This window comes from Perissodus microlepis, chromosome 20 (assembly GCF_051167445.1).
Source record: "Perissodus microlepis isolate ML-2025 ecotype Zambia chromosome 20, ASM5116744v1, whole genome shotgun sequence".
NCBI classification, from domain to species: Eukaryota; Metazoa; Chordata; class Actinopteri; order Cichliformes; family Cichlidae; genus Perissodus; species Perissodus microlepis.
The window spans coordinates 27,495,730-27,639,110 of record NC_140480.1 but is presented as its reverse complement, the minus strand read 5'-3'; the positions used below and the strand labels follow the sequence as shown (position 1 = coordinate 27,639,110).

At 39.6% G+C, this 143,381-nt stretch overlaps 8 protein-coding genes across 8 annotated transcripts; 4 read left to right on the top strand and 4 right to left on the bottom strand.

Moving 5' to 3' along the window:
- Positions 1-8,570: 8,570 nt before the first annotated feature.
- Positions 8,571-15,880, bottom strand: slc52a3-1 (solute carrier family 52 member 3-1). The gene is made up of 4 exons (XM_084918187.1): positions 15,808-15,880; positions 12,934-13,949; positions 11,132-11,255; positions 8,571-10,905 (listed from the first exon to the last, which is right to left on the bottom strand). The coding sequence occupies exons 2-4, from the start codon at positions 13,920-13,922 to the stop codon at positions 10,693-10,695; spliced, it is 1,326 nt and encodes a 441-aa protein (XP_084774313.1). The 5' UTR covers positions 13,923-13,949; positions 15,808-15,880; the 3' UTR covers positions 8,571-10,692.
- Positions 15,881-22,548: 6,668 nt separating this feature from the next.
- LOC146364744 (ubiquitin-conjugating enzyme E2 variant 1-like) lies at positions 22,549-26,573 on the bottom strand. The gene is made up of 4 exons (XM_084917759.1): positions 26,492-26,573; positions 25,355-25,503; positions 24,295-24,420; positions 22,549-23,125 (listed from the first exon to the last, which is right to left on the bottom strand). Exons 1-4 carry the CDS (start codon positions 26,511-26,513, stop codon positions 22,979-22,981), a joined length of 444 nt encoding a protein of 147 aa, XP_084773885.1. The 5' UTR covers positions 26,514-26,573; the 3' UTR covers positions 22,549-22,978.
- A 4,460-nt stretch (positions 26,574-31,033) lies between these two features.
- On the bottom strand, positions 31,034-39,912 carry peds1b (plasmanylethanolamine desaturase 1b). Its single transcript, XM_084917012.1, has 6 exons — positions 39,691-39,912; positions 36,839-36,958; positions 36,655-36,746; positions 36,432-36,576; positions 36,081-36,293; positions 31,034-34,896 (listed from the first exon to the last, which is right to left on the bottom strand). Exons 1-6 carry the CDS (start codon positions 39,824-39,826, stop codon positions 34,775-34,777), a joined length of 828 nt encoding a protein of 275 aa, XP_084773138.1. The 5' UTR covers positions 39,827-39,912; the 3' UTR covers positions 31,034-34,774.
- Positions 39,913-45,235: 5,323 nt separating this feature from the next.
- On the top strand, positions 45,236-46,803 carry cebpb (CCAAT enhancer binding protein beta). The gene has a single exon (XM_084917010.1). The coding sequence runs from the start codon at positions 45,420-45,422 to the stop codon at positions 46,296-46,298; it is 879 nt and encodes a 292-aa protein (XP_084773136.1). The 5' UTR covers positions 45,236-45,419; the 3' UTR covers positions 46,299-46,803.
- A 14,832-nt stretch (positions 46,804-61,635) lies between these two features.
- ptpn1 (protein tyrosine phosphatase non-receptor type 1) lies at positions 61,636-79,529 on the bottom strand. Its single transcript, XM_084917213.1, has 9 exons — positions 79,070-79,529; positions 76,818-76,908; positions 73,998-74,098; positions 72,010-72,108; positions 71,758-71,895; positions 70,692-70,901; positions 69,253-69,414; positions 65,413-65,567; positions 61,636-64,130 (listed from the first exon to the last, which is right to left on the bottom strand). The coding sequence occupies exons 1-9, from the start codon at positions 79,124-79,126 to the stop codon at positions 63,869-63,871; spliced, it is 1,275 nt and encodes a 424-aa protein (XP_084773339.1). The 5' UTR covers positions 79,127-79,529; the 3' UTR covers positions 61,636-63,868.
- Positions 79,530-79,612: 83 nt separating this feature from the next.
- Positions 79,613-93,867, top strand: klhl12 (kelch-like family member 12). The gene is made up of 12 exons (XM_084917211.1): positions 79,613-80,122; positions 82,036-82,262; positions 82,436-82,589; positions 83,741-83,958; positions 85,158-85,307; positions 85,423-85,537; positions 85,623-85,729; positions 86,557-86,752; positions 86,874-87,032; positions 89,265-89,363; positions 90,208-90,394; positions 92,892-93,867. Exons 1-12 carry the CDS (start codon positions 80,065-80,067, stop codon positions 93,016-93,018), a joined length of 1,797 nt encoding a protein of 598 aa, XP_084773337.1. The 5' UTR covers positions 79,613-80,064; the 3' UTR covers positions 93,019-93,867.
- Positions 93,868-93,972: 105 nt separating this feature from the next.
- tuba5 (tubulin alpha 5) lies at positions 93,973-113,837 on the top strand. The gene is made up of 5 exons (XM_084917212.1): positions 93,973-102,187; positions 103,871-104,096; positions 106,008-106,156; positions 108,227-108,907; positions 110,784-113,837. The coding sequence occupies exons 1-5, from the start codon at positions 102,185-102,187 to the stop codon at positions 111,072-111,074; spliced, it is 1,350 nt and encodes a 449-aa protein (XP_084773338.1). The 5' UTR covers positions 93,973-102,184; the 3' UTR covers positions 111,075-113,837.
- A 4,581-nt stretch (positions 113,838-118,418) lies between these two features.
- On the top strand, positions 118,419-142,253 carry kdm5bb (lysine demethylase 5Bb). The gene is made up of 28 exons (XM_084917210.1): positions 118,419-118,802; positions 120,041-120,118; positions 120,464-120,586; positions 120,905-121,075; positions 122,982-123,038; positions 124,275-124,424; positions 124,542-124,635; positions 124,958-125,079; positions 125,535-125,693; positions 127,891-128,010; positions 128,099-128,257; positions 128,366-128,547; positions 128,672-128,834; positions 128,990-129,109; positions 130,356-130,550; positions 130,825-131,006; positions 131,113-131,237; positions 134,190-134,340; positions 134,455-134,569; positions 135,071-135,426; positions 136,267-136,405; positions 137,321-137,500; positions 137,978-138,139; positions 138,530-139,015; positions 139,534-139,618; positions 139,713-139,921; positions 140,003-140,257; positions 141,333-142,253. The coding sequence occupies exons 1-28, from the start codon at positions 118,650-118,652 to the stop codon at positions 141,468-141,470; spliced, it is 4,629 nt and encodes a 1,542-aa protein (XP_084773336.1). The 5' UTR covers positions 118,419-118,649; the 3' UTR covers positions 141,471-142,253.
- The last annotated feature ends 1,128 nt before the right edge of the window (positions 142,254-143,381 follow it).

Here is a 143,381-nt window from a genome sequence, read left to right as displayed (position 1 = left end):
CTGTCCAATGAAAAGACGAGCTCTCAGGGCCAGTTCAAAATGATCTGTGACTATTTTACTCAATATATTTATGAAATGGACATCGCCGGCTATCCACACAATTAAAAGTGCTCTCAGTGACTCATTGACTTGTGGCAGAGCGGATGGATCTTGTGTTTGCTGAACTGATATGGCATTAGCTGCTTTCAAGGACACTGAATGGTGACGTGTGGGAGTCTGAACCAGCCCCTCGCAGATTTATTGAGTGCACTCACACCATGGGATACATCCAGCATCGGCTCCAGTTTTTTTAAAGGTTGGGGACTTTGCCAGTTGTCGTCATCCAAGAGAGTGTGTCTATGTTGGTGTCCTTTCATAACTGGCGGTGAGCCACTGAGGCACGCAGAGGTTAACTTAGCATATGACATTCTCCCCAGCACTGAATCCCTATAATGAACAAAATCACATTAAAGTGGGAGCGTACAGAGAGGGGGCACCAGTATACATACGACAAATTACTGTTTTTCCATCTCTAACTATTCCCCTTACATAGCAGCAGTGTAGGCAAAAGAAGGATCAATAATCTGCATGATATAATGAAGTAAATCATTAAACCCTCATTATTTGCAACAAAATGAGTAACATGTCCTTTGATACCAGTTAACACAACACAAATCTTACATTTTGCTTTGTCACAGCAGAGAGATAAAAGTGGGAAACCATACAGATCAAGGCAACAGCACAACACATGCTTCCTTTCTGGTATCAATCAATTATTCATAATTTTCTTATATATTATGTACATTAAATATGAACAGACCCAACCCAGAGCAACCCTGGATCAGATTATGTATCTGAAAGGTTCGATATTTGCAAGGTCAGTGGTATCAAAAATCATGTTCCTGTGAGCTCGTTGGAGGCCGATGCTATTCAGTGTAATTCCTCTCAGAGTCACCCAGTAAAGAGAAGCTTCCCCCCTCCAGATAAAGGCTTTAAAGTGATTAATTAGAATAAAAAAGTACACAGTGTGGTTTCACACACACATTTGTTTTATTCTGACTGGAGATTTCAGGTCAGCGGTTTGCACATGGTGTGATTTCATATAGTCAGATGTGCAGTTGCACATGCACTTAATCAGAAGAGTTTAACATGTGCAGAAGAGATGAATATGTCCTGCATTCATCTTCCTCAAAGGCTACCTCGTCTCCTTCACGTGTCTGATCAGCTTCCAAAGATGGATATCTATGTATCTATAGATCTATATCTATGTTATTTTGTGCGCTTTATACCAAGAGTTTGCATTAAAAAAAATAAAATAAAAACTGTTCTGCAGATGCCCAGCTCAGCTTCAATGCTGCAATGCTTTTGGAAAAACCAGACACATACGTCCACATACATTAACATCAAGTAAGGTGGAGCAGTGTGAATGTAAAGAACGAAATCAGGCTGAATTGTTTATACAATGTAACTTTCTTTTGAAGGTTTAATCCCCCCAATGAAAACCTGTTAAAATTTCTTCTTCTTATTCTGCGTTTATTTTTAATATCAGCCAATACCAAATATCAGAATCCATGCAGACTTTTAGCTTGTGTATTAATATCTCCTGGTATTCAAAGACCTCACCCAAAAATTTTTTTTAATTAAACATTACTCCAAATGGCACTATAACACTTTTCTAGCTTAGGGTATTTTTAAATACTTTTTAAAATACAGTTTTAACAATGAAAACACTGGTGTGGGTGTTGCAAGGGAACTGGGATTCTTCAAATGTTGATGACTGAAGATGTGTTTACTCCAAACATGAATTTGTCTGAGGTTACTTTTGTAAATACAGCTTCTATGGAAAGGCTGCTTGCTTCCAATGCACATCCAAAATCTGGAAACACATAGTGCCACAGGTGAAATTTTTATGTTTGTCACTGTTGGTAAAGTGTCTGTTTTGAGAATAGCGGCTTATCTTGGTAAGTCTAATTATTGTGGCTGTATTTAAACCATTGTTGAGGTGTGGATGTTATATTCTTTGTCACCAAACATTATGATTGTTTAGCTGACTCAAACCAAGGACCTTTTGCACTCCTGTATCACAGTATAACATCAAGTGTGGATGAATGAAATACAGATCATAAATTTTTTCCATGTCAACCTCCTGGACTGCAAAAAAGATGTTACAAGTGCCATGGGATGCAAGAGCCCTGGCCTCAGAGAGATGCTCAGTGGGATTTCCAGAGTGGATATGAGTTGAAAACTCCTGCAGAGTTGTAAAATATAGGTTATGGGTGCTTGTTTTACCTTTCTAATATAGAAAACCATTCAAAATGTCACATATTTAAGGATAGCACAACTTTCTGTCATGATCATTTGTTCTGCTCCACTGCTTTCCTCACTGAATTTCAACTAAGTAAGGCACTCTGTGTAAAACACATACAGGTGTATTTAATGGTAAAGACATTCAGTGCCACCATCAAAAAGCTTTTCTAATGTTTTCAGAGAAGATATGGCTTTCACAAACAGTCATTTCATGCAAACTCAGCAGGAAATAAAAATCTGTTGTTAAAGCATGTTGGAAAGACTGAATCTTTTTGTCCTTTTTACCTCCGTTTTTTCTTCTATACTTCATGTATATCTTTACATCTGGTTATCGGGAAGATAAAAGCCTCAATATGCTAATTTTATTAGAATGTACAGATCTAAGTGCTTCCCCCTGGCTCTGTTTACACTAATTACACAGCGAGCATCTTGCCATGTATAGGCTTGTCACCCATTTCCACTTTAAATATCAGTTTCACGACCACAGAGAGAGTAAAAGAAATATACCTCTGAGAGCAAAGGTTCCAACAGAACCAAAACCACAAATCACATATTTTCTAAAACCTCCTCCTCCAGAAACATGCATGCACACAGATAGATGCCGACCTGCACGCAGGCACTTGCAGCCACACATCCTCACAGCAACAGATGGACGGCCTTGAGGCAGAGCCTGGGAGACTTGTGTGAGGGGTAGAGCTGCCAATTGATTGCTAAGATCAGGTGCACGTCTACACAAAGGCACCTCCTGCTCTTTTCAAGTATCAGGGTTTGCTAGCCTCAGGACAAATGGAGACACAAAACAACAGTGGCATCTGTGGCAGGTAATGATCCCCCTCACCAAAAATCTGGATAATGACATACCTCGACCATTTGTTGCAGTTAAAATCACTGTTGCTCATTCTGAACTCCACGTGTGTCCTCCAGCAACATGTGCCGGAGCTGTGAGAGCGGCTTGGTCGAGTTGCAGCCATACATCAGCAGTCAGCCAGTGCTGGAGCGGCGCCAGAGAGAGCAGAGCCAGATGAAACGATTTCAGCTTTTATCTGCTGCTGATCCAACCTGCATGCATAAATTGGGCTGCACACACTACATAAGGTCAAAGGTGGATTAGAGCACACTGCATCAGCTAATGACCATATTACTGTTCTCGCAGTTGGTTGTGCACATTTTCTGTTGTGCTTCCCATAACCCCACAACATAGTTATATTGTTTTGTTCTGCAAAAGGTCACCACTTACTTTAAATTCAAAAAGTAAATGCATTTTCATCCCCTCTAAATATGGATTTTTGCACAGATACCCCCAGTTTGAACTGACCTAGAGGAAATAAACTCAAACAGGCTTTTGAGTTACAACAGTTTTTTGACTCAGATTAACTTAGATGACAAAGCAGAGTCAAGTTATAGGAAAGTTTGGCATCTACATGTCATTAGGGGAAAGTTAGGAAAATTAGCTATTAAAACAAACTGTCTGTTTATTCTGTACAGCTGGGCAGTTTAACATAGAAGTCTATGGGGCTTGACCCACTTTATTAGGAGTAGATTATCAGTTAATTCGCTGTCAATGAACAACCTGTTTTAGCTCCCATCCTTGCCGTTCAAACAAGCTTTCATGTGATTGGCTGCCCGTTGTAAACAGTAGGTGTAAACAGCAGGTGGGAGGGATTTATGTGCTCAGAGTCAGAGCTGTGTACCTCAAATGACCATATTATGGATGCTGGTGCTCTGAGCCGAAGGTAATATATATATATATATATATAAAACTTTTTACAGTTTTTACAGCAAATGAGGACGAGCATAATATGTCCAGTTTAATTTCTCATTGGAAAAGTTGCACATTCTTTACATCAGACTAAATAAATTCACAAATACTAGTTCCAACAGTTAAGGACTCTTCAGATATTAAAATCAAGTCTCTCCAGCACTTAAATGACTCTGCTTGAGCGCACCAACAAATTAGATATGAGCTGTTAAACTATAAATATCAGATGTTTTTGCACAAAATATTTTTGGCTCGTTTGAAGATACCGTATCTGTACTTGAATGTACCTGAACAATGTGTAAAAGGAACAAGAATTGCAAGATTGGCTCAAATAAAGTGAGCTGAGCCTTTGAGAATTGTGATTTTCATTTGATGTTTGTGCCAAAGTAAATAAGAACAACTGTGCAGGAGTTATTTTAGCTGCAGAATCTGGCTGAAACAGGCAAATGGCTCGATAACAATCACACTGTTCCCAGAGAACAATGCACACGCCAAACAACAACGCACATGCTGAATGACCAATCTCCACCTGACTGTGAGTGATCCCATGTCATGTTTCCCCACAGTGCCACTGTGGCACGGCTGGGATGAGCTCGCTGCTACCCCTGGATTCAAACATCAACCAACAGGGTCTCCCCTTGATCCCTTCTCCTCTGCTTTTGCTTAGTAAACACGATAATAGCAGTGCTGTGTTCATGTGGGCTCCGTGTTAACACTGTGGCTGTCAAAGGCCATCATGCCCCTTCAAAGGATGATGGCTCTCTAAAGTGGGCTCTCTCGGTAGCAGCCATTTTCCACTTGACTGGCCCCACACACGAAGGGGGACTGGTAGCCCCTAGCAGCTGGGCTCGACTGGTCACTGGGGGTGGGGAGAAGGAGATGAATGGGTTGGATGTAAGGGGAGGGAGCTAATGGTAAGAAGAGGATGGTGTCTATATGCATCAAGAGGTGTTTTTAGTATTTTTGTCCCAAAATATACCCCTTACTTTACCCTCCAAAACACTCCTGAAAATGTGCTTACAACCCAGGTGTGTTTATGCACGTAGGATGACCTGCTCATTGTCAATTTCCATCAAATATCTGACTTACATTTGCAGTCACTGGCACTGGGATAAAGTGCTATTTTGCATGTCAGCTGAAATATTTTGTTGCTCGGCAAAAACCTGGCATATCGCTTGCACTCCTTAATGAGAAACAGACTGCCAGTATCTCATCAGGAACCGGGAACCAGAGCCCATTGAGATGTTATGATATGAATGATAATTCAGCGAGTGTGTTTGCTCGGCTATATGGGCTTTGTGTCAACACTCTGGGTCCAGCCAGGTCTCGCTCGGGACACAGAGAGCAGGATGCATTTTCATAAATCATTTCTTGACACCAAATCAAGGTTATGTGGTTGGCAGACTGTAGCCTGTAAATTGCCTTTGCATTGTCAATGCAAAGGCCCTCCGCTGGGATTTAAGTAGTTCACTAGCTATTTATGGCTGGAAAATTAAGATGACCTTTTCCCAAAATGTGATGATGGTGCTTTCAATACAAACTAATGCACAGAAGAGAAATGCCTTATCATATATGGGAAGTGTAAACCATTCATTTAAAAGCCGCATACACAGAGAATAGCCTGCTTTTGTTACTCATGCATGATGCACTGGCTCTATACTACCCACAGTGTAGAGGTAATAATTAGCTCACTACAGCAGGGTAACAAGTTTGCACCCCCGTCCTGCTGTGCAGCACTGTAATTGGTCCCCTCATGTGGCACCGTCGGGCCCCAGAACAAAGGGTTCCCAGAGGGGGAATCTATGCTGACCTATGCTGAACCTTCCACAACAATGACAGGCAGGAAGCATTTACATATGCTGACAGACTTGTCTCTTCCTAGGGTGGAGTGCTAGGCACTTCATTAAAGCAACATCAATACCTGCTGATAGAAAACGAGGAGTGGGCCCGTGCGCATCACTGTCTGCTCTGAGACACTATAGTGAAATGACATAGGGCTGTCACATCCAATTTCAAATAAATGGACAGCATTTATTAAACAGAGTGTGTGTGGAAATTGATGGGGGAGAAGCTGTGAGTTGCTGTCAGAGCCGTGCTTGTCTGCATGCATCAGCAATTGGTTTGCCCACAAGCTGTTCACCTGAACGTCAGCTGCCAAAATCTGTCAGCCCCCGGGTGCACCCGAGCAAATTTCCACACTTTCTGAGCATTATTTTTGTTATTTTTGACCTAAAAAAGCAGTTTACGCTCTTTTTCTGCGGCCGTGCTTCTGCGTCGTGTTTCGTCACAGAAGCCTAACGCGCTTTTCAGTGAATGCTGAAGAGAAGCGTGTGCAAAATCAGATACAGGTGACATATCTGTCGATTCAGCAGCCACGCTGCAAGAGTGCAGGTGGTTCCATCCATTCATTGCATCATGCTGCTGTGAATTCATTCTCTTATCCCGTTAAAGGAAGGGTAAATCCTCCTTCCATTTGACACGCTGCTCATTTAGTTGAGAGGCACAGTGGCTGGCTGGAGGGAGGAGAGCCAAGGGGGTGCTGTGGTCGTGGTAGTGGTGGTGTCGAGGAGGAGGGGGACTCTTTGGGAGGTGTCGACCTGAGCAGATGGACTTCTCAGTTGCGTAGTAAGTGGAGTCTTCACACGGCAGAGACTGCAGGATCTCACAGGACCGGGACACAGCATCCAGGTGGCCACAGCCCCTCCTGACCAGCTGGAGGAGCGATGGGACCATCTGACACTCGGAGGAAAATGATACACTTCTCTTTGCTGCTTTGTTTTGTCTTGACACAAAAGCCCAGAGCCAATCAGGGAATTTAGCTAATGAAGCGTAGAGAAAATCCTCTTGATTACATACAAGCATTCAAGGTCACATTAGCAACGAGAGAACAGCGTTTGCACAGTCTTCAGGTGTACACTTCTACTTTGTAGTCATGCTCAGATTTTTTATTTCAAGACAAAAACAATCAATCTCATGTATTGTTTGACGTGATTAAGATTTCATACAAACCCGTCCTCTAAATCTGCATCAGCAACTGACTGCAGTGATTTCTGCACAGCTTACACGTACTGCAATGTAGATTCAGCAAATCCAAGTGAGAAAGTCCCATCTGTGCTTCTCCTCCACTGATCCTGGGCCCTGGAGGCTATGTAGGGCTAATTGTGGCCCCATTTTCCCTTCCTTATCTTTTTGTTTTTACTCAGTGTCGGGGTCAGGGAAGCTCCCAAGTGACCAGCGGCAGGAGCAACAGCCATCGGCCCCTGCTGAGCATCAGTAATTAGAGCCCTCCTCCACCGCCCTGGCTTTCCCCCCAGACCCAGGCCAGGGAACCTCTCGCTTTCCTTCTGAAGGGCATGGGGGGCAGAGAGGAGGAACAGCTGCTGATGGGAAACCACTCTGCGGTTCCCATCGATGACCAGCATCCGTCCATACTCCTCAGAGGATTTGCACCAGCATCTTTAGGATAGGAATGATGGGATCATTCTATGTCTGCTTTCTCATGGCTGCTAATCTTGCCTCTAAACACTAGTTGATGTTTATCAATGAAAGGGCATCGCTGGACATGAAAGGCAGCTTTGCAAGACTCACACATTCATCATATGTATAATAGCAAGGAGACAATAAAATTTGCTAGACCTCTAATGAAAATATCCTTTGTGATGGTAATATTTTTCCTTTAATTAAAAATGACAGTGTTGGACTAACCACCTCCCTCAAATTCTCCCCATAGCATGCGTAAATTGAGTCCTTGGATCCAGAAGGATATCTGGGCCTGGATTAGTGGATTAGTGATATTTTTTGAAGACATTGCCGAATTCCTCTCATTTTAGTTTGGTGTATTTGTGAGGAAATGGTGCAAAATGACAAATTTTGCCCTATATCACAATGATTTTTTAAAATCCCTGAAAAAATTGCTGGACTAAGATATGGATCCAGGGTGACAAGTTAGTCAAGCCATGCACAACAATCCTGACTAACACCCTGAATCAATTAACTGATACTTGTCTATTTTTAGGGGTGCAAATTATTTCAGTAGTGGAGATAGCACCAACATATCATTGCAAAAACACCCACTACCAGTGGATCACTTCCATTGAAAATCCTACTTAATACCTAAATTAAAAATAGCCTCAGTGACTCATATATTATTATGTATCATAATACTGATGCAACAGTGTGTAAGCAGTGTTTTTCTGTTTTAGAAAGTGGATCCAAGTGATCTTATCTTATTAAATGTTTAGATACATTAGATCCTACCCTGCTGTAGAGGTCAGGCCCTGCTGCTGGGGAAGAACATAAATGTGAGGGAAAGTAAGATAATTAACTAGAGAGGAAGGAAGGAAGTGATTCTGCAACACAAATATGTATTCAGCTTTAAACATTTTGTTCTGTTATCTAAATAAAACCATCTGAAAAGCTATGAGGGGAAGCCATTTGACTTTGAGCTGGCCTTACTCATGATAAAGTGTTTTTCAACAGGTGGGTGTAAGTCATGGTTCAGTCATTCGTCATATTTTGAGTGCTAGTCACGTGTTTATACTTTCACATGTCTATGGTAACTTGTAAGTAAATGTAATAGAATAAAAAGTACAATATTTTTCTCTCATGATGTTTAGTACAAGTCTAAAGTAGGATAAAATGGAAATATGTAAATATTAGTGCCCAAAATTGCAGTTATTCAAACTTCTTGAGTAAATCTACTCTACTTATCTAGATCCAGAAAACAGTATGATTAAAATCAGCTAAAAACAACATAACCACAACTGTTTCATATTTTTTGCAAGACTTCCATTGTTTACAATGACCAGAACTGCAATGGTCCTGGCCAGAACATCCTGCTGATTATTTCAAGCTGTCACTAGCAGTGTGGTTCTATAAATAGACGTCCATGTCCTGTCAGTCTGTCCATCATCTCCACAGATAATAAAATGCATCAACCACCTGTTTTTATGAGATTTTCATTTTATACATGGGTGATTTAAAAAGCAAAACATCCCGCATAATAGCTGCATAAATATGAGCTTTCAATCTGTTTAACCCGTTTTATTGTTTCGAGCACCCAGTAAACTGTATTTCACGTCGAAGGATTTGTGGTCACTCTGTGTCTGCAGATTGTGAACCGACATGTCTTAAAAGAATGCTTGTGCCATCTAGTGGCCAAATATTGTAACAAGTGTAAGTCCAAACGTGTTTTAATAAACACAACATTGCAAAGTAAATATAATTTGAGCAACAACAAAAAATGCTAAATTTAAACCAGTCGTATGTCTGGAAAAAGGTAGAAGCTGAATTCACTCTGAAGCTCATTGACAAGCACGTCGGTTTTACCACCTCAAAGAAAAAATGTAAAAATGACATGTGATGTTTTGAGGGACTAGAGTCATGTGAGGGGAAAAATAAGTTTTCACAGGACTCTCTGATGGGCTAAGCACACCTTTACTGCTACCCCAGGGATTAAGATGATGTGAAGCAGCCAGGTGCTGCTAATCAAATGCAGCAAGTGTGACCACCTCTATAAAAGCTAACGTTTGGGCAGTTTGCTGGTCTGGAGCATTCAGGTGTGTGTTAGCACAATGCCACTATCTTCCCAGCAATGGATGTCCTAGTAAATTTACCCCAAGGTCAGACGGCAATGCTCAACGACTGCAAAAACCTCAAGAGCTACATCTCAGACCTTACAGGCCTCGGTTAGTATGTTAAATGTTAACGTTCATGACGATAAAAAAATTTGAAAACGACTGAACAAGTATGGCCAGTTTGGAAGGCTGCCAGAAGAAAGTCTCTTCTCTCTAAAATGAACATGGCAGCACAGCTTAAGGTTGCCAAGTTGCAATAAATCACAATACTTCTGAAACAATGTCTTTTGGTCAGACAAGATCACAGTGAAGATGGTTAGCCACAGTGCACAGCGCCACATTTGACGAAAATCACATTTACCACATAAGCACAAACACCTCATTCCAGCTGTCAGCACGGTGGTGGAGGGGTGATTATATGGGTTTGTTTTGAGGCCACAGGACTTAGGAACCTTGCACTCACTGAGTCAACCAGGAATTCCTCTGTACACCAAAATACTCTAGAGCCAAATGCAAAGCCATCTGTCTGACAGTTAAAGTTTGTCCAAAAATGGGTCGTGCAACAGGACAATGATCCCAAGCACAGCAGCAAATCTACAAGAGTAGAAGAAAGAATGAAAGAATCATGGTGTTGTAATGACCCAGTCAAAGTCCAGACTTCAACCTGATTGAAATACTGTGGATTTATGAGCTGTGCATAAATGAATGCCTGCAAACCTCAATGAACTAAAGCAAGGCAGTAAAGAAGAGTGGGCCACAGCGGTGTGAGAGAGCAATAAAGTCATATAGAAAACAATAACTTCAAGTTATTGCCGCTAAAGGTGGTCATACAAACAACTGAATCATAGAGTGTATTTTGTTTTTCACAGGACTGCATAACCACTTGTGTGTTAATTTGTGCCTTGATTAAAAACAAGATGCAGCATGTTTGTTAGTGAGGGAGTGACATGCGAGAAACAGTTCTGGCTTCACTGTTTGTTTACAGTCATGAGAGCGCCTTTCATCTACATCTCTTGCAAAAAAAGATTGAATTAATCTAACAAAGTCTGCAGCTCGTCATCAGTACTGTGGTCATAGAGGGCACTCGGTGTTGCAGAAGTCTCCTGACTTGAAGAACTGGTAAATGTTAACCAGCGGGAACATAATGACGGAGCCCACTAGTGAACCCATCTGTGTCGCAGCTCCACACCAGACCAAAGCGTTGTGGCTCCGGTCTCTCAGGATGACACCCACCATGACTTTGACATAAGACAATGTCCCAGTAAAGAAGAGCCATGAGAGCACCTGGTGAGAGTAAAACAAGAACACAGACTCAGCAGCTCATTTGGATGTTAATCATTATTTTAACAGTGTTTGTGACTAAAAAATAGACTCTGATTTCACACTGAGTAATGATGTTGCCTCATCATAAGTTATGAGTGAGCAGAGTTCAACGCTCAGGACGTTTATGAAGGAGGTTTTGTACTTTTGTACACACCTCTCTTAAAGAACATGCTTGCGTTTCACTCACAATTATCGCCTCTCCCACTGCAGACCCATGAAGCAAAGGACAGGGACTCATAGCTGCCATGGCCATGTTATAGCTGCCAAATCCCGTCCCCACCACCACCAGAAGGCCGAGAAAGACCAGCGACCTGGGCGCAAAAGACGTCTGTTATCAGCAGCAGTTAGTTAATTTCTCGGAATCCAAAGGCAACTTGTCTTTCAAGTGAATAATTCAATGGACCTTGTGCCCAAGCAAATATTTGAGTGATAGTGGGGGAAAAAAACTTGTTAATAACAACCAGGTACCTGTAAGCACACTAAAGTAGAGTTTGCTTGCTGTATGGTAAACACTTCTTTTCTAAAGAGCTTGCAAAAATCATGATGGGGATAAAATCCACACTCCTCTTTAGAAAATGTAAGACTTGGGGAATCCAAATGAGATGAAAAAAGTGTCTTTGTCTTCAATGCTAAGGTGCTGTAGTATCATACCCAGTAAACATGCTTAATCAGCCTTTTTTAACTCTAATCGTCACAACAACCTTTGTGCTCTTAGATGTGACTAAAGATTGAGACTATAATAAGGAAAGTGTTTACTGACGTCATAGATTAGAGGAGCAGTATGTTCATTTTACAATCTGACCTACTTTTTGCAGGTGCTGTGGTAAGCACTGCTGCCTCACAGTGAGACGCTCCTGGGTTTGAGTCTGCCAGCCAGTCAGCTTTCTTTCTTTGTGGAGTTTGCATGTTCCCCCCAGCTCTGCGTGGGTACTTCTTCCCACAATCCAAAAACATGCATGTTAGGCTAACTTTTGATTGTAAATTGGGTGTGAATGAGCATGAATGGTCATCTGTCTCTCTGTGACAACCCTGCAAATGACTGGCAACCTGTCCAGGGCGTACCCTGCTTCTACCCCTGTGACAACTGGGATAGGTTCTGCTCTTCCCATGACCCTAAATTAGATGGCCATTCTTCAGTGTCCATTATATAGTATGTGTCCAGTGTCTATTACAGATCAAGCTGTGGACCCATAACCTGCAGGCCAGGGGATCAGCGTTTATGAGTTATGAGTTATGTTCAGTAAATGCATCTGTAAACTATTTACCAACATAGCAAATTGATCCACGTGTTTTTGATTTGGTACAGATTTTACCCTGCATGCTTTTCCTGATTCAAGCATTTATCCAGGTATGGGACCGACACAAGAAGTACATTAGCTTGTGACCCCCTGAGGCTGGCTTTGTGTCTCCTCCTAGTCTGAAAAATGAAGCCATTGCAGAAGTACCTTAAACTTGCATTTCCTTTATTTATGACTTCAGTAAACAATTTTCTAATCACTTTATGATCTCTGTCACCAGTATATGGATTGAATATGATGTTCACGTTACGTCATGCTTCAATTCAGAGTAACATTAGAATAGGAAGGAGAGTATATTTTAGAGTGGGCCTACTGTATGACTGACAATGTGTTACCATGTAAGTCTGCAGAGTCCCTCAGTTTCACTACTTGCTTGTCACATCCAGTTTAAAATAAAAAGATGGTTCGGCTTTACAGCTGGACTAACTAATGAGCAGTTGAGGGATTATTTTTCCATAATTCATCATCTACTAAGAAAGACTCTGCTCCAAGTGTTGTTGTTTTTGCTCCTTGGCTCTCTCTTAGCTTTGAAATACATTTTTTCCAGAGACTGAAAACTGTGGATGTTGGCCCTCATTTTTCACACTGGACAAACATTAGGAAGAACAGAGGAAGTCAAATCTGCTTCGGTGTTCATCAGGACACTTGAGTTTTGGTTTCATACAGACTTACAATGATAAAATATTATTACCTGTTTTGGATGAACATTGCAAGAGTACAGGCCACTGGGTTGGCCACTGATGCCAGAGCTGCAGAGAGGTGATAGGCCAGGTTCCCGTATGGCATACAGGAGTATGTTTGCACAGAGGGAAGCAGGCCGTTGGTTGCACTATTAACCCACACCACCAGAAAGTAAATGAAGGTCAGCTGGTACACGGAAGGTTTTGCCACCAGATGTCTGCCCTGGGCAACCGCCTCACCATTGTTTTTTACGCTTCCTCCATCAAGATCAGCCCCTGAGTTATCCAGATAGGAGCTGACAGACACTACTGTATCCTGCACAAGGTTCTCAGTGGACAGCTCGTATGTCCGAGGGAGTCTGTTCAGTGCAACAAAAGCAGCCAGGCTTATGCACATCATGGCTGCTAGGATGAAGAAAAACACCTCGGTGGAGAAGTTTGGGGGAAGATACTCCGTATGTAATGATCCTGTGTGGTTTCCTGCAGTCTCAGAAGAGTTGACGCATTTGGCCATACCCACACCCTGAGCTAGAGCAACTACACCAGGAATGAAACCACTTAGCCCCTCTCCAATATAATAAGTGGTAATATATTTTGCTGGAAGCTGCATCATAAAAGGTAAGAGGGTAACTGAAGAAGTGCAGTCCACCAGAGAAAGGAAGAAAGTTATGATAAAGAAGGCTGTGCTACGTGATGCCCCTATAAAAATCGTGGTCCTGTCCCAGAAGAAGGCAAGCAGGATGCAGGACAGGACACCGATGGAGAGGATGGAGTAAATGACAATATACTCTTTAAGACACCCTGGGTACAGTTTGTGCATCAGGGTGACCAGCAGAGGTCCCACGTTAGCCAACTGGATAATTACTGTTAGGTAGGAGGGTAGATCCCAGCCTTCAGGGAGTGCGTTGACAATGAGCGGCAGCTCCACCCACAGTCCGTTCACAGCTACCCAGGAGCCAACGCCAAAGGCGCAGGCCAGAAAGTGGACGAGCAGAGCCATACTGCAGGTGGATCAGTGTGAAAAAGTCTGCGGAAATAAATTAATAATGATGCATCAGTATGTAAGAAAAGTGCCGTGTAATGCTGTTGTGTCTGGGTGTTCCCAAACTCAGGGTAAATACCAGGGGTCTCAAACTCGCGGCCTGTATATTGATGTGAAAAAATATAATGCAGTTTGGCCCTTGAAGTTACTTTTTTTTTGTTAGGAAGGATTTGTTTGTTGTTGAGTGCAATGTTAATAATAAAATTATTTAATATGAAGGCAATATGAGCAGAGAGTACAAACATGTTGAGGGATTGACTGTGCTAGTTCAGTGAGAGTTATTTGTAAACAATTTTCACTAGCAGTCAAAAACTAATGTGTCCACTTATGTCTGCATTTTTATATTGTTAAACACGAACAAAATTATAGCAGAAGTGCTGCCACGTGTCTGACCAGAAAGAGAGTACCAATGTGTTTATTTGGTAGTTCAATGAAGGGCTTCAGTTAGTTAAGTATGAGGAAAAAAATCCATTCACATTTGTTGTTCTGTCTTGTTATACAATATTTGACATTTTAAAAAACAAAGAGAAAAAACACTAAATTTTCTGAAATATTTGTGGGTGTTTTCTTGTTTGTTTGTTGTTTGTACTACTTGAACACTCAAGTGGCCCTCCACTGAGATGACAGCAGTGGCCCACAGCTCATTTGAGTTTGAGACCCCTGGTCTATACCAATGACTATACCAGTAATAATAATAATAATAATAATAATAATAATAATAATAATAATAATAATAATAACAGTTGGCATTCTTTTGAAACAAAAGAAATTCTTTTGAAACAAATTAGAACTATTCCCTTCTGGTTTTATGCCTCTACAAGCAAGGGAAGTTGAGGTCTAAACTTGACCTTTGACCTTTTACATATAAAATGCCATCACAGTCTAAGAGCTATGGCCACTTGTTTTGTGAGGTCACAGCGACCTTGATCATTGACCCCTAATATCTGATAAGCTCATTCTCAAGTTAAGATAAATGTCACATGAAGAAATTCATTCAAGTTCTTCGAGATATTGAGTTCATGATAACGGTACCAACAGACAGAGATCTCAAACAGAAACCACCTGCTCCTTTGTACAGCAACTGCTGGCAATATAAGTAAACTAGAAGCTAAGTAATGTGACAAGCAGTACCTGTGGTCCCGCTGTCTACCACACTGTCAGTCATGCTTTCCTCACCTGTATAGACTTTCATGCCTGAGATGTGTTTTATTGTTGTAGCCAGTAAAGCTGAAGCAACTCATCGTTACTTTGTAGTTAATTTGCTGAAATGGATCGTATTTTATATTACTGATGCTATATTTTGTTTCTTTATTTCTTCTCATAACAAATATCCAGCAGTTAAAATAAATGTAGACCCATGTTACAAATGTAAATCAGCATAAAACAGAAATACTTTTATCCCACTGATACCTGCGATACAGTGTAGTGGTAGTTAGTCATTACCCAAAATAAATAACAACCTTTTCAGCATTAAGAAGGGTTCACACCTGCAGTGGCTGGTACAATTTTCACATTACTTTCAGACATTGTCGAGGAATTCAACAAACCATATGTGCCTGCCCATCTCTTCCTCTTCACATTTTCACTCTGTCTTTGTGCATGCGTGTGGCTTTCAAACTGATCTCATGATGAAATAAGTCAGAAGGCAGTCTTGTGATAAACAGAATTTGAAGAAGCTGACACTGAGGTTGCTGACAAACACAGTGTTATACTGTACTTTAAATGATGTGGTCAGTTGAGATAATGAGGTTAAAAGAAAAACAGAAATTACAGTGTTTGCACGCACTCAGTACTGAGCTCTCGAGTAAATGCACTTCCTTTTAGATACAAAAAATGTACTTACAAGTTGTTTTAATCCTCGGAGGCGCTGAATAGGACTTGCTGTCATCTTACAAAAAGATTACTGACTGGTCTTGCGTAAGCACATGCTGGTGGGACTCGTGTGGCTGCTGTGTAGGTCAGAGTCCACTCCTGCACCAATGATCAGCTCCACCAGATAACAGGGGGTAGTGTCTTCCTTTATTAAGGTCAAGTTAGTCTTTAGCACTTTGAGGAGCTCGCACAGACAGCTAAAAGAATAAGACAATAAAAAAATAAAAGTGATAATTGTTTTTGACTTTTCAAACGCAGCTACAGGGGGGAGTTTAACATCTGAAAGTTAAAGGGAAGATACCAAAGTGCCGAAAAAGAATCACAATTCAGCCTTCAGCATAATTAAACAGAGACACATAGTTGTATTTTTTAGATTGAGTGAATTTAAACTTCCAGGATTACCTTTATATCTAGAGTGAATGCAAACAAGCCTCCAAAAACCTGCTTAGCAATTACAAGACATTTTTGTTCGATATATTCATGAGGAAGTCTCAAAAAAGATCTCCTAATATCTAATTCGTCTTGTTTTACATGCCAATTTGCCAAAATATAGACAAGCTCAAAAGCAAGGCTCATATTAATTGACAATACCAACCTGTAGCCCAAAGTGAAACACTATATGAGGTTTATGGGGTCTTATATTTCCAATACCAACTCTACAGAAACATATTTCCCCCTTCAGGGTCACATAACTGTTAAATATCACACTGAACTGATGAAATCGAATTAAGTCAGGTTAGATTAATACTACATTGCCCTCTACTGGTCACAAGTGTCAAATAAATCGGTTTGCCACCGAGCTTTGACAAATCAGTCCTTTGAAAAACATTGGTACCAAATTATTCTGGAAAAGTAGCCACTTCATTGTGTCTATTTGGTATTAAAACATCATGGTCCTCCTGTAAAACAGAGCCAAAATACCTTGTTGTGGTAAACTGAGCTTAACTCACTAATGCTACAGTCACATTAGGGGAAACTGGACTGGAGTCCTGACTGGAGTCTGCAGCATAACCAAACTTTTTATGACTATATAAAATGAGCGTACACACTCAACCTCCAGGTCACCGGTTTTGTTGTTGAAACTGACTGCAATCAGTTGCTGACAGCAGAAAAAAATCAATGCAATCACTAATTTTTCCTATTTACAAAAAGGTTGCTTTCCATTTTCACACTACGTGACTGAGCCGTAACACATCATAGTGTCACTAAATCAAATCTGTATTTATTTAGTGACACTATGCAAATAAGTTAAACTGTTTCAGATACTGTCACATGGATCCAGTTTTCATTATAATCAGTAGGTTTGTAATGTTTACAGTGGAAGGGTGACAGATTAAAATTTATTGTAACCAACTGAGAAACTGGACACATTTATTCATCTATTTTTAAGACATCAAAACTATTAAATAACACATTCCTTGCTGTCCAAAGAAAGAAAGAAATATAAATTAAACTGGTGATATTTTTTTAAACATCCAAAATTTCGGATGTTTGCACAATGACTTCAGTCAAATGAAAAGCAATAACAGAAAGTAGTATTGCTAAGGGAAAAACTTGAATCATGTTTGCATTATCTCTGCATTAATTTATTTAAATGTATTAATTTATGGGATTTTTTTGCCCTCAATACTTAAGAGCAAATTTGTGTTTACTCTGTTTTTTTTAACTTGCAGCTGTTTTATTTTAAACATGATGATTTTTTTGCATGTTTAGTGGTCATCAAATGAGGTTAGAGAGTGAGTATGCAAACATTAGCTGTATAATATACAACTGATCGTGTTGTGCCCGTCAGAGGGTCCAGTTGGATATCTTTACAAAGTGCCAAACTGCAGTGTAGCTGCTTATTCCTTTTTTAAAAATAAAATGCACTTCTGTTCCTGGTCATGGAGAGATTTAGATCTGATTCATAAACACAGTAAATGCTGTTTGTGTTGCTTAGCTGCAAGCAGTGCTTGTAGACTCGCTGAAACACATGGTTAAAATCTTTCTTCAGACATCTCAGGCTGCTCTTCTTGTAAATGTAACACCCACATTTGAACTAAGCGGGCGTTTAGAGGGGTGGGCAATTTCATATAAAGGCTATCATGCTGGCTTTACTAGTTCAGGTCACTGATGTCACAGAGGTCTGCATGTGGTCCAGGAAATAAAGTGTAGAGCTGAAGATGGCACTACAGATCAGTAGCATCATTAATTTCAAAATTACATTAATGTCAAGACTAAATTTTATAATAATAAATGCCATAATTGTCATGGTTTTTTAATTATTTATTAAAAGATAATGTTTTTGAAATATCATTACAGTCTCTCTAATAGTAGAGCTTCCTGATGGAGTAATGGGGAAAAGATGTTGGGATTAACAACGCCAGTAGGAGTCTTCCCTTGCTGAACAAGGATGAATATTTATAAAATTAAATTTATTCAGTTGAATCAACCAAAATATATCAATATACTGTGCTGATGATGGACTGTCTTATTTGGTAAACAGTATCTTTTTTGGGAAGTGCCGACATTTCAGCTGGATTGATACAATGATGATAATATTAGCAGTAAGAATAATACTATTCATAATAGAGCACTGTGTTAATTTGCTATGTATAAAGCAAAGTAAAAGATGTAACTAGCTTTACATTTTGTAAGAAAATACAGGATAAAAAGGGTTTAAAAATGATAAAATAACATACAAATCAATCAAGAAAATAAGGCTATAAATTAAGGCAACAGAGTCTGTAATAGAAAAGATTAAAAAAAAGGCTTCCTGAGGCTGGTTTTTACAGAAACCTGAAATCAACCACAAACATGGGCAGGACCCTTAAAAGCAGTTAATAAGCATTTGAATTACACACAGGAGGAACTGTGGCCAGGGGCTAAGAGATGACTGATGTGATGACGTCTGCTGGCTCTGTCAAAACTTGTACTGACATACTTATGTTTCACTTCCTGTTAGTGCAAAACAGTCAAGTAGGTTGTTTTATAACCGGCTCAGACCTGTTTGGATGCCTGAGAGCACCACCAACACTGACTCATTTGACTTCTCATTACAGAAGAGGATTTCATTAATAATAGCCTAATGATGATGATGTTTCCCTGTGTTTTCCCAGTGTCTCCATGAAACAGCACAAACAGTGTTCCACAACGAGTTCTCATCAAACAAAATTAGGCTTTTAGTTTGCATAATCTGCCCAGACAAACAGGTGCTTGTTTTTTCTCCTTCTCCTTTCTCACAGCTCATGTGTGTCAGTTCTGCTTTCTGTTTTAATTTTACTCGACACTTAAATCTTTTTAGATCTACTTTTGCTATTTTCATCCCATCTTTAAAACCACAACAGGTTCTCATGCGTGTGGAGTTTTACAGTTTTTGGTAAGCCTAAAAACAGACTGAAGTATCTGTGACTACAGAAAAGCACTCCTCTTGTATCAGCAGCATTTATTTCTATCAGACTTTTCAAAATAAATGCTTTTCAAAGGGCAGTTTTTTTAACATCACAGGAATCACAAAGCTGTATGATACATGTCCTAGCAGATATTAATAAATATAGAACTTAGTATTTTGGCATTGCCTGATAGTTTTTAAAACCAATATTACTGACTATATATTCACCAGCCACTTGATTAGGTACACCTTTCTCATTATGGGTTGGACCCCCTTTTGCCTGCATAACTGCCTTAATCCTTCGTGGCACAGATTCATCAAGGTCCTGGAAACAATCATCAGACATTTTGGTCCATATTGACTTGAGAGCGTCACACAGCTGCTGCACATTTGTCAGCTGAGCATCTATGACGCAAATCTCCTGTTCCACTACCTCCCAAAGGTGCTCTATTGGACTGACATCTGGTGACTGTGGAGGCTATTTGAGAACAGTAAACTGAATGTTAGGTTAAAGAAACCAGTTTGGCATCATCTGAGATTTTTGAAATGATGTGTTATCCTGCTAGAAGCAGAAGATGGTCACACTGCAGTTATAAAGGGACGAACGTGCTCAGCCGCAGCCTGTGGGGTTTAAATGATGCTCACTTGGTACTAAGGGGCCAAAAGTGGTAGAAGAAAATATTCCCGACACTATTACACCAGCAGCCTGAACTGTTGATACAAGATCTATGTCCAGTTTAGGGCAGTCTGTGCAAATTGTAGCTTCATTTTATGTTCTTAACTGACAGGAGTGACACTCGTCTTCAACATACGAGTTCAGGGATTTTCTTCTGCACAGCCCAGTTGTAACAAGTGGTTATTTGAGTTACTGTTTCCTCCTTATCAGCTCAAAGCAGTTTGGCCACTTAAACAAGGTATTTTCTTAAGAGAACTGTGGAAACTGTAGCTCACTGGATATTTTCTTATTTTCAGAACATCCCATTTAATCTGTGGAGATGGTTGTGTGTGAAAATCCCAGTAGTTTCTGAACAGTTTTTTTTAATACTCTGATCAGCCCTTCTGACACCAACAAACATTCTGATGTTTTGTGTGAACTTCACCAGGTCACACACATGACCCACATGCTTAAAAGAATTGAGTACTATGTGGTAGATGTATAAAAGGCCAAACATGTATATAATATCATGCAAAGCTTCTTTTTTTTTTGTCCCTTTTTGCCTTTTTCAAGTGTGTTTATCACTTGTACCTAATGCAGAAAGCACACTCTGTACTAGAAGTAGAGTCAGGCTTTACTTAACTCTAAGACATGCTAAAATATTCTAAGCTGAGAGCAAAAAACACTTGTAAGTTTAACAAAGTGAGAGAACAATGGTGTTTTCGAGGAAGTTATCATTTCCAGTCACACATCTTTAAAGGTGTTTGTGGCTTGATTTTTTTTAGCCTGTAACCAGGCTACAGTCTGTTGTTGTAGAGTCAGCTCAGCCTTTATGCAAACTGACAGCCAGACCACATTTTGGAGATGTTAGAGAAACAAATTTAATGTAATTTGAATCATTTCTCTGGGAATAAATTCTCAGTGGACAGAATCTGTAGCAAATGACGTCAATCCAACCTGGAGCTCAGCAGCTGTGGGGAGCTGTGGTGGCTTTCTGCTTTTTGTTTGTTTGTTTTATTCATTTTGATTATCTTTGGCTTATAGCTCCAGTTAACCAAACACAACCAACATCAGCAGATGGCATGGTACTCCAAATCATCACAGGCTGCAGAAACTTCACACTGGACTTCAAGCACCTCGGATCCTGTAACTCTGCACTCTCCCTCCAGACTTTAGGACCTGATTTTATAAATCAGAAGCATGTGTCCAGTTCATTTTTCTCCTTAGTCCAGGCGAGCTGCTTCTGCCATTGTCCCTGGTTCTGGAGTAGTTTTAGATTAGAAATGCGACAGATGTAGTTTCTTTCCTGAAGACATCTGTGCATGGTGGTTCTTGGGGGACATACAGAGCCTCAGTTTATTTCTTGTGAAGCTCCTTCTTGAACTCTTCTCGAGCCTGCAGTCATCAGTTTTGTGTGTCTTTACCTATCAGTCTTTTCCCCAGTCAACTTTCCCTTAATATGCTTTAATACACTATTTTACAAACAGCCGGCCTTTTCAGCGGTGACCTTCGGTAGCTTAAGGGTGTCAATGGTCATCATCCAGACATCTGTCAAATCAGCATAGTCATTCATCATAGTGGTTTCATGTACTAGTCTGCAGTATTTATACTGTATAAATAATAATTTATTCAAACTACTCATTTACTGGATTTCTAATTTTCATGAGCGACAAGCTATGATCAAAATTAAGATAAAAAAGGCTTGACCTATTGCACATGAAATTGCAAAAAAATAACTTTTTATAATATTTAGTCATTTTTGAGAGGCACTAGTACACTGTATTTGAACAGGGACTGAAGCTTTCTACACTGCCTTGCTTAGTAAGGCCCTTTAGGATTAGTCAAAATTAGAACAAATGGTCCGTTTGGACAACCCCATTTATTTAATCTTGATTAATTAAATTGAACATTTTTGGTTGACAGCGCATTTTATTATTCAGGTTTCTAATTATTTCAATTACCATAAAGGTGCCAAAACAACATGAGTAACATGAGATGTTACTTCATGCTTATTAAGGTATATTAAATATAATTGCAATGCAAGACTTGTGTATCTGTGTAATATGGCCTGAAGGGGAAAATTTCCTGTTAAATGAATTACATGTCTATATATCTTCTACCGCAACTGCTAAGGTGATTAAAGAACATTTAAACAGCATTGTCACTCTTCCTGTAAACTTGCATGACTTGTTACTCACGTGCCCCGTCCTGTATAGTTAGATCGAGCACCACAACCATGTGATAAGCATGAATTTGGATTTATGAAAGAGAAAGAGCAAGACACATTCACATTAGATAGTTGCTCTTTTTTATACAGGCTCAAAAGAGGTAGCTTGTTTCCTTTATATTTTTAGAGCATGGTTTAACTGCAGACCTACAGTACATATGCTTAAGATCAGGTATAGTAGCATGAATATGCATTGCTCACTTTGGACCTTTTCTTAGACAGAATTTCTTTTAACAGTCATGTGCACCCACTTGTTGAGATCCAGTCAATTCTTTATAAGCTCGTGTGAACACGGGCTTAATAAAATATCTCATCATGAAAAAATAAATAAATAAAAATAAAAATTTAATGTGTTTTGGATAAGAGGTTTCAGACGTACACCCTGATGGAGAACTATCCTCGAAGAACCCATGCATCGATGTGAAGATATGTATACAAAAAAAGGCAACACACAACGAGATACACTCAATATTATTTATGTTATTGTACAATCTGCATTTTTAAACAAATAATAATAATAAAAAAAAGATTAGTAAGATGTACAGTATTCGAATGATCGTATCTGGTGTGGACTGAAGACTCGAGTCCACCCAGAGCTCCAGTGATAGGAGAGGACAGAGGGCTGGAATGACTTATGACAGCTTAATAAGTGTGTGTGTGTGTGTGTGTGTGTGTGTGTGTGTGTGTGTGTTTACAGCAGTGTCTGTGTGTACGTCTGCATGTATCTGCTTGTATTCATAAGTTTTCTGTTGTGTGTGCATTCAGCCAAGGTGTTGATAGGAGGTGGAATGTCACATGGCGGGGGATGGGATAAAGGGATGAAAGAAAAACAGAGAGAGAGGAACAAGTGGGAAACAAAAAGAAAACATGGAGTCAAAAGTAGCAGGGGCTCAGTTGGTGTAGATCTGCCCTTCAGGTGGCTGAGGAAGCTTCATGTTTTCCTTGCAGGTCATGAGCCGTCGAAGCTCCAGCAGCACCATCCGGATACTGTAGGAGTTCTGCCACTTGGCCAGCGCAGACACTGCATGCATGTCAACCTGCAGGGTGGAGATGGATGCAGTTAGACATTGTAATTATCCCCCATCTGGGATTTACCTTTTTAAAGCACCAAAATGTTTTTAAAAGTTATTTATTTTTTAATAAATGTATTTCATTGTTCAGATCCATTATATTCATATTTATTTTATTTTTATAGAAACTGATTTACTGCTGCTTTAACCTGCAATGTGTTTAAGTCAAGCTTCACACATTAACCTTGGGCATACAATTAGAGAAAAAAAAAGCAGAGCAACAGATGAATGAGCACTGACACGCTTGACCAAGTGAAATGAGTGCAACCACCCACAAAGAAGCGAGGAAGTCATGTTATTTACATGCAAAAAAGGGAACCTTTGTATCTATTCCATTTCCAAATAGACTAGTGTCGCTTTGCATGATCCATAGCTCACAGCAATCCTTAATGAATTACCTTGGTACAGCTTCTCAGTTTATCCACAGACTGAAACAAGCAATTTTATCCTTTGCCCCCAGCGTTTTGCCACGTAAAATAAAAGGTTTGAGTAGCAGGTGGGTGTTTACAGGTAGAGCAGTGTGCCTGAGATGACCATATTAGACAATTAATCTCTTATAATATTAATTTCTTATAATATTATATGGCATTAAAAGTAAAAAAAAAAGGTGGGTTTTTAAATAAGAATGAAGGCTGAACTGGCCCTCGTCTTTCTTCCTAACTTGCATGGTGCTCATGTAAGTTAGGAAAAAAGATCCCACATATTACCAATTTTTTGAGATCTTATAAAAAAAAAAATAAAAAAATCTTGGAAAATCCTAAAACATCTGAATAAAGATCGAGATGTACATAATGTAAATCATCTATTATTCTCTTGTTCCATGGATGCAATGGCCGTCTTCTAAACAAGATGATATGAACTCATAACCAGACAACTGCAGAGCTGGACCTTTTGGGACTTTTAAGGAGTAAATAAAATCTTATGTTGATATTTCAGCCAATATTCTAACAGTAAGTGAGAGTATTAAACGATAAGATGATACGAAACATATATCCTGACATATCAGTGATAGGCCAGTTGAAGCTAGTTGATCAGTTGTTTATCTGACTCCACAGAGCAGATATGATGCTCCTTCCACAGAGTGCGTCCAAAATGAGCCAATCAAGCTGAAGAATAATGAGAAATAATTCACATACCACACCGTTGGAGGTGTGCACGCCATTCAAGTTTATCTTTGTCACAAATCTGACAAAAGGTGGTGATTCTGGGTATCCTGGCCCGCATTCAACCTTCAGATTGTACATCCTGTTTTCATAGCTTGTCTGTTGATCAAAGAAAGTTAGGGAGAGGTGAGAAGACAGCACACCAAACTTGAAGAACAAAAAAAAAAAAAAAAAAAGTACACAATGTTCACTATGTGCAACAACATCATGTGAAAACTAAGGCAGGAAATACCCCTGTAGGGTTTTTTTCTCCTGACTCACAAAGGCCCTGTGCAGAGTTTAAAGAGTCTGCGGTACCTTGTTTTTACACAAATCTGTGCCTTTTGCTTTAATCTAATCAACAAAAATGTCTGCTATAATTAACATAACTGCTAATTTTATTACAATTTTTGGGTCTGGCCAAAACATTTGGTGGTATGCCAGAATTTTTTTATGCTCCCTGCATACAGGCTGTAACTGTGACAGCACTGCTGCAGTTTTACCCAGTCGCACAGTAAATGAAGACAAACTGGCTGACCCAGCTGCAATCTGACATAAGGTAATGTCCATGGTCCTGTGAAAGAGGTCCTCAAAGGACTGCAGTCATTAATTTAAAAACAGCATTTTCAATAACAGTCTCATATAGGTCATTTCAACTTTACAGCTTAGCACTGAGCAGTGCTAAGTATTTATAAATACCTATAATTAAAAATTAACTAAAAAGATACTGGGACATCTGTCAGCAGTCAAAAACAACATTATGCTGCAAACTTGTGCGATATTTGGTCTTTAGTCAGGAGTTTAATTGTGCTTCTGCTTCACATTTATTCTGTTTTAATTCAAAAACATTCATTCGAAGCACTGCAAAGTAGTGTTAGTGCCTCGATGTTTTCCTCTTCTTCACATGGACGACCTGATTTGCTCCCCAACATCATGCCATGCACAAATCAAACCTGACACCTTTGGTTTAAGTAACTGTTAATCTTTTGGCTTGGTCAACACTCCCCTGCTCCTGCAAAGTCCTCATCCAGGTGTTAAAAATGGCACCACTAACCCTTGGGGGGCCAAGGATCACCCCTCTCCATCGTGTTAAGGTCATGTCCTCATCATCCTCCAAGCCCCAGCTCACCGTTCCATCTCCCACACCTTTCTGACCTTCCTCCAGCTCTTCCAGGAGCCGGAAATTGCGAGGAACTTTAACGCCTGTTTGTGGGCAAACACACAGCCATTCAGTCATGCAAACTTCCAGAGCCACAGGTAGATTTACGAAGCTAAATAAAACTGCCAGCAGTGTGCCAGACAAAATGACTTGCAGTTATGAAGTTATGACTCAATAAGACAGAAAAAATAAGGGACGCCTCAGCTGCGCAGCCTACGTGAGCCTTTTGATAAGAGCAGGTGTTATTTTCACGTCCTGTGAGACTTGAGCATCTGGCTCCGGCGGTGCCGCATCACTTGGCCTCCGCAGTGAGATACGACGAGGCTGCACCCTTAACAGAGCCATCCAAACAAACCCAGTCACACTGCCAGCTGCTGCAGCAATTCAGCTCAGCTCACCGGCGTCTCCAGAGAAGCTCAGTGAAGCTCAGCGCAGGTCATGTTTCCCTCATGAGCTCTCGGAAAACGTACAGTCACTGTTTACATTTAACAGCCGGGCAGGAAGACCGTCTTACTGCGGGATTCACCCGCATTTCTTGATGACATTTAAGTAACGCTACACACCCGGTTTGCAACACATCGCGCCTGTAAATAATCTGATGTCGCAAACAGGCTGTCATTTTCCGGTGGGGTGGCGGTGCTGTGGGTTGACAACAGGATGCTGTAATTTAAGCAGCATCCTAAATTAAACTATTAAATTAAAATGTATAAATGAATACACAAATGCATAAGCAAGTTGCAATGTCTCATATTTGCTGATGGCTGGCGAGTAACGGCTCCACGCCCATAAAACAGCACTGAAGTGAGACCTGCTGTCCTTTTATCTAACTTAAGATAGCTTAGCTGCTAGCATCGCTTCCTATTCATTCTCCTCAGCTTTGTTTTAGCTTCTATGTAATAACACAACATAGCACGGCGCCTCAATGCAGAATCCATCTAATCATAAAACCTAACAGGTACGCGGTAAAAATTCATTGACAACACTGTTCAAAAATAGCTTTTCGCAGTGATTAATACGTCTCAACCGTTTTACCTGATCCGGCGGCGACCGCCATCTTGTCGCTACACAGCGGGAGCGAGCACGCAATTTTACCATTGTAGCCAGCGGTGCGTGCGCGAGAAAGAAGACAGCAGCGGCGCTTCCTTTGTTGCTTTAAGCAAACTGATTAGCAATGTGGCTGTATAAAACGGAACTGTTATAATAATAATCATCATCATTATTATTATTATTATTATCGTTGTTGTTGTTGTCGTCGTCAGAGTAGCACATTAACTTACAGATAATCTAACCTGGCATACTTTCCAAGGCAGGTCACTATATTAAACGATTTAATTCTGTCAGACCATCAAAAAAAATTGTGCTTATTTTAATAGTCATTTCATTAAATAGATATATTATTAACTGCCCTTTTGCTCCAGGGGTTTTTAAATCCACCAGTTCCAAAGGCAAGAGTGTTTGTCCAGAATTTTGCCTTTATGGTATATCTTTCAATCATCTTTCTTCAAATGTAGCATGTAATTCTCTACTAGTTCTATTCACATTGCATGATAAATCAGTATACATGTAATTTAGGTCAGAGTTTTGTGCTTCTGCAGAAATTGTGGAAATCCAGCATGACTGAGGAGGGGGATGGGCCTCTGCAAGTACCCCTTATTTCTCTTTGAAACTAAAAAGAGGTCATTCATCAGCATGTGCATCTACTTTTAGGTAGGTAGGTATAGGTATTGTGCATGTGCATCTACATCTACTGATTTGAAACCATTTTACAGCACCCTCAGCTCCATGGGGAATGAAAAATTAAGGTATTTCTGAAGGCAAAGGCCACAATTAAAATAACAAAGATGGGGGAGTGTCAATACATTAGAAGAAAAAGATTGCTGTGAGAGATTAAAACATGAAACCCTTAATTAGCAAGGATAGATTAAAGCATGCCAAGTTTGATTAGGTCATTCACTGACTGACTGCAGGCTTATTACATAGCAAGTAAGCTGTGGAGTCTGGTGTCAAAAGGTTGACCTAAGCTTGCAAATTAAAAGGAAGAGGTGTTCTTGACTCAGAAACAATATTTCTCTGTGTGAAAACGCCCTGTGATCTCAAGAGGTTAGAGCAGAGTGGCCAGTTTGCTTTGAGCTGATAGGAAACTAAGTCAAACAACCGCTTTATACAACCAACGCACAACACGTCAACAGGTGCCACTCCTGTCAGCTAAGAACAGGAAACTGTGGCTACAATTCACACGGGCTCGCCAAAACTGGAAAACAGAAGAATGGAAAAAGAATTTGCCTGATCTAGTGTCTTGATTTTCTGCTGTCACATTCAAATGGCCGGGTCAGAATTTGGTAGAAACAGCTTTCAAGCATGAAAGCATTGATCCATTCTGCCTTGTCTCAACACTTCAGGCTTGTGATGGTGATGTAATGGTGTGACGAATATTTTCTTGGTAGCCTTTGGACCCTTTAGAGCCAAATGAGCATCTTTAAAATGCCACAGTCTGCCTCATTATTGTTGCTGACCATGTCCTTCCCTTCATGACCACATTTTACCCATTATCTGATGTCGGTTTTCCAGCAGGATAAAGCACAATATCTCAAACTGGTTTCTTGAACATGACAGTGAGCTCACTGTTCTCAAATGGCTTCCACAGACACCAGATCTCACAGAGAGTACCTTTGGGATGTGGTGGAACATCATGGATATGCGGCCAACAAACCAACAGCAACTGTGTGACGCTGTAATGTCAGTATCAGCTGTTACGGAAACCTGAAACAAAACAAGTTGTCTCTGTGAGATTTTAATTTTCCTTGGCAAAGGTCTCAGAAAACAGTACAGAGTACAGCAGCTGTCCAGTGCCATCACGTTCCCCCTTTTGATCATTTATTGATCACAAGTATTCACAGGGCAGCGCGGTGGTTAGCACTGTTGCCTCACAGCAAGAAGGTCCTGAGTTTGACTCCACAGGAGCCTGTCTGTGTGGAGTTTGAATGCAGTTGGGTTAACTGATGATTCTAAATTGTCCATAGGTGTGAGTGTGAATGGTGTTTGTCTCTCTGCGATACACTGGCGACCTGTCCAGGGTGTACCCTGTCATCAATTAACCCAGCCCTACTAACTGACATGACAGCATCACACAGTTGCTGTAGGTTTGTTGGGTGCATATTGTGAGATTACTATACTATCTTATTCCACCTTTTACTGCTAATCAAAGAATTGTTGAATCATTATACGGGTATAGGCCACATTATTCCTTGGATTAAAGATTGTGAAATCATTACACTGTTTTATGATGTATTATACTGCTGAGTTATAAGAAATGCTGTTTGTGTCGAATCATGGCCTTCCTTTTCTGATTACAAAGAGAACAGAACATATTGTAGAGGTTTTCTGCCCCATCTGATTAGGAGGAGATAAAACAGGAAGCCATGGCCGTCACTTAGGCGCTGTAAGAAAGAAAGATGGTAAATGGTAAATGGCCTGTATTTGTACAGAGGCGTGAATGTGAATGCTTAGTGCGGAGGGGGGCCGAAGCTCTGGCGGATACCCTCCTGACCGGATGTTTGTAATGCTCAAAGTGTGTATGGAATAAAGAGAATTGTTTTGATGAGATTGTTGATTGAGCATTTATACACCGAGTGTTGTTCTTCCTTCAGCCCAAAGATCAAAGAATTGGGATATCCAATACTATCCATGATATCCCACCACAACCCAAAGGTTCTCTCTGTGAGATCTGGTGTCTGTTGAAGCCATTTGAGAACAGTGAACTCATTGTCATGTTCTAGAAACCAGTTTGAGATATTGTGAGCTTTGTGCTTTATCCTGCTGGAAAACCGACATCAGATGATGGATACAATGTGGTCATGAAGGGAAGGACATGGTCAGCAACAATAATGAGGCAGACTGTGGCATTTTAAAGATGCTCATTTGGCTCTAAAGGGTCCAAAGGGTACCAAGAAAATATTCGTCACGCCATTATATAAACATCACAAACCTGAAGTGTTGAGACAAGGCAGAATGGATTCATGCTTTCATGCTTGAAAGCTGTTTCTACCAAATTCTGACCCGGCCATTTGAATGTGACAGCAGAAAATCAAGACGCTAGATCAGGCAAATTCTTTTTCCATTCTTCTGTTTTCCAATTTTGGTGAGCCCGTGTGAATTGTAGTCACAGTTTCCTGATCTTAGCTGACAGTAGTGGCACCTGGGTTATTTTCTGCTTCAAAGTTTGACGTGTTGTGCGTTGATTGTATAAAACGGTTGTTTGACTTAGTTTCCTACCAGCTCAAAGCAGTCTGGCCACTCTCCTCTAACCTCTGAGATAACAGGGCATTTTCACACAGATTTTCACACAGATCGTTCTCCGTGACCTCTTGAGATGGCTGTGCAGGAAAATCCCAGTAGATCAGCAGTTTCTGAAATACTCAGCCTGTCAGGCATCAACATTTAAATCACCTTTCTTTTCCATTCTGGTGCTTGGTTTGAACTTCAGCAGGCCGTTTTGACCATGTCTACACACTTAATAGATTTGTCTTTGTACCACGTGATTGGTTAACATTTGCATTAACAAGCAGCAGAACAGGTGTGCCTAATGAAATGACTGCTGAATGCTTTTGTTATTGTAGAATCTCCTCAATATGGTGTAGTCGAACTGAGTGCAGAATAATTTGTCTGTTCTGCTTGAACAGGATTAATTGAATAAGTGAATTTAAAGTGTTTGTTTTACTTGGAATAAACAGAAGTCTGGAATGTAACATGACAGCTGCGTCTGTGAGAAGTGCATCGATTAGCAGTAAATGTGTCGAGGGCCAGGCTCCAGGTACAGACAGGGTCATTAATTATTAATACGCTTTTCATAGTGGATGTTTTAACCACTGACACAAGTAATATTGTACCTTTTTTGCAAAAAGTTATGGTGAGAAAGTCTTTACTTAGGCAAATATAAACACAATCAAGCAGTTGATTTAACCCTTTAATGCTAAGTGTATCATGTTTGATATGTGAGTTTTTGCAAGTTTTAGAGACTTTATCGGTGTGATTTTTTCCCCATGTAAAAAATAAATAAATTGCACTATACATTTTGAAAGAATACATTGCAAAAAGATTTGCTAATATAACTCAAATTAAAACTTGTATATACAAATTAGCTTTTTAAAATTTCATCACAAGGTTAAAAAATAGAATTATTATGTATGAGAAGGTGGTGTTCTGTGTACTTGTGTACGTGGGCGATCGTGGCTCAAGAGTTGGCAGTTTGTCTTGTAATCGGAAGGTTGCTGGTTCGAGCCCCGGCTCCGACAGTCTCGGTCGTTGTGTCCTTGGGCAAGACACTTCACCCGTTACCTACTGGTGGTGGTCAGAGGGCCCGGTGGCACCAGTGTCCGGCAGCCTCGCCTCTGCTTGCCATCACCAGTGTGTGAATGTGTGTGTGAATGGGTGGATGACTGAATGTGTAAAGCGCTTTGGGGTCCATTTACCCTGTGAAATCGTCACAAGTTCCTAAAACAGATTAAATAATACACTTTTTTCCCAGCCTTAAACTAAATAAAAATAATAATGATAACAGAAAGAAAAACACAGAAATATGTTTATTAGTTTATTTATAAATACAGTATATTATTTACACTGTAAGTCCTCCAACTGGAAGACAACAAAAAGGCATCAAGGCATTAATCTGATATCTAAAACTCCATCCCCACCACCGGTGTACATAACCAACAACAACAACATCCACATGGACCTTACCTCAGAAGAAGCAAGAGTCAAATGATGAGCAATTTAAAGTCAGTCAATGAACTCTTTTCCCACATTGTTGGCAAGAGGATAAGGCGATTCAATAAAGTCCGAGGACCATTACAGGAGAGATTCCGACTGCCCATCTCACTTACTAACATCTTCATTTGCTCTCACTAAATTTTTCAGGTGCAAAAAAAAAAAAAAAAAATACTTAATTGACCACATACTGTCGCAAAACACCGTTCAAATCCACTGCTGAAAGTTCACTGTCTCTAAGCGGAAAATCCAAATACAGCTCGATCACAAATTCTACCTCAATAACAAGTGGCCAAGTTAACTGTACTGATTTATGGTAACAATAGATCCCAGAAAGCATCTACGATAATGTGACTACTCTGGATTTTTAAAAAAATCAGATGTATATGACTTTTACTTCTGAAATAATGGCCTTAACTTCACAAAAAAAGGAATTTGTTTTTCACAATTACTTTAATTCATCTAACCACAATCCTGAGATCATCTGGAGAGTAAGAAGAAAGCTTATGCATGTTAGAGCCACACTCACAACCAGGTTATTCACCATGAAAACCGTACACACCAACAGATGTCCAGTCTTTCTCCAAGCAAAGATTATTATGGTTTGGGTTCCTTCTGAGCTCATCATACATATTTAAAATAAAGTTGTCAGTTTCCAAATGAATGACGGCATGTCATATCTATCATTTCCACCCTCTATCCTTATTTTTTTCTATTCTGCTGATTTATAAAAGCACAAAGCATCCTTTAAACTGCCATTACCTTTATAAGATCACAAAAAGCAACTTGCTGAAGCACTGAAACATCCAGCAAAGCCAATGCCAAGATTCCCACTTAGAAAGTTGTCTGCAAAGGCTCTAACGCGTTCACTCACCGCAGTGTAACAGTGCACAAACATTTTGCCTAATACTGACCAAGAAGAACTACAGGAGTAGAACTCAAGCGAGCCTTAAACTTTAATGCAGTCACACCATCCATCTACCAGCAAAATGACACTACCAAGCGCACACAAAATTGCTTCTCACAATACTCTACAAGCACGATGCAGTCTGCAGTGTACTCCTGCTGCTGACCTATGGTAAATAATCCTATATAATCAAGTATGAAGGATTCTAAAAGTGGAATATCACATAACATAAAGCAGAACTTTGGCTGCAAACTTAACTGTAATGATCATTAATCTGTCTACTTTAAGCTTAACAAGTAAGCCTTTAACCTGGTCAACCTAAGAAGGTTACCTTCTCCCATTTCCGCCTGAAAAACTTTGCCAGGATTTCCTTGGAATGAAGATAACACTTTGGTGGTTCAGACATGGGACCATTTGGTCAAAGTTTGGGGTCATTTCTTAAAAGCAGTACAATTAGTTTCCTCTGGAGCGAGCGCAATCCTCCCCATTCATGACTGCTTTTGCACAAACTCAAAGGAAAGCTGGTGACCCAGTGCATTGCTTGCACAAGCCGACATGCTATATGCATGCATGCATTCTTTCGTCTGTGTGACATCTTAATTAGAAAAAAGAAAAATTGTCATGCAATTTCTTAAGTAGCTAAATTTTTAAACTCCAGTTCTTCTGACTTAGCAAATATGTGTAAACTATAGAAAAAGAAAGGCATTTGAACCTAATCAGATGAGTTAAGACATATAATTAAGGGCCTCTTATTACAATGCATAGTTAATTGCTGTACAATACATTTACAAATCAATGACTGAAACATTAAAACTTTCAACCAATTAATCTCATCTAGACGTTTTAAAGGAAACTCCAAGATCGTCACCCTTCAGTGAAGCCCTTGAAACAATCACCGAGCCTGCTCGTCAGTTACCGAGAAGGTACACGGTGGCAACGTTGGTCAGCGGGAATGTTATGCTCTGAACCTGACAGTCTCCTTCCACGATACAAGCAATAGCGAGAAGCACGGAGTGAAAACGGTATCACACAAAGCTGACACGTAACATTGGAGTGTCTGCGTCTCACCATGCGAGATACAAACCCCAGAATGACAGAACAATGCAACATCACAACAAGAAGAGCTGCAGCTGAACCAAAAACAAACAGAAGTACTGCATATGCGGCGTGTAAGGCAGCTTGACAAAAAACTGCATGTGCCTCTTTCCTGCAAACTGGTTCGTTTGCGTGGAGGGCACATGATCGTCTGATTTTAGGGCCAGACTAACCCAGCAGATACAACAACCGAATTTATTTCTATTTGCCCCAAATTTATAATGACCTAACATCAGTGATGACTGCAGTTTTGTAAATTTTTACAAGCCTTTCAAATCAAATGGTTTTGCTTGAAAATGACTTTTTCAATGGTTGGATCACATGCAAAGATCCACAAATGAAATTGAAAATACCACTATGATGCGACAGGAGCAGTTAGCTTTTCTTTTGATTTTTTTTTTAGGGGAGGGTTTCTTTTCCTTTAGCATCTCGTGGTAACATCTCCTCTTTGTTAGGAAAGTATAAAAGATGGACACAGCTCCTAGGACATGAAGCCAACATGGAAGTGCTTTAAATATACGTTCTTTTTAATGGCCTCCAAGAAATGCTTTTATGGATCTGATCATATTAGATAAAATATTAAATACATTTTGCTCATTCTAAGTTTCAGAAAGGATAATAATCCATTAGCTGACCATTTGTGATTGACAAGTCGTCAACAAGTGTGCAGTTCACTGACCTCTGGGTGACCTCACTGTGGCTACATCCATCTTTTACACCGTCTATGTTTCTCAGTATTTTTGGAGTCATTTTTGGGAGGTTGACACGCCCCAGATTAAACAATTAAATATGGCTGTGTTTTAGAAACTGTTTATATTAATCATCCTTGAACGCATCTTTACCTCGCTTTTAAAGAGTGTCAAAAGTGGGCTGAGCTGAACCCAAATGTGCAAGTATACAATAAATGTAACAGTAATATTTATCAATTTGATCTTTAGATATCAAAATTGGTAAAGCTTCCAAAAAGTCCTACATCACTGCAGCCTGACTACGCACCGTGAGCTAAATAAAATTCAAGCCTAAAATCACTTGCACATCAAGTAGATCCTTGATAAAGTTGAGATGCAGAGACAGATCCACAGAAAATAAAGCTGAGCTAAATATAATGTGATTCATCATCACATCAAATTAACAGCTGTGGCTCTAGAGAAGCAAAGAGTTTTCAACCTTTCAAGTATTTTTTTTGTTGAGTTTGATTTTTTTTATGTGGAGAAAATATTTGATTTCCTTAGAAAGTGATTTCAAATGTATATGATCGCTCTTCCTTAGCAAAACCCCTAAAAAGTGATGAGCTGTGTTAAATATATAAAGTTTCAAGGATATATTGCATTTTTTTTAAATATTATCTGTGTGAGAGTGATGAAAAATTCCACCAACAAAGCCCTCCTTTTGAAAAACAGAAAAACAATGTGCAATAGTTAAAGCTATGGCATCAGAAAGTGTTAGATTGTAAGTCCATAGGAAGAAAAACTAAGTGTGGGGGAAAAAAGGGATGAGAAGCCTGGACGGACCCAGTGTTGTCTGAGGTAGGGTGCAGTTAGCCCGCTGTGTTACTTGACTTTCTGAGCCCATTTCAGATCGTCCGACCTCGGCTTCTCTCCTGTCACACCCTGGATGAGATCCTCCAAGTATCTCCAGAAACCCAGCTTCTCCAAAGGGTAGTTCAGCCAACCTGGAGAATTAAAAAACAAACATTAACTCTCAAATCATCTTTAATTACATCCCTTATTCTGTCTGTCTTTCTTAAATCAGACCCACTCACTCAGTGCATAACACTGAGTGAAGCACTCTTAATGAAGATGTAGGGTCAAAACCCATCTTTCAACAGAAATAAACACACAATGGAAAACTATAAAACCTGCCCTAACCTTCTTTCTTTGAAACATATTCTTATTTTTTAACTCTGATAAGCTCTGGAAATCTGTAATAATATAACCCTTTCCACTAACTGACCACATCCGATATTTCTACTACTGAGAATCCCTCAGCTACTCTGTGACTTTGCTTTTGCGATCAACCGCCAATGTCTCCGGGCTGCACGTGCAGCCGGATATCCTATACCTGCATCAAAACTTCCTGTTAATGACCGGGCTCTGGGTAACCAGTGGTTTCTAAATTGAATTTAGGTCAATAAGTTCCTTTTTTGTTCTCCACTCAGACAGTTTATAAACATATTACTAAAGCTTGCTCAGACTACAGGCGGGCTGCAATCAGACAGAAAAAAAAGCCTCTCTTTTGCCCACAGGTTCCGAAGATACCTTAAATCAGGCATTACAGCAAGGTGAAATAATCACTCACTTTTAAGACCCAAGTGTGGAACAAAAAAGATTATTAGCTTAATTATTAACCCAGCCTGTTTAAATACAGAACTTTAGGACAATTTTTAGATAATTACACACTTAGTATGACCCTAAATACAGTGCACTGATTTTATTTTGAGCAGTTGGCAGATAAATGTACATGTATTTACACACAATCTAACTGCGCAAGGAGCAGTTTTCATGACAAACACATTGTCAGTAAGTTAGCACAGGTGCAGCTTCATTGTTGGGAGGTTTTGTAAAGCACTACAACCCAAAGTCAGTCATGCAAGCCTGGACATGAAGCACCCTCTTTGCAACCGTTTTCACCCTGCAACAGCCAGCAACCTTTACCAGCTGGTCAGGGAATACACGTTTCCTTAGCGCACAGCGGTTGCCAAAGGGTCAACAACCAGTCTCTGGGCCTGTATGACTAAGCCCTAATGTAGCAAATCTTCCATGTGAACATGCAAACATAGTAGAAGTGGGTAGACAGACTTTGGTTGGGTAGTGTGAGAAAAGGTCTGGGTAATCCTGACGAAATAATACTACAAACCCGTAGTGATGCAGAAGTAGGTCTCGTGAGGAGAGACATGATGGATGCGGTGGTGCTTGCGGGGAAGGATGATGTGGCAGTCCTGCAGGAACACGACCCAACGAGGCAGCCCGAAGTATGTGTGAGACCACTTGTGAATCTGGTTGGTAAGAGTCACAAAGATGGCCAGTGCATACAGGTAGCAGTACAGGGGGTAGATATGGTAAATCTCCGCTGCAGGTAAAAGAAGACAAACATGGGAGTTTGTTTGCTGTTGCCTTCCTGCCCTTTTCTTAAAGAAACTGTTTTATTTTTTTATCAGATTAGAGTTTTTTCACGGTAGAGATAATGCTTTGTTGATACGAAACTCACCAGGTGAGAAGGTGAGAAAGTTATAGGCCATGTTTGCTAGAGGGACTATGGTCAGCATGCAGTTGTCACCGTTGGTCTCAATGAAGTCGTGACGGGTGATGGCTGTGGGGTCGATGTGGTGCTCTCTGAATGGACGTATAAAGGCCTGCATATATGTGGCAAATTAAGGAAAATGCTCCCTTTGAAAAATGACTATTTGGAGGTAAATGATGGGGAATCATACCTTTCCAAAGATGGGTAGATCTACCGATCCCCACGTATCAGCCCCCCAGTGAACAAATCCTGATGCAAAGTCTGCAGTGAGGATACCTGCCACTGAAAAGAAGAAAAAAAGAGAAGCTTGTTAAACGAGACAGCAAATAATAACACATAAGAAGACTACATCGTTTTTTAAATTTAGTACTTACCAATGCCCAGCAGGATGGACCATATATGTCCCTGATGGAAATTGGCAAGGAGGTAAATGAGGTTGAAGGCCATGAGAGAGAAGCAGAGGATGACACTGATCCATTCTTGACATCTTTTGCCTTAAAGAACAAGAAACAGGAGCTTCTTAGTGACAAATTCTATCACTTGTGCAGCATTTTCAGTGCAGATAATCCAGTGATGTTCAAAGATTAGCAAACGACTCTGCATGTTTGTCTGATGTGGCAGCATTCCTCTGTTCTTTGACAATAATGAGCAGCAGGGCCTGAAATACCTGTCCACATGTTACAGCACAAAGACTGTAATTTAGTGACCTAGAAACAAAACAGCAAAAAAGCAGCAAACAGTGTGAAACCACAAGACTAGATCTTAGTAAAAGGAGTGGGTGAATATGACTTATTGCTTTTAAAAAACTCAGTAGTTTAGTGCTTATCCCACAGATTTTAATATTTGTCAAAGGGGAAATTTTGAGCATGCGCTAACTCATTTTGAACCAACTCACATTTTTGGAGCATTTCGATTTATTCATTAAAAGATATAATACTAGTTTGTTGCATTAACCCTCATTAACGTGTGACCTCATTGTTACTGGCTGTTTTATATTTACATCAGCTTACGCTCCAATGAATCTGTCCCAAACAAATGTATGTTCCATTAAACTGTGGTGCTTATTTTTTTATGTCATGCCCCCCTTGTGAAACCATAACGATTTTACCAAAACATTAAAAACAATTAGAATGATCTGATGATAATTTAGCCCACAAAACATTTGATTAATTCAGCTTTCAGCAGATCTTGTCTGCCGTGGCCCTATCATCCACCAGTCGAATACACACCCCAGCGACACTATAAGCATGAGATTTAATGCACACAACAAATGATGAACAGAAATCCACTGGAGAATTGTGCAACACTAAAGATGGTGGTTATCTCACCCCCTCTGCCACCAAAGAGTCACTCAACAGCCGAAGCAGGAAACATGAGCCAGCTGTGTTATTGACCAGACACACAGCTGAACATGGCAGCTTATCTACCCGCTCCATCATAGTCTGTGGTTTTATCACTTTCCTTGCCTAACGTGAATTTGCATTGCTTTTGGTCAGAAATGTTAGTCAGTGATATTGGTGCTCTGTGCTGAGCTGTTAAGAAAGCCCTAACGTTGAGAAACATTCATCAGCTTTGTTCTGCTTAAGTCAAATTTTTGTGGCTCCAGACATGCACTGGGTATTCCAGAACATCATTATGTTTCTAGTAACATATCTCATTCCTGCCAGGTCCCCAAGGCGTTCCCAATACAGATGACATAGTGAATTCTGGTTCTATCCCGGGGTCTCTTCCCAGAGGAACGTACCTGGAAAACCTCCAAGGGAAGGCACCTAGGAAACGATGCCTGACCCACCTCAGCTGGCTCTTTCAGGGGAGCAGCTGCTCTGGTCCCAACTCCCTTCACATGTCTCCTCACCCTCTCTCTAAGGCCTGATTTAGACTTTTGCCTAACCGATATTACCTATGTTAAGTGTTTGCCAGCATTTGTGTTGGTGCATTATGTGTTAATAATGTATCCGGGTGTTTCATATGCAGTGCCAGTTGCCAGATACAAATAAAATGATGAGACGTTCTTCCCTCCTGTGGACATCAGCCTTTGTTTTGGTCAGTTTCGTCAAATCTCCTTCCAGGAATTTGCTGACATTTGTGAGTCCGAATACTGATACTATGATTATTATTCCTCATATTCTCTCACTGAAGGTCCAAAACCTGCCATGAAAAAGTATCCTAAAACAAACAGGAGCAATCAACAGCACCCAATAACCCAATAAACACGCATTAGCCTCTACTTTTGGGGCATTTTTTAAGACTCTAGACAGGGTTTTTTTTTTGTCCATGTGAACATCTATCTCTGATGTTTGAAAACGTCAAATGAAATCAAGATCTAGATAAACTAAATAATACTGTAACAAGGTTTTTAATATGCAGGAGAAACCATGCTACCTGCTGTGACTTAACTGTGTAGAAATGTAATCCGCGTGTAATGACAGTAGACTCAAAGAAATGTGAAAAAGCAGAATATTTTTGAAGTTGCACATTTTTCTTAAGGCATTACAAATATCTTCTCTTGAGTGGCAAATGTCTAATGGACTGGGATAAAGGATGTCTTTCTCTGTGGCCCAGATGACCACTATCACAGGACTTCCTGGGTGTTTTTAATGCAGTGTTTCCAGTTTGGCCCACTTAAGATCAAACGGGGGCTGCATGTGGCCCAGGAACTAAAATAAGTTTCTAATCAGTCACATGCAAAACCTAGTTTAAGTTGCCATTGTGAAAATGCATTTTTATGATGGGCGTGAAACACCACTGAGTGTTTTGACAGGGTGACCGATGGAGCTCTCCAAACAATTCAGAGCATGAGTTTTTGGTTGTGTTTGCAGCCCGTGTGTGCTGACTTGGCAACCAACAACAGCTCAGATACGAAAGGTCACAGCAGCTCCGTGACCAGACGAGGTTTCTGAGCCTAAAGCAGAGGCAGTGGATTCTTCTATAACCTCTCTCCCTGATGCTCGAAATGTCAAAGCAGCACAGCCACTCGAAAACAAATTCAGCCACTCTGACATAATTTCCTCTTGTGTCACGACAGCACCGTGGCTGTAATACACCCATACTGCCGACGACTGCTCGGTGTCATTTAAGTGGAGCAGTTAAATACAATCTGCTGCTTTTCGTTTAGTAGTTTTAGCAGTTTGTTTCTTGGTGACTGAATAAAGACCGTCGTTATGTCACACCGCCACTCGGTGAACATGCTCATTAGACGGAGCTGCAGCGGAGAGGATCGACTCACCTGGCGAGTACAAATTAGCCAGTTCTCGGGCACCGGCGTGTTGTGGACCCCATCTGGCCGCTCCCCGGCCCGGTCCCTGTGGCTCAAGGCTCTGTGTTTCCCCTCCACGCTCGTTCTCGTTAACCATACTCGCCATTTCTTTCCGCTATGGGCCCGGCCCCTTCAATCTCTCTACTCACCACCAGGAACCAACAGAATCACCAACTTCTCAGCCCACAGACAGCGTAACGTTTTTAGCCAATGAGGTGCAAGCCGTTGAACGCAGCTACCAATCAACAGCCAGTTGGCTGCTTGGTTACTTCACAGGCAGCCAAGTGACCAATAGGGAAGGGGGCTGCGAGGGGCGCTATCGAATTTCCTGACCCCACCCGTGCTGTCTAGAACCCGCTCTGCTCGTGCCCGCGATAGTCCAGAATGAGCAGGAAACGCAAATTTAGTGCAGTAAACAGTAACCTTCACTAGGGCCAATAATGTTTTAAGGCGCTGACACAATTTACAGCTATTCCTTAAAAAAAATCTTACATTTCTTTCTACTTTGGGTAGGTCACCGCACTATGTGCCACTTTACGGTACGGTATATGACATTTTCATTTCAGGTATGAAGCTTGCAGCCACAGAGACCACAAGAAAAAAGTACTTATTTGTTTTATTTTGTTTTACACACGCTTAAGTTCCTGTGTTAATATAAATACGCTTCTAAATCAAATATTCATTACTGGTAGAGGCTTATTACTGGGTATCGTCAAGGGAGTCTATCTTGTCGTAAATCCTTAACTAACCAATCAGCAACATTGACAGAATGCTAGAATTTTATCTGCAAATTATGCTCTCCTGTAAGAAAAAAAAAGAACTTTTATTTCAACGCGAACGCACTGTCGATACCGTTTAGTGAAAACTAAAATTATATGTGGCATTTTCTGTCTTAGAAGTATTTGTAAATGCCTTTACTTCCAGTCACTTGTTCCCTCAACACTATCTTGAGCGCCCTCTCCTGGTGTTCTACGTGAGTTGCAGTCAATATCTGTGCAATGGAATTAACGGGAAGCGGAGTTTTTAGACAACTTTCTTTATGAACAACCACACAGTCAAATAAGGCACTAAGAATATTTATGTACAAAACCAGTGTACAAAAAAAAAAGAAACTAGACACTCAAACAGTGCATTAAACTTAAAATAACCAGCCATGTTTATGCATGGTTTAAATTAAAAATTGAATGCAAGTATTTGTGAATAAAAGACATCCCTAATAATACCACAATCCAGATAATGGAATCCAATTTAGGATTGATTGATAATAATTTCAAATTTAATTTAAATCATTGTTAAATGTGGGCATTGAAGCAGCCTGAACTGCAGCCAGCTTCACACGTTGTTCTAGAAATTAAAATTAATAAAAATAGAATCATGAGGTCCACACTTTCAATATCTTTTGTAAACCAGAGTTCACATCCAAATAAAATTTCAGCTTTATGTATTCATTAGTTGGGTAAATCTCATTTAGGAGAGGAAGTGAAACGTATTTCTCTGTAACACCTGAGCTTCCTCGGGATATAATTCCTTTTTACTGGGTTATGATACATTTTGTCTAATAAAATATTTCTGATAACTTTGTTTGTGCACCTGCTATCACAAAAGTCAATTATTGTCAGTCTGGGAGAAGTCCTAGAGTACACAGTGCCTTCTTTAATCATTGATCTCAGAGGGACCCAGATGGCTCTTGTCAATGTTTTATAACTCTTAGCAGTGCATCCTAACTTGAATTTTTCTCAGTACACCTCAGGTTGTAATAGATTACCGTTCTAATCTATAAAATGAGCTACATCCGTACACAGATATTGTACCAAGTCTAATGCATCTGGAGTTCCACACAGGTGTGTTGTGTGGACAAAAAGTATGGCTATAGATTCATTTCCAGTAGAGAATGACCTGCTGATAGAAATCTGGGAGTTTAACTGATAAAGAGCTGCAAACAAAGTCTGTTTGAGCCCTTTTTCCAAAAGTCACACTGGGAATAACGATCAAAAGTAGTGTCTGTTCAGAATGAAGGCTCTAAACCATCTCAGTTTGAAGTACTTTCAGTATTATAAAAAACAATGGCATTAGCCCCAACATCTTTATAATTTTTAACCATATCACTTACTAATGTTACATTTATGCCTCCAATGGTGTAGTGGTTAACACGTTTGCTTAGCAATAAATTTGGCTGGCTCAATTAAAGCCAGACACAGCCATCCATTTTGGAGTGTGTGTCCATAAGCACATCTGTTGTAATAAATAAATAAATAAATAAATAAGCATTAAAAACCTATGCCAAATCAAACACGTGGTGCTATGTGGCAACGGAGTAGTTGAAAGCTGCTTTTGTTGCTTTGCTACGTCCCTCCGCAGCAATCAGTTTAAAATGAATATTTTGAACTGGTTTATATTTCTTATACCAACACAAATATTCCTATTTTCTGTTCCTATCTCATCTGTATAATTCCATAACATTTCACTTCCTTTTAAATGTGTATTACATATTGACTGCAGGGGGGACTCATGCAGAGCCAGTATCTCACATTTATTTATATTCAGCTAGAGACCTGAGGCTTTGGGGAAGTGGTTGATCACATGGAAGGTAAAAGGGAGTTAATGAGTTCATTTTTCAGAAAGAGGGTTGTGTCATCTCACTTTTTTGACACATCGTGAAATTTTAAACCAAAACCTTCATGACTCAGTTGGTTTTAACAGGTCATAAAAACTTCACACCTATAGAACTTTTTATGGATCAGTTAGTGGTTTTAGATCAACAGAATAAGATAAATTCAGCTGGGGTTCCTCAAGGGTCTGTCCTCAGTCCTTTATTCCTTAACCTTTACATGGTTCTGCTTGTTACTATCATAAGGAATCATAATATATCCTGCCATTCCTACACAGATGATGTACATTTGTACTCAGCATTTTCCTCTGATGATCTTACCTGCACTGATGACATTAACTGCTGGATGCCTCCAAACCTTTTAGAACAGAAACAAAACAGAAACTTTGTTGTTGATCCAAAAAGTCAGAGACAGAAAAATGTGGTCATATTTGTCATCCCTTTCTCTGAAATACAGCGTGAAAAACAGGAATTTTACCATTTTGGACAGTGTTCTCAGTTTTGATGATCATGTTGATATTCTATTATCACATCATGCACTGTAGATCTATGTGTTTGTTTTTTTGTCTTGTATATTAGGCACTCTGACAAATCTGACCTTTTGTAATCTGTTTTTTCATCACGTTTAAGCCTTCACTGCAACTATGTGTAATCACAGACAGCAACTTGGCAACCATTATCAACAAAAGTGTTAAGCTGCTAAATCCTTCAGGTATTCCTTTGTTGACCCCAAATCTTGAGCAAGTGCCACATCACTGCTGAAAACAGGAACAGGTGTTACAGTGATATCTGTCACCTGTGATGCTTCAGCTGCGTATGAGGCTGCCAGTATATGCTCAGGTAAGGTGTCTTAACGGTTCATTGGTTATTTAAAAAATAATGTGACACATTATAAGATTTAAAACAACATGCGACAGGTAATCCCTCTGATCCCCAAAGAGGAAAACTTAAAACCTAGAGATGGTTGTGTGGGAAATCCCAGTAGATCAGTAGTTTTTGAAATATTCAGACCAGCCACGTTCAAAGTCATTTTAAAACACCTTTCTTCCACATTCTGATGCTCAGTTTGAACTTCAACAGGTCATCTCGACCATGTCTACATGCATAAATGCACTGACTGATTAGATGTGTGCGTTAACGTGCGGTTGAACAGGTGTACCTAATAAAGCGGTCAGTGAGTGTGTATTCTGCTACAAATAGGTCAGTGTATGCACAAACAGTCACTGGGAGCCAAAAGCTCATACTTCAGACAGTTCTTCTTACGCTTGATGACGTCAGTGCCAGGGGAAATCCTTATATGGTCTTCGCAGTGAGCGCAACAACCTCACCCCTGATATTCAAATATTTACCAGGAACAGCCAATCAGAAGAAAGTTGGATTAAGTCGAGCGAGAAGGAAGCTAAACAGCTTGTTTCAGACAGTGGGCGAAGGGAGGCTTCTCTAGTAGCAGTCCAAACATGAAAATACAAAGCTGGGAATTAGTATAACAGGTTCCCTTTAATCAGAAAAACAGACACAAGTGAGATTTGTACGGTAAATGCGCCCAGTTTCCGCCATGTGATTGGCGGATTAAATATTTGTCCTAGCTTTAGAAGAAGTATACCTAATAATGTGGGGAAACGGTGATAGAAGGTTTTTAAAAAGAGGCACCCAAAGTGTTTCACAAATTAGTAACCGCTCAGCTGTGGGTGTGTGTAAGAGTCTGTCCCTTTACATAAATCTCATTTTAGTAAACTTGAAACAAGCGGATAGTTCTTTTAAATGTAAAAAAGAGAAAATGTGTATACGTTATTATTCAGTGATTTAACAGCTCCGGTCTACTTGAAATCAGATTGGATGTTGGCCAGGAACTCAAAACCTCGGTTTTGAGTCAGTTATAATGACTCTTGTCACCAGCAGGTGGCAGTAAGACGTAATCCATAACTATGTCTCTTAACTTCGCCGCTTGTATGTGCTGTTCACGCTGCATCTCGGGTTTCTTACAAGTCGCCCCCACCACACACACCCACCACTACCACCATCTCCGGTTCTCCATCAAAGGACCTTTTTTGGGAATTCTTTCCTTATCGGAATTGCATGTCTAAGAAAACAGATAGTGCTGACTGTAAATCCAATTCAGAGGCCACGTGTGACTGGTAACACTGGGATGTTGGGCTTTATTCTAGATTGTATGTTCTGGGAGAATTGTCATCTTTGCGCAGTGAGCCTGGGTTCAGACGTGGAGCCACTGGACTGTCATAGGTAGACATAAACCAGATTCACTAAATTTCTCATTACACCCATCTTGACCCTGATACAGTGCTGGAAGAGATGTATCATCTTGTAGGGGTCTAGCACAGAACAGCATACTGGTTTAATCTAGTCAGCTCAAAGGAAACAGCTGTCAGGGGCTGCGCTCATGAGTATCGTTGTTATGAGTCGATTACGCACGAAGTTAGAAAATGGTAAACATGCCGAGTGGAATTTTTCCATTATTGTCGAGTTGATGAGATGTGACTGTAGAGGGCGTGATGGGACCCGATGTCAAAACACTGGTTTAAAATATTTCCTAACGTATGGTTTTGTTTCGTTATTGCGCTCTTGGTTAAGTACTCACCGTTGTGCGATAATATTTTCACTTTTATTTTGCTTTTTAAGTTAAGTTTCGTTTGTTTTAAAATCATACAAATGATTGCATTTCCTATCTTGACACTCCTGTTGTAGCCAAGTGCTACAATACCACCAAACAAACAGGGAAGGGGGAGAAAGACAGAAAAAACCGCTTAAGTGCTTAAACTTGCTTTTTATTGTGTTCAAACGCAGTTCAGTGTGCCAAAGATCCTCGAAGAACAGCACAGGTTGTCCACTTGCCTTGCGCGTCACATACCTGAGCTCCGCCCCTCGCTAGAAAAAATAAAACCCCTCGAGACAGGAAGAACCTGTCAATTCCTCTCACTCCCAGAGCACAAGTTCTTCAAAGTAGTTTACTGCATGTTGTCACGGGAGCTATAGACTCACCACATTCAGACGCATTTCACAGCTCAACCCAAAACACTCAGGGCGTCTCACCTCAGCCCTCCATGCTTCTGCAATCCGGCGGGTGTTAAGATCCATGGAAGTGGCCGGCTTCTACGAGGAGGGCAGCTTTGCTATCCACAGTAGAGACAGCGTTATCAGCCCCATCGGCGGCGGCTCATATTGGAGGCTCGGTGACTCGATGACGGAGCTGGGCATTGAAGAGCGGGAGAGAGCGATAGACTTCAGTGTTTACCTGGACTCAGCTTTGCACTACCCGCAGCTGGCGGCGCAGACGCAGCAGCAGCAGGGGGACGTTTTCACAGATTTCTTGGCAGAGAACAAGAGAAGAGTTGCAGCTTTGCAGAACTACAAGAACTACTCGCTACTGAACGAGCTGGAGACGAGCCAGTGCGACAACCTGAGGGACCCCAGGGAGCCCTACGCGCTAGGTTACCCGGAGCTGCAGGAAACCCGCGTGGATAGCGTGCTGAGCCCTGAACTCGGGAGCCGCTACAGACCTGCTGCTGCTGTTGCCGCCGACAGAGAAGACAGTCAGGAAGACGCAAAGATGGAGAACGGCTCGTCTGCTTTTGACATGAGGTCCTACATTCATTACCAGTCCACTAGTGGCAGTCTCGGAAACATCTCCACTGCGTCCTCGACTTGTTCCAGCCCGCCCGGCACACCTGCTCCGTCAGGTAAAAGCAGGTCACCATCGCACAGCGGCAAAATGTCAAGCGGGAAGGCAAAGAAACGTCTGGACAAGGACAGTGAAGAGTACAGGGTGAGGCGGGAGAGGAACAACCTCGCCGTGAGGAAGAGCAGGGACAAAGCCAAAATGCGCAACTTGGAGACTCAACACAAAGTGCTGGAACTGGCCGCTGAGAACGATCGTTTACAAAAGCGAGTGGAGCAGCTGTCCAGAGAGCTGGCCACCCTGCGCAACCTGCTCTCTGCCACCGGACAGTGTTAAAACACACACACACATTCACACACCGGAGACTCTGCATGGATCTCCGTGCTGTTGTCTGATCATCGGTGGACTTTAGAGCCGAAGGGGAATCCACTGTGCTGAAAACGGTACGCTTCACAGGTGAAGACGGCGACCACCAGTTTACAAGGACACTTTGAATGGGACTGAAGGAGTGGGTGCATGTATTGCGCAATCATTCACGACTCTTCACATGTCACCTTAGCTTTATTCTCAGATGTGATTTTTGTTTTCTTTTTGTGTGGGTGTGTATGCAGTATTTCTGTGCAGGTTTTACGTACATGCGAGTGAATTTCTACATTTTTTGTGTGTATCTGGAGCAGTGGTTGTCAAGGGAAGAGTTGTGCTGCAGTGAAATGATGCAACTCTTTGTAATAGTATTGGCAATGAATGAAATAAGTCTAATTATTTAATATTGAAAGGTGAAATGCTTTAATTGTACTTGATATTTTATTGAATTAAACAGATTTATACTTTGTTTAAACAATTTCACTTGTAAATCTTCTTTTTTTGTCCCTTTGAGGCAGGTGAAGGCTCAGACAGACAGAAAGGGGCGTTTGCTTGTCTAAATGCTTACACTCATCATAGACTGACTGTGTAATACCACATATTTCTCTTACAACATATTGCAGATAAGAAACTGGCTCAGCAACAAAGCATATTCCTAATCTTTTAATTGAGGCCTGCATACTGAAATACACCCCAAAAGAAACATGGAGCAGGAATTTGACGTTTCTTCTTGGAGATGGAGGACATAAAAAAAAGAAACATTACATTATATGTACAGTATTTGCTCATGTGGTGTATTCATGAAGCAGAAAATGGCACCCAGTGGTTTGATCAGAAGGTAAATAGAGAAAAATTGGCAAATAAAATAGAAAGATGATTTTTATTCCTGAAAATTAAGAAAAAAATGCTCTTTGAGTAAATCTGAAAGCTGTAGTGCTTCTGTTTACTTAATGATTGGCAGAAAAGTTCTCATATCCTGAAATACATCCAGGCAATTTATGATGAAACGATACTGCTGAGGGCAGCAAAAAGCATAAAAAAAGACCAGGTCACACTGCACGCAGCACAGAAATGTTGGCTTTATCTTTAGCACACTGCTCTGTCAATAGTCTGCAGGGTCCACTGCCCCAGAGAGGGGTTCAAGGTTGCATGGAAATTAATCAGCAACTAACCTCCTCGCACAACCTGAGGTCACGCTTCAACAGCCAAGATCTGGCTGGCAGCGAGCGCAAACCTTATTTTAACCCTCAAGTCAGGAAAAAGGAAAAATGTAGAAGTTTTTTTTTTTTAAAAATGGAAGTAGGTTAGCTACACCAGACACGATAAGTTGACAAATGGTCTGCAGTGGAATTTACCAAGCCCTGACAAGGCAGTTCACTGTGTGCACAATATGAAACATATCTGTCACAAGCAAGCAAATCCCAGACTGAGCAGATAAAGAAAAGGGAGCACGGTGGAATTTTAAAGGATATCTATGACAATTCAGGGTGGGGAATGTTTTTCAACCCTTTCCTCAAAAGGCAAAGAAAAGTGCCTCTGTTAGGTTTTCTCTTTTTTAAGAAGTGACACATATACTACACTGACAGTGAAGAGAAAAACGAGGGAAAAAACTCACTTTATCTTCTCTTAATGAAGCATAAAAACTATGTGATGCTGTTTGTGTGCAGTGAGAGATGACATTTAGGATATTTCAACACACTCCATGATGAACAGTTTAGCTTTTAACTGTTGTGCAATATCCTCCCTTTCCAGCACATCACCCCACGAAGAATGCTACACCCACATTTAAATAAGACATTGTTGTACTCTATGTTCACGACAATGGCTTTAAGTGGTTGTGGTTTGGCTTTAATCCCCAAGGCCAATCAGAGAAACAAAGCAATGTTTCAGAGAAGCTCTCCATTGTTTGTCAGCAGGGCTCTTTGCTCCCGTTGCTCTCGTCCTCTCTGCAGGCGCTGGCACAGACTCTTTCAAACATTCTCAGCATACTTTCTTCGATGACCCCTTCGTTTTCTACTGGAGCCCCACTCAGTCTTTCCCTGCTTCTGGCTCACATGCTGACAGGCAAGAGGGAAATTCCCACACAGGATGACCTCTGTGCTTCAGTGTTTAGCCCGGCCCCCCATGTTCGCATTTTACCGTCAATGGGCAGTGTCTGACCGTAAACTCCTCATTGCATCACAGCTCCTCCAATTGGTCTCCTATAATCCAATACAAACACACAGGACACAATCACATTATACACACACACACACACACCTGTTATCCCACTGCTCACTTTGTACTAGTTGTTGTGAAATTGAAGAATTTTTCTCATATGTGAGTCATTCTTATATGTTAGCAGTTATTTGTTCCTCAGAACAATTTGTTATAATGTTGTAACAGATTATGCTTTTCCTTAAATAAACTTGAAGAACTCTTAAAATGTAATTTATCTTTAATTTATCCCTTTTTCTCATTTGTTTTTAAAATCTCAGCTGACTGCAGCATGAGCACACTACATGTTTTATATCACACAGGAGGTTGTCAGAGTGAATTTATTACATTATAATGGAGCAAAAACGAACAAACAACATTTCAAAAACTACTGATTATGATTGCGATGCAGTGTTTGCTGAATGAAATACCTTTACAAACGAGGTATTTTATGACATATGATATGTGTTCAGCTATATAAGGAGATGACTGTGGCTCAGGACTGGATTGGTAGATCGATCCCTGACTCCTCCAGTCCACACACTAAAGCGTCCTTGGACAAGACGCTGAACTCGAAGTTGCCTCCGATGCAACCATCATAGTTCGTGTGAATTAGAAAGTGTTGAAGCAAAGATAAAATCTCTGTGTGTCTGTGTGAATGAGACTTGTTACAGAAAGTCCTTTTAGTGCATGACTGAGTAAAAAGCAGCAACACACATTGAGTCATGGATCTTGTAGCACATTTAATGTGAAAACATTTAACTAGAAAACTAGTCGACTCTCTGTGGAAGTGTTAAAGTATTTGTGTTCATTTTTCACTTTTCTACCGTCAGAACTGAGCAGACCAAAAATATTAATCGTATTATTAGATTAATAGTTTTAATTCTGTCATATTATCTCACAGACTGGTAACTTGTTCAGCACATTCCCTGCCTTTCGTCCTATGTCAGCAGTTTCATAAGAGCCAGCCGCCCAAGCTGGATAAGTAAGTGGATAGAAGGATGTTTTTTAAGTCTAGTATTGTTGTTGCTGCCTGCAGATGTTGCTTCATATTAGTATCCATCATAATCAGCTTTGTCATTGAGTTACAAAACACAAAACAACACATAACAATGATATGCTTGATATGTTTCTGACTATCAGTAGAAATCAGGCTGAAGCTTGTTGGGTTCTTTTAAACAACACCTTGAAAACTGTAGTTTCATCTTTGTTTGCTTTTTTAACGTGAAAGGCCCAATAATTCCCTAAAACATCTGGATACTATAGTTTTTAGCAACAAAATAATTCAAGCAGATCATCATTTGTTAACCAATATTTCCAGCTATTGATTTATGGCAGCAGGATAATGCATGTGTGGCTCTATAACATTAGTTTTAGTATTGAAGCTTTATAGTACAAAAATATAGCTAACCTATAAATGAGCACTGAAGTATCTCAAGGTACTATAGTGGGGCCATTTTTGTTTTCTGTTTGCACATCTTTTGTGTGTTTTTTAAATTTAATTACCTTAAAACAGACGCACCTTTGCTGAGTATCTTGAACCCGGTGACCCTAAAGTACATGTGACAATATCAAAGCCCATGGAACAAATCTGGCTTTCTTTAAAATTTGGACCACCTAGTCGAAGCTGTGGTCTGTACGCATGAAACTAAACAAACAGTTATACTTCCACTGTGCCTGCAAGTTAACAAAGACTGCAACAGAAAGAAAAGTTCAAGGAGAAAGAAGGAGAATGAGTATCTTTTATCTGTACCGAGTGTGAAGAGAGAATTTTTGTTTTCAGAAACATCTTTTCTGCTATTGTTTTGCTGTTTTAATCCACACAGCAGCAAGCAGTGAGTCACAGATCGGGTAGGCATCAGTCAGAGTTATGGCAAAACATCAAAGAGCTTTTACTTTTCCTGGATCAATGTTGAGGGCGCTATATGGACCAAACTGTATATGAAAAGGCTGTATGAGACACACATTATTGATTAGCTGTGTAAAATACGTGCTCTTTTGGGCCCTTGATATGAATCTCATTTCCAGGTGTGTCCCTCAAATGAAGCTGGATAAAATTTTACTTTCCTGCTCTTCATACGCTTTCTAAAGTTTACTATCTAGTAACTAAACAGAAAATACTTTTACATTAAAAAACCCCACCATATTTCTTCTGTATTATGAGACCTGTACTTTAAATTTGCAAGAAGTTGTTCCCATGTTTCAAAGTGTTGCTTCATTTCACAATGCGGCCAACCATAAGTACAACTAAATCAAGATTCAGGTAACACCCAGTTTGGAGAACTTTCTTTGACTTGCAGTTGATTCATTGAGCAACATTTGAGTAATGTGGGACTCTTAAATACTGAGAAATCGCTCCTGCCGAAATATCTGTACCTTAGGCAATCCTTCTAGTTTTAGTCTAACTTAATCCTAAAAAACATGTATCCATTAATCTATACTACTATCGCAACACATTTCCTTAAAAAAAGGATTGATTTTACAAAAGCGTCCACAAAATTGAGGAACTGAAGTTATTACTGAAGGACAATGCCACACGACACTTTTGACACGAGTGACAAACTTCTGAGACTCGAAAGCTTCTGAGATTGGAAATGGAAAAAAAACAGGACATTTATATAGAGCTTTTCTGTTTTATTGACCAGTATAAGAGGTTTAAACTATGAGCCACATTCACCCATGCACTGCACTTTGTATTCTTATGTATTACCTTCTTATATATATATATATCTAACAAACTAACTCAGTGATGGAGAGGACTGAGCAAAAACACATCTAAGACCTATCGATATCGCAAAAAATGCGTATTTAAACCCTGTCTAAGTGTTCAGAGTGGGTGTATATAGAAAAACAATCTGGAAGATAGATTTAGTGTTTTGAAGTTTTGCACTAAAAACATAGACCCTGTAAGTTAACACTAAAGGCAAACAATTATCAGAACTGAACCAAAAGTAGCCAAACCCTTGCCATTTTTTAGCAACAATGAAAACAAATATGTAAGGGTGATTTTAACACTGATTTTGCCTTTTTATTTTTATTTTTTAATTACAGTTCCTCCTCCTAAGTGAAAGGCACACCGGATATCCGGACCATGAGTTGTAACGGGAAGCCAAACCGCCTGAGATACGGTAAACGGACCAGTACATGATCTGTCTTGAAGTGAACCAAGATTTCAACATCTTAGTTCACTTCTGCAATTTTTTTGCTGTGGATGACTGTGAAAATTCAAGACTGACGTGCAGAAGTGACTTGCGGTCACTACGCAGCAAGCCTCCCTGCCCAGATCTTGCATAAGAGCAGGCCATCCTTGCAAAACGAATGCTGGCTTAATTATTCGAGCAACGTTTGTGATCAAGAAGAGTTTATCCTAATAAACTCTCAATGTGTGAAAATGGAGAGCATTCAAAATGTACAGTACAAAAACAGTGATGATTAGAGAACTAAATAATACATCTTTATTCACATGAAACCTGAAAAGACTTTCATTTTCAGCGGTAAAAATATTAGGGAAAATCCACTTGAAAATAATTTTAAAGTGTTTAGAAAGTCACAAAGTTTACTTACTTCAAAAAGCACATTTTCATCTTTACATGCAGTCTTACAAAATATTAAAATGCAATAGATTTCTGAGTCTTCTTGAAATTTGTGGTAATGTGATAATTTATTTGCACAGTTTACTTTTAAAGTAAGAAGGCCACAATGCAAAAACATCCAAGTAAAATTTAAAAAACAAACTGCATGTACATTTTACCAAGAAACAGTCACCAATTATTATTAGCATGTTTATGTAAAATATTAGATTGTGTTTATTGCATGTCACAATAAAATAAGCCAATAGATGTCCAATGACTGCATAAATGAAAAAGCAAGTTGAACAAGTTAGGTAAATTTCAACTGTGAGTTTATTTAGTTAGTTGTCAAAGGAGCTTGCAAAGAAAAGCGTCTGGACTTCTTTAAGTTTACTTGAAGACGTTTCACCTCTCATCCGAGAAGCTTCTTCAGTTCTAAGGTCAAATGGTGGAGAGTCCCAGATATAAACCACCATTTGACCTTAGAACTGAAGAAGCTTCTCGGATGAGAGGTGAAACGTCTTCAAGTAAACTTAAAGAAGTCCAGACGCTTTTCTTTGCAAGCTCCTTTGACTACGATGACCTGGATGACTGAGAACCTTCACAGACATATTTAGTTAGTTATTTGTAACCACTAAGTAGGAGGCAGCCTTACAGCTACTTTAGGAACTGCTAACCAATAAATAGTCAAGAAAGAAAATAGTCAAGAAATAAAGAAACAGAAATGTGCATCTGAGCTCGTTTAAACAGTCAAGACTTCATCACTCAGAGAAACTGACTCTAGGTATGACTGCATGCACTTCACTAAAGTAGGAATAAAAAAAAGAAAAGGAAAGGAAACACAACATCCCACTGATCTTTAAGGTAATGAAGTTTATATCAATATTGAAAGTTCAGTCTAATGCACTGTTCCTCAAAGCTGCCCACCAAAACTTTCCTAGATTACCAGACAAATGAATCGCCATGCACACAAAGCAAACATCCTGTTTTATTCTGACGACCACTCCTTGAAAATGTTGAATATTGTGGAAGTGAAAATTTGTCCTCTGATGTACTCGGTGTATTTAAGAAATTCCACTTCCATCTAGAGGTGTATGATAGTACTGATACAAATGCAGGTTTTGGTATCGTATCGATACTGGGCCTCTGAATTCTAGCCCACTGAATTGTGTTAAAAAAACATGTAAAGAAAAAATAATACCTCAAATAGTTTGAATAAAGTCTGAGCCTTTTTTTTTTGGTGACGGTCACGTCTATTTTATTCATAGCTTAAATCACATATAAACAAGAAAAGCTGCCCCACTTTCAAAATATACGCAATGCTGAAAGGTGTGTTTTGTTGTATTAACTCATTATTGTAAAAAGTAAAAATCAGTGATTCATCTCACAAATCATGGGACACTGCTCTCCCCCGTGTAAGCGGCCTTTGTAAGTTAAAACTATCAGTATCGGCATTGGCATTAGCAATACTGGGCTTGCATTTACTTGGTAATAGATTAATAGATTGATACCAAAATTTGCAGTATGGCACGGCGCAAAAAATATGGCGCCATCTGGATTACAAAAGCCCAGCTTAAACCAGTTTAAACAGGTAGTTGAAGCCGTTGGGAGGTCATATGCCTCTGAGGCCGAGGTGGAATAATATAATAATGAAACACTGTACAGCAAAAACTCTCGGCTGAAAAATAATCAAATCACAGACAGCAGCTTGAATTATCATAGTAGTAGTGGTGTGTAGGCTTTGACTGACATGATTACTCAAGAGGAAACAGGGTGTGTTGACGTGGGTGGCAGCCATGAAAACATTTCACTCACCCACACAACTATGTGGCCATCCTCACGTTCACGTACCCTTACCTTTCACCTCATTTGTAACAACAGCTTTTGGTAACACAGACTCAGCGGTACACAACACCACACGCAACACTTCGTTTTTTCTTTTTTTTTTTGTTCCTTTCCACCGTTTCTACGAAGACAATATCAACAACAAACCTAAAGGAACACAGTGATGACATCTGTGGTGAAGCAGGTCAGCCAGCTTTGTTTACATGTCGACCATGTGTCGACGTCAAAGTCATCGCTCCTTGCTGCGTTCAGCAAGAGGAAGGATGTGGAGCTTATAAGCGGGGAAGCACCGGCTCGAACCTCTTATTTACGCTATGACCTACATGCATGTTTTTACCCTATGATAGTTGATTAGTATATGTCACATCAGTGAGAGTGTCGGTTGGTCCCAGCAACAGCAACCGGGGGGGGGCAGGAACAGGAACAGGAACTGCTCACGGCTGAATGTCTCAACAGAAACAACCAAAGGCATCAGCCTCTGTCAGAGAAGCAGCAAAAACAGAGCTTTTCCATTTAACTTAAAAACAACGTTGCTGCTTGGTTTGCAGAAAAATTACCCCCTGCGACTAACACATAAAAACACAATTTGACATGTTTGCGTGTAAGCTGTGCAGCTGCTTGAGGGGGAGCAGCAGGGGTGTAATCCAAGGGTTTTTCCAACCTCAGCGTCAGGGTGACTTCAAGAGGTCACAAGTTAACCTCGAGGACTCATCAGATGATGAGATGAGATGCAAAGTTCTGCTATATCCAGTCTTTTTTCTCACGTCTTTGCTGCCTTAAAACATTACATCCTTGTATTTGTTGCATACCTGTTTGATCTTCTCATGTGGTTTTTGTTTAAATAGCTACTAGGGGAACTAGAGGGGAAGTATCTCTGGGGTGGAAGTGGTAACTGTTTTGTGATAAAAGGCCCCAGTTACACAAAGCTTACAGTCCGAGGTCATAAATCCTTGTCCTTTTTCCCCCTTAAAGCAGGGATATCGAACTCATTTTACATCTAAAGAAGTTTGACTTTGTGCATTAAACTCCTGAGATAACCTAATATAAGTTAAAGAAGAGCAATTTCAACAGTGCGTCTCAGATTTTCTACATGATAAAGAGACGCTGCTGTAATAAATGAAAAAAATCAATCGGCAAGAGTCTTATGTCCTTTTTCACATTTTCACATTTGCCCCATGGGCCGAATTAGGGCGTTTGCAGGGCTGATTTTGGCCCCCGGGTCTTAGGTTTGACACCCCTGCCCTAAAGGATGTGTTAAAAACGAAGCACCAGCAGCTCATTACTAATTACCTATTTCCAAAAAAAGTTTAGACTTTGTGTAAAATGGAGATAAAAACAGAAGTCAAATTATTTTAAGGGTGTGTTTAGGCAAAGCAATAAGAAGACAACATGATTAGAAATTAGCCTCTCTTTTTTTAATGCTCTCTTTGAATTTGATGCCAACAACAGGTTTCAAAATAGCTGGGACAGACACATGTTTACCGCAGCGTTGCATCACCTCTTATTTTAACAGCCTGTAGGCGTTGAAGAATGAAAGAGATCAGCTGCTGTAGTTCTGAAAGAAATGTATCAATGAAGAATGGAAAGACGTGACGTTTGGAAAGATGTTTCAGCTACTCAGCAGTTTGTGGGTTTTTTTTGTTTTATTTCAAATGTGCCCTATGTTTACAGTTGGTGACATTTCTCGACTCTTACTACTACTTTTACTTTTATGGCGCAAGTTTGGGTGCTGAGATAAGATAGCATGCAGGCTTGGTGGCAAATATTTCAACATTTGGTAGTTTGTCTCACCACTTCATGTTAAAAATACTCCTTAAGCATCTTCAGCAGAGGATATTTCGACGTTTCTCATGTTGTTTGGCATACAGTGTCCATGTACGCCAAGCAAATTGCAGAGAGCAACAGCTTTGTAAACTGTAACTTGGGTGATTCTGTTTGTTATTCCGTACCCTCTTTCTTAGTTTAGCACTAATCCAAGTCTTCATTAGGGTGAGGATTAGACCAAAGTCATAGCAGGATGTATAGGAGTGATTCATTAGATGACACTGATTTGTCTGAGTGACAGATAAATCCTTATTACTAGCAGAGTGGTACTTCTCTCACTGGCACTTTTTGTATTTTGGTTTTGCTTCCAAGCGCGCAGAAGAGGCAGTCATCTAAATGTGCATGTAGGAGGACACCGTCAAGAAAGGTCAAAGGTGTCAGAAAGGAATAAGGAAAAGAATATGTGAACAGGTTTTGCCTGGAACGCATCTCAGAAACCAGTGTTAGACTGATCAGTACGCTTCATACATTCATGACCCAAAGAAGGCTGTAATGTTTCTGGATGTTGTTTATATATGCTTTGTTTTGAATTTTTGAATGGACAGCGTTCAGTAACACTTGTTGTTGAGAGTCTTCCTGAGCCTTTAGGGCAGTGATTTCCAGCAGACTTTTTCCTGGCTTTACTACAATCGCACCGAAGGGCCTGAGAATCATGTTCAGACAATATTGATTTAGGTTTGGCATCACCGCTGGCACTGCATCAGTGGAAAAGAGATTTGTTGCCAGTAAACTGAGGTGTGAGTTGTTCAACCAGATTTTCGTTTTTTGTTTTTAATCATTTAATGTCAAAAGGAGCCGGTTGAGGTGGCTCAGCCATCTGAAAAGGATGCTGTCTGGGCACCTCCCAGGTGAGGTTTTACAGGTGTGTCCAACCAGGAGGAGGACCCGCAGCAGACCCAAGACATGCAGGAGAGATTACATCAGTGTTTTCCCTTGAAGAGCTGGAGGAGGTGGCTGGAAAGATAAATAAAACGAGCATAAATTCTTCAAACTAATCACTGTGTTTAAATGATGTGCAATTTTTTTTTGATTCAGTTCAATTCAATTCAATTTTATTTCTATAACGCCAAATCACAACAACAGGCAATTTATATTGTAAGGTAAAGACCCTACAATAACACAAAGAAAACAGAAAACCTCACCAATCATATGACCCCTATGAACAACCCCTTATTTGGAAGTAAAAACTCCCTTTGAACAGGAAGAAACCTTTAGCAGAACCAGGCTCGGGGAGGAGGTGAGCGGATGAAGAATTTTCTTCTGGGTTTTATGTTTCTAATATATTTCCAGCTTTTTTTTAAAAAAAAAAACAAAAAAACACAAAAACAACTGCGTTGCAGTTTAGAAAGACTAAAGAAAGACGGAGCCGACGTGTCTGGCTCTGCCGACTGGTAACGAAAATCTTTTGCCTCTAAAGGTTACTAATTAACAAAAATCAAACTCTTCATAAAGCTGTCAATATTTTCAGTCTAACTCCTGGCACAGTATAGTTTTTACAGTTAGAAGAGATATGTTTATCAGTGAGCTTTAGAGGTGCTGGAAGGTTGATTTTATTACCTTTGGACAGAGATAAACTGTTTCCAGTCTTCTCTGGTTCAGCCAACCCCTCTAGCTTTCTGTTTGCTGGTAGCTGCCTTTCACAAGAAAGTAAATGAACATATTTTCTATTATTGGTAGAGTGTTTCTCAAACAGTGGAGTGCAGACCACCAGGGGAAACATATACAATAAAGATAAAGTGAGGTAAAGGATATTAAACAAGCAAAAGTTAACTCACAATTTAAGTAAAACTTAATAAGTAAAGCGTGAAAATTGGTCAAGTGTGAACATTTTTTGGCTCCTGAAGAGGGGCGTACCAGAAAAAAACAAAACAAAACTTGAGAGCTTCTGTTTTAAATGCAAAAGGGTTAAACTCAAGACCCACAAGCCAAATCTGGCCCTTTGCAAATTTTAATCTGGCCCGCTTATAGCTGTGGTGTGCACACCAAATTAAACAAAGAGCCGCACCTTCATAGCACCTGACAGCTAACAAGGTAACACACAGTCCAACCAAAAGGCAGCTGAGGTATGAGACTGAGTAGGTCATGTGAAAAGAGGCCAGTTTAGGTATTAGCCATGAGGCAGTTTCTGTTTTAAGAGAAAATTGTGTCATTAAGGAACCAGTTGAAAGAAGAAGAATTTTGATGTTTAAATGAAAAAAAAGGGCATTTACAGCAAAAAAATGATTCTTCCAGCTAAATCTCAGAGTGGGAAGTTTTATTAGGGTGGCTGTAGCTCAGGTGGCAGAGCAGGTCAGCCACTAATCAGAAGGTCGGTGGTTCGATCCCAGGCTGCCTCCTGGCTGCATGCCAAATATCCTTGGGCAAGATACTAACCCCATGTTGCCTACTGGTATCCTACCAGTGTCCGGCAGCCTCGCCTCTGTCAGTACGCCCCAGGGCAGCTGTAGCTACAATGTAGCTTGCCATCGCGAATGGGTGAATGACTGAATGTAGTGTGAAGCGGTTTGGGGTCCTTAGGGACTAGAAAAGCGCTATACAAATGCAGGCCATTTATTCTTACATCCAGCTGGTTCCATGCCTAAACTGTGTTTTGCAGATGGAAAGTCGAGACGTTCTGGTGAACGACTGTGCTATCATGTTGAGTCCTGTAAAATGGGCTCGGTGAGACTTGCGGGCATATGAACGGGAACAGAATGAAAGATCCGCTACTTTGCTTTGACATGAGGGTGTATTTTTAAGTGACCCATAGGGCAGGTAGCTGTCTGTCAGGTTTGTGAAACAGGTTGCTGTGGGCTGGTTGTGTGGTAGCCTTCTTGTAGTTTAAACACACAACTTTATAAAGTCTAAAATACTTTTATGTGGGCTGATTGAGGCCTTTATGTGGTCCAAAGTGTACATGAGAAGGCTATATATAATGCATAAATTATCAGTCATTAAACTCTATATGTATGGCCCTTGCTATGCTTTTCATTTCCTGGTGTGGCCTCTTCAGAGAAACTGAATTTGACACCTGTGCTTTAACTGTGTGATTTTTCTTTTAAAAAAAAATAATAAACTTGTTTTTAAAGCCCGAAAAGGGATCGTGACTATTTGCATCTTAAATGTTGTGGAAATTTGAGCCAAGTTGCCTTTCAAGACAAGTTAACACTGAAAGCTTTGTCTTATTCACTCTCCTGGGTTTTTGGAGTTTTGAAATAATAAGGGCATGAATAGACATGATACACCTGATGACAGTGTACTCACACGTTGTGGTATTGAGCTCCCATTGTACAGCGCTGCCGAGTGTGGTGACTCAGACTTCTGCAGAGTCACTCTTGGAAAGATCTGACTCTCCTCTTATTCAGGAATTTCCTGATCCCTGCTCGGCTCCCTGTGAAAATGAACTGCAGGCTACAAGAGAGACTTCCAGTCAGCCATTGCCCCACCCACCCTCACAGCTGGCCAGCTATTGGGAAGTTCCAGGTTAATAACTAAACTGAGGACATATGCTGAAAGAGTTAGCCGGGCAGGGCTGATATCTTTTTTTGGTCAGCTGTGAATGTGGAGTCAGCATTGTGAAAATTTAGGCTGAGTAAGGAAGCAGAGCGATAACACAGTGCACCTCTGACATTTATTTAAGCCCGTCTGTCTCCCTCCCTCCCTCTTTTTTTCTTTAAGTTTCTCACTAAAGTAAAAACATCAGAAAATGTAGGCCCAGATGACATATATAGATAGGAAACACAATTAAAGTGACATTTAACACATGTCTAATATTAAAATAACAATTCATTTTCACCACAAACAGTGCATGAGTCACAGCAGCGCAGTCAGATTAGAAAGATTGTAGTTTCAGTTGAAACATTTGTGGTTTTAGGACTTCCGGTCACACCTTGATTGTAGTTTTCCTAGTGGTGCGTGTTCTTTGCCTTGACGTCAGCAGAGCGGTGGTTGGGAGTGCTATTACTCACTCACTGTTTAAAATGCATTCTTGTACACCACGTACAGCACAGTGCCTGTTTCTTAATTTCCCAAACAGGAAGTTCTAGCCAAGACTGTTGCCAAATCATCTGCGCTACACCCCTGTGGTGAAGTTTACTCAAGAAACGCATGCATCTCTGGACATGTTTAACCTAACTTTAAAGTTTGATGGCTATTGTTGTTAAAGATTTTACACTAGCAGGAGCAAAATCTCGTTATTTATGAACCGCAAAGTTTGCTAATCACAAACTGTACAGCATTGTGGTTTTATCTGTGGGGATCTCTCAGATTAAATAATGAAAATTAAACTTTAAAGATAGGGACCATTTTCATTAAAACCAGTTTGTAAAAGATGGGGAAAAAGTTTGAAGACAAAAAGAAAATTAATGTGACGTCCTTCCTCACAGTCACTGTGAAGTCTGAAGGCAGTGTCTGCAAACTGGTTTACTCCAGGCTCTCCACCGCTGTAAATACAAACATAATTGATGAGCAAACACCGATATAATACAGAAAACAGGAAAGAGTGGGCCGTAACAAACATGGCCACGCTTCACGTCGAAAACAGCGAAAACAGGTGAGGATCACAGTCCCACAGAGCCACCTGCTGGTGAAGACAAGCAGAGGCTGGTCAGTACTGCACGGCTCATGGCATAAAAACTCAGATCTGAGAAAAGTTAAATATTAAATAAAACCACGCAATTTCCCCTTGAAAGTACACAACCTTTTTGCTTTTTATTTTGACATAGAATGTCTTAAGTACAGGAGATATCCACATGAAAAACATATTTAAGCTCTTAAAACCAGAACCAAATCAATTGTACACTCCCTCCAAGTGTCACGCTCTAAAGCCAGAACCATTTTTCTACAAGCATATTTAAGTAGAAACATCAGGGGGTGTATCATAACTGGAAAAGCAAAACTGCCCCATTTTATGCATTGTCTGTTGTCTGATTCTTCCTTCCACTAAATTTTATGACTGCAGGATACGTGGCTGCTCAAAATAAGTTCGCATAAAGTTTGCATAACAACTACTGAGGAGCAAAAATGTTTTATTTTTACAGTAAAACTGCAGTTTGTTACTTTATTATGTGAATATTTTTGAATTTCTGTCATAGATAAATGGAACCGTATAAGAAACAAACAGAACCAGTAAAAGAAGTAAAATATTACCACAAAATACCCCCACTTTAAGTCAGTAAAATCTTTTCTTTTCTGGAGGTTTAAATTACGTCTGAAAAACATGACGGGCTTTTTGAGAGTTAATAAAGCTATGAAATTTTTCTTAGTCTCCTCTGTTATGCAGAACCTTATAAATAGGGTCATCGTATGAAAAATTAGCGAGTCTCTCCCAACTAACCCCGCCAAAATCTTTTTTTTTTTTTTTTTTTTTTTTTTTTAAATTGTGCAATAGCTGTAATTTATCTAATGAATCCATGCAAAGTTTTACCTTCATTTTCACTCAGAGCTGATACACACTGGGCAGTTTCTCGTTTTCAGAACATTCTCTGTAAACCCAAAAGATGGTTATGTGGGGGAAATCCCAGCAGAGCCGCAGGTTCTGAAATACTCTGAGCAGCGTATGGCACCAGTCACTTAAATCAGCTCTCTTCTCCACTTTCATGCTGAGTTTGAACTTCAGCAGGTGGCCTTGGCCATACCCATTTGCCTAAACCCGTTGAGTTGCTGTTAACGAGCAGTTGAACAGGTACAGCTAGTGAAGTGGTCGGTGAGTGCATATTTTCATTTTTCCAGTGATTCTGAAATCATCCCTATCCCCAACAGCAATCCAACAAGTAGGAAACCTCAGAGGACTCATAGTTCTCAGCTCACAGCGATTATTTGTCCAAAATATAAATACAATGAGACATTTCAGGACTGAAAACAAGATTAGGTGTGAATCAGGACAAATCAACAGCAACTGTGCTTTTTTCTCTCTTTTATTTAAAAAGGAAAATAACAAATGTAAATAAAAAAATACATGTTTTTGAGCTCAGCATAAGAATAGAAAAAACGGGAAAACCTGGTGCAACGGCTGCACAGGTGCTGAGATTTAATCCCTCGCTAAAGCAGAAAAAAAAAAAAACCCCAACTCAGCACACTGAAACCTGATTTAAAATATATGTACAGTATAAAAAGAAATGAGTACACCACTCTTTAATATCACCTAAATGTCAGCTCATGTGAAAGAGACAAAACCAGCTATAGTTAAAGCACCGCAAATGAAAAACTCAGTGCAACGGTAACCAATTAAAATGTGACTGAGCAGCAAATAGAGAACTGTCAGGTTAAAGGTCGTTTAATGTTCAATCTGATAAACATCCACTGGAATCCTCCTTGCTCGTCACGGTCACCTTACCCTTTCTAGACTCGGCCTAACTTTCACTTCATGAGCAGCGACATAAGAGAACAGACCACCTGTTGATTTCTCTCCAAGTGATCATTTCACACAGAAATGTAGCAGAAATCACAACACAGCTAATGTCCTTTCCCCCACATACACACGAGCACCGCACCAGAGCCCAAAAACCAAGCATTCGGACGCGACTGTGTCGGGTATGTGTCAAAGGTGTGCTTACTTCTTTTGCACAGAGTTTCTACTGTGAAGCGTCTTTTGTTTTGTAACGTAACAACTCTAACGGCATTCAAACTAATAGTAAAGTAATAATAACAAATTTAACATTAAAAAAAAGTTCGCAGGGGTGTACTCACTTCTGTTGTATGCTGTATCTAATACAGAATTATACATTCTAAAGAAAGGTACAGCTGTCGAGTCCCAAAGGTAAACGAACACTAGCAGCTTAACTAATCTCTTCTTAGGATAAACCTTTTGATTCACAAATGCAGCATGCTAAAAGAAATAATAATCATATAAAACAATATCGCCAGCTCAGGGCCATGACAAGATACAATGGATCATCACTACAGTGTATTATTTATTTTCATCCCTGTGCTGGTGTTTGATTTTTGGTTTGTTCAAAGTCCCTGGTTCCCCGTTCAAACTCGAGAGTTAGTAAAGGGCGACACATTGCTGAGTATTTGTATTGCTGGAGAAAAGAGATGGACGTTGGCTACTTTGCATCTCCGGTCTTTAAGCTGGCACTCCACCAACTGAACACACATTCACTTATTTTACAATGTGAATCAACTCTGTTTCGGTTATGTTACGCATTTTATCCACTGTGAGCGATACTAGAACTAAAGCCCAATGTTTATAACCTTCTAAAAGTTCTCAAGCTGTTGAAATCACTCAGATGTTACAAATACAGAGTGAGACACGCCACTCTACCTTGTTTTTTTTGTTGTTGTTGTTGTTGTTTTTTCCCCTCCTCCTGTGTCACTTTTGGGCTACCACGGAGAGAGAAAAAAAAGAATCACATACCAGGAGAGAACCCGGTCTACATCTCACATTTGATGTCCTGTAAATGTTATATTAATATTTTTCACCGGGTAGAATTTAAAAACTACCACTCACACAAATGTACATATACACACAAACACATATATTGTATGTACTCAACCTGCAGGCTATTAGTGGAGTCGCATAACAATTCAAGACCCACCCCAACATGCTCTGGATTTCATTTTACTCTTGGGATCCATGTTGACCAACAGCAAAGGAACAAACAAACAAAACAAATAAGGTTTCTCCCACACTGGCATATTTTCAGACAGGCTGGTCATAAATCTGGTTCTACAATTTCTGATCTGTTTGTTTAACCAAAAGAAGAAAGAAAAGAAAGCAAAATCCTAACGGGCTCATGATTTACTAATAACATGGAAGAACACATTCACGTGTCGTTTGGTAAATAAGAGAAGAGACTCATGACAAAAAATGGGCTGTTAGGTCATTCATCCTGATTCACAGACCAGCAGAGCCCTCTGAGTCTGCGTTTAAGCCAGCACACATTATTTGGGATGTGACACCTGAAAAACTGAGGCCCTGAGCATCCAAGATGACACACAGAAAGAAAGTTTGGGTCGGTCATAAGGTCGGCAGCCAGCCAACCACTCGCACGGCATTTATAAAATTAAAACCAGTGGAAGTGAATCTGCTGAAGACCAAACAATCCACCCCCTAGCAGAGTCAAAGCGGGCTGATTGGCCAGCCTTGTCCACTTTGCAACGTCAGTGGAGAGACGGGGAAGAAGGGCATCAGTGGAAATAGGCTCGATAGCAGGCGAAAGCACTGAGAGCCAGCGCTGTGCACAGGCACACTTTGGTTAGTAGTGGGGACCAAGTCCCCGGCACGGGAGAGTTTTCCTTTGGCTGCTGCTCAGATTTGTTCGGAAAGGAGGTATCATCGTGGATCTCCAAATGGCCGTCGGACTGAGCAACACCGTCACGAGCGTGCTGGAGGTCAGCAGCAGGCTGAGAGTCAGCAGCTGGCATCCTTTTTCGAACTTTTTCTGAGGAGCTGAATGAGAAACAACGAAGGTTCAGATGAGAAAATAATTCGTTTTTTGGTTTTTTTTTACTTCTTTTTTTCCACAGAAACATGGACTTCCTTGCTAGCTGAAATTGGAAGATTAGTTTTTGAGAGAAAAGAACAAACACAAAAATAACAAACAAACAAAAACACAACAACGTACTAACTTTACCTTTTTTTGACCTCATAAAGTCCAATCAGTTACGTGGGGCATAAGGATTTCATTCTTTTCAAATATGAATGAAATTTCGAGTAATGAGGTCAGCATATGTACAAAGAATCACTGTGAGCAAAAAATCCTTTTGATTAGTGGTACTTATTCTAAATTCATAAAATGTTTATGAAACCTTTTCAAAATTACAAATTCACAACAGAATGTGAAGAAATAATCACTGTGACCTTGTAGTCACAAAGTATTGTATTGAAAAGATATCATTTTTAACTCTACGTGAAAAAGGGCCACACTGTACCTTTCTGTAATACCACATGTGCCACAAGATGGTGCACTGAGCCTCGGTAAAATTTATTTAACCAAGATATCAAGTATCAAGACTAATCTTGATTCATGATACAGAGTTTTTGCACAGTTGGAAATGCAGAGTGAAGAATTTTGGGTATGCAACCTACACAGATGTGCTTGTGTAAAAACAACAACAACCAAAAAAAAAGTAGGTGTACAGGGATGATGGTGTGCATAGGTCACATGCTTATTGATTGATAAGTAGGCCTGAACAGGAAGAGTTAACATCACAGAGCGAGAAGGGCCAAATAAAACAAGTGATAAAAAGGTGGCATGAAAAGCACAAATGGAGACTGCAGTGGACAATTTTCATTGGTTTTAAAACTCTTTGTTAGAGAGTAGTCCACAGAGCAGTTGTTTGTGACACTGCCCCCTGCTGACAGTAAACAGCTACAGCTAGACAACAATCTGCAAGGTTGTACGTAGGCTGTAGGACTAAAGTAGGCCCTGTAAGCATCAGCACACACCTGTGGCATCTTAACACACCCACTGGTGAAATGCTTCCCTCGGATGGAGCAAGTTGATCACGAATCAACAGAGAGCTTTCTGTAGTGTCTGCTAAATACTTAAAAGCTGTGTATTTAATTTTAGGAATTCAACACCTCATATTTCAAACTGCACTCTATTTAATTATGTTTCCTGGCCTTTCTGCTCCACGGAGCTATGAGCTTTAGAATCAACACTGACACCCGATCCTGTTTTCCTAACAATATTAGATAAACTCAAACAAAACGTGATCTGGATGATTACCCCAGACTGTAGGTCTCTGTTGCTCGGATGATCTCTTCAGGGAAAAAGGACGGCTCTGCTTTGCCATTCTGAGGGTCTCTGGGAGGAGGAAGAGGAGGAGGAGGGGTGAACTCGGGAGGATCATCTTCCTCGTTGGACTGCGCTCTCCATGACTCCTTGAAGAGGGGAAAAAAATAAAAATAGCTAAAATAATAGATTTCAAATCGATAGATTTTGCAGCATGTTTTGTTTTTGTTTATTTTTTAGAGGGGACCTTTCATCAACAGAGACTCCAGTTTACCTTCATTATATTGTGCATTTTCCTTTATATTTATTCTTCTATTATATCAGTCTAATCACAGTATGCTTCTTAATTATTATTATGCTTCTTATTACCAGTTAAATGAGAACATTAAACTCAGTGCATTTATTTTTATGGTTTCTCATAACTGACAAAACAAAACCTGTTTATAAAAAACAGACACAGGCTTTGAACTCCAAGTCAAATGAACCACCCACGCACGCACACATGACCAAGTAGTGATTTCTAACATTCACTCTTAGGATGTTTATGTGCTTTATGTCAAAGGGTTGATTCTGTTCATCTGGACGTCTTATTTAAATGGCCTCCTTGACTCCGCGCTCAAACCAGCGTTCCTCCCAGTCCAGGATGTGTACATCCTGATCATTGAAAGAGTGTCCACTGGCCTGTAGGTGTAAATACACTGCAGAGTCCTGGCCTGACGAGGTAGCTCTTCTGTGTTGTGCCATCCACTTTGCCAGAGGTTAGTTGGATTCCCCTATGTATAAATCATGGCAATCCTCCTGGCACTTAACAGCGTACACTACATTACTCTGTTTGTGCCGGGGGACCCGATCCTTGGGCTGGGCCAATTTTTGGCGCAGTGTGTTTTGGAGTTTAAGCCATGGAGACGCAGTGTTTAGAAAAAAAATGCGTCTCAACTGTTCCGATACTCCTGACACATAAGGGATCACTAAGGGTTTTTGCTTAGGCAGCAGCTGTCCTTCTCTCCTGGATCAGCTGGAGCTTTCTTTAGGCGCATTTGCACCTTTGACAAATGTCCAGCTGGGATAACCACATTTACTCAGAGCCTTCCTGAAGTGATGTTCTTCTGCTTCTCTGGCCGCTCTGTCTGTGGGGATGGTGTTTGCTCTGTGTTGTAGCGATTGACAGAATCAACCTTTTGGAATTTACTTACCTGGATGATTGAGCATGCATCAAGACATTTGCTTTATGATGTTAAAGATGACCTATAATCCATTTTCTCACTCTATCCACTTTGTTAGAAACACCTTGCTAGGAAGGACCTCTTGTGCCTTCAGAAATGCCTTGATTCTTCATGGCATAGATTTGACAACTTTCTGGAATTATTTCTCCATACGGAGATGACAGCAACCACAGATGATTGTGTGGAAAAATCCCAGTGGATCAAAAGTTTCTGAAATATTTAGACGAACAACATTCAAAGTAATTTAAAACCACCTTTCTGCACATTCTGATTCTCAGCTTAAACCTCAGCAGGTCCCCTCGGCCATGTCTACATGCCTAAATGCATCAAATTGCTGCCATTTGATCGGCTGATTAGATATTTTTGTTAAGAAGCGGGTGAACAGATGTACCTAAAGAAGTGGTCAGTGAGCGTACACACTGGTACAATGAGGGGATATACTTATATGGTCATCTCAGTGGGAACAGAAGTGAGGTGAGACGCCTGGCCACGTGGTGTGTTGACAACAATCTCTCTCTGAATGTGGAGAAGACGAAGGAGATTGTCGTGGACTTCAGGAGAATGCACACCCAACATGCTCCTCTGACCATCGACGGAGCGTCTGTGGAGAGAGTGAGCAGCACCAAGTTCTTGGGTGTGCATATCACAGAGGATCTCTCCTGGACGCACAACACCACAGCACTGGCCAAGAAATCACAGCAGCGTCTCTTCTTTCTCCGCAAACTAAGAAGAGCAGGAGCACCAGCCCCCATCATGTACACTTTCTACAGAGGCACCATCGAGAGCATCCTGTCGAGCTGCATCACTGTGTGGTTTGGAGCCTGCAATGCGTCCTGTCATAGAACCCTCCAACGCATAGTGAGGGCTGCAGAGAGGATCATTGGTGTCTCTCTCCCTTCCCTCCAGGACATTTACAGCACCCGTCTCACTAAAAAAGCCCTTTGCATAGCGGCTGATCCCACGCACCCAATGCAAAGCTTCTTCAAGCTGCTGCCGTCAGGGAGGAGACTGCGGAGTCTCCAGGCCAGGACCAGCAGACTGAAGGACAGCTTCATCCATCAGGCTGTCAGGAAGCTTAACTCCCTTCCGATTCTGCCTCCTCTCCCCTCTTCTCCTTCATGGTCTCACTGAACTCTGTCACACACACTCACACACACACACACACTCTCTGACTTCACTCACTGGCCTGCACCAGTTACCAGTCACTTTGTGGAGCGTTGGACTGCCAGTACCTCATAAGACTTTGTTGTCATACCATCTCTTACCGTATATTACTAATCTCCATTTGCACTATTTGCTTATTTGCACTACTCTGCCTGGTTTACACTCATGGTCATTTATCCTTACTTGAATATTGTATATTGTATATTGCATAGCTTTCTTGTTATATGTAAAATTGTATTGTATTTATTTAAATTTTTATTTTTAATTATTTTATTTGCATTTTTTAATCTAGGGTTTGAGAGTAACGAAATTTCTATTCTCTGTATGTCCTGTACATGTGGCAGAATTGACAAATAAAGTTGACTTGACTTGACTTGACTTGAATCCGGTCTTTAAGTGATGACGTGATGAATCCTGCTTCCGGGCCCAAACTACTCTGCGTTTAATAAGGCTTTTGTGTTTTTTACATATTCTAATGCTTTGTATCTTGTTCTATTTAATCTCAACAAGCCCCTAAAAACAGTCAGTTATCGTATTGTGTGATGGATTATCTCAGTTGTTCTCCCGACTGAAGTTCAGTCCGTTTACAGCATCCTGCCATGTGATTGCATTTGTCCTGGACCTTCGGGAACCCTCACGTTAACTTTTATTGAGTGGAAAAAAGTTAGCGTTCATCCTCCAGCTTCACTGTTTATATTATGCTAACATAGCTGTGTCGCTAGTGATCACATAGCACATCAAACCATCAAGCCAAACTTCAGTAACCCTACAAACGTCACTGCTGTTTACTTTCCTGTCTTCAATAATGTTGGAAGTGATAGCAGAGCTGTACGTCTTAATTTGTTTCATAAATCTCTCAGTCAGAACATGGTATATTATATTTAGATGCAAACTAGCGAGCTAACTTCCTGACAACTTAGAACTCCGTTAAATTTCATAAATTCGGTTTTCTTGGATGCCTGGAAGTTAAACTTAATCGTTACACCTGGTAGAGCAACAACGCTGATCATTTTATTAAAGATGAAAGGATTTAGACAGTTTTTAACTCTCAGTGATGCCGCAGTGATCGCTGGACTTAGGGACCTGCAGCAGAGTTTGGGCCCTGGCACGGCTAATGACATCAGACTTAAAGACTGGATAGCTCCACCGTGATACGCTTTACCAGTGACGGCCAATCAAATGAAAGATGGATTAAGGGGAGGAAGAAACTAAAACAGTTTGTTTCAGAGAGCAGATAAACTGAAGCTTTGGACTAAGGTCCAGTATAACATTAAAAAACAACAACAAAACAATAACTTAAATTCTGAAGCAGGTAAAGTTACTCTCATAGCCGTCCAAACATAAAAATATAAAAAGGTGGATATTGGTATAGCATTTAATGAAAAACAGACAAACCAAGTAAAATTTGTGCATTAAGAACACAGAGCAGAAAAGAGGAGGGACTTGCCTGCACAGAAGTATCTCCCTTGATGTACTTGGCACCTTCAATTATAGCCAGGTAGGAGAACCGAAGCTGATCTGCAGTCTGAATCAAGCCCGTTCGATAGCGTCGCATCTCCAGCAGCACATCGCGAATACGAACTGAAGACGGGTCTTTACGTAGGGACATCTACACACAGCAGCAAAAACATTCAATACAGACGTTTCTGACGTCCTCCGTAAGGTGTGCAAGAGCGTACTGACTTCTGTCACACTAGCAAGAAAAAAAATAAATAAACAAAACTGTATGTGCTTCTACTTGAGAACAATGAGTGAGCTACCAGAGGTTTCAGCCACTAAACTGTAAAGACAACTTAAGCCAATAGATTTAGGCACACGAATAAATAAGAGCAGCTATCACCAACAAAATATACTTCTTTAAAATAACAAAAAACTGTAAAATTAAAAGACTAATCACTTGAAAACAATAGGAAAACTATAAATAGAAGCAAAATGGTCCTAATTTCAAGACCAGGACCTAGACTGAAAGGCAGGTAAACACAGGAATTTTGAAAATATGTTTATAAAATACTAATACTGGAGCACACCTAATATGATTCAGCAGGCTGTTCTAGCAGCTTGAAATACTTAACCTGAGGGTGGCCTTTGAAAAAAAAGAAGAAAAAAAGAAAAAGAAATCACCTCTTCAACCAACTAAAAGCCAATGTAACGACCTCAGTGCAGGTCTATTTTATTTATTTATTTTTGTTTTTTTAAATACAGCTGCATTCAGTAACTGATTTTTTTTTCTCTTTCTTTTCAAAGATTCCTCTGAGCAGAGAGTTTCAGTACAACCAGCTAGGTAGAAATAAACGCGTGGATGGTTTTTTTAGCATCTCCCTGGAATAAAAAGCTTCTAACCTTTATAAAACTTCTTAAATGATTAAAAAAAACAATTAAACTGGGCTGCTGATGTGGTTCTAAAAGTGAGGTCTGCAGTAAGGTCTGTACGAATTTGGACAATGACACTTTTTTTTCTGTACTACAGTGGATTTCAATCAATATATTACTGAAGTTCAAACTTTCAGCTTTAATTCAACATTAATGCAATACTCTTATTAAATTGACTTTTTAGGAATTAGACATTTTGATACAGTTTCCCATTTTTAGAATCTAAAAAAGTAATCGGGCAAACTAACAACTTTAAATAGATTTTTTTTTAACACAACCTAACCATATGTCCAATTTCTAACCAGGTGTTCCAACAAGACAGCTTAGACGACTAATTTGTTATAATGGATTCCCATTATCTTAGCACATTTCGTCACTATGTCTGAAAATCAAGTGTTGTTCTAGCACTACAGCTTCTCAAGAAAAGGTTGCGTTAATTTCCTGTGCAAATGTCAGTCTCCTAGGAGATTAAATTTGTTATTATCATGACTTCCTAAGAACAGAGTTTGTACATACCAACAAGAGGCAGGTGTCCACGAGGCAAAAGGTCCCAGAGCGCCCAATTCCAGCACTGCAGTGCACCACCACTGGTCCCTGGTCTGAATTCAGACAGCCCGACTCTCGCACCTTGAACAGGAAGTTGAGGAAAGATGCAGGAGACTCCGGCACCCCAAAGTCGGGCCAGGTCGTGTAGTGAAAATGCAGAATCTCACGAGTCTCTTGAGTCTGCAGAGAAAGATTAGAGAGAAAACATGTAGGAGAAATGAAAAACTCAAAACAAAGTGCTGATTCCAAACTAAACCTGGATGTAGCGTAGAATACCATGTGGTGCAAATTCCTCTTTTATAAATTATCACAAGCATGACGTTCATTTTTTTTTTTAATCTGTGAATAAACAGACACTCCTTTTAATCATTAGCATGTTGGCACCACAAGTTAGTAGATGTGACAATTAAGCCAGCATCAAAGATGAAGTGCTGTTTCACCAAGTGTGAAATAGAGACTCGCTGGAGAGCCAAAAAGGAAGTGTATGTCATTTGTTGTTGTCAGTTCTAGAGTCTTACATAGAACAGTAACCAATGGAGGAAAAATAAAAACAGAGGCTACACAGTAAAAGACCCTCGCAGAGAAAAACAACAACAACAGAGGACTAGAAGCAAAAGCAAAAGCAGCTCATTATAAAGTAGACCATTTCTCACAGTTTCAAATATTTATAGCGCCTACAATTGCCTAAAAACAACAACAACAAAAAAAAAACTAGTACAGTAAATCTAGTGATCAAATCCACTACAGGGGGTATGTAAAGACAAGCCCTGTGAATTTGCCGTTTTTTTGTTAACTCTGGCCTGATTCTTCATTTCCACTTCACCGTCAGGCTTGACTTATTCTTGTTTTGTTTTTTTTCACTAATGATCTTGAGTATGAAAATTGTTCCTTTAAATTAAAATCTATGTTTACAAAGTTTTCACTTTTGTAAAGTTTTCACATTTTCACTTCAGTTCATCATCCCTTTTCTTTACAGCGGTGTGTTTTTACCCAACCCTACAGTTTTACAACCAAACTCAGCAGGAAGACAACTTACACACAGATTTTCCAACTCCAGCTGACGGACGGTGTAATAAGATTTGATGTCTTCAGAGACGAGGGTGAGCTTGAAATTGGTGTCTTCGAAGATGGCATCTCTCTCCTCTCTCTCTGGCCAGTACTGGGCACACTTAATCTAAAATGACATGATGGTACACATTACACGCTGGGTAACAGACAGCGGTGAGGTTCAAAGATAAACAAGGTATGACGATACTAAAACATTGTGAGGACTCAAACAGCTGCTTACAGAGCCTTTCTCTATGACCCGGTTCAGCATCACTACACCACGGGTCCTCTGCTCCCACACCATTTCCCAGAAATGGCCACATGTACTTGGTAGGGGTCCCTAAAAAGGAAGTACAGCACATTTGTTATATAAAAGGCAGGAAATAATATTTTTAGTGTAACAGAACACAATAAAACAGTATCTATTTAAAGAGCTTTCCAAGGCATCTGATTATTATTATTTATTCATTTATTTTTAAGACATTTGGTCTTCAGCATAAACACTCTTGCCCTGAAATTTCCTACAGAGGGAGACTGCAGTATGTTTACCCTTTGCGTAACTTCTTTGGATCAAAAACTGATCTAATCTACATTATAAACTCCTAAAAATAGGCTGGAAATATAGACGCAATTTTGAGTGCTGTTTGTAAATACATAACATTGTTTGTAATACACAGAGCTTATACAAACTGTCTTGTAATACACTTTGTTGTAATTGCATGGTTGGGAGAGGAAACATGATCACTCCTGTCTAATACACTTCTTTGGATGTTGCAAAATCAGCTTTGACCCAAAGCCACCGAAGCTACCCTCCATTATCAGCTCAAAGACGCCAGCTGCAGATCAGTTCAGTCCCAGTTCCTGCTCAGTTCCTTCTGCCTTGTCACCAGTTCATTGTCTGTCCGGCATTAGTACCAGAAGGGATCATCCCCAAGCTTTGCCCTGTGCTTTGACTTGGACACTTTGGGTCTTTACATTTGCCCATTTCCAATGTGTGCACTATGAAACGTGGAGCATTTACCAGCTTAATATATTGGTATTGTTAGTAAATAACTGACAATATTTGCTTCACAAAGTGCTCTTAAAGTTTTGCTTTCTCAGTGCGAGAAGGAATAAAGACATTTTAAATGCTTTTGGCAACTGATTTAGCTTTATGTGGGGTTTTTTAAAAAAAAAAAAAATCAATCTTCAATGAGCTTTGTTTCTCTCTCTATGGTTACGAGCTGTGGGTAGTAGATCAAAAAGGCAGAAAGTCAAAGCTCTAAAGGATGTCTGGGCTCAGCCTCAGAGACAGTATAAAGAGAGTGGTTATGCAGGAGGGACTCAGGGTAGAGCCAGTGCTCCTCAGGCAACTGACCAGGAGTTCTCCTGGCACCTCATAGGTGAGTTGTTCCAGGCAGGTCCTCCAGGGTGGAGAAGCCCCAGCAAACCCAGGACACCTTTTAAAGATTGTGTCCCTTGGTTGGCAATACCTCAGTGTTTGCCCAGAAGAGCGTCTGCTGACATTGCTGCCTCTTTGACTTGGAGCCGCAGAAGCGGCAGAACAACAAACACAATGGTATATTCATGTCCACTTGGCTGAACCAAACAGCAGCAGGATAAAAAACAAAAACCTGAGGCACAGGACAAGTTGAATGAAGACCAAAGCAGCACTTGTGCCTGCAGTTGTGACTTCATTTCAGCAAGTATTGGAGCCCTAATGTCAAAGTGTTTTCCCACTGTCACTCTAACCAGAAGGTTGACTCATTGATGCTGAGGACGACTTAAAAGTGATAAAACATGATAAACCTCGACTGAGGTTAGAATGAAGGTGGAATGAAAAGAAACCCCTTCATCGTCTAAATGCACAACAAACAAAAGGATTCTAAATTTATCATAAAAGCCGAATCAAAACCTCAAGAAAACGGTGTCAGCAGAAACTAAGAATTATGACCTTTATAAAGGGAGGACCTCATGCTGAGTTATTGCATTAGAGTGGCCGTGTCTTTAGCTCTGTGTGCCTAACAAACTAATAACTTTGCATATTCATTTTAAAAATGCTGCAGACAAGGACCTAAAATAAGGCGTAACTATAAAATACAAGATATTATGGTCATTAGGCCAACCAGGAAACTAAATTATCTTATACAATCAGAAAATACTGACTTAAAGGTTTGGATTTTTCTGTCACTGTCTCTCTGAATTAGAGGAAATATTGAATTTTCAGTGCTGAATCTTTTCTACACTTACCTGAGTAAGGATATAGTTCCTCCGTGCCTCTTCTACTGTTATTAGGCTGGCATTAATGTAGTCATTTGTACCTAACTGCAGACGTATTCTGCTGTGATCAACTGAGAAGAGAAAAAGAAGAAAAAGAAATGTGAAATATGTATATGAACTTTTTTTTTTTTTAAATGCCACAACCCACCAGGGACTAGAAATGCAGTTCTCAAACCAAAACAGCTGTAGGAACACTTAACAAGCATCTTCATACAAACTAAAGATGTTTACTATTGTGAGATTAGCTATTTATGATTTCCAGTGAAATAACCTTTTAGGTAAAAGGTTAGCAGTATAAAAAACTTTCAGGTTCCTGATTTTCATATCTGGTAAAGGGGAATAAGAAAACCCTTGTTGGTATTTACGGTAACTATTTGCAACTTAGTCTGAGAAAAAAAAAAATTTTGCATGGCTTATTGAGTGTGAAAAAGAGGAAACTCTGGTGTTCAGCTGTTAGTTCAGGATGTTTGTAGAAAGTTCATCGCAACCTGACTATCTGCTGAAGCTGACATGAGGCTTTCAGTTGTTGCAAAGTCTCCAGCAGTAAAAAGATTTTGAGAAGAGGTCAGCGTGACCTGTGAGAAGATAATCACGAGAGGATGTGCACTAGACCCATTTTAAATGCCAAATTGTTATAGAAAATTAAAACAAACAAGCAAGAAAACAAAACAAACAAACAAAGACATTGATGATCAAAAAAATACATATTGGAAAAAAATTGGTATCTTTGTGTTCTTTGAGTCACCAGCAAGAGGGAAACTTCCAGAGCTGAAAACAAAGAAGTGGCAAAAACTGCAGATTCTCTAGAGACCACCTGAGGTTGATTCTAAAAGCAAATAATTCCCACAAGACTCCCCTGTTAAAACACCCAAATTTACAGCATTAAAATATATATTTACAACTTGGTGTAGAAAAAAAAAAAAAAAAAGAGGAAACTCATTCACTTAGATAAGTGAGTTATTGAGTTAGCTTAGTCATTGCGTTGATTGACAAGTGTACTTACATGTAGCTGATGTACACCTCCACTAACTGGAGTCACTGAGCTTTTTTTAAATGGAGATCATTTGACTAATAACTAATGTGTGATACAAACTAGTCACAAAATTTGTGCTCTTTTTTGGTGAGTGTTTACTGCTACTGTATTAATTAACAGTTCATTGATGCTGCTAAAAAAAAAAAAAAAAACTGTACCTGTAAACTCAGCCCTTCACCCTTTCATCCATATAAGGTCAACTCTGGCTCCCCAAAAATCATCATAGCATTATGATGGTGGCAAAACTCTAACTTTAAAGCTTCAAAATTCAGCCTTTATCCACATGCACCTTTAACATTGTGTATGGTCACCAAACTGCCAGTAAGAATATATTTTAGATACACCGATTTATATCCTGAAGTAACAGCACAAGATCCAGCACACAGCTTGTAACAGTACCAAAAATTTGGTCAAAGACACCAGTAAGTCCCAATGAGGGCAACACTGCTAATGAAATCAAGCTCACAAAAAACAGTGGCACCTTGAAGATTTTTAAGATATATCCTCAATTCAGAAAAAAGATTTTTTTCTGTTAATATTTATGAATGAATTGTGCATCAGTATATACGCTCACTTTTTATGTAAAATACAAACAAATAGGAGCTGTGTGATTATGGATAACCATATATTAATAAGATAAGCATTTCCTCTATTTCCTCTCTTTTTTGTTTCTGTGTTTGCTTTTTATTTCACCATTTATTTCAACGCTTAAAAAATAAATGATACTAAAAGCATTGCTGGGAAAAAAAAACAACAACTTCATTTCCCCTTTCCCTGATCTTCCCCTGTGTAGCTGTTTTTGAGACACTCAGTAATAAATTAGCTGGAAACACTACGCCAGTCAGAGTGATGCAAGGCTGTTTCTATTGCGCAACACTACCTTTACTTAACTTCAAACTGATATTACAGTTCTTGTACCTACTGAAACTCCAGCCAGCTTAGGTGTTTATATAATGCTGCATAATGCTGTGACTTCACCACAGATGTTTAAACATAAATAGGAGATTACAGACCCTTCAACACTGCGGGTAGAGTACCAAGCAAAGAGACCCACAGTGGCATTCACTTAACCTTCAAGTATTCAAATGAGGTCGCATTATCACCCCAGCTGTATATTTATATGTGCCTTTGTGATATTTTTAATCAGAAAAAGGTTCCTACCATGACATGACATTTGCCAGTCCACAACTTCTCATAGTTTCTTACACGAATAACCCCTTTGGTGTGGCAAAGATAGTAGAAAGCTGTGTGAAAATGTGAGCATGTTGTTTTTTAAAACATAACAGTGTTTGATTTTATTGTAATTTTCCACTTCTACTCACTCACTTTAATGTTTTGCAATGAACCACAGTTCACAGAGGCAGAGCAAGATTCAGAGATATCCTGAAGCACATGTGGTTTGATAACTGAGCAACCAGAGCTGGCAGGCAGGACACAAACAAATCTGCTACTTTCAGGGGCATTTGGACAACGTTTCTACTGCAGTTACCCAAATACTGTATCCCTGTGACCAAGCTCTGTCTGCATGGTGCTAGCTTTAAGAGGCAGGTGAAGTTTTAGGTAATGTATCCCTTTTACAGCAGGTACATGAAAACATTTTAAAATATCTTCCCTAGATAAATGAAACCAGTATACGAGTATATAATGAGGTCCTAAATGTAATTTTAGTGGCTAAAACACCTTGAGAGTTGTGGGAATATTTTAAGTATTTCAGACTCTGCAGTCCAGCACACTGAGGCAAGCAAAGACAAACTTACACGGGCTAACGTCTCTGTATCGATTCCGAGTCTTGTTTTCAGGTGATTTGGCAACCTTACAAGGGAATTCACTCGACTGCTGCCGAATCTCCTGTAACAGAATAAAAGGAGGAAAACAAGCATTAAAGCAGAGTTTTGGTGTTTTTGCAGGGGTTTTTTTCTGTTTTGTTTTGTTTAAAAAAAAAAAAAAAAAAAAACATCCACTCCACATTAAAAAGCTCTGAGTGTGACTGCTGTATTCTTTAAGACAAACAAACAAACAATGATGACATTCACTGATGACCCTTTTACAATTTCCTCTAGCTATCTCAATAATAATCAGGATTATATTTGCCTCAATACTAACACTGTCAAAAGCTTGTATTTAGACTACCCTTTCTTACGGTGGCTAATGAAATTTTAATTTAAATGTCAATTCTGATTTCCAACTATTATGAAAACAAGAAACAACATTCATTTTCATTGTTTTTATTGTTTTATGATATATGTGTTCCAAGAACACCTCTTCTGCTTTCACCTCTTCCTAAAATGTTTAAACTCGCTGTTTAGTTCAGCTGCAGGCAGTATAACTGCAAGAGAGCTAAAGAGTGGGAGAAAAAGTTTCAAGGCATAGGTAGGTGAACCTGTGGAAGGATTTTTAATGGTTTCCAACTTTAGATCACTTAGGGCCTGTCACCCTATCTGCTTTTGGAAATGCTGAACAGTTTGCTGTCAGCTTCAGCTCTCTGTGGATCACCTTAGGCTGCGTTAACGGTTTCCCAAGAAGGCCAAACTCTATTACAGCCTTTCGCCCATCTGGACCCACAAACATCCCGTTATGGAAGCTATGGGCTTGTAGGGACCATCACCTGGTCTGGCTTTATAATCCAAAGCCCTGCCTACTGAACTTTTTTTTTTCTATTTTATTTGAATTATGTAACAGTTAAAGAAGATTCCATGTGAAAAAACAACAACAACGTGGTTTTAACTTCAGCCACTGCATAATGTTTGTAAATAATAGAGAGATGATTGAGATTTGACTCACTGACCAATCATAGTCCATAACCTCACGTTCCACTGTTTCAGTTTATTCAATTTTCTTCAGCAGGGATGAATAACAAAGACGCGAGGGAGAAAACCAAAGTCCACAACAGGTCTGATCGTTTGATCACGACTGGATTATGAATAACAATTAAGCTCCATTAAGAGCATTTCCTGGCTCAAAATGAGCCTTTGGGGTGATTACATGAAGTTCGAGTAACAGGTCAAATTTTCTTATACGCAGAAAGGAAGAAAAAAAACGGTACACTTCATATCATAAATGAGGAAGTGAATGCCTTCAACATGTTTGGCAGACCACAAATGTACAGAAAATATTTAATGTGTTGGTAAATGTTTTGAACAGTACTTTTGCTAGTTCACAAAAAAATTCCAAAGGGGTACTTCTAATTTTAAGTTTTAGGATATGGTCTTAAAGAATTAAAATAGAAGCTGTATGTTACATATAACAGACTAATGAATCCTTTATGTCATAGTATATTGGGAGAGGGGGATTCCTGGCTCAAAGCAGGTTTCAGTTGGGTTTTTTTTTTTTTTTGGTTATTTGTTTTGTCGGTAATGTATTTTTTCTAAATTAACCCCACTGAAAACCCTTAACAATGCATTTAAATTTGAGTAAATCAAACCCCATTCAACAAAAATTACTAAATTTTCTTTTATGAAAGGCTAAAACTTCTTAAGAACGTGGCTTCTTTAGAAAGTTTTTACATAAAGGAAAGTTTCTACCATTATTGTGATGCATTTCCATTTGAATTGTTACCTATGGCATTTTACATCTTATGTGTATCATGGTATGGGAGAGATAAAACCGCGATACGATATTTTGGAGGTTTGTATCGTGATTTCACTCGGTTTCAGGTGTTATACCCCTATGTAATGTATTATAAACATTTACAATAACTATATTTAAGCCTCCGATTAACAGCGGAATGGAAATAGTGGACGAAACTGAGAATAAATCATTAAAAATAAGTTAGTACGTCCAAAAAAGTATGACGTCAGTCAGCGTTGAGCTGCTGCTTTTATACCCGAGCAGACGTATCAATCATCGGATAACTCCGAGCAGGAAGAACAGGCACTGAACTAAACACCAACACACTCATATAGCCAGAGAAACTATAGTTACCACCTCACTGTACGTAAGCTACACATTGGCCTAACCAGCTTCAGCTACGGTCTGATTATTTCCACCTTAATTTGCCAAGAGCTCTTACCTGATAAATGGCGTTCCAGCTGCCGTTTTCATCGATTTCCCGAAATTCAGCTTCCATCGCTGACAGTCCAGCTGCCACTCACTCTCTCGTTGTTTAGCCTCCCGATACGAACAACCAAAAGTCCCCGAAGATTAAACAAATTTCAGTCAAACTATTTCGCGCAGTAGCTGCCAACTGGTCTGCCGCTTTTGTAATTCTCAGTGCGGCTGCATAGATTACCGTCTCGGCCTGCTCTTAGCGGAAACACGCCGCTAACTCCTCCTCCTGCTGTAGCTGCCGTCCTTGGGTGACCAAAAAAAAGAGAGCAGAATATATTTTTTTAAGAAATAAAATTCCTCCTGCGTTTCTCTGTGTGTCACTTTGGGTTTATAAGCCCCCGTCAAATCCGGATTTCACACTTTGTTTGCTTGAGACGGCTATTTTACTATTCCTACAGCGGCAGTTGAGACCGACCAGCGGGCATGCGCGGAAGGCATCTTGTTTCTGGAGCGAAACGCGTCTGGGCGGTCTCCTCGGGGGACGCGCACGTACACTCACGTAATGGTCTGTTTACGTCCAATCTGTGGAGTCGCTGCTCTGCTGCTGCTACTGTGACCTGCTGCAGTTTAGTCAACGGGATATTATAGCTGGATAAAAATCCCATCGGGATTTAATATGATGCCGTTCCGATATATGTGTCCTCACGGTGCATGGAGTGACCCGGCAGAGGTCGTCATGGAGTAGCTGTAGTTGAGGGGCTTTGTTAAAGGCAGTACGACTGGGAGCAAAGAACTGGGACAGGGAGACTTTGGTGCTACTAACGTTAGCTAGCTGAGCAACTTAGCTAGACGTTTTTACTGCTGCGACAGGTATTATTACAAGTTGTTTTGTGTGTGTGTGTCGCTCCATGTGTTGTCTTCTTCTGGCCGTCAGCTCACTTTATATTGCTGTGTTTTCGTAGTTGTTATTGTTAGCGTTGGCGTTAGCCGTCAGCTGTCGTTGGCTGCTGCTAGCTAATGTGTAGCTATAGTTATTGCCTCCCAGTGGTGGAAAAAGTATTCCGATCTTTTAACGGTAAGTTGTATTTGCAAGACTGTAGTGGAAAAATATTCCAAAAATGTAAAGTCTGGAAAGAAAAAAAAACACACATTGCTCTTATTTGACTAGCATTATTAAATATGTTTTTTTTATTCATAGAAATAACTGATCATTTAAGCCTTTCTACAAGAAGTAGAGTGATGAGAAAAGTATTTGCCCCCTTTCTGAGTTATTTTTTTCACTTTTGAAATCTTCAAAGAACTTTTAAAATGAGGCAAATATAATCTGAGGTAATACAAAAGGCAGTTTTAAATGATGATTTAATTTATTCATGGCGTAAAGATATCCAAACCTAGCCGGCCCTGTGTGGACAAAAGTAATTGCCCTCTACAACCTTGATAACTTGTTACACCACCCTTGGAAGGATGAACCGCAATGAAGTCTTTGTGATAACTGGGAATGAGTTTTTCACATGTGGAGAAAATCTGGCCCACTCTTCTTTGCAGAATGATTTTAATACAGCCACATAAGAAGGTTGTCAAGTATGAGCGACCAGTTTAAGGTCATGCCAAAGCATCTTAATCTGGTTTCAGTCCAAAATTTGAGTAGGCTGGTCCAAAATCTTATTTTTTTGAGCCGTTAAGAGGCAGACTTGTTTATGTGTTTCAGATCCTGCTGCGTAACTCATGTTAATTATGCTTGAGCTCCTGGGACAAACTGATGACTTCACGTTGTTCTTCAGGATTTTCTGGTAGAGAGCAGAATTCATTGTTCTATGAATTACAGCAGGAAGCCCTAGACCATCACACTACCACCACCGTTTTTCATTGTTGGCATGATGTTCTTTTTGTGAAATGCTGTGTTAGTCTTACATCAGATGTAACAGGACACAAATCTTCCAAAGGTTCAACTTTAGTGTATTTTTAGAGTGTTTATTTATTTATTTCAAAAGTTCTGGGGTTTATTTAGATGTTCTTTGGCAAATGTGAGACATGCCTAAGACCTCCTGGATCAGTCATTGATGGGCTTTTGGCCAGCCTACCAAAATTACTCCACTGTGGTGAATGTTCACCACTGTTCCAAGGTTTCTTCATTTGTGGTTAGTGGCTCTCACCGTGGTTCACTGGAGTCGCAAAGCCTTAGAAATGGACGTCAGTGACTGTTTTGATCATGGCATAATATGTTGGTTTTTGAGGCCTTTTGGCCTACTTTACTTTGTCAGGCAGGTTACTCTTGTAATTTCTTGATTCAGTAGGTGTGGCAGTAATCAGACCAAAGTGTGGCAAGTGAAATTGAACTCAGATTTCCAAAAATGTGGTTAATTGGAGTTAATTCATGATTTAAAAAGGGTAACAATTCAGTTTTTACACAGGGCCAGGTAGAATTAGATAGCCCCCCCCCCCCAATAAATCAAGTAATTGTTTGCAAGAAATAAATCCAGAAGTCGGGCAAATACAGCACTATAAATACTATAGTGCTTCTATGATAGTCAGTATTTTCTCTCCATTGCTGTCCTATAAGCAGAATAAATTATGCTATTTCTTGTCCTTGCCAAGAAAAAGCATTGTAGAAATAATACACAATACAAAGTATATCTATATTAAGCAATTACTATATAATGTAAAAGTTAATATAAAATGTTTTGTTTTTTCATGTACATTTTCATTAGCAGTTGGGTTTTTTTGTTTGTTTGTTTTTTATAAAATGTTGTAAAAAGGGTGTAAAATAGTGAATCTGTTATCATTTCCCACAAAGTGTCGCAAACTTATCTTGTGAATAGCCAGCAGTTCAACCCAACTGACAAATTACTGACAGACACACACACTGACTAGCTGCATGACTTGCTTGTACAATATATAAAAATGTGTCCTTGTGGCGTGCTTTTATGCTAACTGTGGAATACCTTTCTTCCCAAAGGATGTTTTCAAAATAGACTGTCTTTTTTCCAGATTCATTTAGTAGTTTGAGATCCGTAAGGGATTCTCAAAGCAGCATGGCTCCCAAAGACATCATGACCAATTCCCATGCCAAATCCATCCTCAATGCAATGAACTCACTTCGCAAGAGCAACACACTCTGCGACATCACTCTGAGGGTGGAGAACACTGATTTTCCAGCTCACCGAATTGTCTTGGCTGCCTGCAGTGACTATTTTTGTGCCATGTTCACTAGCGAGGTAATAATGTTTGAAAAATAGATGTCCCAGTTACATTCCTGATGCACTCTTTTATGCTGTTTTTTTCTTTGTTGTCCTTTCTGGGTGTCTTAAGGTGGTGTTACGTTTGCCTAAAATGCAGGATGATTCTCAAAAGTAATCCTTCAAATAAATGTGTTGTTGTGGCTCTGTAGCTTGCAGAAAAGGGGAAATCTTTTGTCGACATTCAGGGGCTCACGGCATCCACTATGGAGATCTTGTTGGACTTTGTCTACACAGAGACTGTGCTTGTCACGGTGGAGAACGTACAAGAGCTGCTCCCTGCAGCGTGTTTGCTACAGCTCAAAGGTAAGTCCAGAGCTGTACCTTGATTTAAAAAGTTTCTAATAATTGTCTCTGGTTTTGACATTGTCTTCAGAATCTTCTGTGTTTTGAGCTTTTATAACTTTGTTTAACATGTTAATATAACATAATATAATTATGTCTGTTTACCACAGTCTGCTGATAAGAATTAGTGTGTATGGGTAAATGTGGCATATTTACAGTGTTCATGTTGATTAAAGTGCAGTGTTATGATTAAAGAATATAAACATAATGATTAAAGAGTTTGCTTAAGCCGTCTTTTCTCATGACTGTAACCCCAGATCTTGAAACGTCTTATTCAGTGTCCTCAAAAATAAATTTTACCAGGTATTGCAAAGTTTGAATTGTTTCCTCTTGCAGGCAGTAATGTATTAGTTTTAGCATGATTTAGGTCAGTTTATGTGTCTACCCAGTAGAATAAACTGGGTTGTTGTAATGTTGGATTTTGGAGGTTTAGTAAGCAAGCTTGTTGAAATAAGTCACTTTCGCAAACGTTAGTAACTGGGAAATTCATCCAGTTACAGATTTAAATGGATCATCTTTAATTCCCCAGTCCATTCATGCAACAACGTAAGGGCTTAATTTGAACCCCAGTTACGGCAGTGTAATCTATCAGTCATCCAGTGTTGTATTCAGTATTCATACCTTGTATAGCACCTGGAAAAATCCATGCATCCATCCATCTTCTGCCAGGATGAGTGGGCAGCAGTCTAAGCAGGAGAGCCCAGACCTCCCGCTCCCTGGCCGCCTCATCCAGCTCATCTTAGCGGACCCCATATAATCTTATATAAAAAATGTAAAACAAAAAAATGACAGCGAATGTTGCAAAAATATATTTTTGTAGAGAGTGTGCATGAGTCTGTTTGTAATATTAATCATATCATCCAGAATTATTATAGTCTGCTGGGAACCGCAGAAAATGTGATGTAATAATTATTTTTAGGCTTAATCATCAATTTAAAATTCTACTTTCTAATTTGGTTGGTGTGATAGTGAAACGTTTATTAAACAGTGGTACTATTCCATTAAAATGCCTTCTGCGTTTCCAAATTAAGAGAGAATTACATGCTGGTTTTTGAAAGAGTTAAGGCTACAAATGGTGCATGTGTGTACAAACCTATCTCCCTCTTCCCTAGGGGTGAAAAGAGCGTGTTGTGATTTTTTGGAGAGCCAACTCGATCCTTCCAACTGTCTGGGCATTCGAGACTTTGCAGAGACGCACAACTGCCTTGACCTGATGCAGGCCGCTGAGCTCTTCTCCCAGAAGCATTTCTCCGAGGTGGTTCAGCATGAGGAGTTCATGCTGCTGAGCCAGACAGAAGTGGAAAAGCTAATAAAATGTGACGAAATTCAGGTAGGAAAACTGCATGCAGGGAAGCTTGCTTCTCTTTAACTGTGCTGTGAATGCTGCTTTGTGTTTTGTTGCTCCAAGCACCTGAAATTTGCCTGGTAACTTTTTTGTCTGCATGAGAGTTAGCGATATAGTTTTGTATTTTCTAATTGGTTTGATTGACTTTTTGTTTTTAATTCAGTTCCTTTTCAGTTACTTTCCATTTTGGCTTTATTAGTTTCATTTTAGTTTCTGTAGTTTGAAAATATTTAGTTTTAGTTTCCTTGGTTAGTATGAGTTATATGGAGGATATTTATCAGGGGGAAGATTTAGGTGAAATCCTAACAGGCATTGCAGTTCAAACATGACTTTTTGTGAAGGCTGTTGCGTCACAGTCACATAGACATTGTATATCTACAAATGCACTAAAGCCTCATCAGACAGTTTATATAGATTTTACTAAAATAAACTAAAATGAAGTCATTTCCACTTTATTTGATAACTTTAGTCTGCAGTACTACTGAAATAGTTAAATTTCAGTCTAAGATCCCTGAAACAAATAGTTGATTTAATGCAAATTGAGCTTGACTTTCACAGCTTCTATAATATCTGTCAACAATCTAAGCGCCAAAAATGAAAAGCAAGTATAAACCTGCTACAGAATCAGTCTGTGACCTCCCCCCCCCCCCCAACAACCCAACCACCCAAGTTCCAGTCAGTGTTGTGGATTGACCTGACAATGAAATTGCAGAGAAGTGAATCTGATTTAAGTTTGGCTTTGTGCTCAGGAAATTCCTGTTTCCCAACCACATACCCCGCTTTGTGAAAACATAGTTATTATCACATGATGATTTATAGATCACAAGTTCTGTCAAATTGTCTTTCCTGTCATATTTGTTGTTTTTAAAATAAAACCAGACCATACATGTAAATCGTAGTCACGCATAATTTGCCTTCAGTTAAAGTTTTCTGTCATCTTTGAGGATTTGAAGTTTATTTTAGCAGACTGCGCTGTTTCACCTTTGTACATTTTGTCTTTGCAGTTGCAGAAGTCTCTTGAATTGTTGCCACTAGTCTTGCCACAAGTAATTATATTTATTGAAAAAAAGCTTGCATCAAAAATCAGTCTTGTGCAATAGTTCAATTGCAGCTGTTAGCAAATCCTTCAGTGTTGTGTAGATTTACTGTCAGGTGTCATTACTGTATATGTTGTTGGTATGCAGGTGGACTCGGAGGAGCCTGTATTCGAGGCCGTGTTAAATTGGGTCAAACACAACCGCAAAGAGCGGGAGCCCTACCTGCCAGACATGCTTGAGTTTGTTCGGATGCCGCTGCTGACCCCCCGCTACATTACAGATGTCATTGATACTGAGGTGAGCCAGGCGACGCTTTGTGGGTTGTTGTGTAATCACATGCCAAGCCTCCTATGAAAAATTTTTCTGTCAAGTTTTATCACACCGTAATTAAGCAAGTTTTTACTCGTCTTAGCCTCTCATTCGGTGTAGCCTGCCATGTCGAGACCTTGTTGATGAAGCCAAGAAATTCCACTTAAGACCGGAGCTGAGGAGTGAGATGCAAGGCCCACGCACACAAGCCAGATTAGGTAGGAATCCAGTTTTCAACTGCACTTTAGCTAAATACTTGTCTTGTAGACAGAAGCTTTGTAAAATACGTTATTTTCTTTTAAGGTGCCAAAGAAGTCCTGCTGGTTATCGGTGGGTTTGGCAGCCAGCAGTCACCAATAGACATAGTTGAAAAATATGATCCCAAAACTCAAGAGTGGACCTTTCTGCCTGTAAGTATTAATTTGATGCATGTATTTGGCTGTTGAACCAGGGGTGTCAAACATGCAGTGCAAAGTGTGAACATGTTATTGAACTCATAAATTGCTTCCAATTTGTCAATGAAATGCAAGGTTTTTCATGATGCCCACATTACACAAGAAATGGACAGAAAATTAAAAGTGAAGTTGTTTGAGTCATGAACACATGAAATCCTCTTCAGAAACGAAAACTGTACAGCTTTGATCTGTAAAGTGAAATATTGTTGAAATAGATTTTTATTAAGGCATCTCATGCTTTTCAGCACCTGTTTTGTAAATCGATAACTTAATAAAGAATAAAAAATAACCTTTAAAATTAAAATGACTTCTACAGAATACAGTATTTGCTAATGGCTGGTAAATTTGTGAGGGTGTAGGGTTAAGGGTCGTCTTTTACTCAGGCTTCTGCTTTCAGCTTTCTTATATCTCAAAATGGCAAAAGTTGTTCTAAAGGCAAGTTTGAACACCTCTTTTTTGCAGTTATTGTGAAGAATTATCTAAATTTACTTTAATTATAGTGATAACAAGTATAGTGAAAAGCAGCTTGGCTTAAAGAGTTTCCTGTCTTTTCCAAACATAGCATTTTGAAAAGCTTTTTCCCTGGAAGATAGATTCCTACTATCATCTTTGCTTTGAAAAAAATTCTAATAGATTTCAGTTCACATGTCTTTTGCTCTGGCTTTGGTTCATGTCTGCAGAGTTGATTTCTTTTTAGTTATAATGCAATGCCCACTGTAGATTAAATTAGACTGTATGTGGCCCATGAACTCAAATGAGTTTGACACTTGTGTCTTAAACAGAATATTGCACGGAAAAGGCGTTACGTGGCCACCGTTTCTTTGCACGATCGAGTCTATGTGATCGGGGGCTATGACGGCCGGTCGCGGCTCAGCTCCGTGGAGTGCCTGGACTACACAGCGGATGAGGACGGTGTTTGGTACACCGTTGCAACCATGAATGTTCGGCGAGGCCTTGCTGGAGCTACAACACTTGGAGGTCAGAGACATTCTATGCTCAGTGATCTTAGTCCCTTCTCTGAAATCACCTGTGATTTTCTTTGTCCATCTCCATTTTTCATGTTTAATGAGAGAGCTGTGGTGTTATTGGCTCTTGACAGATATGATCTATGTTGCTGGTGGCTTCGATGGCAGTCGGCGTCATACCAGCATGGAGCGATATGATCCAAACATTGACCAGTGGAGCATGCTGGGTGATATGCAGACAGCTAGAGAAGGAGCTGGTTTGGTGGTGGCCAGCGGGCTTATATACTGTCTAGGTATGGAGACAAAAATACACAGTCATCAAAATTTGATTATCACATGGGCCCAAATATTAACCTGAAAACCAGCATAGACTGTATATAAAAGGTAGACATAGACTTATAACCCTTGACTGTTTCATCCGTCAACATCTGGATGTTTTCATATCGTAATGATTCATGAAAATCATTACGAAAATCAGCGTGGTCATTGATTTCAGTGACTGCAGTAGGTTGCAAACACTGGGGGCTACAGGCAAAGCACAGATTTGTTTTTCATTTGTTCAGCTTTTGCTCCAATGCACAGTCATGTGTTTCTGACATCTAATGAGCCTTCAAACTCTCTTATCTGATACTTAAAACATGGTTTTCTTGATTGTATTTTATCATTATGTGAAGTAGGGAACCTTTCACAAAGCAGTCCCTGGTTTATATTTGTTGTGTTTTGCCTTTTCTCTTTTTTTTCCTTTAAAATCTTCTTAAACAATCAGTGCGTTTCATTTTCAAATTTGCAAAATGCAAGGGGCACCCTATGTTCAGATTACCCCTTAAGCAGAAGTTTTCCATGTTGTGATGACTGAGTACAAATCTAAGTAGTCACTATGACTGAAAATGCACACGTCAAACTATTATGGCTAGTGCTGTGTGACTGAGGATGGAGTTTTTGTTGTTGGTTTTGTACAGTTAATTCTTCTTTTTCATCCATTTACTTTCTTCTGATTTTTATTTTCATTGATTGGAAAATTTAGCAAGCCTGTATAGGTGGAACAGAAAAGTTGGAAATGCTGGGTGTTGATTTGCGCTGAAGCTACAGGTCACCAGTGTGTAGCTCTGCATATTTGATTTAGAAGGTTTTCACATCAGATGCCCTTCCTGACGCAACCCTCCCAGAGGTTTGTCTCTCCTCTTGGTCTCAGCTAAAGTCATAACACCTACATTTCATCGATCTTTTTGACTCTAGCGAAGATGGTTTTCTAAGAAACGAACACACGTTGTATTCTTTAAGGCTTGAAACTAGCAATTGAGACCATAAACTCATCAAGAAAGGGTAGACTGGGGTCAGAGATCACTTGAGCAGTAGACATTTGTTTTTGCAACCAGAGAAGTCGCTCGATTAGAAAGAATACATGTTTAAGGCACTTTCACATTGGCTTAGTTTTTCAAATCATGAAGCAACTACCATTTTATACATACAGTATGTGATTATAAGACTAATTCTCACCCTCCTTTCCTTTTATTTATAACAATGAAAGCATGAAGTAAAACCATTTTAACATAGTCAGTTGTTCTGAAACACTCTACCATCAGTTTCGTGGAAGCTGTCTTCATTTTCTCCAGCAATAACCATTTCACAGGCATGTCTTTTAGAGCTCCTTGTCGTTTATGACAGTAGTAATTCTTGGCTGTTCACCTAAAGAGTTTATCCAAAGTTGGTTTCCCTCAGAAGATGTCAGGAGGCAGTTTGTACTCAGTCATTGGACTCCTCTCAAAAACGCCTACAGGATAAATTACTTTGATAGCTGACTAACTCTGACAGACACATTAAGGCTGCAAGCAACCCACAATGCAATGAGAACTCCATGTTTTCCAGTGCAGGCAAATATAAAAACTGAGATATCATTTCGTCTTTGTTTCGTGTCAAGAAAACTATGTTAATGCGTCTTTTTTCTGGCTGGTTTTTCGGTTAATCGTGTGGTTCATAACTTTTTAGAAATTAGGGAGAGTAGGCATAGCCATAACGTTAGCGTTTTGGTTAAGATTTCTTTAGAAAACGGCTTATATTCTCCTTCTGACCTCAAAGGTAATCTCTGCTTTAGCTCATAAAATAAACCAAAAAGATTTTTACGTCATATACAAGGTGCACGTAGCTTCTGGGTCTGAAAAGTGAAACCTATCCCTGATTCCCTTTAGAAAGAAATTAGATTTTACCGTAGTGAATGGAAAAATGGACCTCAGCTTTCCTGATGTGTGCCCTCAGTCAGTCTTTATGTTTGCATGTGCATGCAAAGCAGCATAATGTTTGTTAGGATGACATAGCAGAAGGCGCTTTTAAGTGGGCCTGTCAAGTTGCTACAAAATGAGCGTTTTAAAAAGTTAAGATGGCGAGTGTCAAAACGCTCAGCTTGAGTCTTCACAATAAAGAATTTACAAGCCAGTGGGAGACATCACAGTCTTTAGTTAGAACTCTGTTGAACAGCAGCATAAACAAGCTCATCATGTTTAGTTTTCTGACCATCCATTTCTTGACAGGTGGCTATGATGGGCTAAACATCCTGAATTCGGTGGAGCGGTATGACCCACACACAGGCCACTGGACTAGTGTCACACCCATGGCCACCAAACGGTCAGGTAGGTAATAAAACATAATCTTTTTTCCAGTTTGGATACATTACCGATGGCTTGGTTTTGACTTTCTGCTGACATCGAGTACCAATCCACTGCAAGTTATTGTCTCCTAATTTCGGCTGCTCCCTTGTTTCGGGTTCCCACAGTAGATCATCTTCCTCCATCTCACCTATCCCTAGCATCCTCCTCTGTCACACCAACCCTCTGCATGTCCTCCTTCACTACACCCATTAACCCCCTCTGTGGGCTTTTTTTCCTCCTGCTTGGCAGCTCCATATTCAACATCCTTTGTCATGTGTATCTATTATTCCTTCTCTGCACATGCCCATAGATTGGTATTTATTTAAAAATAAAACATAAACAGGGACCATGTTATTTGCCTCATTTGTAAAATTATTTATTTAACATTTCTAAAAGCTTCCAATCAAATGTTAATCTAAACTTAAAGACAGTGAAAGTGATTGAGCAAGAGATGCTGGTTTTGAAAGGGTTTTTTGTGTTTCAGTCATGTTAACAGACTTGACCACAGTGTGCTGCTGACTACAAAAAAAAAAAAAACGGCAAAAATTTGAAGTTGCAAGTTCAGGCATATAACAAGAAGCTGTTGGAGTGGGAAGCACGCATCTCCTCCAGACAGCTGACCTTTTGCTGTTTCCTTGATGCTTTGTTAGCTCTCCCATTCACACTGCTGCTGATGCATGGTGTAGTAAACACAGAACATCATACATAAAATGGGCCACTGTCACAGATACTCAGTACAAATTTTTGAGCTATGGTCACACTGATATCCGATCCAAATTCCTGCGAGCTGTGCTGCTGTCTGTTGACACCTTCCTGCTGTTTCCAGGGGCCGGTGTGGCTTTGCTCAATGACCACATTTATGTAGTGGGAGGGTTTGATGGCGTTTCACACCTTGACTCCGTCGAAGTCTACAACATCAGAACAGACTACTGGACCACTGTAGCCAGTATGACGACTCCTCGGTGTTATGTAGGAGCCACCGTCCTCCGAGGGCGACTCTACGCCATCGCCGGGTAAGAAAGAGTTCCATTGCTGTGGCAATAGTCCTAAAGGGGTTTTACTTAATACAGCGCTCACATATGATATGAATATTGGCAGGCTTTTGGGTTATTGTGCCTTCTTTCCATGTAGACTATGAAGTGAAACCAGTTTCAATACATTATCGTTATTCTCATAGTATAAATGCTTTCTGAAGAAATGGTCTGTCAAGTCTACTGACTGCTTTTTGTCCCAGTGATAACACGGGGAATCCCTTCACACTGTGTGGAGAAACACAAGTAGAGAATGTAGCACTAAAAAAGCAACTTTTGAGCACTCAGGCTTCGACTGAGCCTCAGAATCTAATTTTACAGAGATTATGGGTTTTGTTCCTGATTTTACTCAGCATAGAGCAGCTGGTGTACAGAAAGAATGTCTCATAGCTCCCTGCATACAGTGCGCACATTAATAGTAAAGAATAGATCACATATGTATTTTCAACAAGTCTGCACACAGACATGAGAATTTTAATGATTGCATAAAGGAAATGTTTTTTAACATGAATGCATAATGTAATCCCACCATATTCCATTTATCTTGGGTCAGACCCCAGTTTATTATAGTTACTGAAACAATACCACATCCTTGGAGAAATTAAAATTAAAACATGCTTTAGTTTTAGTATATTTGTTCAAAAAATGTAAGCACAACAAACATTAGGAGGACATTATGTTTACTCAAACTGGAGTGCCCACATGGTTGTGAGCCATGTGTTTGTATTGTAATACAGGTTCTGACCTTCTTGAGTCATGCTCATGACGAATAGTCCCAGAACAGAAAAACTAAACTGACACTTACACTAAACATTTTCAAACCGTAAAAGCTCAACTTAAAACAAGCACATCGACTCTGGAAACGTAGTGAAAGTAAACTGAACTGAAAAGAAAACGGTAAAGCTGAGCAAAAATGTGAACTAATACAAACTGAGGTTGAGATCACCTTAGCGGGTTCAGCCTGGTCATTAATTTCAGAGACTGCAGTGGAGATGCAAACACTGGAAGCTACAGGCAAAGCACACAGATTTGTTTATTTTTTCATTTGTTCATTTTTTTCTGCAATGCACAGTCGTGTTTCATAGTACATTAACAGTAGTTTCTTGACATCTAATTAACCTTCAAACTCGCTCATCTGATACTTAAAAACATTGTTTCCTTGATTGTATTTTCTCAAGTAACACACCTTTTACCAAAGCAGTCCCTGCTTTGTCTTTGTTGTGTTTTGCCTTTTCCTTTTTTTCTTCCCTTCTAGCATTTCAGTGTAATTAAAATCTTCTTCTTAAACATTCAGTGCATTTCATTTTCAGAATTCCCCAAAGTGACAAAGCAAAGGCATCTGTAAGTGGTTTAAATTCAGAGCAATTTGAGCTACAGAGACAACTCATAAATTATCGCTAACACTCTTAGGTAAGGTGTCCTAATCATGATGCTAAAGATGACCTATGATACATTTCCTTATTTTCTGTCATATCTACTTATGACACATAATAACAGGGCAGGGGAAGGAAGCTAATCTGGGTTGTTCAGACAGATGAACTAACGGACTGCACAAAGCCCCAGGATAAGATGAATGATGGTGAACTGTGACACATACGAAGCTATTTCAGTATATTCCATATACACAGAGCTGAAAATAAGGATGGCGGGTCCTCGTAAAATAGGCTGATTTTATCTTTGGATTCATATTGTTAGCAGACAAATTATTGTGGTCAGAAGTTTACATACACTGACCATGGGCATGAAAGTCATGCAATGTCAAACAAGACAAAGATTGAGCTATTTGACCACAATGACAAGAAGCATGTTTGGAGGAGTAAAGAGGCGTTCACACCAGGTGGTAGCATCATGCTCTGAGGCTTTTATTTGCCAGTGGTGCTGGTAAATTGCACAAAGTGGATTAAATTCTTTAACTTCACCTGAAATCAGTACCTAGACAGTTGAAACTTGGAAACAACTGGGGGCTCTAACAGGACAGTGAGCCCAAACCCTAACATCATACAACATATATTTGAGCCTCCATGTATACTTTTAGCCCTGTAAGGATCCTGATTAGAGAAATTAAAAAACACTTGTGCACCCAAATCTTGTTATTATAGTCATTAAAGATGTATGCTATACAAAAATGCCACCCTGATAAAGAACCAATAACCAAAATCATTAAAAGCCCCAAATTACCACAACATTCATGCGCACACTGTGTGTATGCAATCTTTTGACTTCAACTGTACATTAGTGATATTTGAGCAGCAGTTACTACTGTGTTTTCATATTTGTTCTTCATGGTACTAATGTACGCAGACAGCTGTAGACACAACGTGTTTCAGGGTTGAAAGTGAATTGTCTGATTTAACTTGGAATCGGTACAGCATTCTGCAGCAAGCTTGTCAGACAGTAGTAATGTGATCTTGTTCAGTGGCTTCACTCAGCTCTGTTTCCTGCTGTGTTTCAAACTCTCAGTTCCTCTCCATTTCTCCAGATATGACGGGAACTCTCTCCTCAGCAGTATCGAATGTTACGACCCAGTTATCGACTCTTGGGAAGTTGTTACCTCGATGGCAACCCAGCGGTGTGACGCGGGCGTCTGTGTTCTACGAGAAAAGTGATGTTTGCCAAGAACCACAAGAGGAAAAGCAAGCGGGAGGGCAGGCTGCTAAACTGTGCTTAAATGCCTCTAAAACACAGCCGCAAAGGGAGATGTCTGTTCACCAGTATTCAAATAGATACCCTCAAAAGATTATGAAGCGCAGCAGTTTGGGCCGCCTCCTCCAAAGGACGGTTAACCCTCCGCGACTCGGACCGTGCTACAGAGATTCAGCTTCACCGTGGTAGACTTACCTCAAAAGAGGCCTCCAAGGAGCCCATCAGGACATGCATGACTCTCTTCCGTGGTACTTGTGTCTGTCGTTACCTGTGAGATTATTTTTTCATTTTGTCTTCAAAGTGCAATATATTTCTACTCATGATGAGAAAACAAAATACAATGGAGCAGATTCAGGCTCCAGTTGCTGCTATATGCCTTATGACATTGGCCTACATCAAGCGGTGAGCATCCATGTTGCCTCCCATTTGACTTTGATGATCGTTGCCCTACATTAGCTTGTTATCGGGTGAACTCATTTGGCATTTGCAACGTCGTTAATGAGTCAGTAATTCAACCCCTACCCGTAAACAGTGCTTTTTAATTAAAATAACTTTAATATGTTTCATACATATTCTCTCTCGCTCTCTCAGAAGATATATTTAGAGATGTTTTTGTTTTAGAAAATGACTGATTTGTACCCATTGGTTCTTGATTCATTTGTTCCTCGATTTGGCAACTTTGAAAATTCAAGTATGAGGTGCTTGTGATTTATTTTTCTTTCCTCAGAGTATAGATTTGGATGTAAATGTATGATACACTCCTAACATCACTGTTGCCTGGGAAGTAAATAAACACAATGAGAACCAGTTAAGATTATCTGTGATACATCATGACTTAATGCGAGCCACAGTGAAGTCTTCTAAATCAGCAGTCCCCAACCTTTTTTGCGCCACGGACCGGTTTATGTCCGACAATATTTTCACGGACCGACCTTTAAGGTGTTGCGGATAAATACAACAAAATAAAACCAGCACTGGTACCAAAAAAATAATAATTCATAACACATGGGAAAAGACCCAAGGAAACCAGGTTAACGATAAAAACGTTAAAAAAATAATGATAAAAACCCTGAAAACCATGAATATCACACCCGAGCCTCAACTCTTGCAGTCCGGTACCAAACAACTCACGGACCGGTACCAGTACCCCAACCGTCCGGGGGTTGGGGACCGCTGTTCTAAATACTGAGAAGAGGATACATTGGACCGTTCTTTCTAAAAGGAAAAGCGATAATGCCATTCCACAGCTCATAAAAGTGCACCATCTGCCATTGTTCAAAAGATCAGTGATTTTTTTTACACCCCACTATCACATGTAAAGCTTCAGAGATTCACGGGCATAGAAACAGATTTGGTAAATGGACTGGTTCTTATATATAGCGCTTTTCTACTCAAAATGCTTTACAAAACTCGTTCATTCACCCAATCACTTTTCTAAGTTTTTAGTGCTGTCTAACATTCATACACACAGTCACACTCCAATGGATGCATCGTAGAGCAATCTGGGGTTAGTATCTTGCCCAAGGATATTTGGCATGCAGACTGGAGCAGCCTAGGATCGAACCACCAACCTTCCGGTTAGTAGGTGACTTGCTCTACCTCCTGAGCTACAGCCACCCCAGATTTAAAACCTATCAACTGACAGGTGGCACAGATTACATAAATATTAATTAGGAATGCTTTTTCCATTTCACTTCAGACATATTTTAAACTTTCAAACACCTTAAAGCCACAGGTGAGCTGTGAAATTATCATATTATGACTTAATGTCTTAAATTTTTGCCTTACACAAAGAACATAAAATTATATATTTAAAAAAAATGAATGAGGAATATTTAAATGATCATTAAAGTTCAATAAAATTCTATTTGCACTAGTTCTGTTTTTGCTCTATTGTTGCCTTTGCAATCATTGATTATTCCAACTTAAGTCACAGAAAGCTTTAATAACAACTGGATCATCTCTCTAGCAGGAAGAGAAAATAATGTGCGGACAGGATGAGCAAAAAATCTCAATGTGACAAACATTTCATTTCACTTTCAGGCTCTTTATTCATCTGTCTTTAAAAAAGAAGTTACTTTTCTAATTAGGTGATGTTTTTCACCTATGGTTCTCTGTTATGTCTTGTGTGGAACAGCACTGGTTATACACAGTAAACCTATGTCAACGATCTCTGCCTTCATTTCATTAAGACACCTAGTGTAACTGAAATCACTGCACAGCACGCTTTTCCAACTCCTTATAAAATCTCTTTAACACCTTTCCCTGACCAAGTTTTGGAAAAATGATTTGGAAAAAGAGGTAGGAGGCAATTTTTAGCTTATCTAGCTGAAGGACTGATGAGCTTATGCAACTGCGAGGCAACATCATATAACCAACAAGAGCGCTCAGAGACCAGCACCTCCCCCCTCCGAAGAGCAAGGTCTATACTAAAACTTTGATGTTTTTATTGCAACATGCTGATGTCTGACCTTTGACCTATGACCTTGAAGCATTACATACTAAATATGTGATGCTTAATGGTGTATTGTATTATCTTTTCCCATATGATTTGAACAGAATTGGCTGAAATCTTTGGCCTTTATAAGCTATAAAATATTATATTTTTAAGATATAAGATTAAGATTTAAGATTTTGTAAAACTTTATGGCATCATTGTGACGTTATTGGGCATTGTACTAAAATGTGTTGTACAGCTCTCTCCATGCCTTTTCATATGATATATTATTCGATATGGTCTCTTGGAATTGTTTTTCAAGGTCAACCTTGTCCTTGGACACTAACAATGTAGGTCAAGGCCAAATGCTTAGCCAACCTAGGTACTCATGGCCCCCAAGTTTGAAGACGGTCCTTAAGAAATTATAAGTAATATGACAATTTTTATTCATGTTCACATTTCAAGCTTCTCTGGCAGAGACCCTTTAAAATGTTGAAATATTTGGATTATGTCAACATTAAATGCGCCTCAAATTTCACATTTAGGGGTGAGTGCCAGCTACCAGTATAAGATAAATAAGCGTTTCTTTGAACTGTGAATCATTCACAGTTACTCTACTGGAGTCCAGAATAAAAATATAAAACCAGAAGAAGAGCATAAAAGGATAAAAGGCAGTGAGTGGCACAGCACCAGAGTATTTTAATATGCGGCACTTAAAATGTTCTACTTTTTTTTTTTTTTTCAAAGACAGGATAGAAAACCACTGTTTTATTATTATTAATTAGATTTTGGGGATGTTTGGCTGTGGATCAAATGACTGTGGGAGTTGCGAATGGTAAGGGTCAAACTTTTAAAACTTGAAAATATAACATAATTTGATGATACACTGAGGAAAACAGCTGTCTGCGTTTAAGATCACAGAAAGTAAAAATGACGGCTGTAACGTTTGGGTCTGAGAAGCCACCAGGCTACCTGTGGTTCTGGTTCTTCAGATATGATAAGATAAACCTTTATTAGTTTTTGGTCACAGCAGAAAGTAAAAGTTAAGAGCAATAAAAATTAAGAAAACAATAGAATAGGATAAGATAAAATAGAATAACATACTATACAAAATAGAATAAAATGCTTTGTTATGGTAGGAAAAATTTCACTTGGTACTATTGCACATAAGGGACACACTTCATGTATATGTGTGTGTGTGTGTGTGTGTGTTTCTGTCTGCACGTGTGGGGTCATGTAGTTCATGGGAAGATGATCCTCAGATTTGACCTCTGTGATCACATTACTGGTGAGTTTCCTGATGAGTTTCTGTCCTCAGTCACTCATTTTATAAGAAACACAAGTTCAATTTGTACATTTTGGTTCTTTTAGGTATTCTTTCTTAACCAGTTGTGATTGACAAGTCGTTGGCCAGTGAGAGTGTGAACTCAGAGTCTGACTTGCCCCTTGCTATTCACATCCGGATTCAAAACACCAAGATGGAAACAGCAAAAATGCTCTTCTCAAGCCTTCAAAGTGTGACTTCACCGTAGCTACGTCCATCTTTTTCATGGCTCCCGGTAAACCATTTTTGTGCTGATGTTAAGACCAGAGGAGGTTTGGAGCTATGCAGTTATTGAGTATTGTATGTGTATATCTGTTGTATTAGTTACTCTGGAGCTAAACACTTGCACTTTGCAATTATAGTGCTTACAGTTAGTCGTAGAATAGCTGGGAGGGAAGAGATTTCACAACCAGACCGGTACTGGTCCGTGAGTCGTTTGATACTGGGCAGCGAGAGTTGAGGCTCGGGTGTGAAATTTATGGTTTTCATGGTTTTATCATATTTTTAGCGTTATTTTTTTTTAATAGTTTTTATCGTTAACCTGGTTTCCCTGGGTCTTTTCCTGTGTGTTATGAATAAATCTTCTTTTTTTTGGTGCCGGTCCGGGTTTTATTTTGTTGTATTTATCCGCGACACCTTAAAGGCCGGTCCATGAAAATATTGTCCAACATAAACCGGTCCGTGGCGCAAAAAAGGTTGGGGACTGCTGCTTTAGAGGGTCCCATTCTTTCTAATAAAAAGATTTCCAGTGACAGACTGCATGGCTATATGTATCTGCGGCAATGTGAGTGAAAACACCTGAACTCAAAGATGAGGAAGTGTAGCCCAATACATTAGTCCATATTGTTTATGTTAAGGAATTCAAACTCATCTTACATGGTGGGCCACGTACAGTCTTCAGGCCATATCCTTGCAACCTGTCCTATTCGGCCAAAAGATTCTGGTAGTTTCAGAGATACGGTTGGGCAGCTCCTTGAAAAATTCTAAACCCTGTTTGTTACTAGCAGTTTCATTCAGTTTTTAACCAATTTACTCATTCTCTTCACGTGCTTATCAACTGGAGCAGAACAAAACGTAATTGACATTAAATTGTCCAAACAGTTAAACCTTACTTCACTCGACCCTCCCCTACCTGCCACCACACTCAGTAACCAAATTTTTGCTTTAATCACCCATCAAACCAAACCTGTCCACCTATTCTCATATGAAAATCACTGGGAGACCCTCTTGTTTTTTACCTTCGCCTCTCCAGGCACCCCTCTGATCCCTTGTTACCCATGATTACAGAAACAGAATAACCCATGGGACACTTTGAGTATTTAGTCATGCCATTTGGTCTCACCAACGTCCCCACAGTGTTTCAGGTACTAGTGAATGATGTGCTGTTTGAACATCTTTGTTTTTGTGTATTTAGATGAAATTCATATTTTTTCCAAATCTCTAGAGGAGCACCAGGTTCATGTCTGGAGTGTCCTGCAACACCTCTTGGAAAGTGACCTCCGTCACTTTTCTTGGCTACATTTTCGTAGGGGGGCAGGTGAAGATGTATCCAGTAAAGATCCAGGGAGTAAGCAAATGGCCCGCTCCCACACTTTGGAAACACCTGCAACGATTCCTTGGGTTTGCCAACTTTTAACGATTCTTAATGCGGAACTACAGGTATCCGCAACACACTCACCTCCACCAAGACTCCTTTAGTTTGGTCCCCAGAAGCCAAGTCAGCCTTCAAGAAATTAAAGCAGCTGTTCACCTCTGCATCTGTCCTGGTTAACCTCAACATGAAGAAACAGTTTATAGTTGACCCCTCCAATTCTGGAGCCCCCAAATGCGGGCCCCAAGGTAAGCTTCATCTCGTGCCTTCCTCTCTCACTCTAGAAAAGCATGTTAAAGATTATGTAGCAGCATGTTCCATCTGTGCATGCAGGAAGAATAACTCCCTTTGACCCTCAGGTTTGCGCCAACCCCTAGCCACACCTCACAGGCCCTGGTCCCACATAGCTTTGGACGTTGATACTGGTCTCCTCACTTCCTCCAGTAAGACCATAATGCCTTCTATAATAGACAGGTCCCAACACCACCTACAGTGTGGGCCTACTTCAAACTGCTTTTTAGTCCATTCCCAAATACTGGCCTTCTGGCCTGTGACAGCATTGCATCACTGACTAATGATTAATAATAGACTAATGTCCATTGTGGGACTGAATTACAAATTAAAAATAAATTTAAAAAATGGATACAATTAAATTAAACACGACTCAGCTGTATTTGGGGACTTGCAGGTCCTCTACAATCAGCCAGGGGCTGCTGCAGCTCCTTCAGCAACCCTGTTCACCCAGGCTTTGATATTATACAGTAGTTATTGCTCTTGAATATAATGTGTGACTTTTTGTTATACACTGCAACTATGTGTGCAAGTAAAAGTCTGGTAATAAATAAATAAATAAGCCTAGCCTAGCATGAACACAATAACAGCATTTAACTGTTAATTATTGCTCATTTTAACTATTAAAAATGACTCTTCAGGTACTATAGTAGTTCTCAAACTGGGGATTTGGCGCCTCTAAAGCATCATGAGATAATCTGGTTGGAAAAAAAATGAATAACTTCTAAACAGACCATTTTATAAAATGTCAAATAATACATTAAAAAAGAAAAATTGTGGAGTTAAAAAGTTACAAAGTGGAAATGTCAAGCTACTAATTAAGACAATTAAGAACTAAAACTAATTAAGACAGCCTCCCTTGGGGGGAGTTTCAGACTCGCATTCACCAAATGTAATTCTGGTAATATCTCTAACAATGGGTGCTTTTCCCACCACTAAGTACGTTTATTCCAGAAAGGAAATGCTATCTGACAGATATCTGAAGCTTTGATTTGATGAATGCTAAACAGAGCAATCGGATACTGTTGAAAGACTGCCTTTCAAAACCAGCAAATGATGACACAGGATCATTCCAACAGGTTTTTTAATAAAAGAGAAATATTAGATTTCATGGCTCAAATGCGAGGAAGATACTCTCTTGTAGAGATCTTCAACAGAAAATGTATGTAAATGAAAACCTGAGTAATAAATCAAATATGTTTTCAAGTTTAATATTTTTGCAATACATGCTGATATTCTTAAGGTTCTTCTTGTATGCAAAATACTAAATGTTTTATGTCACAGACAGTGCAGAAAAATTATGTTTCTTGGGATTCTCATGTTTTCAGAGGCAAAATTTAGCATTCTTTAACTCCTCCATACTGAATTGACACATGTACGATTATGTGAAAAATACATTTTTCACAGGGTTCTGTGCAATTCTTAGAAAAGTACACTCCATGACTCAGAAGCTAGTAGAACCACCTTTAGCAGGAATAACTTAAAGCAATTGTTTTCTGTATGACCTTATCAGTCTTTCACTTCGTTGTGGAGGAATTTTGTCCCACCCTTCTTTACAAAATTGTTTCAGTTCATTGAGGTTTGCAGGTATTTGTTTATGCACGGCTCTCTTATGGTCCCACCACAGCATTTTAGTTTGAAGTTTTCTTTGAGGTTTCTTTTCCTTTTTTAAGATATTCTGTTGTAGTTTTGCTCATGTGCTTGGGATGATTGTCTTGTTGCAAACAATTTCAATACAACTTTTAACTATGTGGACAGATAGCCTCGAATTTTATTCTTGACTACTTTGGTATACAGAAGAGTTCATGCTCAACTCAGTCATTTCAAGGTGTCCCGTGGCTGCACAACAAGCCAGAAATCGTCACCCCTCCACTTTTGTGCTGACAGTTGGTACGAGATGTTTGTGCTGATATGCTGTGTTGGGTTTTTGCCAAATGTGTCATTGTGCATTATGGCCAAACATCTCCACTATCGTCTCATGTGTCCAGAGGACGTTTTTCCAGAAGACTTGTTTTGCTCGAAAATAACTTTGCAGCTGTGCTGCCATGTTCCTTTTAGACGAACAGCCTTTTTCAGGCCATTATTGTAGCGAAACCATTTGTACGTGGGTATCTTAAACCACATGTGTGTATTTCGATCTGTGCAGAGATTTCGTTTGCGTATCCCAAACAGTGTGTGTAAATCTGTAAGCGTGCATAGATATTAATGGTTGAAAAGTCTCAAAGCTTTGTTCAAATCACTGAAAATACACACAGGTCACCAAGCTATGTTTTTTTAAACAGAATTTTGCTAAACTTCTGCCTTTCTCTTCACAATCCTTCCAAACAAGCCATGCTTGTTACAGTTACAGTTAAACTTCCTGGGATGTCCACTCCGGCAACTGTCTCATTTTCCAGTTATGAATAATCTGATTCACTTCAAACTGTTCAGAAATGACCTTGAAAACTTTCCAGATTGATGTGTAGCAACAGTTCCTTTTTTCAGATCATTGCTTGTGTCTCTCTTCTTTGACATTTTGTTAACCCACACCTGAATGCTCCAGACCAGTAAAGCCTTCTGCTTTTATGGTGGTACTCACACCTGCTGATGGTCAGTAAACCAAGTGTATTTGTTTATCAGCAGGTGGCTACTACTTACTGAAGGTTTACCAGGTTAAATTCAGCAGTATAACCAAAAAGATTTTTCCCTCTTAAATTGTTTTAAATGTTTGTTTTCAGGTCAAAAGGGGAAAATGATTGACAGACCTGTATGTTCTTTTCTCTAAACCAATCTTTAGACTACTCATATTTATCATCTGACCCTTTAGAGGGGCTAAGTAGTTAAATAGCTACTCCTTGACTCCAGAAAATGTAACAACCCAACAGTTTTATAATGTAGCCAACACATGCATTATTATGCATGCATTATATTTTTGATCACTGTTTTCCTTCAGTAGAATTTGAAAGTACACTTTAATGTCTATTCCTTTTTTTCATTCTGCTAAACAAAGGAGCCAAAGAGCTGAAAACAAAAGAAAATTGTATAACTTTATAAAACGGAGAGTTGTTTGCAGTCAGGTTTTGCTCTACCAAGAGGGAAAATGTGAACAAGATGACAAGTGTGTCTGATTTTCTGTCCAAATGCCGTTTCTTCTAATGCATACAAGTAACAACAAGCCAGAAAAGTGTCTAAAACAACATTTTGAGGCAGAACTGGCTTAATGGGGGAGGAAAGCTTTCATCCCTCCCTCCGTATATCAGTCTTCTCCCTCCTCCCAAAGCCCGGAATCAGCACCTTCAGACAGACCCAACTGAGAGGCGTCTACACGTATAAAGAGCGGCGAGCAGCACGCGGGACAGAACCGAGCTGTGCTGGTGGAGACACGTTACTCGTCCCAAGACGCGGCAGAGGAATTACACAGTCTGTGTCTGTCCAGAGCCTCACTGACAGACGCTAAACTTCAGATACTCCACAACAAAAGCTGCTTTTAAAATCGTCTGAAGCAACATGGTAAGGGAATCTCTGGAAATCTAGAAACTTTAATGTTTGGTTTTTAATACATAAAAATCACTTTTTCCTCAATGACCTCCGCTCTGCACACGCAGTCTGCACTGAATAAATTTGTTCTGTTGCTCACATTATTCTTTAATCATATTTTAAGGGCCTATACCCTGAAGAAAGTGCAAGTAAATACACTTTGGTATATTTTTAATGTTTCTCAAAAAAAGGGACCTTTTTTCCCTTTTTAATTCAAACCTACATTGAGTGCTTGGACCTGGATGTGTCATAATTTTGCTCATGATCTTCCAGTTTTCTTTTGTTCTTCCTATCAGGTGGTTTAATCTGCAGTTTGTAGCCTATTTATTGGTTCATATTTAAGATTTGCTGCGCATGTTTTAGCATTCATGTTCTCTATTGTCTCCCTATGACTTAAAAACTGTCACTCAACAGTGAAAAATCATCTAAGGGGATGTTCTGCCTCTGGGTAAAACGAGCTGAAATTTTCAACATGCTGAAACACGACCGGAAGATGCACCAGTGAAGTGTTGAAATGAGTGTGGCCTGTTTTTCAGTATTGTTTACACCTAACAATAGACAGACAAAGGGCACAAACATGGCACAAAAGAGAGTGTATTAGGAGATGTTTGTGCTCTGAGCTCTTAACTGCAGTGTGAAAGTAAAATTCTAAGCCAAATTATGAAATCTAATTACTTTAAATATTATTTGATTTTTAAATAAGTGGATTATTTTACATATTTTACTTTCAGCATAATTTAAAACTGAGCAATTTCATTTATTTTTATATACTTACATAGTATCTCTTCATTAATGTTTTTCTTTTCTTACAGGTGTTTCTTTTTAGCTTAAGTTAGGATTTTACATCTTCAGTTTTTGTGTCTGAATTAGAGTAACTCGACTTCTTTTAGCATTTCTTTATATTTTGAAGAATCAAGTTTAAGCAACTCATCAAATAATCATTGTCATATTTTGATTTATGGACACTTGAACATTCTGCCTGCATTTTTATAAATCCTCCAAAATAAAGAAAAATATACAAACAAAAATCACAACAAATGTGATTAAAGCATTTTTCTCCAAAGTAAAACTTTTTTCTTTTCTTTTTTTTTTTTTTAATTCAGTGATAATTAAATTTAAATAGTGAGGACCTTTTCTGTTTGGCTCCTAGTTTAAATCTGTGGTTTTACAACAGTAAAGGAAACAAGTCTGTTTTTACCTATGTGAGAGATTTGAATGCATTTTCTTGGTATTTTGGGCTTTTTCATCAATACATTTATTATTTTATAAACCTTTTATTCCACTCGAGTAAAATTTAAGCAAAAATGTTTAAAAAAAAAGTTTCCAGTAATTTTCCTTTGGCTCTGAACAAAATCTCTTTGGGTGTTGCCAGAAATTCCTCTATGCAGAAAAACACCCTAATTAAATTTCTCTGGTAAAAAAAAAAAGAAAAAAAAAAGAAAACTTTCATTGTCTGCTACTGTGCTGAGCACCTTTATCTGAAATGAGTCTGACTTCAAATATGCATCCAGCATGGCAAAAAAGTGTAGTTTTATAGTTAACTTGTCTTCTTTTTTGTCCTATTTTGTGAATCTGAATGATGTTTCCAGTTGGTGACTGTGCTGATTTATCTTTTGTGTCTATGATAAGCTTCCAACTTGATCTTCTTCTGTGCAGAGGGAGTGCATCTCTATCCATGTGGGCCAAGCAGGTGTCCAGATGGGAAATGCCTGCTGGGAGCTCTTCTGCCTGGAGCATGGTGTTGGGCCTGATGGCGTCTTCCTGGACTCTACAGCTGAAGCAAACTCTCGAGAAGATCCTTTCAACACTTTCTTCAACACTGGGAGCTCTGGGCGTCACGTTCCACGAGCGATATACGTGGACCTGGAGCCCACTGTGGTTGGTGAGCAGCTTTGATTATGTGCTTTTTTTACCCTCCTTATTTTTTTTAATTAACATTTGGGGTCCAATTATCTGTGGTCATAAGTATCAAGTGTGACGCATTTCAATCCACATGAGCCATGTGCAGTTAAGACTGGTATCCAGGCAACAAGTGCAGTCGTGAGTCCTTCACCTTTTATTGAATGGATATTATGTAAACAGCTGGATGTGGAGTGTAATATTCAGTGGATCTGAGCAGGGAAAGAACATTTTCTTCCATTATGTCTCAACCTTTTTCCAGACTTTTATTATTTCATTTTATATAACTGCTTACCAAGCCTTCACTGAACGGTCTTAAAATAAAATATTTCTTTCACAAATTTAGTTTTTCTAAGGTTCTGCAAAAAACCACATCACCTGTGGATAAATAATGAAAAGTAACATAGTTAAGGAGCAGACCTTCACTACAGCAGCCCGAGCAGCAGCCTCTGGGGCTGAAAAATGAACACAAGTGTCAAAAACTGCAGCTCCTCTAATGGCCACTTGAGGTGAGTCAATCCACAGAGAACTTTATATCATTTAAAAGCGCATTTACAACCAAAAAAGAAAAGGAATAAAGAACAGATTTTGCCTGTAGGGATAGTTTCTCCCTTCCTGCAGTCAGTACAGTGGTGGATGTGCCTGCCTGCTAGGCCTCAACTTATCTGTTGAGCCACTGAACTGGACCTCTTTGTTGTATTTGTGTTGTTTGATAGAATTATCTGGAAAATAATGTGACATGCTCTGTCGAAGAAGTTTGTGCTTCAGTTTTGATTGATGAAATTCTAGTATTTTGTCTACTCAATGCTAATTCCAGATCTTTTTGTTTGTGTGCTGAACACATAGTTTATAATTTCAACTTGCTAACCAGCCATGGCTCCCTACAGCAATGAACTCCAGACTCCACAAACCCAGTATAATGGACTAAACCCCAATGTTGAAGCATTTAAAAAAAAAAAAAACACTATGGTAGCCATATCCATTTTTTTACATATAGTTTGTGGATTACACAAATCAGAAACATACTTGACAACTTTATAATATAATAAATAACTGAAATGTCCTGTATTCCCTATTTCAGATTGGTAAAATATTATAGATTTATTTATTTATTTATGTGATTAAAAGTTTAAGCAAGCACCTTCATATGTGAAGTTAAAATATAATTTGATATTTTTGACCTGTCAGGTTATCTCTTGCTACATTTTGTCAACTTCATGGCTCCACGCTGTATCACGTTTGAGTAAAGTCTACATTTTATCACCTGCATCCTCACCGCATTAGATTAGATCTTGACTGGTAAAATATAGTAAAATGGTGGGATTACCATATTGGTGTGTTAAAACGTGAGGAGTGTGCAAACAAACGTCAGACAAAAAAAGAGTGAGTTGTTTATTAAGATAAAAACCCCTAAAAAGCAGTTCACATCCAAAATAAGAAAAAAGACCAAAGGTAAACAGTCCAAAATACAAACAAAACAATGAAAAGAAAACTTTGAGGAATGCATGATTATGTAGTTTGAACCAAAAGGCAGGGCTATTTATACACATGCATTTATACACTGAGGGCTAATGAGGGGAGACGAAACAGCTCGGTAACAAGGAACAGGTGAACTTAATCAAGGATAATGAAGTGGGGAGAGTAAACCAGGTGAACACTGAGATAAGACACCAGCACGCTAGGAAACAAGGGACCACACCCAAAGAATGCTAATCAACACACTTGAGCAAAAATGTGAAACTCAAATCTAATAATAAATCTATGGACCAAACACAGTGCTAAATAACAATTCAAAGTAAAAGAAAAAAAAAACCTTCAAAATTCAGGGGCTAAGAACCAGGATCATGACCTAAAGGGGAGATGAGTCGGGTCTGAATGTGATCTTTCCTTCCAGATGAAGTGAGGGTCGGAAAGTACAGGGAGCTCTTCCACCCTGAGCAGCTGATCTCTGGAAAAGAAGATGCAGCCAACAACTACGCTCGAGGTCATTACACTGTCGGGAAAGAAATCATTGATGGAGTCATGGAGCGCATCCGTAAAATGGTTAGTAATAATGAAAGAGAAGCTCTGCTATTTTCTTTATCAGTAGGGGTAATGGTGCTCTTGTAATAGTTCTATTATTAAACCCTTTTTATTATTTGGACCTTTTATTTAAGTTTTCTTTTTTTCTCTCTAGTTATTCATTTATTTTTTTGAGGTTTAGTGACTGTAATTTAAAACGTTTTGGATTTTTTGGTTGTTGTTTTTTTATATAGTTTATCCGTGTTACTAGACTCACAGTTTAAAATAACCCTTGTTCATCTTGTGCTGTTGCCCCTTTCAGAAACAAACCATTTAAGCTCTTCTCGCTTTAAGGTGACTCCTCTCAAACAGCAGCTGTATTCCTATTGTTAGAGCAAATACATGACATGGAATAAGGAGAAGCATCATAATTCCCCTTTAAATCAATGACGTGACACTTAAAGGAATATCCTGCTTCCTTTCTAGGTTTGAATCAGATGAGAAGATGGTAACTCTAGTATACCAATGCTACTGGCGTCAGTTACCCCAGGTCCCCCTCCCTGCTCATCTTAACCTCACAGCATAGCTTGTTGTAGCTTGTGTTTAAGAAACTGTTGCACCAACTTTGGCACAACCCCATAAAACCTGTTTGCACCGGTATAAAATAATAATTAGCAGAATTTAGAAGAACTGGTTTTACTACAATAATAAAACTTTCAGCCTTTAGGCTATAGCAAGCTAACAGGCTGGTGGGTTTTGATACATATTGAACAGACGGATATGTGAGTGATGCTAAATTAAGTTCCAGGAATAAGGCAAATGAGCATAATATGAAAAAAAGTCAGTTAATGTTTTATTTTAGACTTGTTTATTATTAATCATTTTCAGGTTGGTACACTTTCTACCTGAAAGCAGCCAACGACAGACAACTTTAACATTTATTCATGGGGTTTTTTATGTTTAAGGCTTTGGTCAGTGGTTGTTGATCAATGGTCATGAGAATTTGCTTAGTTAAGATTAAGGAACTGATCTCCCAGCCCTTTGTTCCTTCAGTGGGCTGGTTTCAGTCATTATGCAAATGTACTGTTTATAAGATTGGGGAAACCTGCAGTCAGCTGAGACTGAAGAAGTCATTTGGATGAGTGACGAAATGTTTCTCCCACAAAACGCTACGTCCAGATGAACAGAATCAACTTTTGGAGATTTAGTTACCTGGATGATTGAGAATGCATCAAGACTTAACACTGGCAGATTCCAAGAAATTTAAAAACTCAGGCATCAAAGTGAAATGCAATAAAAGAAAATATTGCAAGATAACCAGACTGGTGGCTTGCTTCAGTGCTCATTAACAGTATCTGAGCTTTTCCCACATGAACTACAACTAGAGGAGATTTGGGGGAACTTTCTCCGCCGCCTTTTAATCCCATTGTACAGAAACTGTCTACAGGCACTCATGAAATAGCCCTGAAAGAAGAGGAGCAAATGACTAAAGAACCATTTACACCTTCTTCTAGGCAATAAACACGTTTTTTTTTTAAAGTTGTTTAGTTTCCACAAGTTTTTCTTATAGTGAAGCTGTTTGGCCCCATATGAAATCAGCTAATGCATGCTGATTGGTCTGTTAAGGGAGATAAACCCACAATAGCAACGGTTTCCAAATGATAGCTAGAAGTTAGAAATTTATTTTAACTTCAACAGAAACTGGCATGTGCGTGTAGGAAGCAGTTGGTTTTGGTGGTTGATAGTGATTTCCATCAGGAGGCCGTGGCTGCTGTTTCTTCTGCTTGTGCTGCTATAATCAAAACTGCAGATGCTGCAAAGTGGCTTGTGGTGTCCTCAAGACTGATACACGCGTGGTTTGGTACAACTGAAACCTGTAAGAAATGGAACCAGTTGTAAAATGAATGAAATGAAATGATGAAAATTCAATTTAGTTTCATTTTTTTAGCACCAGTTCACAACGACAGTCACCTCAAGGTGCTTTATTATGTAAAGCGAAGACTCTACAATTTCAGAAAGAAACACCCTATCAATAAGATTACTTACCTATTTGATAAACTGTATGAAATTTGGCTTTAGCTGCTTTAATACTGAAAACTCTTGTCTCGTCAGACCGACCAGTGCACCGGCCTGCAGGGTTTCCTCGTCTTTCACAGCTTTGGAGGTGGTACCGGCTCTGGCTTCACCTCTTTGCTAATGGAGCATCTTTCGCTCGATTACGGCAAGAAATCCAAGTTGGAGTTTGCCATCTACCCAGCTCCTAAAGTGTCCACGGCAGTGGTGGAGCCCTACAATGCCATCCTGACCACCCACACCACCCTGGAGCACTCCGACTGTGCCTTCATGGTTGATAATGAGGCCATCTACGACATCTGTCATCGTAATATAGATATTGAGAGTCCTGGTTACATCAACCTCAACAGACTGATTGGTCAGATTGTCTCCTCAATCACAGCCTCCCTTCGTTTTGATGGCGCCCTCAATGTGGATCTGATGGAGTTCCAGACCAACCTGGTCCCATTTCCTCGTATTCACTTCCCTCTGGTTACCTACTCACCAATCATCTCTGCTGAGAAGGCGTACCACGAGCAGCTGACCGTGTCTGAGATTACCAGTGCTTGCTTTGAACCGACCAACCAGATGGTCAAGTGTGATCCTCGTAACGGCAAGTACATGGCGTGCTGCATGCTGTACCGAGGCGATGTCATCCCAAAGGATGTGAACACTGCCATTGCAAATATCAAGACCCGGCGCTCCATTCAGTTTGTTGATTGGTGCCCCACTGGCTTCAAGGTTAGTAGCCATCAAAGACATTATAAAAGATGGATGTTATGAAGTTCTGTTTTGAAACCTCAAGCTGAAAAATGTCACATGAACATCTTGGTGTTTGAAAACAGGAAATGGTGAGCAAAGGGGTTGATCTTAATTAGAAATTGACCGGCCAGTGAACATACCCTGAACAGTCCTCAATTCTGACCTCAATGATGTCCATAATTTACAAAATGGACATCATATTTTATTTAATGTGACAAGAAATCAGTAATTGAACACATAAAGTCATCAGAAAAAGCTAAGATGGCCATGTGGACATTAACCTTAGTTTTAGAGCTTTTTCATACAGAGGAATCCAAACTGCACAGCAACATGTTAACAACTAACGTAGCATTGTGGATGGATCACCTCAGAGGTTCTCTTGACTGAGGTTTTCAGTGTCTTCTTCCTTCCATTCCATCCTGTGGATTAGCATGACGAAAAGAAGCACAACTCATAATGATTTCTATTGTGAGCTGACCTGCTCTGCTACTCTGAGGTTTACTGCTCTTTGTGGATTTACACAGCTGAATTCAACAAGATGTAAGCAGATGTTTCACAGGCTATCATGACATACTGTCTTGACAGTATACTGTTTATATTGTCTGTGTACTAGACAGGATAAACAGTATGCTGTCTAGTATACAGACAGTATACTTTTTATGCTGTATTTGTACTAGACGGTAAACAGTTGATATTAATGTGCAATTCAGTGAATGAATCTAAGCATCATCAGCTTCCACATGAAAAAAACACAACTTCACATCGTGTGTAGATCCACTCTGTACATGATGTGAAGTTATCCAATGAGGACTTGCATGTAAGCTTTAGCTTTCCAGTTTATCAAATACCACTGAACAGTTCTTACCTATAAATGAAGTTAGGTACAGCTGCTTAAAATGGCTATGGCGCTATAAATTATGTACCTTTCATCTTTTTGGATGCAATAACCCCCAGTGATTGATAGACCCTTAAGATTGCCTTTCATCGTTACTGTTACTGCTCAAACAGGTCTGATGTTTAAAGGCTAGATGTGAAATAATAACTCCCCTCAAATGCCTTGAACCAAAAATGAGAAGCCTGTTTTGAAAGTACAAAGTTGTGTGAAAAATAAATACTCAAGTAAAAAACAGAAAACTGAAAATTGTACTTAAGCACAGTAATGAAGTATTTGTACTATGGTACCTGCCACCTCTGCAAACTGCTCAGAGCTACTTCCCACTACTGCCTTATTCACCATAGCAAGTGGCATAATCTGGCAGATTTTTATGTTTGGTTCCCTTCAACTAACAGGATTTGTGTCTCCTCCCAGAATTTAACTGTTAGGCAAATGTGTAAACCATTCGACTAAACCTCATAAATCCACTTTCCATGGCTGCCTGGATGTTAATCTTTAACACCCGAAAGAACAGGGTAGAGAATTTTGACTGTTTTAACCCTAAGTGGTTCCTCGGTGTCTGCGAAGGAGCATTTAAACCTAGAAATGGCTAATGATGTCAGTAATCAGTAGTCACACAGGCCGGGAAATCAGTCACTGACCCCATGAAATCAGGCATCACTAGAGAACATGTGTAGCAAGTAAAACACGTCTTTTTACATTACAGGTGAACATTTCTGGTTTGCATCTCACTTTTTCAGCTTTCACTACCGTTTGATGATTAGTTGGTGACTGTTTGCAGACAAGTCGGTATCTTTCATGCCAAAAATGGCTGACTGCCGAAATCTGAGATCAACCAAAGCAATCATAACTGCAACTTCCTGCAGCCATTTGCCAGCTGGTCAGGGAAAACATATTTAGTAGTTGCTAGGTTGCGTTTAAGATACGTCATGTTTCTGACTTTTAACTTTGTCTTTACAGGTCGGCATTAATTACCAGCCTCCAACTGCAGTTCCTGGTGGAGACCTGGCCAAGGTCCAGAGGGCTGTATGCATGCTCAGCAACACCACTGCTATTGCAGAAGCCTGGTCTCGTCTTGACCACAAATTTGACCTGATGTACGCTAAGCGTGCATTCGTCCACTGGTACGTGGGTGAGGGCATGGAGGAGGGAGAGTTTGCAGAGGCCAGAGAGGACCTGGCTTGTTTGGAGAAAGATTACGAGGAGTTGGGCCAAATGAACCCCGACTCTGAAAACGACGAAGAATACTGAAATTTGTAAGGCCTAAATCTGTGACAGCAAAGCTGTTATTTAATCCTAAATAACCAAAGCGATGCATTTCTCACTGCCTCTCTTGTAATGCCATTTTTATGTGAGCTACGTTGTATTTGAATTGTGCTCTGAATAAATTTTGTCTTTGCATATTCTGTGTGAAACTTGTCAGAGACTCGGTGGTCTAAGATGGTGCCAGGTAACCACATGTGACCCCTTTACAAATCAGGCCAAGGGATCTTTGACGCAAGCCTTTCCACCCCCCTCCTGCTCATATTTCCTGTCTGCTTCTACACTTCACACAAGCCACTGGTGTCAAACGTTACCTATGATTAATAAGAAGAGCCTATTAATCAAATAGCAGGTTACTATTTCTCTAATTTTCTTCTATGTACGCTGGGACTTATCCTAGCTGCCTTTAGGTGGGAATTGTATTACACACAGGACAATCACACTCAAATTTAAAATCACCAATTCACCTGACGTGCAAGTCTTTAGAGTGTTGGAGGAAGCAGGAGTACCGAGAGGAAACCCACGCAAGCACAGATAGAACATGCATACGCAAACAAACTCAGCCGTCCCCCAGGTTTGAACCCAGAACCTTCTTGCTTTGAAGCACCTTTGCTAACTGCTTCACCGCCCACTAAAAATAACAGCTTCCTCTCGTTTGGCTGCATGTCCTCCTGAGATGTGTCGTTTGACTGTGAATAGCAGCCAGTCAAACACCGTGCAGAGCAACATGCAGCAAAATGGTCAACAAAGTGTTGTGGTGTTCCAGAAACTGTACAGCATACAAAAATATGACTGAAGATCACTGGGACATGTCACCCTCATCTCCAGTATGTCTTGCTTGAGTTTTCACCAAGTGTTATGCTGAATTCTATCAACATATTTTTATTTTTATCTGCTAGAATAGCTTTGTATTGTTCACAGACCAAAATAATCCTTATTTAAAACTTTTTGGCTCCCTGCTGTATCCCTTAAAAGCAACTACTTTCTGGTGTTTTCATTACATCATTAAGTGCTCTGGGGCAACTGTTGTAATTTGGTGCTATATAAGTAAAATTGAATTTAATTGATGTGCGGATCCTTGTTAAATAGAAGCTTTGAAGGGAAGATGCGTGCTTACATGACCATATTAGAACTATTGCCTCTCAGGGATATCATGGAGAGCCAAAAACAGAAACTTTTTTTTTTACAAAATAGTGTTTACAGCAGTGTGAAGCTTGAATACAGTTATTTATACAATGACATCATTATTCCAAACTTCAGCCGTGTTAATACAGGCATTCACCATTGTAACAGGATAACAGAAAATGAGAAACTGTATAATAATTCCCATTGAAAATAAATACACAGGTGGCCCATGCAGTGATGCCATGAGTTGCTCCACAGGTGTTGACGACTAAATTCTTGTCTACATTTCTGTTAAAACACTCTCACAGTGATCTACTCATGATGGGACAAAGGCGGGAGGTGGAACCGCTTTAAATTGTGAAAGTGCTCGAATCTTGGACAATTTTCAGAGTGTTAAACACTGGAATGGATAATCTGATTTCTTAGTTAAAGTTTCTATGGGCAGAAACAAGATTTCAGAACAGGAAGTAAAACAAAGACAAGACAGTAAAGTCAGATGTATCAGGGAAGCTTCTTCTTTCAGCTGCTAAACTGATCTGCAACAGTATCATCCTCTGTCACACCTCTTCTTGTTCTCCTTCACTACATCCGTGAATCTTCTCCACGGTTTTCCTGCCTGGTAGCTTCATATTCATAAATCCACTATCCCTCCTCTGCACATGTCCAAGCCTTGCTTCCCAAACTTTGTCTCCAAACTGCTCGGCCTGAGCTTTCCCTCTGATGTACTCCTTTCTGATCCTGTCCCAATTTTCCCATAGACTTCCATAGGACAGGAAGGCTTTTTGCAGCCAAAGATATCACCTCCTGGTGGACATTTAAAAGAATGCAATGAATGCAATTCCACACTTCACACCCAGTACCTGTAACCTAGCTTTGTTACAAATTAAAAAGGAATTTATTTTGCTTCGGACCCAAACCAGTCTCTGCTTTGACAGGTCCTGGGTCCTTTTGGACCTCATCTGGAGTCTTTATTGGTCTGGTTCCTGTGAAAATGTGTCAGGTTTGTTACGGAGGAGGGAAAGATATTCTGTGAGGTTTCTCTTCAGATATGTTTCTCCACTCTTTGCTTATTACAATCATCTCTGAACAATCATGTAAACACTGCTGTAAGCCAATTTAGTAATTAAATGGCATTCTCTGGGTTGGAACGGGTTACCGTGAGCGCAGGCTGGACCTGCAGCTCCCCTCCAGATTCACTGTATCAGGTGATGTTGGTAAGTAGGCCACGGCAGCTGTACTTCTAAGGAATCAACTGAAATAGGATGTAATCGGATGCAGAGGTGTTTCCTCAGTTATTTTGTTTCAGATCCTTTTAAGTTTGAGATTTACAGTTATTTTGATTTTTATTAGCTTCACGTTTTCTTTACATAACCACGCTGCACTAATCAGGAAAAAGGGAAATAAAAAGATGCCACTACATCTTTTGTATTTAAGTTATTTTAAGTGAATTTCATACATGCAGTTTCAATTTAGCATTAATCTAACATCTAACCCCCCTAAATGGCTTACTGGTGGCCTGGTTCATGTTAATAAGTGTTTGTTTTTTATGTTAATCAAATATACTCTATTTTCACATAAATAGGGTTAACAGGCAACTATAGCCTGGATATGTCTACACTGGTCTCAGTGTTGTTGCTTGTTTTGTTTCCATGTGCAAACTGTTTTTTAATCTCCATTCAGATGTGCTCAGTAAAAATATCACTATTTCTCTTTGTTTCATCTTATTTCTTCTTAAAACTTCTATTCATGGCCTTATATCACATCCACAGAAATCGATATCCTGCAAGCTCCCTTTTTTGACTTGTTGTTAAACTCAAATGCCTAGAGCAGACATGTCCAAAGTCCGGTGCCTACCTCAAATGCATTATTTATGGCCCACCACCACAAACAGAATTAATAAAGTGCAATTTCTTTGTTTACCTCATGTTGTCAGCACCATGAGATGCAACCAATCGGTGTATAACACTTTTATACACTCACACAACAACAGAAAAGTACGTATCGATTACAATTAACATGAGACACTGATATTCAACAACTTCACTGAAGTTTCATGCATTTCAGACAGCTTGACCTTTGTGTTATTTTACTGTCCATATGTGAATCAAAAGTAGTTTTATTTTGTCACCATTATTCTTGTGTTAATGAAAATGCCTGTTTTTTTTTTAAACCATAATGTTTACACCTCAAAAAGAAGAAAAAAAAGATTGAGAAAGATTATTGGCCCCTGGGTGATTTCCCATTAATAAATATGGCACTATTGGACAAAAGGTTTGGACACCCCTGGCCTAAAGTATGAAAAACACCAGTTTCCTCTATTAAAACAGCAGTTTCATCTTCTTAGGAAGTGTTAGGGTTAAGTGTAAGGTAGCAGCTGTTAGCCAGTTTATTACAGCAGGTGCCTCTGATTAGTGCACAAGGTGCTGTGCAAATGCACTCTTGGATGTTTAGATTCTTATCTAACAAACAGTACAGTAAGTGAGGTGGGCAAAATTAAAGCTGCCATTACTTCAATGCGCACAGCCAGATCCAGGATGAATAATCAGTAAACTGAAAGACAAAGAGCCACGGATGGCACCGGTCCCCACAGAGCAGTGATCCCAACATCATGGAGTCAGTTTGGGATAATGAGACAGCCTAAATCCACAGAAAAACTGGGGCAAGTTTTACTATTGTTTGGTAACACAAAATATTAATTGCATTTTTTTTATTTATTTAACTGTTTACTCCACTTTGTGTGGAAGTTAACTGGTAATAACTACTATTCATGGCAACAACAAAAAAAAAGATAGAAAGAAAGAAGCAGATGTTTTATGAGATACATCCAATCAAACTGCGCTCAGTGTCTATTTAAACGAGTCCAGGCAGCCGTTAAAAGTGTCACCTGCACGTATCCCTCCGCGCAAGCATAAACATAAGTCACTCAGTAAAGAAGAAAGGCGTTTAACGCACAACTTCATTATATTGTGTTTTTATTATATTTGGAAGCATGAAATTCGTTTGATATTACCCGCAATTCGCTGCCAGCTGTTACAGGCTGACGCTGAAGTGGAAAAAGTAAAGAGTCGTTTCACTTTTTGGCGTTAGCTAAGATTTTGAGCCTGTGGAGCAGAAGCATGGTGGCTGCCAGCTAGAGGCATCCAAAGTAATTTAAATTAAGTTAGGTCAGACAAGACCATGACATAATAATGTCCATTTTAAACAGATATAAGTTGCAAACAAAAAGGACATTGTGAAATATTGACCTTAAAAGCTTATATTTAAACTGCCTTTGGAGAAATCCACAGAAATCAGATGGTGTTATTTCTTGTGAACACTGAGAGGTTTGACTCAGTAGTGGCAAAAACACAAGCTTTTCAGAATTTAGGAGTCCAATTAAAACATATATTTGTCTTGTTTAATGAGCAATCCATGTACAAAACAAATGACGTGCAGCCTGAGATGTCTCAGCTGTATTGAGAAATACTTTTAACCTTAACTTTTGGCTGACCGGGATAGATTATGTATTTATTTCATGTTTTAGTGCCAAATATCTTACCCCATCATGGAACAAAACGTCCTCTGAGTTATTTATTTACAAAACCCTACTCTTGATTTACAACAGTGTTTTTACACCTTTATGATTTAAACAGCCTGCTTCATCTGTTTTCACCTGCATAATACTGATATTGCACAAGGAATAGAAAACACTTTATTTACCTAAATATAGATTTCACTGCCAAATTGGTGCCTTTGGTGAGCAGTTTGTGGTCCCTGGGCCACGTGTTGGCCATTCCGGTGTTCTGACAAAACGTCCTACTTTGGCAAAACGTCCTACCGTAAGTAGTTTATGCACATTTCTGCTGTCACAGAGTAATTCCAGCACAAATGTAAGTAGGTATGACGGTTTGCCACTTAACTTTGCCTACCAGAGTATGCTTGTAGGTCACATTCAGAAAGGTAGCATGGTTTGACACGTATTTATACCCGTCAGAGTATGTTTCTAGCTCTTATTAACAAAGGTAAGATGATTTGCCACTGAATTCTAGCTGTAAAATTATGCTTCTAGCTCATATTGACAAAGGTAGGATGGTTCGCCACTTAATTTTAGCTGTTAAAGTATGCTTGTACATCACATTTACAAAGGTAGGACGGTTTGGCACATAATTTTACCCGTCAGAGTATGTTTGTAGCTTATATTCACAAAGGTAGGACGCCACTGAATTTCGTGCGCATGCGTAGAAACAACGGGTAGGATGGTTTGTCAGGTAGGATGGATTCCCAGAACACCGGCAGTAGGCCATTACGCCATCATGTGGGCGGGGTCCAGTCCTCCAAAGTTTCTTTTGTCCTGTGTTCAACTGGCTGCCCCTCCCTCAACCTGGTTCTGTATTTATAAATAAAACGAAACTATGTAGAATTAGGCGAGTAAAAATGTGTGTTCGTATCTATAAGGTAAAAGTGTAGATATCAAAATGTGGCAAGCTTAAAGCTTCACATGACAATAAACTTTCATTATACTGAATAAGCTATGAAAATGATTGAATTTGCATTTGAAATTGTGTAACATGTTTTAATTAAAAGGCAAAAGGTAATGCAAAATTTTCTGAAATTTGTTTCTGAAATTTCTTTTTACATAATTAGTGAGAAAACATTCAAAAGAGGAATTAAAGATATTCAAATGCCACAATGACAAAGGAACATCTTTTTATTGATGGTTAGGAGTTGAATCATTGTCTGTGTAGTTCTCAGTCATCCAGGTCATGGTAGTCTAAGAAGACTGGAAAGAAGGTGACTGGACTTCTTTCCAGTCTAAGAAGACTGGAAAGAAGGTGACTGGACTTCTTTCCAAGCTCCTTAAATGAGTTAAATCATTAGTTTTTACTCATTCTATGAATGCATGTATGTCATTTTATTTGATGATTATATTGTAATTTGATCTGCAAGTAATTAAATAATTAATAAGACAGTACCTCTGGTTTTTAGCGCCGTACAAACAAGTCAACTGTGAAGTAAGTAAGTAAGCCTAAAACACATCACACTTACAAAATACTGAAGTTAGTTACTTCCTTTTTCTAGAAATGAATTAAACATTTTCATATACCTACACTGTGAATCCCCATTTAGTTATATAATCGTTACTATTTAATTAATTATCTTTTTCACAAGGTGGCATACACTTCGTATCTACATAGTTCTCCCGTATTAGCTTCTCTTCACTGGCTTTTTGTAAAATTTTGAATTTAATTTAAAATCCTTCACATTAAATATAAATTCTGAAATATTATTACCAGATTAGTCCAACAGACCTCCAATTTTGGGTTCAGGAGACAGACAGCCTTTCTAATTTTAAGAATAATCTTAAAACATTTCTTTCTGATGAACCTTATAGTTTGGTCTAGATCAGGTGATCCTCGATGATCCCTTTCTTATGGTGCTATAAGTAATATATAGTTTTTTCCCCTGTTTTCTGTTAGTGTTGACAGGGCCAGCAGCTTAAAGAATTTGCTGATGCTGTTGCATTGATTTGCACCTTTATGTATGTGAAATTTAACATGAGTCCTTAGCTGTTGTTTGTGAGTGGCAAGAATTGTAGGATTGGTGTGAACTTTATTGATTTTTTCTTTTTTCTTTTTAATTATTGCAGCATGCTCTGTTATCCTCTTTTTTGTCTTCTCTTTACCCTCATACCACAAACAGTCATGGCAGATGTTGCCCTTGGCTAAGGACAGTCTTCTGGGGATCTTTTTCTGTTAAAAAGAGAGTTCTTCCTCCCCACAGTTGCCAAGTGCTTGCTCTTAGGGGATACTTTGATTGTTGGGGTTGTGTTTCTGATATTGTAGGGTCTTGTCTTACGCTAAAAAAGAAAGTGTGGTGTTGTGAAAACTGAATTAAAACGAAATTTCCAAGTGGCCTAATTTCGAATCAGCCCCACGTTAAAGTGGAGTATATCCTGTTCCAGGGTACAGTTACAAAACATGGGGATATGAAAAAAATAAATAAATAAAACTATGATTTCTGTCTGTAAAGTCCTGCGTAATTTAAGATATCACATTACAGGACACGCTGTAAACTGTATTCCTTCTGTAGTTACTGATTAATACGTCGATTTAACCGCAGAAACAAAGAATTTACACATGCATAGATAAGAGCTGCGTGGTGTCTAGTTTTTCGAGCGGAAGTGCTCACTGCTCACTGCCTTGGAACATTCTCCTCACTGTGAGTGGATGTGCGTGTGTGTGTAAGTGGAAGAGTGTGTAGGTTATGTGTGTATTTGAGTGTGTATTTGAGTGTGTGTATGTGTGTGTGTAAGCTGCCTCCTCTCATGTTGATGTCGACTGGCTGCCACCCACTCTAGTGGTGAATAGACAGGAAATAAAAATTAATTAATTATATTGAAAAAGCATTCTTCGAACGGTGACCTGTCCTGTCCGAGCTTCCACCGGGTCGTCCGAAACGATGAGCCTGCCTCGGCCGGACGAGTTCAAGCCTCCTCCGGAGTGCCCGGTCTTCGAGCCCAGCTGGGAAGAATTTCGAGACCCGTACGCCTTCATCAATAAGATCCGTCCCATCGCTGAAAAAACGGGCATTTGTAAAGTGCGGCCGCCCCCGGTGAGTGTCATTAAAGGTGAAAAAAGCGTTACGGAGACGCGGATGCTGAATTAGTTCATCGTTAAAGACGGAGAGCTGGGGATTTAAAGGGACTGCTCAACATGGCGGATAAACGGTTGTTTCATTCTTTGTGCTGCCACTGCTAGCTGCCTCTCATTCGTGACTATTTACAACGTAGCCGCGCTGCTTTTGACCGACAGCAGTCTCGTAGACTTGTCGGTGTTTTGAGTGGGTTAAAGTCGTGATTCGCCGTGTGTCAACAAAGCGTCGATGGTCTCAGTCATTGAGTCACTTTTGCTTGGCTAGGCTAGCGCAGGCTAACAGCTCAACCTGTCATAATTCAACACACAGCTTTGATATAGGTGGCTATGCGGAAGCCATTAGGCTCCGTAGAAGAAGAGGATGATCATGATATGATCATATGAGGGACAATGCTTTTACCCAGCTTGTCCCCGAGTGTCCTCGCATACCTAAAGTTGGTATTAATTAGGGATTATTTTCTCAAGAGCATCCTGAAGTGGTCATAGCCCTCCAGTGAGCGCCCCGTCACTTTTTTGGGTGTTTTTATTCCGCCTGTCCAAGTCCAGGATTAACTCTTCATTTCCAAGTGTCAGATATTGAACCCCATTGTGGGCCAAAGACTCAACTGGGTTTTCTTTCTGAAAAGTTATTGTTAAATCCGCCATATTACGGCCACCTACACCCTGGCGTGCATGTTATAAGAATATGAGTTTGTTAAGAGTGAGCCACTCTTCATGTATATGCCTGTGTTGTAGGGTGTTGTCCTCCATGTTGGCTTTGTGGTAAGCTGTGAGTGAGTCTTCCATCTGGCCATTTTGTGTGCCAGTGGTGAGGGGGGGGGGGGATGTTGGCTTCAGACTTAAAACAAGAACTTTAGGGGCCCAGCATGGGTGTTGAATGGGTGTTTTCATTGTATAGCCCAGTTTGTGTGTGGTATTGAAGAGCTTATTGATTGTTGTTCTCTCAGCTATCAGCAGGCCTTGCCTAGCCTGCAAATATGTAGTTGTATGCCTCTTTACCTGGCTAATTTCACTTTAGATAAGCCACCAGTGTTTAAAAAGAAAAAAAAAGTTTGGCTAATTTGGGTCCAAACACAACTGGGAAAAACTTTCAAAAAAACCAGTAGCCTCTGTCACATGGCATATTATTGCAAAAATGAAAGTCAAAGAAGACTACCTAATTAAATGACCTTCACTTGTATTTTTGTTGCTGTTTAGGGTTGGCAGCCTCCATTTGCTTGCGATATCGACAAGCTTCACTTTGTTCCTCGGATCCAAAGGCTCAATGAACTGGAGGTGAGTTTTGCTAGTCAGATCATACCAGCCCTCATTTGACTCTTTTATCTTTCTGTGGATCAGTACTCTCAAATGTTGTTCTATTTTTAACTCATTCACGTAGCCAGTAAACCCACTAAGGCTACAATGAAACAAAGACCAGTAATGTTATTACTGCTTTGGAATAATGTTACAAAATAAAGGATTACTGGATTTAAAACTGAAAGTGCAATTATTTATGTTTTACAAAAATAGCAGAACAGCACCTAATATTCATTTTTTCTGGTTTTGCTGTCATGTCCCTCAGTAATCTTCTTGGTGTTCTTGGTCTTTAGCTGACTTTTAATTGCTTGTCTCTTTTCTCAGGCACAAACCAGAGTCAAACTCAACTTCTTGGACCAGATTGCGAAATTTTGGGACTTGCAGGGATGTAGCCTGAAGATTCCTCATGTGGAGAGGAAGATTTTGGATTTATATAAGCTAAACAAGGTTGATATTTGCTTGCACTGCACATCATTTTTAAATCAAATACCCAGGGGTTTTAGCTGAGTGAAAAAACACCCTTTGGATGGGTGACTACTCTCATAAACACGATTAGTTAAGACTCTTATTTTTGAGGCAATTTGATAAATAAAAATGTATTTCAAATTTGAGTAAATTAAACCAAAAAGTACTTGTTAAGAGATCAGAGTCCTGGAAATTTCCTTTAGTGGAAGATGAAAACCTTTTTATATGCAGGAAGAACTGTCCATTTATGTGTAATAATCTAGTTAAACCACTCTTATAACAAACTATGTGTCACTTCAGCTGGTAGCAGAGGAGGGCGGGTTTGACATCGTCTGCCGGGACAGGCGATGGACCAAGATTGCGCTTCACATGGGCTTCGCCCCTGGCAAAGCCGTTGGCTCACACCTGCGAGGGCATTACGAGCGAATCCTCTATCCCTACAATCTGTTTCAGAATGGAGCAAACCTGCTGGTGAGTTAGACCCATGCATCAGCCTGACAACATATCTTTTTTCCCAGCAGTGTGTGACTCATCTGGTCTGTGCACTAACTATAATGAGAAATGCCCATTTAGGGGGTGTTTTCTACTTTCATTGCTCTACTTGTGCTAATGCAAAGTATACATGCAGTGCTGTACCTTACTGTAAAATAAAAAGTAACCATCCCAATACAAAGTGTAAGTGCTTTAAAGCAGCAGATATTAAAGCAGCCAGATCGTTTTCATACATTTGGGAGCCGCTGCTTTAGTGAGACTTTAGATTAGCTTGCGTGTCGTTTAGTGGAATACATTTTCAACTTTCATTTTAACAGCAAATGTTTCTTTCTGATCTTGTTGACTAAAGCAATTATCATCTGGCAGTTTCCATAAAGATGATGGGTCACGGTTGCCATCCTCTTTTTGTTGTTTTCTTCTTCTTCTTCTTTTTTTTTTTTTTTGAATTTCTTCTTGTTTCATTAATTTTGGGAGTACTGCAGCATCGATACCCAGCTGAGTTTAGAGAGACTAACAGCCTCAGCAGTGTAGGAGTGAAAGGCGCACATGTAGCATGGAGTACTGTGTTGTAATATACTGATTAAATCGTTTTTTATGATTAAAAAACATTCTTAGTAATATAGTAGTCTTATTACAATATAAGATAAGTGTAAAATGTGTGTGAGTGTTAGCCCTAGGGATTATCCACAGAATGCTCATTGGATTATCCAGCCCAGTTTGAAACATGTTGACTCCACCGCTAACATTTAAGAGCTAAACCACAGAAATGGTTCAGTTTTCCTAAATAATTCCCACAGTTCATAACGGTTCATAGCTGCACTTCCTGGGTGGCTGTGGCTCAGGAGGTAGAGCACGTCATGTACTAAACCAGAAGATTGGTTCATTCCTGGCTCCATTAGTGTGTTTGACAAAATTTTCTTGGACACGATACTGAAACCAGAGTTGCACAAAAACAAACAATAAAATCTTAAAATCAAGTTTAACAGCCTGCCAATGTGAGGAAGCCATTATAGGCAGTTTGTGGTCTTGCTTGCATATGCCAATTAATGCCCAAATCACAGCTTTTTGGACCAGTTTCCTTCCACCAAGCAGTGACAGACTGACACCTGAATAGAGAACAACAAAGAAAGGTACATTTACTTGGGACACTACAGTTCCTGCAACCAAAACATGGAAAACAACCAAGCTCAGTATAATGAAGACAATGTCAAAAACAAAATAGCTTAGGAAGGTAAATATTTAGCTGTACACAAAAGGAGTGCAGTTAAATAGAAAATAGAAAATAAAAGTGAGAAGCTCAGTGGATCAAAACCTAAATATAATATAGTAAGGAGCTCAGTCAGTAAAATCAACAAATGTATGCCTTCATTCAAAGTCGCAATAAAACTGGTGAAGTTTGAACATGGTTTAGGACACAGCAGGTGGCTGTTTGGAAAACAAACTTAGGCGTGGTACACGTTTGCATTAGCGTAAGTAGGACAATAAAAGCAGGAAATAACCACTGAACTGGTATTTCTCATTTCTTCAGCAAATGAAAATGATTTATAGTTCAATGTTTCCATTGAAGCTAAATGTTGTTGAATGCAAGTTGAATGTAATATGGAAGGAGCAAGATTAAACAAATGCATTATTAGGATCGTTTGTTCTATGTTGGGTTGTATGTTTTGTGTTTTTAAGAGCTGTCTGATTTTTGCAGTATTTTTAAGTTAGCTCTGTTTTCTTACTGATATATTGAGTTTGATTTTATCATCTGATGTCTCTTTTATTGATTTTGGCTCTAATTTTTCATGAGATTTTGCAAGAGAGATAATTTAATTGGTCATTTGTGACCTTTTACACAGGTCACTTTAAACTCTGTAATCACCAAAGCTCTCTCCTGCCTTAGGCACCAGATTCAGCTTCCAAACTGATGCTTCTGGAGGCTGATCCTGAACTTCAAGAGGTACGTTTGTGTCACGTTTAAGAAGCTACTCGGCCTCACATCTAACAAAATGCATGTTTATCTGTGGCTGGGCAGCATAAAGTTGTGGGGCTATATTTGCAGACACAACATTTAAAACTCTTCATAAAACAGTTAATCTTAGTATCAGTTAACGGTATCTTCACCTTGATCTACTTTCTGCAGTTGTAATGTGTTATCCACACAATAACCTGCTGTTGGTAATTAGTTAAACTAAAAAGTCAAACTCCTGAGAGTCTGAGATACCTTACCTTCACACACAAACTGTCTCAACTCACACGTGTCCTTCTGTTTAATTTGGCATGTTTCTTTGCTCCCTGTTTGAGGTGACAAACTAACCACATCCTCCTCATGGACATTTCTTCTTTGACTGTTTCACTATAAACACTCTTAAATACCAAATGATACCAAACTTTAAAAAAAAAAGTAAACCACATCTGGATATTTTAACAATAAAATCCACTCTTAAAACTATAATACCAAAACTAAAATAACTCTGAATACCAGATACACTATTAAGTCCTTATTGCATGTGTTTGTCTAAGACTGGAATGTGTACATGATGTGAAATATTGTGTTTGTATTGTCATACTCTGAACTTCTTGAATCACGTCCGTGAGAAGTACCACACATGTGATTATAATTTACAGATCAAAACTAACACTGAATCTAATGAAAACAAAATATTTTCAAACAATATAAACATCAGTATAAAGAATATAAACTTTCTCTGAAAAGAGAAAGAAAAGAATACAAATATTAAACAAGATAAAGATGAATAAAAAAATACAAAAATGCTAGAGTAAATGTAACTTTTCTTCCGCCAGTTATCTTATTAAACTTTTACACCAGTGCCTGACAGTGGTTAACAAACTTCATCAAAGTGAGAAAGACTAAATGATATTTTTTATATTCTTATATGTATTTTTTTTTTAAATTTTAGTTAATTTTGTTTCAGGCAGTTTCCATTTTTTCCTTTAGTCTTTAATTTTTTTTTTTAAATTTCAGTTTATTTATTTAAATATTTAAATAAAATATTTCTTCTACTCTTACTTTTAGTTTTAGTTAACTGTACTGTACTACCTGGCAGTCAGTTTATATCTTCCTGATTACTGCAACTGATTATACAGGTATTTCCAGTTAGTCGCATAGGTTCTTTCTGCATAGGTTCTTTCTAATAGCCTTTGTGATATAGTTCTCCCTCGCTGGCTCTTTCAGTGTGTTCAGAAGCCTGTCCAGCCGGTCGACAGTGCAGAGGAGGGCACAGACATCAAGGAGCAGAAGCTGCAGGACCAGGCTCAGAGGACACCTGTCCAGATACCTGATGCTTGTCCAAGTGCTCGCAGAGCCAAGCGCATGAAGTGTGAGGTGAGAGCCACAAAGCCTGACTAAAACTGCCCTGAAACCAGCAGTACAAGCTTCACTGTTCAACAGTTATTTGAAGAATCTCGTAGTTTGACGTTTCAGTTCTTGCTTTGTCTGTAGGCTGTCTGTGTGAAGACTGAACCAGGTGAGCCCGGTGATAGCAAGCCAAACCTGAGGCGGAGGATGGGGTCTTTTGTTGTCAAGACAGAACCAGGTCAGACCCACACCCCAGAGCGAAAACAGTTATTCTGTTGATATTCACAGCATTAATGCAAACACTTCAGCACACTTTGTTTGGAATCATTAAGCATTAATAAACATGCATGAATGTTGTAACAAGAGTGTAAAGTAGCGATAAGCAGAAATGAGTGGTAATTAAACATATATTCAGTAGTTACAAATCCTCCTTTAGCCAAGAAAATAATATTTCTATAGTAACTTAAAAATACCAAATATGGAGTCCATGTAATTTTAAACATTTCCTGTAAAGGATAAACCTCTTCTTGGTCATAGTAACGTTTCTTGTGGCCTTGCAGAGAAAGAGATTCCAATTCTGGTGAAACAGGAACCAGTTGAAACCAAGGAACTAATATTTGAAGCTGACAAAGTTCCGAAGTCACGGTATAAGAAAGTCATGCCTCCAGTTCCTCCGAGTCCAGTAAGTAGACATCAAAAGAGTGTGTTTTAGTTTAATGCAACATGATGAGAAATCCACCCTCAGCTTTTATCGTTTGACTAAGTTGCTTCCTTTGTCCGTTAAATATGTATCATTTTTTGAAGAGCACAAATAACACATAACAAAAAAATGTGACATTTTAATGCTGAATGTAATTACATAAACTAAAAGATACAATAGCACAAGAAAAGAAGGCAGAGGTAATGTAAGAAGAGAAAAAATGAGCAGAAATAAAGGTTTAAAATATCATGCCCCATAACTGATCATTTAAAACTGACAGCATTTCAAAGTATATTTTTAACATGCATGTTAAAATTCTTCATTTTTGTAATAAATATAATGAGTTCTGGTAGATTTCAGTCTATGTAAAAAATGTTTTTCATTTCTATCTGTTTATTTTCGTCTCACTACAAACTGCTCCTGTTGTTATTGCCCAGGTGGATCTGGTTGTGTGTCTGGTGTGTGGCAGTGGGGGAGATGAAGACCGCCTGTTGCTGTGTGACGGCTGTGACGACAGCTACCACACCTTCTGTTTGATCCCTCCTCTGCACGACGTTCCCAGAGGAGACTGGAGGTGCCCCAAGTGTGTGGCTCAGGTGAGATTAAACAGCACAGTCTGGTAACACTTTATAATTACTATTGTTAATACATAGAAAAATGAGCTAAATAGTTTTTCACTGTTAGCAAATATTGAAAAAAATACTAAATAATATTAATTGTTACTTAATAATTCTTTGTAAACCATCTATAACATTATCTTGATAGTTGTTAAGGTGGAATGGATGTTTATAAAGGTAAGTAGTGCATAAATACTGTGTAGTCCAGCTATAAATATTATTGTTTACTTTTGTTTATTGTGAATGTATTTGTTTTTTAAGCTGTTGCCAGGTTTTATAGTGTTTGTTTTTAAAAGAACATATAAGCAGGTATGTTATCAGTGACGTAAAGACTGTGATCCTGTAGTTTACTTTCACTTTTGCTATCTGTTTGTTTGGCTTAGAAAAACAATACTGGGTTGGGTTACAGTACAACAAGTAAGAAGTAAGATCAGTGTCACTTGTTCTGCAACAAGTGTAACTGCACTAAATACAAGAATCTCTCATCACTAATGAAAATGTGTTACAAAACTACACTAATACTGTAACTACAATTTAAAGTTTCTTAGGTATGGTTATCTTAAACTGTTACTCAAAGTCTGTATTGATTAACGCTAACATTAAAAGGGAACTAAAATGTGTAATTCTACATCTGTATTTTGTTTTGGGCTTTTACTGGCATGTTTAGCAGAATTAACAGCTCAAAAAAGTTGTATAACTTCTCTTAGTTTAAGCAATGTAAGGAGTGAGTGGGCTCAAACAGCTCCCATAGCCAAATCGCAAAAAGAACACGACTCCGGTGCAGCCAGTGTATTCCCAGGGTCGGTTTTAAAGGTTCTCCTTCCAGGAGCCAGCTCTAATGTCTGGCAGACTTTTGCTACCTGCAAAGCTCAGAATAATTTGATTTCACTTCTCTTTGCCACTCTTTACTTTAGTATGGGCCTTCTAAATACACCCATGTATTTTTAATGCCAAATCAGAGCCAAAATATGGTGGAACTGAACAGTCTTCTGGGTGGAATTCAGAAAAAGAAATGTGAACGTCACACCTTTAGGAGGCAGGGCTGGCTTTTACCACAGGCCACCAGAGGGGTGCCAAAGAAATAGAAAATATATTTTTAATTCTTTGTGATCTAATTTTGAAACACTGCTTACACCATTAAGCATCTGATACTCAGAGGAGACCTCAGGCAGGATGCTCTGCTGGGGGCTGACTCATATAACCTGCTGCTTCACTGATATAAAATGGTGTTTAGTTTGAGTTTTAGATATATAACAGCTGCAGCAGTGTACATAGTAAGTGAGTTTCAGTGATAACGTACAGGTGAAAATACCTCTAAATTGCAGTTACTCCAATGTTTTGTTGCCTTTGAAGTTAATGGCTGTTTAAATCTGGCCTAGACTATTCATGATCGCATCATCTCTCCAGGTGTAAGTTGTAAGTGTAGTGTGAAGTTTGTCAAAATGTCAGAGCAAGAGGAAAATTAAAATAATAAAACACCCAATCCAGTTGGAAATGGCTTTTAAGATGTGTATGTGCTGAAGGTTGGAGATCGATCTCCTCAGGTGTTGGCATTATAACAGTCTGCAACCTGAGTGCCACCCTTGAATCCCCTTACCACTGAGTGAAATATCAAATCTGAAACCAAGTGGGGATGCTTCCACCTGTGTCCCATTGCTCATCTGCAGCTTTCACTTTCCTCTACTGTTGCTGAAAGTCTTTGAAGCTGCCAATTTGGCTCTGTAGACTGCAGACTCTAGGAGACAGAGGCTTCTATGTTCAGGCTCCAACACTATTGATCTAAGGGTTTTGGGGACCCTGTGTTGTTGACGTAATTAGTTGTTTTTGGACAGACGTGGTAATAGTGGAGCTTGCTTGATTGGTCATGCCAGAGGCCACTTTCAATAGTGAGATACCGAGTGAGGTTTGAAAGAGAACTGCTTTAAAAAAATGCTTTAAAAGGTTTGCTCACTTTTTCTCCAAGATCGTTTTTTTTTCCTCCTGGAAGTTCATCCATTCTCCCACAGATTCAAGTTCAGAATTCTCAGATTTTTACCTATATGTTTTTAATTATGTAGTTATAGAATAGGTTTTTGGCATCATAATTCCATAAATAATTATGTATAAATTAAAAACCACACACACAAAAGCTAACTGTGTCAATATCTTTGAAAGGCTTTTTTAAATTTGCCCACAGGAATGCAACAAGCCTCATGAGGCGTTCGGGTTTGAACAGGCATACAGAGACTATTCCCTGCGTGCATTTGGCCAAATGGCAGATGCCTTTAAATCTGATTACTTCAACATGCCAGTTCATGTAAGTAGATAAGGTCCAAACATAAACATACTGCTCTATGTCAGTCTGAGTATTTTAAATTCAATTACCTCTCACTTCTTTGTTACAGATGGTGCCCACAGAGCTGGTAGAGAAAGAGTTTTGGCGTTTGGTTGGAGCCATCGATGAGGACGTTACTGTAGAGTATGGAGCAGATATCGCCTCGAAGGAGTTTGGGAGTGGATTCCCTATTCCAAATGGAAAATTTAAGGTTTCTCCAGCAGATGAGGTAAATGTCTAAATAAGCCACATAAAACCTTGCATATATCTGTGGAATCATGTTTTGTAAACTAAGAGGTACAAGCATCGTACTGTAATTCCTGCTATTGACACGCAGAAATACCTCAAATGTGGCTGGAACCTCAACAACCTGGCGATGATGAACCCGTCTGTACTGACTCATGTAACAGCTGACATCTGTGGGATGACGCTGCCGTGGCTTTATGTCGGCATGTGCTTCTCCTCTTTCTGCTGGCACATCGAGGATCACTGGAGCTACTCCATCAATTACCTGCACTGGTATACAAAAAAAGTTTCTTGTATAGGTTTATTATTGCTTGAGCTCCTAAAATCAAAGACATTTTATTTGCATCTCACTTTTGGCCAGCAGGAGTGAAGTCTTTTCTAATTTATTCATTTCAAGGGGGGAACCCAAAACCTGGTATGGTGCTCCTGGTTTTGCTGCCGAGCAGCTGGAGGACGTTATGAAGAAACTGGCCCCAGAGCTTTTTGAGTCTCAACCTGACCTGCTCCACCAGCTGGTCACCATCATGAACCCCAACACCCTGATGGACTATGGAGTCCCAGTTCGTAGTCTTTTTCACATCCTGTGTAGTCTACATCTGTATATGTAGTATTTTGTTATGTTGGTTGAATTTGTCAGTGTCTGTTATGAAGTGGATATACAGATAAAACTTGAATATTTCTCACAGGATCGTCTCTGCTCTCTACTTTGCTTCAGATTTACAGAACAAACCAGTGTGCTGGTGAGTTTGTCATCACATTTCCTAGAGCTTATCACAGTGGCTTCAATCAGGGCTTCAACTTCGCTGAGGCGGTCAACTTCTGCACAGTGGACTGGGTATTTAATCCCTTTATTTTCGCTGTTCTAAACAACATCTCTTTTTTGTTTGGAAAAAGTATTTAAAACACTTTTCTAATATAATTTTATATGAAAGTAGAAGATGTGAATGAATAACAAGGTAATTTTTTTATTTTTAGTATGAAAGATTTTCATTGATAGAGTGCAAAAAAAATGGCAGCCTATTTTAGTGGTACTGCTTTACAGTTTGATTTATAGTTCTGTATAAAATCTACACTTTACCTGATCTGCAGCTTCCCAGAAAAGTATTTACGCATCACAGCAACACACATTTTTAACCACTGTTATAACAACTGCTTAAAACAACCTATAAAAACAGAGGTCATGTTAACTGAATATGTGAAATCTGAAAGCTGCCCATCCCTTTAACAGGTTAAAACACCGATGGTGAAACTGTAAAATGGTACTAGGAGCACTGGTGTGTTTCTAAATTCAAACAAACACAGTAGAATCCTTCATGATGGTCTTCAAGAGCACCTGTTAGCAATAGGTGCAGAAGGATCACATATTGTGGGATTTCCTCTCAGTGAAGAGAGTTCTCACAGAATTAGAGAATATGTAGACTATCTAGAAGGCTGTGTGGCATGATAGCATGCAGGAGAAAGAAAGACAACCACAAGAGAGAATGAAGCACCAGTGACGGCTGTAGAGTCCACGAACACCAGCGCAATGTGTAGAGAAGACTTTTAGTAGCTTTAGTTCAAGTCTCTGTGAGAAATTTTCCCATGAAGCAGGTAGAAAAAAAATCATGCTGAGGGCAGAGAAAAGCAGACACAAACACCAACAACAGCCTATGCCACAGGCTCTTTGGGATTCAGTGCAGGACTATAAATAAAGCTTAAGCTGCTTTATCGGGTCATGCATCAGTATTTAGATTACCTCCAGTATTTTCATAGTGTTATGCAAAGGCTGTTACTATGAACTGGAGAGATATGTGGAGCGGCAGTTTATATTAAAAGTAAATTATATTATATCTGTTCACCCAAAAAAGATCATGTTGCTTTTTTAAAATTAGTTTTCTTTTGTAAAGTAGCCACAAGTTGAAATAAATTCATTTTAGTATCACAGGAGAGTAAGAAAAGCTGAAAATATTTACATTAGGCTGACATTTTTTTGTTCTTCTTTACACACTTACTCAAAACTACTGCTGACTAATTTCTCTTCTGCTATTGCTCCATCACCAATTACACACTTAACTTTCTTTTGCTCCTTTCTCTTCTACCAGATGCCTCTTGGCAGACAGTGTGTTGACCACTACCGCATGCTGCATCGGTACAACGTGTTTTCGCATGATGAGATGGTGTGCAACATGGCCACAAAAGCAGATACACTCAGCGTGGTTCTGGCCTCAGCGGTGCACAAGGACATGGTCGCCATGATCCGAGAAGAGGAGGAGCTGAGAGAGAAAGTGAAGAAAATGGTACAGCATCTTTCAACATCTCGTGTAGACATAATGACAGAGTTGCATAGTGTGTAGACTATTTTTTAATAAATAAATACAGGTTTATTTTTTATATCACTAGTTTAAAATTGCTTTTTTGTTTTGGCCTCGCAGAAATGTGTAAAAATGTGCCACTAAGCTTTATTGGCCAGCAGTGAAAGTAGCATACATGTTTAAAAAAAGTGCAAAGAGGTGTTGTGTTTAAACACACACTGCATCACCTAATGCATTTGTTGGTATCTCACACCTTCAGGGAGCGATGCACCACCAGGAGGCAAAGTACGATCACCTCCAGGATGACGAGCGACAATGTTTCAAGTGCAAGACCACCTGCTACCTGTCTGCCATCACCTGTCCCTGTACCCCCGGAGTATTGGTCTGTCTGTACCACATCAACAACCTCTGCTCCTGCCCCGTCACCAACTACACAGTGAAGTAAGTCCCACTGATTATTTTTTAAGTATTAAACTACAGAAAACTGTGGTTCTTCTGATTTGTGCATCTTATTAAAAAAATCAATCGTTTTGCTTTGCTGCTACAGTTACAGATACACACTGGATGACCTGGTTTTGATGATGAATTCTGTGAAGCAGCGATCTGAGCTGTATGATGAATGGGCCTCCCGTGTAACAGAGACTCTAGAGGCCAAACTCGAAAAAAAGAAAGGTAAGCAGCAAAGGACCAAACAGATGGTTTCACATGTTTAAGTAAAATAACCAGCGTTTCCTTGCACCTAATTTCAGAAAATGAAACTATATTCAAATTTAAAACCAATGTTTTGAAGTTGCAGTAGACAACCTCCTTCCATGGTGCTGTAATAAAGACTGCACTACTTTCCATTTTAAAACATTAGCTTATACTCGACTGAGTAAGCAGTAATTATAGCATCTGAATCTCGCTTTCTATCATCTTTTTAGCCACCTCTACCATCCTCCTCCTTTTTCTTTTTCCATTTCCGCGTTTAATGTGGTTGTTCTAGCATCAACCGTTTCAGTTATCTGGGCACAGCTATGGATCATTACAGCCCAAAACAAAAGCACTATCTTCAGTTTAGCAAACAAGTCATCATTTGCCAAGGAGATTTCATACCTGCTGGAAGAAACAATGGCACAGTTAAAGTGAAGTTTATGGACAGCCCATGTAAATGCAGACGGTTTAATTTATTCTGTAGCTACTATGTTTTGCAAAAGTAGAAAAATACACATCTACACCAAAACAGGGCAGGTGCTGAGCTGAAAACAAGCCAGCAAAGAATGTAAAAAAGTTGATGGATGCATGTTTACGACTCGTATTAAAAAGGATTGCTTTGCCTGCCAAAGACATATATCTGTAAACAGTCAGTAATATAATTTTGCTCGTCTTTTATCTCAGAAAGTAGAGCACTGATGAAACCCTTGTAAGTAGAAGATTGTCAGCTTTTCTGAGTAGATGTGAGAAATCCATTCATTTTACTCAAACATGTATCCAAACCTTATTGACTACCTCAGTTTCAGATCCAAAATTTCCTACTCATCAAATTAATACAGCTGTTGTACACTTGACAAACTGCACAGTTTGTCATGTGTGACGCGTCCACCAGCAGCTGCAGTCTGTGTACTGTGAGTTTGGTGTTCTTGTTTATTATGGCACAGCAGCAGGATCCCCTCTTCATCTGCCTGCCTCAACATCCCTCCTCTCCATGTATTTTAGGCTCAAACTGGGAAAAGTGTCACTCTGTAGGAAGTGTAATCGACCTCCTGTTTAGACTCCTCAGCATGGTGTTAACTGTCTGACGTTTATTTTTAAAAGTGCCACTAGTTTAATTAAATTTCGTTTACTGAAGAGGCTGTCACACTGTTCTTGGGAGCTATAGACAGCGGAGCAAAATAGTTTACAAAACTTGCAAATGAGAGCTCTTCAGCTTTTTCTCGTTATCTTAATTAAGACGCTTTAATAGGAGAAACATGTAGCAAATCAAAGTGGTAACCTGCAGGGCTGAAAAAAGAAGCCAGTGCATAAGAGCCAAAACTGCCCCCAATCCCCCAAAACTCCCACATTAAGATGACCAATGAAAAGACTTAAAAATTAAAATAAATGTTTACAGCTTTTTATAAAAATAATTGTTTGGAAATTGTTTGGGATTGTCTGTTTGGGATTCTCCAGTGATTAAAAACTGTTGGTAGATGAAGTTTTGAGTAGGTGTACCAGGCAGCTGTAGCCAACTGAAGTCTGCTAGAGTCCACCTGTGCTAAATGGAGTCACTGAACAAAACTGCCGTTTGTGTCTTTTGAAGCATTTTAATCACGAAAATAGAAATTTGTCCGACTACTTTATTAGTCTGTTACTTAGTACCAATTAGAAGATATCTGAGTTTGTGCATTGCAGTCGTACAGTTGCTCATCCAAATGTGCTCACTTCTGGTTTCAGAAAGCTCAAAACAAACGTGTGCCACTGCGTTTGCATTTTGGCTAACAAAGCTGTGTTTGCACACACTGTTAAAACACACACTGGGCGAGACATCTTGAATGAATGATGTTGGACGTTGACAGCCCCCTTTCTATTGGCCAAGTGGGGAGTCATCACAGCATATATTGCTCTAATATTAAGTTGCTCTGCAGCTGCACTGCGATTAGAAATAATGTGTTTCCAGCTCAGAGTCAAGGTCAGCATTTCCTGTGTGAGTGTCTGTGCATTCAGAATGTTTTTGGCCTTTATTGGATGGTCCAGTATAGAGTACACAGTAGTGGGGAGACAGTGAGGGGGGGCTGACACACTGAAAACAACACAACACAGTAAAGACACAATACATGTGTTACAGCTCAACCAGGTGAGCTACAGTGGCATCCCCTGTGCATACAGTGGTTTGCAGACCTAGGATCAGGTGTTAGAGGTATTTACTTTCATTCTGGGGCAGCTTGTTTGCGCTGCTATAAGTCCTTCAGTTAAACCCCTGGGACAGAGAACACAAAAGTCACAACAGGCAAAGAACTTGTATATGATGAAGTGAGTCAATATGCTAAAAACAATGAAAATGCTTCACTGCCACCTTTGTTTTTGCCTTTCATGGTGCTTTTGTTCTCCTTTCTTCCTCTTTGCTGAGTTCCCGTTCTATCTTGCCCCAACCTTTTAACCAGTCATTCATGCTACACAAAGCACATATCACTGTTATATCGTGAGTGCCTCATCGCAGTCCAGACCCAGCCTTAAAGGGCCAGTATAACATAACACACAAAAAGAAGCACCCTGAGTTTTGTTCCTGTTTTTGATATTAGATTAGAAAATATTAGAATCACACTCGATAATCATAATTAGCTGTTTGACTAAGTGATTCTAAATAAAGTCAATAAAGAAAAGAAATCCTAAAATCCTTCTACCAATGACTCCGCTCCATTGTCACTGTCAGCAAAGTAATTCCTCAAAGAGCTCCTGGAAGCAATTAACCTAAGACTCAGTTAAGTCAGTAGTGGTGTAAGTTATAAGATAAAAGTATTTATTACTCTTTGCAGCGCCAGTGGCATGTTCTGCAAAAACAATAAAAAAAGAGGTTGCTGCACTAAGTCATCAGTTGCTCAGCAACATGTTGGGTTATTTAAGCTGCAAATGTGTTAGACTATGATTAAGCTGCTCTTGTCTCCTCAGGCCTGCCAGTCTTTCGCACCCTCCTTGCTGAGTCAGACTCCAGGCTGTTCCCTGACAACGACCTGCTGCGTCGGCTTCGTTTGGTCACACAAGATGCTGAGAAGTGCGCGTCTGTGGCACAGCAGCTGTTGAATGGCAAGAAGCAGACCAGGTAACATTAATATGCGATGTCACCCAGGCTTATGCATTACTTCTTCTCACACATTCTTCTTGTTGAATAGTAATAGCGCCTTAATGAGGGTGATTTCTTCACTCATGGACACAGGTATCGGTGTGGAAGTGGGAAGTCACGGAGCCAGCTGACTGTGGAGGAGCTGAGTTCATTTGTGCGGCAGCTATATAACCTCTCCTGCAGTCTCCCTCAGGCGCCCCTGTTGAAGGTAAACTGAGGAGAAGAAATTTGCTTTTACCAAAGTAAAATTTTATTTCTTTAATTTTAAGTCACATTGTGCAGCTTTTGTTATTTGTGCAGTTTCTGTCCTGCGTTCCTTGTATTTAAAAATATGGCAGTGTGATTGGCACTAAGGCCACTGCTAAATGAGACAGTTTTATGCCTCACAGGTGAACCACACAGTGTGGTGTCAGTGAAGGGAGGTAAATGTTGGAATAGCTTACTAATGGCAATAAAGTAGACCTCTGCATAACACGTTAGATCTGTGATCAGTTTTGCGTTACATGTCTTTTCTGTATTGCATAGTTTGATGTGACCTGCTTGAGGACTACAGATGTAAATTAGTGGTTTTCTTACAATCTTACACGTTTACGTCTTATTTTTTACGTCGATGTCCATTAACATGCACTTTCCCTGTTAAATAAATAAAAATGCACTACTTGATCTGATTTGAAGACATTTTTCAAGTTCTTGTATTTTCCATCTTCAGGAACTCTTAAATCGCATTGAAGACTTCCAGCAGCACAGCGAGAAGGTCCTGGCAGATGAACTTCCCAGTGTTGCTGAGATTCAGAGCCTTTTGGACGTCAGCTTCGACTTCGACGTGGACCTGCCAGAGCTGCCCCGCCTGAGAGTGAGGCTGGAGCAAGCACGATGGCTGGAGGGGGTGCAACAGGCCAGCGCTCAGCCTGCTACCCTGACTCTGGAGACCATGAGGAGGCTCATCGACCAGGGAGTCGGATTAGCACCTCATCCGTCAGTGGAGAAAGCCATGGCACGACTTCAAGAGCAGCTCACTATGTCTGAGCACTGGGAGGACAAGGCGAGCAGTCTTCTTAAAGCCAGGTGAGGGCAGCACCGATTAGCCCATGATAAAGTTTGCATCATAGCCACAGGATAGGAGCTTCCAAAACAGCAACAAGGACATATTATGGTAGCTTGTCATGCTCTGAGTTTAATCCAAAAGAAAACCAGATGATTTCTAAGATGTTATTCTGCTTCTTAGCTTTAACTCTGTGTCCAGGTATTTGCACTGATTGTAACTGAATAATGTAATATTACGTCAGTGCTCCTGATTTTGCTTCATTTTAATTACAGCTAGTGCAAAATGCTGCTGCTAGAATATTCAACAAGACCAACAAAAAGTGAGCATCATGTTTAGTTCTGCCCTCATTCCATTGGTACTCAGTGCTGTCCAGTATTAACTGTCATAAGTGCTTTTCAGAAGCTTTTAATGGCATGGCTGTCAGGAATGCGCATTTACTCTCACCATTATCAGGCAAACTAATCTCCAATCAGGACTTAAATATCAGCATTTAAAAAAAAGTTTTGTGTTTCCTCATCATGCTTAGTCCACTGCAGCTTTGAATTTGGGGTTTTCACAGAATTTGAGATAGTGTATGAAAAATATTTCAGATGTTTGACAATTAAAATATTATTTAATGTAAATAAGTTTGGTTTTCAAAATAACATAAGCTTTATGTTTTATGCAATTTTATGCAATAAAACCTGTATGTACAGAACATTTTTGAAAGTGTTTGTGGTAAAATAAATATTTAGAAAGCTTGTGAACGAAGTGTCATGGCATTTCTTGGTATGGATAATATAAATAACATGGACCTGATGCAAATATTGTGCCAATGTTTACAACCTATGGTGCATCATTTGTGTTTTTCTACCCACCAGACCACCACACTCCATAGAGACCCTTAGTGCTGCTGCTGAGAAGGCATCTAGCATCCCTGCCTACCTCCCAAACTGCCTTCTCCTGAAAGACACCATCAGAAAAGCCCGAGAGTGGCTGCAAGAAGCTGAGGAGCTTCAGGTTAGCAGAAATTTTAAGAATGGTTGGACTATTAGGAAATGTAATATTATTATATGTTATTTTGATAGGGTGTGACTTAAAAACAATTGTGATGGTGTTTATAACGATTGAGAGTTCTCCTGTCATGAAAACTTGTTAGTAACCTATTGCCACTTTAAAGGAAGTGCGTGAGGTTACTGCAACAAAGAGGCTGTTCTTAGAGGCGTATAAAAGACAGCAGGAAGGCAGTGAAACTGTGTCACTCACATTTGTGACCAAAAATAGAGGCGTCTGGGGTGTAAAAAGTGTGAAGGGGTGTGTGAGTAAAAACTATTTTTAGATTCAGCCTCCGTGTTTCACAGCAGCAGTGAAGGTGACGCTGTCGTAGTTATTTTGAGGCTGGAGCCTCTCCACTCTGACCCACACACACAGTGAGAGGAAAGAGGCGGTGCGGCGAAAACAGGGGGAAAAGAAAGTCAATAATTACTGTAACTACAATCGAAATCTCTGAGTGGAAAAGTCCAAAAAGACTCATGTATATCTTTTTGCCTGATCCCATCCTCTGCTGATTTATTTTATACAGCAACTATATAGCATACTGAAAAAAAGTGCTGGCTTACGTATTGTATGTTTTGCCGTGCCTTTCAGTGTCTGGCACAATAATAACATGCAGTGTTGAGTGTAAACAGGAGCACAACTTCCTTTATTTTAAGGCTTTAGTTTTTAATTATTCTTCAGAATATTTTTTTAGAATAATTAATTCTTTGTGTTATTATAACTATTAATCTATTCAGTAGTATATAACTTAATGAAAATTATTAGTTGTTTTTTTAAGGACCAGTAAAATGTAAACGAGGCCAACATAACTGGTCAGCTGGTTCAGGGTATCAGTGGGGCAAAAAAGTGTGTTACACTAAAATAATCTTCTTGATTCAGGTCAGCGGCTGCATCCCGATGGTGGACACCCTCTCTGACATGGTGCTACGAGGACAAGCCATTCAAGTCCACCTGGAGCCTTTAGACAGGCTGGAGTCACTCATGGCACAAGTGCAGGAATGGAAAGAATCAGCAGCAGCAACTTTCCTTCAGAAAGACTCAAGCCTCACCTTACTGGAGGTAAAATTAAATTAGATTTAAAAGGATTTTTAGGACATTTTGAAATATTATCTGCTGAGGTTTTAACCTCAGCTTGTCCGATCCTTCCTGTTTCTACTTCTCTTTGTGTAGAGAGAGTTGAGCTTGTGTTTAATGAATTTGAATACTGTATATGTATACTGTATTGGATTCTCTGGAAACAAAGAAAACATTTGAAGATGTTTTTTATGGGATCTTACCGAATAAACTGTATTAGACAAAACAGTTAGTCACCAAAACTATTGCCAAATTTCTACGTGAAAATCATTTATTTCTATCAAATTCAGGCTTCGTTGCAGTGTCTGCCACAATAATAACATGCAGGGTTAAGTGTAAACAGGAGCACAATTTCCTTTACTTTAAGGCTCGGTGCAGATAAAATCCCTGTGTCAAAGGCAGAGGTTGTTAGTTTTAGATCCTGTTAGTCCAGGAGACTCACAGGGCTTTTGTTCTCTGCAGGTTCTTTGTCCCCGATGTGAAGTTGGAAATGTCGGTTCTCCAAAGAGGAAGGCAAAGAAAGGAAAGGAATCACCTAAAAGTAACAAAAAGAAAACTTCGAGGTTCAATACTCTCAGCGATGTGGAAAAAGCGCTTTCAGAGACCACGGATTCTACCTCTGCAGTAAGTATTCAAAGAGCTATTCCCTGAGACACGCGTGCTTCAAAAGAATAAAGTTTGCTGAGTTACCTGATTTTGACGTTTTGGTGGTCAGATCCTGATGACGAGAAGTAGTTTTGAGCGGAAGGAAAGTCTTGTCTTTTCAGGTTGTTGCAGGAAAAGCTTAACTGCATATAGAAGGGTGCTTGGGATGTGTGTTGAGCAGTCAAACTTGATATGGGGCACAATGCTGAACAGGGTGATAACAGTCAATTTAAGGAAAAAACTAACTTTTATTCAAACATTCGCTGTAATATGATGATAACACAGTAATTATTTGCTTAATCACTGCGGTGGAGATCTGACTGCTGAAATTCATCAGGAAAAATACTGAGTCTATGTTTTATTCAACAGATGGCAACTCTTGAGGAGCTGTGGGTGAGGGAGATGGAGGCTTTCTCTAATCTCAGGGCAGCAAATGAGTCAAAGCTCCTTCCCACGGCAGACTGCATGGACCTGAGGGTGTGTTTCTGTCAGAGGGCGCCCATGGGTGCGATGCTACAGTGCGAACTCTGCAGGGATGCCTTCCACAGCGTGTGCGTCAGAGACCCGTCAGATCCCTGCAAAACACAGCCATGGCTTTGTCCGCAGTGCCAGCGGTCAGAAAAGCCCCCCTTGAGCAAAGTCCTCTCTCTGCTGGCATCACTGCGGCACGTCGGGGTGCGCCTCCCGGAGGGTGATGCACTGCACTATCTGATGGAGAGGACAGTAAACTGGCAGCAGCGAGCGCAGGAGGTTTCACAGGCATGTAACCTACCAGAACTCGAAGAGAGGCCAGGAACTCCTCCCACTCTCACCCGCTGGGTTTCAGGCAGTGACAACCCTCAGAACAACACTCAGGTCACTCCTCATCTCTTTGTGCCACTTTTTAAGCAGTTAATTTTTTGCAAATGTTAATTGGTAATGATGGGGAACAATTCTCTCCCCAACTCTGCTAAATGAAAATGTACGTGTGCAACAGAGAGTTAGATTTTCTCCACATGACACGATAAACCAGTTCCCTTACAAAACCATTTTAAGATTTTGGTTCAGGATCAGGTTTCTACAGCTTTTCCAAGCATTTCGTACAAAACAGAAGGAGCTAACAGAAGGAGATATATTAGTATGTTAGTATAAATCATCTGGCAGGTGTAAAAAAATAAAATAAAATAATGAAGGAGGAGAAATGCACCATTAAATGACACAAATCTGATTCATATGTAGAGGTCAGTTCCAGCCCGCTGTGTTTGCAGTGATATTTTTGACTTTTCGGTCTGTCTTTAAGCCCCTAGTTTTTCCTGTCTTTAAAGCTTAAAGAGTTGTTTTTATTATCGCCTACCTGCATGTGTTAACATCGGAGTTTGATGGTTTTGATACAGGCTCCTTGTTTGACTCCAGAGTGGAATAGGACAAGCCATGCTCAGACCGTCTTCTACACCGAGCAGAGATGCATACCGCTGCACGGTCAGTGTCCTGATCCACTTCATGAAGACATGACTCGCAGTTTTTCTGTCGTTTCAGATTGTCACATTTTAGATTTTGTGTGTTTATGTTGCAGGTTTGAGTCGGGACCTGGAAGAGCTGATGGTGGAGGGGCTCCTTCTGCAGGTGTCTTTGCCAGAGGTGCAGAGCCTCTACCTTGTCTTATTGGACAGAGCCAGCAGCCAGCAAACAAACCCATGCATGTCACCACCACAGGAGGAGCCCACAGACTGTGAGAAACACATGCAGTTTAACTCTCAGGGAACAAATCTGCCACTGAACCAGGTACAAGCCAAACCAATAAAGGAACCAATTCACATCCTGAACACTGCAGCGCCAGTTTCATCGTGCTGATTTTATTTTTAGGATGGTGCCAAAGGTGCAAGCAGCTCAGAAAAGAAGGTGAAGCGGCATCTGGAGAGAGACAGCTCAGATGGAGAGCGCAGAGGGAAGGACAAAAAGCACTCTCACAAGAGACAAAAGATGAATAAAAAGAATCCACAGCGCAGGCAAACCTCGACCTCGTCCTCTCCGCGCTCCAACTTCTCCCAGTCTGACGACTCTGATGAGGAAATGGCTGTGTGTCCAGCAGAGAGGTGTCAGCTGCCAGAGGGAGATGAGGTGAGAAAGATCTCTGACAGGAGCCACATAAATGGATTTAGTCTGCAGAGGACAGGCTAAGGTTACTTTACTGTCCTCCATATGAGGACCTCATCTCCGGTCAGGAAACTGCTGCTTCAAAAACAAGACGAGCTGTAATCTTTATTTTTATCTAAAGAATTGATCGTGAACAGCAAACACCAGCGCTCCCAGACAAACCTGTGCAAAAACTCTGTGCTGTAGGTTTCTGGTGAATGACATTCTAATATTTCATTTTATCAACATAAAGCCTTCACATAAATGTGTTGGCGGGTTATGGGTGAGATTTTTGGAGCCAAAAGTGACCCCTTAACAACGTCACAGACTTCTGAGGGGGTCTGTACCTCACAGCAGGCATTAATATTAGTCAGATCAACAAAAAAAGGGCACCCCCCCACAGCGGAGATATTCAGGTCAGGCATTCAAATTAGCAGAGTCGAGCCCGAGGAGGGTTGATCAGCTAAAGCTGTGTCGGGACATCTGTCAGTCAAACTGGCCAAACCTCAAACTCCAGTTTCCAGGTGGATGAGTTATAAAAAACACAGGGAGGTGGTGTAATGATGGTGGAAACTATCCTCCCCCTCCAGCTATGCTGTTCCCGTGACTTTGAGTTTGATGATTTCCGATTTTGGAAGACAAACAAACTAAATAACAGCAACATCATGAAGTAGAACATAGCCATCATCTCTTGGAGGACACATTTAACTTTAAATATATGTTAGATTCTCCTGTTGATTAAATATTGATTGAATATGTGTGACAGGTCTATCACAAACAGGACGGAGGGGAATTTTTTCAGGATAAACGCAAAATAAAACTTTCCTCCGGATTAACTGAATTTTTCGATGAATATCCGACTGCAGACTAACTCTAAATCTTTATTAGATTTTTTCCATTGATGGCATATGTGGTACCTTGTTTGGTCGAGCTTGTAAATTGTTTTGCTGCCCTCCATGAAAACACAGGTGGTGTTGATGAACATTGTGGAGCATGTAGCTTTTGGAAGTGTAGACCAGTTGTTTAGCTGTGATGTTGACTGACTTGTGTGTTTCTGCAGGTGAATTGGGTCCAGTGTGACGGCAGCTGCAATCAGTGGTTTCACCAAGTGTGCGTCGGCGTTACGGCAGAAATGGCCGAGAAGGAGGACTACATTTGCGTCACGTGTACACTGAACGACGGGCGCGTAAGAAAGTAAAGATGTCATTCTGAAGGGAGGCGTGTCTTCAGTCTGGAGGGTCACTGACCCCGTACCCCTCTTCACCCCCTCGTCCCGTCTGTCCAACCCTTTTGTAACAACGGTGCTATCTCCTCTTTGACATGTTGTCCAGAACTATAATGTTTAGTTATTTTTTTGTATTTTTACATATATATATTATATATATTTCCTCCTTCTTATGAATTGTTTGTGGTTGTCTAAATGAAAAAAAGAAAAACACAGGATGTGAAGTGTGCTGCATGGCATCCCGTTACATCGGCGCAAAGGAGTCTTACACCATGAACCCCCCTCCCCCCCGGTAAAGAGAATTAATCAAGGGTTAATATTATCTTCTTTAAAACTTTCTTGCATGTTAAACCAGAGCTAAGGGGACAGAAGTCGAGGTTTTCACCCCCCAAAAAATGACTTTTTTTTTTTCTTTGAAATCCAGTGTTTAGTACATGCATCTTAATATAATTATTCCCAATTTTTGTTTTGTAGAATAGTTTTATTTATCTGAGCAATAATTTTTGTCTGAATCGACTTAAATGGCTTTGATCTCGGCTGAGTTGTGTTTTAGCGATGATGGTGTGATGTACAGAAAGCTACTGGGTTACGTGTCTGGGTTACGGAGAAACACTGCGACACGCCAAAGGAAAAAGAGGCTGCTGGCTGGGCAGATCCTCGCCTTGTAACCCGTCACGGGAAACAGCAGGAAGGACCTGGAGTAGCTGAAGATGTTACAAGTTTATATTGTGGAATAAAGCCCTTTTGTTCTATGGATACGCCTTGTCCTTTCACTTCAATGTAGTAAAAACACTGCCTGTCCCCCAAAATAGGATTTAAATACGCTGTTCAGACAGTGGTCATACAAGTTTACCCATCAGAGATCACAGTGACTAACTATTCTAAAAACCTGATTTTTAAAATGTGATAATCATTAAACCCTGATAATGCTGATTTTTATTGCTTCATCATGAAACAAATTTTACAATAAACATTTATGATCCCCAGTTATATTTATCTTTGAAGCCAGACAATAAAGACCTGAATGATCCGTAAACACGGAGTCTAACCAGATGCTGACGTCACTAATTTAATATCATTTTCCGGATTGTGGTTACATTACATAAGAAACTGTGTAAATTAGACTATTTTTACTGTTGATTTATTAGTATTTTTTGTTTATCAAAGGGTCTGAATCCTCTACCAAAAAAAAATATTGTGCTGAATGATTGCAGTGCGGAAACAGGCGAGATTGCCTCAGTTTTCTGTCTGACAGTAATGATAACATTCGGTGGTTCTGCGATCTCATTGGTAGGTGACAGAGATGGTGGGGTGTGGACAACCAGGAGGAAAACATAAAATCTGAATCTACAGAGCTTATATTTATGTTTTATTTTTACAGAAATGTAATTTTGAAACCTTTTAATTATCAATAATTGATCAACATTTTTATCTTCTGAAGTCGGACCTGTCAAAACAAGTTTGAGAACCCAATTTTTTATTCTGTGTAACCCAGAATAAAATTTCAGTTATTTTCAGTGTTTAATAATTTAATAGGATTCTAATCTTTAAATTACACCCTCACTTTCAAAAACATCAGGATAACTGTGTAAAATGTAAATTAAAAAATCTGTGGAACGATTTCAGGATAATGTTGGTCGATGCAAAACTGTGAAGACTTTGAATATCTCATTATTTATAGATGAAAATATGATCAAAATATTCAGAGAATCCGAAGAAATCTCTGTCTGTGAGGGACAAAAGCCATGCCCTGCATTAAAAACAGACATGATTCTGTTATTTAATCATTGGATGGGCTCAGGAACACTTCCAAAAGTCATTGTCTGTGAACATGGTTCATCCAGTTCAGGTTAAAGCTCTATGATGCAAAGAAGGAGCCATATG

Bases quoted from the DNA above. Each gene is read 5' to 3' on its own strand.
- tuba5 (XM_084917212.1), top strand. The intron at 104,097-106,007 runs GTGAGCAGCTTT...CTTTCCTTCCAG, and splicing joins CCTGGAGCCCACTGTGGTTG to ATGAAGTGAGGGTCGGAAAG. The intron at 108,908-110,783 runs GTTAGTAGCCAT...TTGTCTTTACAG, and splicing joins GGTGCCCCACTGGCTTCAAG to GTCGGCATTAATTACCAGCC.
- kdm5bb (XM_084917210.1), top strand. From the start codon at position 118,650: ATGAGCCTGCCTCGGCCGGACGAGTTCAAGCCTCCTCCGGAGTGCCCG. The intron at 131,238-134,189 runs GTAAGCAGCAAA...TTGTCTCCTCAG, and splicing joins CAAACTCGAAAAAAAGAAAG to GCCTGCCAGTCTTTCGCACC. The intron at 138,140-138,529 runs GTAAGTATTCAA...TTTATTCAACAG, and splicing joins CCACGGATTCTACCTCTGCA to ATGGCAACTCTTGAGGAGCT.
- LOC146364744 (XM_084917759.1), bottom strand. From the start codon at position 26,513: ATGGCGGTCGCCGCCGGATCAG. The intron at 24,421-25,354 runs GTTAGTGGTGCC...TTTGATCAACAG, and splicing joins TGATCCTTGGCCCCCCAAGG to ACAAGCTATGAAAACAGGAT. The intron at 23,126-24,294 runs GTATGTGAATTA...TCCACCCTGCAG, and splicing joins TGCACACCTCCAACGGTGTG to GTTGACATGCATGCAGTGTC.
- peds1b (XM_084917012.1), bottom strand. From the start codon at position 39,826: ATGGCGAGTATGGTTAACGAGAACGAGCGTGGAGGGGAAACACAGAGC. The intron at 36,959-39,690 runs GTGAGTCGATCC...TTGTTCTTTAAG, and splicing joins GGCTAATTTGTACTCGCCAG to GCAAAAGATGTCAAGAATGG. The intron at 36,577-36,654 runs GTATGATTCCCC...ACATATATGCAG, and splicing joins ATCTACCCATCTTTGGAAAG to GCCTTTATACGTCCATTCAG.
- ptpn1 (XM_084917213.1), bottom strand. From the start codon at position 79,126: ATGGAAGCTGAATTTCGGGAAATCGATGAAAACGGCAGCTGGAACGCC. The intron at 76,909-79,069 runs GTAAGAGCTCTT...ATTCTGTTACAG, and splicing joins GCTGGAACGCCATTTATCAG to GAGATTCGGCAGCAGTCGAG. The intron at 72,109-73,997 runs GTAAGTGTAGAA...CTTCCTTTTTAG, and splicing joins GGAACTATATCCTTACTCAG to GGACCCCTACCAAGTACATG.
- klhl12 (XM_084917211.1), top strand. From the start codon at position 80,065: ATGTGTAGCTATAGTTATTGCCTCCCAGTGGTGGAAAAAGTATTCCGA. The intron at 83,959-85,157 runs GTAGGAAAACTG...GTTGGTATGCAG, and splicing joins TAAAATGTGACGAAATTCAG to GTGGACTCGGAGGAGCCTGT. The intron at 85,730-86,556 runs GTAAGTATTAAT...TGTCTTAAACAG, and splicing joins AAGAGTGGACCTTTCTGCCT to AATATTGCACGGAAAAGGCG.
- slc52a3-1 (XM_084918187.1), bottom strand. From the start codon at position 13,922: ATGGCTCTGCTCGTCCACTTTCTGGCCTGCGCCTTTGGCGTTGGCTCC. The intron at 11,256-12,933 runs GTAATAATATTT...TTTTGCGCCCAG, and splicing joins GCAATGTTCATCCAAAACAG to GTCGCTGGTCTTTCTCGGCC. The intron at 10,906-11,131 runs GTGAGTGAAACG...TACTCTCACCAG, and splicing joins CAGTGGGAGAGGCGATAATT to GTGCTCTCATGGCTCTTCTT.
- cebpb (XM_084917010.1), top strand. From the start codon at position 45,420: ATGGAAGTGGCCGGCTTCTACGAGGAGGGCAGCTTTGCTATCCACAGT.